The following is a 120132-nucleotide window of genomic DNA, read 5'->3' as shown; positions in this document are numbered from 1 at the left end:
GCTATACAATGTGTGATGTGTGTAATGGGGGTTATTTAGATATCATAGTACAATTCGCAACATAAAGAAAGAAATTTATAGATTATCCAATAGTAAAAAGAAATGGAGTTGACAATAATGTCTGATAAAAATCTGATGAATCGATGTATGATTTAAAAAAACTGGACCCCTTGCGAAAGCTTTCTTGAATCAATACAATTACTTGCAAAATAACTCACTTTACAATTAAAATGAATATATATGATACTAATACCAACGACTCAAAAAACGTCCTGCTATAAATCAAAATACATTTATAGAAGACAGGAGAGTTTAATTAATGACATATATGATTTCCAAAATGAAGTGATAAAATGACATTTCAAGGCTTTCGTACCTGTCGTAATAAACCGAAAGTATAAAAATTGATGGGATTTCCCAATCTCTACTGTACCGGTACAAATTTGGGGATTTCCACCTCAAAATGACAAACATCCTCACTTATTGTTCTTATTCGACCAGTCTCAAACGAACATAAAATATTTACAACCTGATTCAAAATTATAACAACACTTTTTATGGGTACTTGCTCCAAGACTTGCACATTTATTCATGATAAGTACATATATCACGCGATCTGCCTCACTGCCTTCAGGAATAATATTTACAATGACATATACATCTCTCTCTCTCTCTCTCTCTCTATCTCTCTCTCTCTCTCTCTCTCTCTATATATATATATATATATATATATATATATATATATATATATACATATATATATATATATAATAAAAGTCAAGAAACACAAAACTCGAATAACATTTCACTGTTAGCGCTTTCGGCTTTAGTGCCTCTTCAGACAGTTATAAAAATGTTATTCGAGTTTTTGTGTTTCTTGACTTTTATTATTGGATATATATATATATATATATATATATATATATATATATATATATATATACAAAGCACTAAAATGACCAACGACACGAACAACGAGATTGTCAAATTTTAGGGTCCCTTCTTCAGGACAAACGAAAAGAATTACATAATGTGGTTAATATCAACAGAGCATAATAACAAAAACTACATATAAATACATCTAGCACTACAGCTACACTAATCTACAAACGTATTTACAACGCAGACTACATGTTTTTGGTCTTTAGGCTTGCCAATCAAAGTTAAAAGTGGAGCGAATTAGGACATGCCTTATTCGTCCAAAGAGCTGATCCAAAATGTCCGAAAAGAAAAACAATAAACTTAATTAATTTCAAGTGGAACAAGTTAACCCAATTACGTTGACAAATAGTAAAGCTAACTCGTACCCAGAGAGATTCTATTTTAACCATGCATAATTTATAAAAGATAATAATAAGTAAAAAATACAAAAAAATAAATTTAAAAAAAATAAAAATAAATGAAATAAGCTATGTAAAAGAAGTAAGAAATGAACAAAGTTTGAGAGAAAGATAATGTAAACAACAAGTTTGAATAAGTTAACAAAATGGACCAACTCCAAACAAAAACAAAGAATAATCAGCCCAGGAAATTTATCACTGATATAAATGTAAGCTTACAAGCATTAAAAGTGTCCAGCTTTTTAAAAATTTGTGATTGACAATATATTGGAAACTTACAGGAGTTGATGCTTATAATTGAATTCATTACAAATTTAAAAATATATATATATATTAGTTTGAACTGTGCATGTAGAAAATATTGACTTTCTATGTGAGAATAACGGGAAAAAGTAAATTGTCAAAAAAGTGGGGAAAGCAGCGCAGCCTTCCTGTCCACCTCACAACCCTCTGTATACGTGCTTGAAAGATCATATCAATTTGTGTTGAAAGAAAGGTGTATATCTGCATTTCAGTAAATTCCAAAGGAGCTCGAATTTATGAATCCCCTATTAATTATTTTACATGTAAGATTCGTTCCCGAATTTAGAATCATGCTTTCAATCAGAGCAGAAATGAATTCATTTTGAAGTACATCGAGTTTGAACGCAAATGTTGGGCCCCTTCTTTTAATTTTCATCAGACTCATTATAACCCCCTCCCCAAAATATGCAGCTTTGTTTTTATTGATATCTAAATCGGTATAGATTAATCCGGATATAAATTATATAATGTTTTTTCGTGATCATATAGATATTGATACTAATAATGAAAAAAGAGAATGTTTCTACTCTTAACTTTTGCATATCCTACCAATGCATTACAGTATATTGACACTATCATATTGACATTGTATTATATCAAATAAAACGTCAACTCGAATTTACCGATATCTTATCGAATACCTATGAATTTGAAGTTTCGACGCACAGCGGTATGGCCATTGATCTACGAAATGAAAATATTTATGAATAAATTACACTCAAGCCTGAAAGCAATCGTTATGGCATATTACAAAAAACGTTAAAATACACATATGCTATAGTCCTGCAATGCATGTATGCGATTTTTCTGAATACATGTATTTATGTATTTGTGAATGAAGTTCCTACGCGTAAAAATATCTTGGTCTTTATGCATTTTGTTTTGTGATTTTGGTTTACCATTTACACTGCGTGAATGAAGGAAAACTTGGTAAAGGGTGTAATTCTACACCATACAATCAGTATACATGCATGTGTTGCAAAGCAAAATGTACATGCAATAACCAGACATGTATCGTCATTTTTCATGGGGGCGGGAGTACAACAGGAAGGGAAAAAAAAGGAAAAATGGATTCTTCAAGATTTCTTGCCATTCAGAATAATAATTTAAAAGATGAACGAAAACAGCTATAAAATAAAACAAAATCCCCAAAGAAACCAAGATGTTTTGTCCGATGTTCAAAGTCCTAATGTGGGGGTGAAGGGTTAACGAGACTTCTACTTTGACTGCCTCAATAATTTTCCCCTACACTTCATTTTCTTCAATCGTAGGGGGTGGGATGGGGTGGTGAGAGTCTTCTACTATGAGTGCCTCATAATATCTTCATTTTCTCAATTGGTGGTGGTGTGTGTCTTCTACTATTATATCAGAACTTTTAAGCTGGGGTCAAGTGGGGGAGGGGGTTGTCACCCAATATATATTTTATTTGCATTACAAAATAACAAATAATGGATATTGTTATTAAAGGTGGGGGATAGCCACTCTTGTCCCCTCACCTTGATTTTATGTGCTTGATAACGACACATAATATGATAAACTCAGTTATTACATTTTGCAGTAGTACAATTAATTTGCGTCGAGTTTAACGCAGAATGTAATAACGCAAAATGGCATAGATATATAAAAGATATATTGAATGCCAAATTAGCATAAAATAAAGTAATTGAAAATAACATTATTTAAGGTCGATCGATCCTCATGTGATGTCATAGGTTTTTGCAAAACCTTTATTTAATTAAATTTTGCACATGATAGAAATATATCTTTCAGAGGAATTTTGTTCACTGAATAAAATAAAAAAAAAATGGTAAACTTTTGATACTGAAAAAGTTTTCATTTTCCATAGATAATCAATAATTTATAATTTTTAAAAATGTTGTCAAGGGTAATAACTCCTATGCTGGAATTTTCCTCTACAGCATGTCTATGACACAATGATTTCCCTAATATCCACAATTAATTTTGATATATTTTTGAATTAGCAGTTTTCTTCAACTGTTGACACTTAAAATTAGAAATTTCAACAAGTTCTAATAAATTTTCATTATTTTGTTGAATTTTTATGTTGATATATAGTTCTGTTTTTGTATGCCTAACATCTTTAAAAAGGTGGCAACATACGCATTTTCTTTGGTTATTGATTAAATTAAACTATATTGAGTGGAAATTTATACACTTTTTCCACTTTCAACCATTAATATTGATAAGTCACATGAGGATCGATCCACCTTAAAGATGTTTAATTTTTAATTATTGCGTGCTTTAAATGAATCAAATAAAACTGTATTATCAATCAATGAGAGCAATATTGAGTTACAGTTATCTTTTATTGAATTAACGATATAATTTGTCTTAATAAGAGCGCGATTATTACAAGATCATCGGTTTAATTTCTCTCTCTCTCTCTCTCTCTCTCTCTCTCTCTCTCTCTCTCTCTCTCTCTCATCCCATGCACTCGTACAATGTTGTATATGCGAATTATATAAGCATAAACAATTTATGTACTTAAATGATTTCCTGATTTATAAATCTGCAATACTCTGACCTGTAAACCAGACGGTATAAGGATTCATGCACAATGCAGGGTAAATATTATACTTTGATACTTCCCCTGAGTCGCAGTCTGTACATTGGGGAATGGTATGTACTGTTGGAATACAAATTGAGTTTATGGTTTTGTTTCATGGATTATGCAAACAAAGGGATTTTTACTACTACTTAGAGTATTTTCGACAAGTGCACACGTACATCTGGGATTTGTTATTGTTAATATTGTCATTGTTATTAATTAAATTTGTTATTGTTAATAATATAATTTGATATTGTTAACGAGTGATTGTTAAGGGTGGTTTTTGAAGGGAGCATACGGATTTAAATATGAATTGAAATGATACTGCCTAAAATACCTTCACATTGATATTTTGTATCATTTTTAAATAACAGGGAAAAAAGGTATTTTTCCAAAAGGACCAACCTTTTCATATCGAGAAGATCGTTGTGATCATTGAACAACGCCGTTATATTTAATTCACGATTCATTTCAAATTTCATCCAAACTGCAAAATGGCTGTAAATTATCCCTATTTTAAATGAAATACAGAAAAATAGAATTACAAGAGAGATTGACAAAGTCACAAGCACACACACACACACACACACACACACACACACACACACACAGAGAGAGAGAGAGAGAGAGAGAGAGAGAGAGAGATCTGCATTACTTTTTATCACGATATTCCGCATACGTGTTTGTTTTCAAATGACTAGTGGGTATGTATACGTGTTGGATTTTTTTTTTAATAATACAATCTGAATTTGACATAGATAATGTGGGGTCAATATCGTCGTGATGTCACGATGGTCTGCTGGAAATACAGAACCGGAACACATGGTTTCTTTTCTTTTCTTTAGTTTAACGCCCACATTTTCAAAGATCATATCTGAATGTTTTAAAGTACGATATAACATGCCATTTTTAAGTGTCGAATTACCGATCGACAAGTTATCTCGTCAACTCGTCAGACCTGAGATATTTGCACTTCATTTAAACTGCATTTGGAATTGTTCAAGAAATCATGTAAAGTCGTAAAAGCAAAGAAAAATATCAATAAACTTCATTGTCGTTAATTCGCATCCAATGTAAACAAGACATTCAGGACCGGTGTTGTAGCATAGACTCCTCTCCCCCGCGTATAAAGTTCGCCCTGGGAAAACGGGCCCGGGTTACACCCCATCTCCGGAGAGGGGGAGGGGGTCCCAATACATGCATAGTAGTTCCAACAAAAAACAAAGTAAAAAATAGGATAGAGCTTCTCCCTCTTGTTTCTGGATTATACGTATTTTAGAACATCAATCATTCGATATGAACACAAATTACGCGTCATATATACATGTATGTATATTCATTTATGTAAGGAAGAAGTTTCATATTTGCATATATTATGTGTAGACTTTATTCTGAAACATCCATGGCATAATTGGTTTTGAATTCTGTATACACATTTTGCTTATACATTGTACATTAGCGTTTGCCATCAACAAATATAGCATTTTTAAGGGGAACTTTTTTTTTAAAATGTTGTATTACACATATCAGAATCAGGGGAATAACCCCAATTGAATGTTACGAATTTCACCGATTTACTGTTAAATCTTTAAACGATTACTAAAGAAAATGTCATTTCTGCTGATCCCGGTGGAGATGAATGGGTTGTATGTGTGATAGAAGATTTCACATGAAATGTACAATTACTTTTCCATGGAGAAAACATGAGGTCTCCATATGAGCGAAAAATCTTCAAGAGGGACATAAAACAAGATATAATCAATTAATCGATCCAGAAAACATCCTGGAATCAAACTTTAACATCTTTGTTACACAAGTGAATGTTAACGATGGTTTTGGAAGGGAGCATATGGATTTAAATATGAATTGATATGATAGTGCTAAAATACCTTCAATTTAATATGTTGTATCACTTTTACGTAACAGGGAAGGGGATATTTGTCCAGAAGGACCGATCTTTTCATTTCGTGAAGATTGCTGTGATCATTGAAAGAAGTCGTTATATTACATTCACGATTCATTTCAAATTTGACCCAAACTGCCGAATGGCTGTACATTTTCCCTATTTCAAATGAAATACAGAAAAATAGAATTACAAGAGAGAATGGCAGAGTCATGAGCACACACACGCACACACAGAGTGAGAAAGTGAGAGGGGAGGGGGAGACGGAAAGAGAGAAATCTGCATTACATTGCGAAATATGTCTATACCTATGGGTTCAGGGGAATTATATCAGTTGCATGTAAATACTATACTTTTTATCACGATTTTCCGCATACGTGTTTCTTTTCAAATGACTAGTGGGTATATATACGTATTAGCAGTCAGAACATGTTCCTTGCTACCAACGGAGAATCCTAGTTTGTTGGAACCCAATCCTTTTTAATACATCTTACATCTTCTACTTTTCAAACAAAACAAAAAATCTCCGTTTTCATCGTCACTCGAGTGACATTCAAGCAGGAGAACATCCGACCCCGCAGACCTATATGTCATTGTGATAAAGAAATAATGGCACGCATAACATTTTTTGTACATCAAAAGCAGAATGTATAAATTTAACGGTTTGTCTAGAGAAATTTTATTAGTCTTTTTTTTTAAATGATACAATCTGAATTTGACATAAATAATGTGGGGTTAATATCGCCGTGATTGCACGATGGTCTGCTGAAAAATAATGGAACACATGGTTTATTTTATTTTATTTAACGCCCACGTTTTCAATGATCATATCTGAATGTTTTAAAGTACGATGTAACATGCCATTTTTGAGTATCGAATTACCGGTCGACAAGTTATCTCGTCAGCTGATATTTGCACTTTATTTAAACCGTATTTGTAGTTGTTTAAAAATCATGTGAAGTAGTAAAAGCAAAGAAAAATATCAATAAACTTCATTGTCGTTAATTCGCATCCAATTTAAACAAAACATTCAGGTACCGGGGTTGTAGCATAGACTCCTCTCCCCCGCGTATAAAGTTCCCCCTGGGAAAATGGGCCCGGGTTAAACCCCAGCTCCGGAAAGTCTGAGGGGGTCCCAATACATGCATAGTAGTTCCAACAAAAAACAAAGTATAGATAGGATAGAGCTTCTCCCTCTTGTTTCTGGATTATACGTATTTTAGAGCATCAATCATTCGATATGAAAACAAATTACGCGTCATATATACTTGTATGTATATTCATTTATGTAAGGAATAAGTTTCATACTTGCATATATTATGTGTAGACTTTATTCTGAAACATCCATGGCATAATTGGTTTTGAATTCTGTATACACATTTTGCTTTTGATGTTAACTTGCACTCTCTTTATATTCAAACAATTACTAAAGAAAATGTCATTTCTGCTGATCCCGGTGGGGTTGAATGGGTTGTATGTGTGATACAAGATTTCACATAAAATGTACAATTACTCTTCCATGGAGAAAACATGAGGTCTCCATATGAGCGAAAAATTCTGAAGAGGGACATTAAACAAGATATAATCAATCAATCCAGAAAACATCCTGGAATGAAGCTTTAACATCTTTGTTACATTAATGATTGTTAACGATGGTTTTTGAAGGGAGCTAAATGATGAAATGATGACGCTAAAATACCTTCAATTCAATTTTTTGTGTCACTTTTACATAACAGAAAGAGGTATTTGTCCATGTATTTTCATTTCGTGAAGATTGTTGTAGCCGTCATATTTAATTCACGATTCATTTCAAATTTCACCCGAACTGCCGAATGGCTGTACATTTTCCCTATTTCAAATGAAATATAGAAAATAGAATCACAAGAAAATTTGGCAGAGTCACAAGCACAGAGAGAGAGAGAGAGAGAGAGAGAGAGAGAGAGAGAGAGAGAAAATCTGCATTACATTGCAAAATATTTACATACTAATGCGTTCAAGGGAAGTATATTAATCGGATGTACATCTAATACTTTTTATCATGATTTTACGCATACGCTTTTGCTTTCAAATGACTAGTGGGTATGTATACGAGTTAGTAGTCAAAAGATGCCCCTTGCTACCAACGGAGAATCTTAGTTTGCTGGAGTGCGTTCCATTACATGTTTTAGTTTATAAACTCTGAATTAAAACAATATCTTTTTTTCATCGTCACTCGAGTGACATTCAAGCAGGAGAACATCCGACCCCACTGACCTGTGTGTCATTGTGATAAAGACATAATGGCACGCATAGCATTTTCTGTACATCAAAATCAGAATGTCTATCAAGGCTAGAGATGTATGAGTGTAAGGAACGATAACTCTGGGTAGAGATTGTCCTTGATCTTAGAGAAAATAAATGTTTAAAATATGATGTTGATATTTACCTTAATTCTAATCGCCGATGTTTTATGAGGAATATACCATTTGCCGAAATATACATGTAGCTCCGTACAGATATAATTGCAAGCAAATACCTTGAGGGTAAATCAAAATCGATATGTCCTAGAAATTAACCTGTCTACGGGATGAGATTAAAATTCCGATATAAAGACTCTAAATTCAAGTAGTTAGGAGAGGGAACGTTAAATATTTATAATTTCTGTAGTCTGACATCGGTTACGTGATTTTTTTTTCTCAGCGAATTAATCTTTTGATGTACATTCAATCAAAGTGATATTTTTAAAAAGACAAACCTTTTGTTCTCATGTCAACATGAATATAGTCTAAAATGTTAAAAGATTCACCATTCATCATATTTAGTTTAATTGAGTGTTGTGGAAGTGTATTGATTAAATGTATTCTTTTCATTATTATTTGGGTTTTTTTTCTTTAATATAGAACGTTCGATTTTCGCTGCAACTTACAAAAACGAAAGAAAAACTAGATATTATATATTTTTGTTTAACGATTCTACCATGTAATTTTTTTAACATACCTGTAAGAACATCCACCTTCAAGCAGAACATTGAAAGTAATACACGTTATACATCATAGAAAGACACATAAACCCCTAGTGTACGTACGGAAGCCCTGAAGTGAACTCATTGGGAGAAGAGCCATGAATTTTCCAAAACGTCACCGCCTATAGACGTAAATGGTGAAGGTCAGAAATGAAGTAGAAAATCTTCGCTAACATTTTTTTCTTCTTTCCTTTATGTACCGTATGGCGGGTTCTTTCAACGGGTGATATATTTGGCTCAAGTTATCTTAGCGGTTAGATAGCTTTCCGCCAAAATTTCTCTCGCCAAATATGCATATATTGCGACTTCAGTGTTTGCAAAAGAGATAACTTTTCCTTGTCCGCCAAAATTTATTACGGTAAATTTATTAGCATAATTATACTATTCACCAGGAAATCGCCCGATTTTAAACCCGCAGAAAACTCCCGCTATACAATGTGTGATGTGTGTAATGGGGTTATTTAGATATCATAGTACAATTCGCAACATAAAGAAAGAAATTTATAGATTATCCAATAGTAAAAAGAAATGGAGTTGACAATAATGTCTGATAAAAATCTGATGAATCGATGTATGATTTAAAAAAACTGGACCCCTTGCGAAAGCTTTCTTGAATCAATACAATTACTTGCAAAATAACTCACTTTACAATTAAAATGAATATATATGATACTAATACCAACGACTCAAAAAACGTCCTGCTATAAATCAAAATACATTTATAGAAGACAGGAGAGTTTAATTAATGACATATATGATTTCCAAAATGAAGTGATAAAATGACATTTCAAGGCTTTCGTACCTGTCGTAATAAACCGAAAGTATAAAAATTGATGGGATTTCCCAATCTCTACTGTACCGGTACAAATTTGGGGATTTCCACCTCAAAATGACAAACATCCTCACTTATTGTTCTTATTCGACCAGTCTCAAACGAACATAAAATATTTACAACCTGATTCAAAATTATAACAACACTTTTTATGGGTACTTGCTCCAAGACTTGCACATTTATTCATGATAAGTACATATATCACGCGATCTGCCTCACTGCCTTCAGGAATAATATTTACAATGACATATACATCTCTCTCTCTCTCTCTCTCTCTCTCTCTCTCTCTATATATATATATATATATATATATATATATATATATATATATATATACACACACACATATATATATATATATATATAATAATAAAAGTCAAGAAACACAAAACTCGAATAACATTTCACTGTTAGCGCTTTCGGCTTTAGTGCCTCTTCAGACAGTTATAAAAATGTTATTCGAGTTTTTGTGTTTCTTGACTTTTATTATTGGATATATATATATATATATATATATATATATATATATATATATATATACAAAGCACTAAAATGACCAACGACACGAACAACGAGATTGTCAAATTTTAGGGTCCCTTCTTCAGGACAAACGAAAAGAATTACATAATGTGGTTAATATCAACAGAGCATAATAACAAAAACTACATATAAATACATCTAGCACTACAGCTACACTAATCTACAAACGTATTTACAACGCAGACTACATGTTTTTGGTCTTTAGGCTTGCCAATCAAAGTTAAAAGTGGAGCGAATTAGGACATGCATTATTCGTCCAAAGAGCTGATCCAAAATGTCCGAAAAGAAAAACAATAAACTTAATTAATCTCAAGTGGAACAAGTTAACCCAATTACGTTGACAAATAGTAAAGCTAACTCGTTCCCAGAGAGATTCTATTTTAACCATGCATAATTTATAAAAGATAATAATAAGTAAAAAATACAAAAAAATAAATAAAAATAAATGAAAATAAGCTATGTAAAAGAAGTAAGAAATGAACAAAGTTTGAGAGAAAGATAATGTAAACAACAAGTTTGAATAAGTTAACAAAATGGACCAACTCCAAACAAAAACAAAGAATAAGCAGCCCAGGAAATTTATCACTGATATAAATGTAAGCTTACAAGCATTAAAAGTGTCCATCTTTTTAAAAATTTGTGATTGACAATATATTGGAAACTTACAGGAGTTGATGCTTATAATTGAATTCATTACAAATTTAAAAATATATATATATATTAGTTTGAACTGTGCATGTAGAAAATATTGACTTTCTATGTCAGAATAACGGGAAAAAGTAAATTGTCAAAAAAGTGGGGAAAGCAGCGCAGCCTTCCTGTCCACCTCACAACCCTCTGTATACGTGCTTGAAACATCACCTCAATTTGTGTTGAAAGAAAGGTGTATATCTGCATTTCAGTAAATTCCAAAGGAGCTCGAATTTATGAATCCCCTATTAATTATTTTATATGTAAGATTCGTTCCCGAATTTAGAATCATGCTTTCATTTAGTGCAGAAATGAATTCATTTTGAAGTACATCGAGTTTGAACGCAAATGTTGGGCCCCTTCTTTTAATTTTCATCAGACTCATTATAACCCCCTCCCCAAAATATGCAGCTTTGTTTTTATTGATATCTAAACCGGTATAGATTAATCCGGATATAAATTATATAATGTTTTTTCGTGATCATATAGATATTGATACTAATAATGAAAAAAGAGAATGTTTCTACTCTTAACTTTTGCATATCCTACTAATGCATTACAGTATATTGACACTATCATATTGACATTGTATTATATCAAATAAAACCTCAACACGAATTTACCGATATCTTATCGAATACCTATGAATTTGAAGTTTCGACGCACAACGGTATGGCCATTGATCTACGAAATGAAAATATTTATGAATAAATTACACTCGTTATGGCATATTACAAAAACGTTAAAATACACATATGCTATAGTCCTGCAATGCATGTATGCGATTTTTCTGAATACATGTATATATGTATTTGTGAATGAAGTTCCTACGCGTAAAAATATCTTGGTCTTTATGCATTTTGTTTTGTGATTTTGGTTTACCATTTACACTGCGTAAATGAAGGAAAACTTGGTAAAGGGTGTAATTCTACACCATACAATCAGTATACATGCATGTGTTGCAAAGCAAAATGTACATGCAATAACCAGACATGTATCGTCATTTTTCATGGGGGCGGGAGTACAACAGGAAGGGAAAAAAAAGGAAAAATGGATTCTTCAAGATTTCTTGCCATTCAAAATAATAATTTAAAAGATGAACGAAAACAGCAATAAAATAAAACAAAATCCCCAAAGAAACCAAGATGTTTTGTCCGATGTTCAAAGTCCTAATGTGGGGGTGAAGGGTTAACGAGACTTCTACTTTGACTGCCTCAATAATTTTCCCCTACACTTCATTTTCTTCAATCGTAGGGGGTGGGATGGGGTGGTGAGAGTCTTCTACTATGAGTGCCTCATAATATCTTCATTTTCTCAATTGGTGGTGGTGTGTGTCTTCTACTATTATATCAGAACTTTTAAGCTGGGGTCAAGTGGGGGAGGAGGTTGTCACCCAATATATCTTTTATTTGCATTACAAAATAACAAATAATGGATATTGTTATTAAAGGTGGGGGATAGCCACTCTTGTCCCCTCACCTTGATTTTATGTGCTTGATAACGACGCATAATATGATAAACTCAATTATTACATTTTGCAGTAGTACAATTAATTTGCGTCGAGTTTAACGCAGAATGTAATAACACAAAATGGCATGGATATATAAAAGATATATTGAATGCCAAATTAGCATAAAATAAAGTAATTGAAAATAACATTATTTAAGGTCGATCGATCCTCATGTGATGTCATAGGTTTTTGCAAAACCTTTATTTAATTAAATTTTGCACATGATAGAAATATATCTCTCAGAGGAATTTTGTTCACTGAATAAAATAAAAAAAATTGGTAAACTTTTGATACTGAAAAAGTTTTCATTTTCCATAGATAATCAATAATTTATAATTTTTAAAAATGTTGTCAAGGGTAATAACTCCTATGCTGGAATTTTCCTCTACAGCATGTCTATGACACAATGATTTCCCTAATATCCACAATTAATTTTGATATATTTTTGAATTAGCAGTTTTCTTCAACTGTTGACACTTAAAATTAGAAATTTCAACAAGTTCTAATACATTTTCATTATTTTGTTGAATTTTTATGTTGATATATAGTTCTGTTTTTGTATGCCTAACATCTTTAAAAAGGTGGCAACATACGCATTTTCTTTGGTTATTGATTAAATTAAACTATATTGAGTGGAAATTTATACACTTTTTCCACTTTCAACCATTAATATTGATAAGTCACATGAGGATCGATCCACCTTAAAGATGTTTAATTTTTAATTATTGCGTGCTTTAAATGAATCAAATAAAACTGTATTATCAATCAATGAGAGCAATATTGAGTTACGGTTATCTTTTATTGAATTAACGATATAATTTGTCTTAATAAGAGCACGATTATTACAAGATCATCGGTTGAATCTCTCTCTCTCTCTCTCTCTCTCTCTCTCTCTCTCTCTCTCTCTCTCTCTCTCTCTCTCTCTCTCTCTCTCTCATCCTATGCACTCGTACAATGTTGTATATGCGAATTATATAAGCATAAACAATTTATGTACTTAAATGATTTCCTGATTTATAAATCTGCAATACTCTGACCTGTAAACCAGACGGTATAAGGATTCATGCACAATACAGGGTAAATATTATACTTTGATACTTCCCCTGTGTCGCAGTCTGTACATTGGGGAATGGTATGTACTGTTGGAATACAAATTGAGTTTATCGTTTTGTTTCATGGATTATGCAAACAAAGGGATTTTTACTACTACTTAGAGTATTTTCGACAAGTGCACACGTACATCTGGGATCATTTACAGATATTACGAGTAGACCTAGGTAAACAGCCGGTCCGCATTCGATGCGTTTTCATGGCGAGCATGCATGTCATGTGCATAAGTATAGTAGTATTTATGTATTTGTCTTTTGCTTGAAGTAAGTGTGAATGGTATAGATTTTATTCCATTTGCTTATTCCATTTTATCAATAGATAATAGATGAAATATTTCTCTGCGTTTTTGTATAGTTTTGACATATTTACTGCAAATGTACGTACGTTCACGTAAATAAAAGGCATTCTATATTTATTTCTCCAAAGATTTTAGAACGATTTACTACTGTACGATATGTTTATTGTAAATGTTAGCACTGCGTGGTGTTCCAAAACGTGTTTTCATTTCTTTTTGATGTCCTATAAATTAATATCGGAGATGTACGTGTTTGCCTGTCGAAGCTACCCGCACAGGTAAATCGAAGACACTGATAGGAAGTGAAGCGTAGATAAACTCGTCCCCTTAGATATCATGCGAACCCTGATACATATAACAATAGAATAGCCAACTAATATGGCGGATTAGTAGAGAAATATGGTGGACTTATAGAATTATACTATATTTATTAATTCATGTCAGCTTTAAGCAAGATACAATCAATCAATCTTTACCTTTCCTAATGCTAAAACCTTTATTTATCCTTGCTTCTTTAAGCCCCCTCTCTCTTCGATCAGCTTGGAAGAATGACATAGAATCACATCACCCCGGTTTATATACACAAGGGCTGTTCTAATTATAAGGGTTGTCATGTCATTCCATGTTATCATGACAAATATAGTCAATAAAACGTTTGATTAAATAGAACAAAAGCATTACAATATAATTTATTTTCAAAATATTGAATCACAAGAGAGAAAAAAAAACCCCAAACCAACTCAGATTTCAACAGATAGATTCGATATACATCTACGTGAAATTAAGATTGTCAACTATGTGAAACGGAAACAAATGGATATGATATAGGTGCGGATCTAGAAAATTGTCAAAGGGGGTGAGGATGAACAAAGAGGTTTAGATTGTTGATATGATGATATTATTTTGAACTTTTTGATCATCTGCATGGAATTTTATAGGTTAGCTACCAAATAAAAACACTCTTTTAAAAAAAAATTAAAATAACACACGAATTCACAACGTTTATTGCTAACGCTAATGGATGAGATTGAAAGTTCAATGTCTGACAAAAAATTAAATTCACATAGCTTTAATCAACAACCCTCTCCCTCTTAGAACAATCAATGCAATAGTAATGCCATACCCTGATCTCTCTCTCTCTCTCTCTCTCTCTCTCTCTCTCTCTCTCTCTCTCTCTCTCTCTCTCTCTCTCATATTATTGCGTCGGATGCCCAAGCGCGTAATGTCTTCCGCAATCAGAAACGAAAATAGTATCTCATTAGATATTACATCAATAAACCGCGTGATGCAATCGCTACCTTAAACAAGACTGTTGAAACCCCTGTAACATCAGCCGATGTACATTTATAGTAAATGAAGCGATGCATTTTACTTACCAGGTATACTTCACTGTATCGAAACTTGTGGATACAGCAAGGGCCTTTTTACGAAATGTGAGAGAAAATACCTGAGAGGTTGCGAATGTGACTGGTTTAAACGGAAAAGCGAGAGAGTGTTACAATTTCAACATGAATTCTTGATAATGGTGTATAACGGTGGCAAGGACCCAAAAGAGCGTTTTAAAGAAGTTATAGGTAATATCTAAATTAATTTGATTTAAGGATATTCAGACCCAGAGAGAAACAAAATTGCGCAGTTACAATACCTTACCCTTTCAGTACCAGTCTTAATATTTCTCTCATTGTCTCTTTTTTAGAGGGCAAAAGTGTTATGTTCATCATATTGGTAGAAAAGGGTAACAATATAAGCTGGGATATGGAGGATGGATCAATGGTTGAAATAGTTTACGAAGATGAGATTTGTACAAATGACAACACTGACGCTCTTAAGATTTCAATATGATAGGGGAGATAAAAAGATTTTCAAAAAAGAAACATGGGACATGAAGTCTAGCCACGTCACTGATATTTACTGAAAAATGCATATAAGCGTTTCTCAATAGTATATAAATTTTCCCGACATTTTTCAGATACAATTTACATGAATCTTGTCGTATTTCTTGAATATTACCGAAAATTATAGTTTATGTAACTGTAACTGCGGAAAGGGATGTATATTCGTTAATAGGTTATAAAGAGAAAATGTAGGTATTCTTAATGGTGTTTGCATCACAATAAATGAGAAATACGAAAAAGATTATTATTTGAACAGTACAACGTTATTGTAGCAAAGCAGGGGAGATAAATCTTTGGATCAATGAGAAGTCGAACCCGGTAACTGCATTACTAGATAAGAAATCTAAATTGATCTTCCCGGGTCGAAAAACAAAGTGACGTATTATTACTACAATAGCAAATTTAAATCAGTTTCGTAAAGAATACTTTTAGAAAAAAAAAAATCAACAATGACTTTCCGTGAAAACTACAGCTCATGATACGCAAAAACGAGTGAATATCATTTTACTCGTCTGTTAAGTGGATGTTGTAAATGTTAAAGACGAAACGTAAAGTACTGTTACGTTATCTTCATCATAGTCGTTTAATTCATTACAACAGAAGCATGTTAAATTTCATCTCTAGTTATTAATGTAATCTTGTCAACCGATAGATCAGCAATTAATCTTAAAGTTATAAAAAGACCCCGCGAATATGCGATAAGCGTCCGCCAATACTTTCGATTTCCTTCTCTAAAGAGTTATCGCTCTTTGATTGTTCTTCGATATAAGGAGAGAGAAATTGCGTAAGTCTCACAAGATTTCTGGGACAAACATAGTTGTCAGTCTGCACGACATTGCATCGCTGTCGGTTGTACTGTCGAAAGTAAAACGCCAAGTTATAATGTCAGTATTTGGTAATATTTAAAGTTAGTTTTAAGATTTAATCGAAATAAAGATCCTGGTGTTATTGCATAACGGTATGTAACTTTAATATTAAACAACATTTTGTATGTGAAGACAATAAAGTAATTTTACTTCATTTCGAACTTCTGAATATTTTTGTAATGCAAGATTTTTTTTTAAAGAAATAATAACAAAGCATAAACCATAATTTTTCAACAAAAGTTTTCAACACCATATTATCAAAACCTAATATTGCTTTAAAGATGAATTTTCCCGCAGTAGTGGCATAAAAATGTACTATAAAATCTAGGAATTGTATTTTATGAATGTGGTAAATCCTTATCTTGAAACATTGATTGTTTGTTCAAATATGTTCATTGAAATAAGTGCATGTACAATGTTCATTAATAAATCCTTTAATTAATTTGTGTAAAAACTTGAATATATATTTACATTTCCTTTGTATGGACCTGTGCCACATTTTTCAAAATCTTGAATAAAAAGCAGCATTCTTAGGGATAACAAGCAGCAATATGCATAGTGCAGTAGAAAATTGAATAAGAATTGAGAAATACATATTGCAACATATGCATAGCATACACTGTACTCAAACTAGTTATAATACCATCATATAATGATGATATCAAAACATATATGATAATTTTGAAACGAATATGCAATTAAGTATACGCATTTTGAAACATAATAGTAAATCAAAATCTAATTGAGACTTGGTTTACTTAATAACTTTCACTAGGCCTGTTTGTAATTTCAATGGTCTTTGTGAAAACATTGTATTCAGCCAGGATTTACAATTGTATGTTAAAGTGTATCATAGTTACAAGATGAAATATGATTACTTCCATTAAATTGACTTTCTTGTTGCTCTTTTTTATCAATATCCATTCCCATGAAAATGTTGCACACCATATCGTGACATCAACCTAGCCCCCCTTTTTCAAAATTCCAAAAATTCAAAATATATTTCGGAAATTGAGACTGTATACAATTGAATTGGGTATTTAGAATTGAACATTGAAGGCAATTAAGATCTAACGGAATTGAAACGACAAGAACTTTAGTCAGACTGACAAAAAGACAACATTTTTACCTGATATCCAAGTAATTACTAGATATTGGCCTACAGACGTTTTCAGGTTTGTCTCAATATGCTGCAGTATCAGTCACTCCTATGGTACTTCTGTTCTCCATGGATATAAAATGATCGATATTGCTAAACAGAGGGGCAAAGACATGTTTGCAAAATCCATGTCCCCTATTTAAGATTATAAATAATTTATTTGTAGCTTAAACTTGTTGATTTCAAATTTCAGTTAAAGTCTTATTAGACAGAAAAATGCTCAGCCCAGTAACAATTAATAGTGTTCTTTTCTGATGAAACACACACACACACACACACACACACACACACACACACACACACACGCATTCATTTTATAATCCTCAGGCGTTACATTTTAAAATAATTTTGAAATGATCTGACGTCATAAAGGCGTCCTAAACGAATGAAGGGAAAAGGTTTTTACGTTAAGCATATTATGACGTCATAGATAATAACAGTAAACATATTTTATGACGTCAGACCATATATATATATATATATATATATATATATATATATATATATATTCATGTCCGCCCCTTTTCCCTCTTGTACCACATGTACCTCTTCCATACCATGAATATTGACCCCCATAATTGTTTTAAAAACCACTTTGTTGTACATTGTATATGATCACGGAACCTATCATTTTATTCTTATCCTTGATTGCACCTATCATTATGAGTATATTGTTTGTATTTCAGAAGGTTCAAGGGAAGAATAGTACCATGTACTAATCGGGCTACCTTCTCTAAATAAAGCATTATTATTACCAATGGAATATTGCTAAATAAATATGGGAATATGGCTATAGAGAAGCTGAAGACATTCCGTTTGTCATAAAGAACATGACCCGCGAACCATGAAAAATGGCCTAGCCTGGGATATTGATAATTTCTGCATATAATAATCTTCGGGATATAGGCTTTCTAGAAATGTTTTTCTTTTTTTCATATATTCTATACTTTTTTGTTAATATGACGTTGAATATTGTGGTGTTTAATGTTAAAAAATTAACATTTCGGGATATACGTCACAACAATAAACCTCCAATGACCATGTACAATGTACACGAACCTATAAATCTCTGAATATATCAAGTTATATGCACTCAAATAGCTAGAATGGCTTATTCAATGATCATAATATGCATTTTTGACCAAATTTGGGAAATAGAAATAAGAAATATTTTGGAAATGATGTTCAAAGCCGTGATTGTTCAACTTTACTTTTGAATTATTTTTACTTAAATTTTAAAATACTGAAGTAAGAAGAATAAATATAGTATGTAGTCTATCTACATGGTGAAAGGAGTGAATCATTGGAACAATTCTGATTCATATCATATTTCATAGTTTTTTAATATATTTTTTTTTGTATTAAAACGACCGAGTATCGAGATCAATGGTAATGAAATAAGTTGACACCGCGTCTCGTCAAAACATGTTCAATTCGAATTTACTCGGAATTACACGTTCAACGAACATTTCCTGTGAAACCTGATTAAAGAAAAATTACTGTAGACACCTAATAGTAAGTATCAAATGATCTTTTTTGTTACATGTACATGTAGATTTCATAACGTGAATAATAACAACACAGCACCGATATAGGGGATCAGAGTCAGTATATTATTGACTCTGAAAATACGATTTGAGAAATGATACTGTATAAATTTTACTGTATTTATCTTGATCAATAATTGTATATTCCTATACGTATTAATCATGTAAAGCTACTGAGGTCTTTTAACCAACAATTTTAAATGTTTGTGCAATACATTATTGACTGACAGAACGTAATTCATGAGCTGTGATATAAAAATCTTTCAGGCATTAATATAGATTTGAATAGAATTAGATCTAGATACATATTTGAAATAGAATATATCCTAAGGCACTGTAGTTTTAAATTGTTTGGATTATATTGCATTTACATATAATGCTTGTAAATGCCACAGAATGAGAAATGATCTAAATTGGCCTATTTTCATAATGTTCCAAAAATAGAAGTATCATATAGATCTATACAGGAAATAATATTTACAAATCATGTTTGTTGTTTGTTATTTGCCAGTTAAGTATCATAATGATAATACTAGTAGTTTATAATAAGTAATTATTCTGCTAAAATCAAATACCCCTTTTATTGTCAACAAATACATCACTGGTAAAAAGGTTATAAAGCTTTTATCTAGCACAAGTTTCCATATATTCTACAGGTTTACATATGTCAGCAAGTCCTCAAAAGCAGCTTTAGGGGTTCCCAGGAGATTCTGAAGCTCACTGTTAGACTTTCACTGTTGTCAAAATCCAACCTTATTTTCTCTTTTCTCAAAACTTCAGCTCTCAAAAACTTGATTGATTAATTATGTCACTCCTGTTTTGTTGAACATGGTGTTGTCAGCAATATGTTCAAGTTCTTCTATGTCTTGTTGTAGGTGATTTGTACAGAAGCGAGCCCCGGCAGGAATGATGGCCTCTTTTGAAATGAAGATTTCATGCCTTACTCCTACTGGGACTACAACTAACTTTGGACCTGGTCACTCGCAGATACAGCATGAAGTGTGCCCTCTTGATGTACATGGGAATGGGAGTGATACAGAAGGGGGACTAATTTGAAGAACTGCTGCTGCTGGTGGTGGTGCTGGACTGTCTTGAATATGTGGCCTAACCGAGTTGATATTCTTCTGTTTAATATGGGAGCAACACACACACTCTGGCATCTATTGCACAGAAAATCATGATCAGATGGTGCCCTCCCTATCAGAGTGGTGATCACTGTCCTATATTTCTTTGAAATCCTGGATCTGTGTTTTGGTTTTACTCTCCATGGACAATTGAAACAGAGAAAGAATTTGGGACCATTCCTTGGCATATTTGAAATATTTATGTAATATACATGTAATTGAAATTATACAATTTGGGTTGGATGAAAATCTTATCTTCATGTTAAAACCCATTAGCCTAGGTTATTTTTCCTAAAATCTAATTATAAATCAATTAACTTGTTAATTAATGCTTGGTGAATCAATTTATAAATTGTATTTAAAAACTTGGAATCATTTTTTCCCACTAATAAACTGAAAATGTGTATCTTCAAATGTTTTGTTGATTAATGTCACTGTGAAATATAGAGGGGGTATGGGATTTACAACAATGTATATTGCATGGTTAATTTATTTCTATTATGTAGTCCATGTAAATTTATGTGGAAATGAGGAAGTTATTTATATTCGGTCTTTCCTATCCCGGGGTAAGAAAGACCGAATATAAATAACCCCCTCGTTTCCACGGAAATTAAGTCCATGAGAGCCTGAAATCTCCCAACCTGGGTCTGTTTAATGGACCCTTCCAAAGTCCTTTTTTAAGGAAAAGGTAAACCATTTTCCTAATCCAAAAAGAAAACTGGTGCAAAAACTATGCACATCTCCATACATGAAATAATATAAATAATAGAAAAATTATCAGTAATATTGTAATACATTTTCGGAGGGGTTGTGTTTGCTGTTTCACCTTTATAGATTGTTTTTTTCCTAACATTTAAAACATATCTTTTCAATATCAATTTTGTCTATTTCACAAAATAAAAATTCTAAAATCAATTAAAGCATTTGATATACGTGTGTATATATAAAACAAAACGAAAGAAAAAAAAACAAAAACAAACTAGGATCCACCACTAGTAAACTATGTTTTCCATTTAGAGTTATTGCCCTTCAATCGAAAAAAAGTAAATATAACTAGTGATCCTAATTGTTCGCGAACAATTAGAGGGCTTTCCACCTACAATGATTTAAAACGAGATATTTAAGAATTTTAAAAGACTTTGAAAATAAAAAATAATAATTTTTACGGTGACCTTCACATTTGACCTTGACCTCATTTTGAAGGTCAAAGGTCATCAGTCTTAATGCAAGTGATCCCATGTTTTTATCTATATTAATAATGTAAAAGCTATAAGCTTAAAACATGTTAATCAAGATATTCAGGGGCGATAATTTGTTCAGGGGTTTTTGATTACTTTCAGTTAGCTTCTCAATGCTAAAAATACGTTGAAAGACCTTGAAAATGGAAAAAAATAATGTTGATGATGACCTTGACCTTTGACCTTGACCTCATTTTGAAGGTCAAAGGTCATCGGTCTTAATGCAAGTGATCCCATGTCTCTAACTAAATTAATATAAAAGTTATAGGCTTAGATAATGATATTGGAGACTTTCAGGGGCAATAACTATGCTTAAGGGTTTTCGTATCCCTTCCATTAATTTCTCATTGCAAGGGGCTTTTACTCTGAAGTCATTAGCGAAGGTTTCATGTCTCTATGACTTTCGCTTTAGTAGGAATAGCGATAACAAGCTTTTCAATGCGAGTCTCCGAAATTCACGAAAGGGTCAAAGTTCAAAGTTATCATGCATAATATCTGAACCAATCATGAAGTCAATACTTACCGATATAATATTTCAATGATATCTTAAGCAGGAAAAAGGGTATAAAAAGTGTTATTTTCTGGCCTTTAGGGGTGACCTTGACCTTTGACCTTGACCTAATTTTCAAGGTCAAAGGTCAACGATCCCATTCCAGTTGGTCCAAGTGTCTCTACGATAAACCGTTCTCATGTTGGACGTTATTTACGAATAAATCGTAAAACCTAAGGGGCAATAACTCCCCTGAGGGGTCTTCGAATCCTTTTGATTAATGCCCATATGAATCCATCTAAGTATCTTCTATGTTTCAGCAAAGGTTTGATGCTCCTATCTTTTACGATTAAAGAGGAGTAGCGATAACAAGGATTTTTACGTAAAGTCCAATAACTCCGTAAAAGGTCAAAGGACATGTTTCGAGAAGTTGAATATGATGGGATATAAAACTTTTCGATAAGTCTAAAGATGTCAAATTATTTTTTGGCGGAAAGAAAAGAAGGAAGAAAATAATAACTAGTAATCCTAATTGTTCGCGAACAATTAGAGGTCTTTCCACCTTTTCAGACATTCAAACAATGTCTCTGAATACAAAAAAATGTGTACTTTATATGCTTTAGATGGTATAAAAATTGCTTATTTTCAAAGTTTCTAGATGACCTTGACCGTGGACCTTGACCTAATTTTCAAGGTCAAAGGTCAGGGATGTCACTTCAGTTGGTCCTGTCTTCCTACAACAAATACTTTAGGAGTTGTAGATTTCTACGCTAAATTTAAAATTTTTAAGGGCATTAATTCCCATTAGGGATCAACGAATCATCAAAAACAGGAAGTCATATTTTACAATTGATCAGGCAATAAGTTTAGTGAACATTTCGTGTTCGTCCCATTTACGGTTTCCATACTGTAGTGATAACAATGGTTTTTACGCAAGTCGCTGTAAATCGAAGAAAGGTCAAAGTTCAGAGTCGTAATGCAATGCATTGACTTAAGTTGCTTCTTGACTTGTTGTGCATATTATACCTAATCTGTACTTTATATGCTTTAGACGGTGTGAAAATTGCTTATTTTCAAAGTTTCTAGATGACCTTGACCTTTGACATTGACCTAATTTTCAAGGTCAAAGGTCAGGGATGTCACTTCAGTTGGTCCTGTCTTCCTACGACAAATACTTTAGGAGTTGTAAATTTCTACGCGAAATCGAAAACTTTCAAGGGCATTAATTCCCGTTACGGATCGAGAAACCATCAAAAACGGAAGTCATCTTTTACAATTGGTCAGGCAATAAGTTTAGTGAACATTTCGTGTTCGTACCATTTACGGTTTCCATACTGTAGTGATAACAATGGTTTTTACGCAAGTCGCTGTAAATCGAACAAAGGTCAAAGTTCAGAATGGTAATGATATGCGTTGACTTAAGTTGGTTCTTGACTACTTGTGCATAGTATACCTTATCTGTACTTTATATGCTTTAGACGGTATGAAAATTGCTTATTTTCAAAGTTTCTAGATGACCTTGACCTTTGACCTTGACCTGATTTTCAAGGTCGAAGGTAAAGTATTCCATTCCAGTTGGTTCCGTCTTTCTACGACTTATATTTTAGGAGTTTTGAATTTTTCCATAAAAATCGTAAACTTTCAGGGCCATTAACTCCCTTTAGGGATCACCGAAAACTTAAAAGTAAACACTACAACGCTTCAGCTTGATCGACTAAAGAATTTAGTGAAAGTTTCATCCTCTTATCATTTACGGTTTTCGAGGTGAACCGATAACAAGGTTTTTTTTGGGTAAAGTCCCATAAGTTCGTTAGGGGTCAAAGATCAAAGACGCAGGGTGAGATCTGAGCATGTTTCGAGATGTCAAATATGATGGTCTAAATTGTTTTTCGATAAGTCTTAAAACGTCAAGAGCTTCTCGAGGCGGAAAGAAAAGGAGACAAATAATAATAATAATAATAATAATAATAATAAACAGAACAATAACAAAAGGTCTTTCCACAGAAAGGTGGAAAGACCTAACTAGTAATCCTAATTGTTCGCGAACAATTAGAGAACTTTCCACCTTTTCAGTGGTTTTTCTGAAGATTAATTTTCAAATCCTTTTCAACTTCAATATTTCTTCCCTTCTTTTATCGCCTAACCGGACAACGCCTAAATCCTAAAAAAAAAAAAAAAAAAAAAAAAAAAAAAACTTCCCGCGGTCAGCCATCCAACTTCTCGTCACGGCGACAGACTCTCTACCACTACACCAGACTGACTTGCTTAATAACGAACAAGTCCAAGTGAATTATAAACTGTTTAGTGCCACGAAAGCCATTCTTTAAAGGCCGTAACATCCAAAGACCATAAATAAAGGAATTTTAAGGGTTTTCTTGTTGTTTTTATGTGTGTTTGAACGTAGGACAGGCGTCAATGTGCATGGATCTAGTGTGCTTTTAGGAGGACGTGCTGAGAGACCGCAAGTCCTGCTGTGTTGTATTGTGGACCACCACGGACTCGCAACGGGAGGTGTGTGACCTTGACCTTTGACTTTGACCTCCTTTTGAAGGTCAAGGTCATCGGTCTTCTCGCAAGTGCTCCCGTGTCTCTAGGTATATTCCTGTCCAAGTTAGAAGCTGAAATAACGATATCGGAGATTTGCAGGGGCAATAACTCTGCTCAAGGGGATCCGGTTCCCTTCGGTTTACTTGTCACTGCAAGGGAGTTTCACTGGGAACTCCTCGGCGAAAGTTTCGTGTCTCTACGACTTTCGGTTCTGGAGGAGTAGCGATAACAAGGTTTTCAACGCGCGTCGCCACAGTTCGCAGAGGGGTCCAAATTGAGAGTTGTCATTCACGATACGGAGACCCGTCCAGAATTCCATGCTGACCCATGTGGTATTTCACTGCTATCTGAAGCGGGAAAGAGGTTCTAAAAGGTGCCATTTTCTGGTCTTTTGGGATGACCTTGACCTTTGACCTTGACCTATTTTTCATGGTCAAGGTCACCCGACCCGTTCCAGAAGGTTCGGTGTCTCTACGACGAATGCTTTAGGAGTCGACAATTTCTTAAACATGAGGGGTACTAACTTCTTGAAAGGGTCCTCGAATCCTAGGTTGAATTCCCATGTCAATTGGACCAAGTCACCTCTATGTTCTGGAAAAGGTCGGATGCTCCTATCATTCACGGTTTTCGAGAAGAACCGATGACAAGGGTTTTTCGCGTAGAGTCCTCCAAGTTCGTTAAAGGTCAAAGTTCAGTTACGCAGGGTCAAATCTGAGCATGTTTCGAGATGTCGAAAAGGATGGTCTACATTGATTTTCGATAAGTCTTAAGACATCAAAAGCTTCTCACAGCGGAAAGAAAAGAAGACAAATAATAATAATAAAAAACAGAACAATATCAATAGGACTTTCCACAGGAAGGTGGAAAGCCCTAATGATAAAAAACAGAACAATATCAATAGGACTTTCCACAGAAAGGTGGAAAGCCCTAATTAAGTGAATACTCTACATTTCAACACAAGTTATGTCAAATATTATTTAACAAGATATACTTTGATATGTATTTAAATTGACCTACTTCATTAAAAACAAACTCTCTGGGTGTTTTTGTAGGTTTCTTTCCACGTATATACAAGGGACTTATGAATTTACGAACTTAAATAGTTGAAAGTGAAAACAAAACGATAATTGTTTCTTCTCCGATCGATGTATAAATATTGTGCGTTCAAATTCTGAAGTACAAATGTAAAATAGATAAAGCCAACAGCCGTGTTTGACATTGCCGTAATGTGCGGACATTTGTTAGTGTAACACGTTGCTACAACTTTACAGTTGCGATTGACAGACTTCATATTTTATAAGAAACTTTGAACTGCAGCCTATAATAATTAAACGTACAAAATTTGTAAAAATTGTGAGAACCAACGGACAAATTCATACGATAGAACATACTGTCTGAATATATATCGCACATCTCCATGCGTAATACATGTGTACATGCTGGGCCTGTATAATTGAAATGTTTACTGGGGTATTCCTAGATAGAATATTCTATCGTTAAAATGATAATGTCCTACGGACCGATTGTGGTGAGGGCCTGTCCCGAGACACAGTTAGATTATTCTAACTAGGGTATTCCGTATGGCCGTATAAGTTTGTACTGTACGTTTGATTCGAACATTCATTCTATTTCGAACAATATCATTTTTAAAGTAACAAAAGGTAGGGAAATCGGTACTTTTAAAGCCATCGGAACGGACTCAAACATACACGATAGGTGTAACCCCCCCACCCCCCCCCCCCCCCACCCCTGTACCTTTTTACCATAAGCCATGACTCTCATATTTACTCGTTTAGATATTGATTGTTTATCTTAAAAAATATATAACAACATAAAAACTCACCTCTTTGCTGTTTCTTTTTGAGCCGTATCAACTGCGTTAGATGTATGTATTGACTGCCTTGGAATCTGACGTTTCCAGACGACACTTTTGTTATTATTATTTTTCTTTTTTCGACATGGGCGCATTGATTACGAGTTAATTTTTTTTAATGGAAAGTGTTAATCTAACTTTGCATTTTAATTTTAATTTATAAAATTGAGTCGTGAGTAATGCGGCCCATGTGAATTTATAGACTAAAGTTGGCAAATTTATGCGATTTTCCCGGAAAACGTGAAACTGCGGTAGGTTTGGGCATTTACTTGAGTGCTTTAAACATCCGGTGTGAGGAAACGATTGCGCAATACAACTTGGCTCATGTTATAGATGAAAAATATAATCTTAGATTTATTCTAACGTGTTCTTTAATTTTTCCAAATTTGGTAGGCCAAAAATGGCATATTGTGGGTCATGTTCTTTGAGTTCCTAGTTTGCCGTCTGCACTCTATGTTCAATACAAGAGGCCCGTGGGCCTAGAATCGCTCAAGATGCATCAACTGACAAGTCAAATAGTATTCAAATATAGCCGTCAAATTCCAAAAGAAGGCCATAGTGACCAACTTTTTGGTCGACACATTCCAAAGACTCAAGATACATGAACTGAAAAAGTTTGATAATTGAAGTCAGATAGTATCTGAAATATTCAGATATCAACGTCAAATTCCAAAAGTAGGTCACAGTGACCTACTTTTGGTCGACACACTCTGAAGACCCAAGATCCATCAACTGAAAAAGTTTGATGATTGTAAGTCAAATAGTATCTGAAATATTCAAATATAGCCATCAAAATCCAAAAAATAGGTCACGGTGACTTACTTTTTAGTCAACACACTCTGAAGACTCAACATGTATCAACTGACAAAGGTTAATAATTGTAAGTCAAATAGTATTTGAAATATTAAAACATAGCCATCAAATTTCAAAAGTAGGTCATGGTGACCTACTTTTTAGTCAACAAATTATGAAGAATCAAGATGCATCAACTGACAAAGATTGATGATCGTAGCTTTCATAGTGTCCAAAATATGCATCTAAAATTGAAAATATGAAATTTGAATGTCTGCAAAATTCAAAAAGTAGGTCACTATGACCTACTTTTTTATAAATATGTTTCTGGGCCCCTAGACGCATCAACTTACAAAGTTTGATGATCCTAAACCTCTTGGTATCTGAAATAACAACCTAAAATGTATTAATAAATTATTAGCCATAAAATTTAGAAAGTAGGTCATGGTGACATACTTTCCAATGACGCAGTTCCAGGTCCCACGGTCCATCAACTGTCAAATTTTGGTGATCATAGGCTCTAAAGTGTCCAAGATATGCATCAAAATCCATTTAATAATAATTACCTGCTAAATTCAAAAAGTTTGTTACCATGACCTACTTTTGAGACAACATGATATTAGGTCCTAAGATTAATTAACTGACAACATTTGATGATCCTAGTCTTTATACTAAGCAAAATATCAAAGTTTTAACAAAACAAAATTAAAGTAAACTTTGAAGTGACCTTGAGACCACACCCTTAGCCCCAGGATGATGCCTTGAACATTTTTTTTTCTACAACCTATCCTCACCCTTATGCATAAGTTTGCCCAGTGGTTCTTGAGAAGAAGATTTTATAGCAACCACTACTTTTGTTTGGATTTCCTAATTATATCCCCTTGTTAGAGGGTCAAAACCCTAGTTTTAGTATACCCTGTGACAAATTTGACAAAAATTGGCCAAGGGGTTCTTGAGATATAGCCCTTTTTCGAAAAAGTTGACGCACAGGGCCATATGACCATATGATTAGCTCTTTGAGCCTTCGGCTCAGAAGGCATAAAAATACAAATTTGAAGTAAACATGGAAGACTCATGTGGTAACTTTTATTTCGAGATCACAGGGATATATCGAATCGACACATAAATCAAAATTAACAGATAAAACACCGTCAATGTTTTTGAATTTTGAGTTGAAAACAACAGAAAGATATTCTTCTTCTCATATTCATATGAATATTTTGTTTCGTAGGATTTTTAATCAAATAGATAAAATGACAAACACTTTCTAGACATACTTGAAAACTAGTTTGTTGAATAATTATATAATCTAATTTGAAGTACAACTACACATATGTTTAACATATTGTGTATCGCTGGCAAATTTACTGTAATTAATTTTTCTCACATTCACAGTCACCAAACGTTAGGGTAAGGCTATTATACACTTCCAAACGTAATCGTGCGTATCAGTCCAGAAGTAATCAAGTGTTTTCTTTCACCATGATATTTTCCGTTTATGGACGATCATAGTTTTTCGGTGATCTGAAACAGATGTAACCCTGTTAAGACAGTGAGGAGACAGGAAAGTAGAATTGGCAAATTGACGGTTACCGTATATCAAGGGACTAAGCACAGGGAGATAACGGGACGATAGCGCGACTGCGCGATGACGAAATTGCAATGACATAAGAACGACTTCACGATGGCGCAATGACGAAGTTGCAATGGCACAATGCACCAAAGACGTGATAAAGTATCATGTTAGTGCATCATCGAACCACCTTGCCATCAAAATCGTATCATCGTACATTAAATAGAATCGCCTTATGGTCATCGAATCATTGTTCTTTCACATCAACATCGCACAACCCGAAAGGAATGTTTTGACTTTGTATAAGTTATTTTATACTAAAATAAAATTAACAGCATCAAATCTAATTGTGAACAACAAAGCAGCAGGAGTGTGTTTGTGTGATTTGTCATTGGATAAGACGCTTTAACTATATAGCATCATTCTTAAATTGGTCGACTACGAGTTCACGTACAGTACATGGTGAACGATACGAGTTTCTCTCTACTTAGGACCAAGAAAGTTATGTATAAACAAGCATTCATGGTTAAAGAAGAAAATAAAACGTACATGTAGTTTACCTGGATATTTCAAGGATGTAGTCCGATAGCATGCACTTTTCATATTCTCCTTATCAGCAGTGTTTGGCTTTTGGGATCCCAAAATCTTGGATGGGGCTTAAAGATATAATGACAGATGCTAATACAAATACTTTACTAGTTTCTTTGAAATCAAATAGAAATAGAATTACATGCAAAAGCTGGGTTAGCATATCGTGTGGGTGTTGTTGGCTCGTAACCAGCATTCGGAACTCTTGAGGCCTTCCAGGATTTACATCTTGGCAATCAGTGTCCGAGTCATCTGAAAACGACATCATACGAATTTCAGTAAAACACGGTTATAGCAAATCACCAGGACCAATAGAAAACAGTTCTTTAATACCATGTATATTCTTGAAAATTGCTTTATTTAAATATCATAGGGGAATGAATATTACTAAGTTAGAAGCGAGTATTCGTTATAAGCGTGTGCTTTTAATACATGTGCTTTACTGTACATTGTAAACGTGCACACCCACGAGATATTTTAAAAAATGTATAATACGTTATATTATATGCAAACATGCGTAAACAAACAAGGAGGAAGAGGTGTTATAAACTCTAATTTCTATTAAAACTACATACTCCATCTTACACGTTGTTTAGACGTTGTCTTTAATCTTCTAACATGCATTATCAGAGCAATGCATAAGAAATACATGTCTACATGTCCCATGAATTGACGGGTGTAATTCGACAGCATGTACATTATATCTTGATCAGGTGAACGGAGTAGTTCGTCGTCAAAATCAGTGTGCTAATAACGGCCTAACAATTGGTATGAAAAACGCCTAACACAATTTGATCCAATGATAGGTCATATGGTCAAACTAGATCATTATAGCGATCATAGAATTTGCGAAATGCTTACTTAAAATTAAATTGTTGAAACTCCAGTACGGCTCATGGCGGGTGTGACCAGTCGATAGAGGATGATTACTCTTCCTAAGCACCCGATCCCACCTCTGGTATGTCCAGGGTCCGTGTTTGTCTAACTAGTGCTTAGGATGAGTAGGCATTCCCTCTCGACCGGTCACATCCTCCGTGAGCCATATATCTTCATGAAGTAAACGGAGTTATCTGTAGTCAAAAGCAGTGTGTCAAGACCGGCCTAACATATAAGACATTATTTGACCAAATGAAAGGTTGTATTGGCAAATTGGATTGTTTGATATTGCAGAACCATAGATTTTGCGAAATGCTGACTATAAACGAGACACTTGAAACCCCATTGCAATCAAAATGTTTGTCAGTAGCTTGCTTCAATCTAACAAGAGGCCCATGGGCCACATCGCTCACCTGAGTCACCTTGGCCCATATCTGAAGACTTTCTATATATATTTGCATGTAAAACCTTGGTCCCTATCATGGCCCAAACTACCCTTTGCAAACTTGAATCTACACTATGTCAGAAAGCTTTCATGTAAATGTCAACTTCTTTGGCCCAATGGTTCTTTTAAAAGCTTTTTTCTATATTTGTATGTAAAACTTTGACCCCCCCCCCACTTGTGGCCCCATCCTACCCCCCCGGGGACCATGATTTGAACAAACTTAAATCTGCACTATGTCAGAAAGTTTTCTTGTAAATCTCAGCTTTTCTGACTCAGTGGTTATTGAGAAAAAGATTTTAACTATATATTTGTATATAAAACTTTGATGCCCCTTGTGGCCCCATCCTACCCCCGGAGCCCATGATTTGAAGAAACTTGAATCTGCACTACGTCAGAAAGTTTTCATGTAAAAATCAGCTTTTCTGGCTCAGTGGTTCTTGAGAAGAAGATTTTTCCTACATATTTGTATGTAAAACTTTGATCCCCTATTGTGGCCCCATCCAACCCCCGGAGCCCATGATTTGAACAAACTTGAATCTGCATTATGTCAGGAAGATTTCATGTAAATCTCAGCTTTTCTGGCTTAGTGGTTCTTGAGAAGAAGATTTTTAAAGTTTTTCCCTATATATTTGTGTGTAAAACTTTGATCACCCCCCCCCCTTTGGGGCCCATCTTATCCCCGGGGGCCATGATTTGAACAAACTTGAATCTGCACTATGTCAGAAAGTTTTCATGTAAAAATCAGCTTTTCTGGCTTAGTGGTTCTTGAGAAGAAGATTTTTAAAGTTTTTCCCTATATATTTGTATGTAAAACTTTGATTCCCCCCCCCCTTGGGGCCCCATCTTATCCCCGGGGGCCATGATTTGAACAAACTTGAATCTGCACTATGTCAGAAAGTTTTCATGTAAAAATCAGCTTTTCTGGCTTAGTGGTTCTTGAGAAGATTTTTAAAGATTTTTTCCTATATATTTGTGTGTAAAACTTTGATCCCCTATTGTGGCCCCATCCAACCCCCGGGGCCCATGATTTGAACAAACATGAATCTGCATTATGTCAGGAAGCTTTCATGTAAATCTCAGCTTTTCTGGCTTAGTGGTTCTTGAGAAGTAGATTTTTAAAGTTTTTCCCTATATATTTGTGTGTAAAACTTTGACCCCCCTCCCCCTTGGGGCCCCATCTTATCCCCGGGGGCCATGATTTGAACAAACTTGAATCTGCACTATGTCAGAAAGTTTTCATGTAAAAATCAGCTTTTCTGGCTTAGTGGTTCTTGAGAAGAAGATTTTTAAAGATTTTTCCTATATATTTGTATGTAAAACTTTGATCCCCTATTGTGGCCCCATCCAACCCCAAGAGCCCATGATTTGAACAAACTTGAATCTGCAATATGTCAGGCAGCTTTCAGGTAAATTTCAGCTCTTCTGGCCCAGTGGTTCTTGAGAAGAATATTTTTAAATGACCCCACCCTATTTTTGCATTTTTGTGATTATCTCCCCTTTGAAAGGGACATGACCCTTCATTTGAACAAACTTGAAAGCCCTTCACCCAAGGATGCTTTTGGCCAAGTTAGGTTGAAATTGGCCCCGTGGTTCTGGAGAAGAAGTCGAAAATGTGAAAAGTTTACAGACAGACGAACAGACAGACGGACAGACGGACAGACAGACAGACGGACAGACAGACAGACGGACGTGTAACATTTGACTTGTGATTGTACATACTTAGAGTTATCGCTCTTACATGTTTTGTTTATATCCGGGACCCCGTGTGGACCCACACATGTTCGTAAAAAAAAAAAAAAGTTACAGTTAGGAGCACGTTGTTTTTGTTCCTCTATAAGGCTCATGGCACGAGCCCTGCGCACACTATTACATGGTGTCAGAAGTAAACCAGATTTACAGAGAGAATCCTGTCAACACTTCAAAATGGATTTGACCGGCATTCCGACGCCAAAAATGGACTGGGGTTGCACCAATCTCCCAGAAGCGTGGAAGAAATTTCAACAACATGTGCAACTTATTTTCGACGGGCCTTTAAAGGACAAGGACGAGGAAATAAAATGCAAGTATCTCTTATTATGGGTTGGTGACAAGGGCAGAGATGTATTTAACACTTGGCCGGAACTTTCAGCCGAGCAGGCAAAAACTTTGAATGTGTACTTTAACAAATTCAAGTCGTATGTCCAGCCCAAATTGAACCCTGTTTTTGCGAGGTACAAATTCAATAACATTCTTCAAAACAGTGACACTACTGAACAATTTGTTACACGTCTGAAACTACATGTACAAGACTGTAATTACGGAGACCCTGATGAGATGGTGCGTGACCGCATTGTGTTTGGTACGTCATCTACGAAGGTGAGAGAGAGACTCATAAATGAGGGAGAAAAACTGACACTTGTTAAAGCTATTGAAATTAGCCAGAGTTACGAATACTCCCAAGAGCAATTACGTTTGATGTCGCCGCATAATGCCGAAGTGCATGCAGTGTCCAAACCGTCTCGCACAGGAAGCAGATCGAATTCGGAACCAAGTGATGCGAAATACAAGAACCGTAACTCCAATCATCGACGTTCATCCAAACAGCAGAACCAACAGAAGAATCCAGGATCTTCTACATGTGGCAAATGTGGATACACTCACAAAAAAGCTTACGTCTGTCCAGCAAAGGGGAAACGCTGTGATAACTGTAACAAGTGGAATCACTTCTCCAAAGTGTGTCGCTCTGTGCACAAATCAAAGTCTGTTCATGAAGTTACAGCATGCCCCGAGTCTGACACTGAATCTGATTTCTACATTGATAGTATAGAGTCAAATTATGATCATGTAAAAAATCAACAGGCTTTTGCCAAGGTAAATATCGGTCCAAAATCCTTCCCTGTAGATTTCAAACTTGATACTGGTTCTCAAGCAAATATATTGCCTGAAAAGGTCTACAATAAGCTAGGATCACTTGACATCCTTCGTAGTCCCCAGCGTAAACTGTCAGCTTATGATGGTGGTCAACTACGCACATTAGGTGTTTGTCGTCTGTCGTGCACAGTAGGTCAAAGGTCACAGAACCTCGAGTTCTATGTTGTCGATACAGAAGGACCCCCTATTTTAGGTCTTCAGTCATGTCTTAGTTTTGAATTGATCAAATTAGTCTACTCTGTTGAAACAGTAGTCCCAGACAGTGATGTCAAGGTCCACTGTCCAGATAAAAGCGTTCACAAACATGAACCTGATGGTCACTCTCAATTTAGCTCATTAGACAATGAAGTAATTTTGAAACGTTACTCAGATGTTTTTTCAGGAATTGGACTGTTTCCAGGGGAAATCAAGATCCACATTGATCAGAACGCCGTACCGGTAGTCCACCCCCCACGACGTGTACCATTCGCAATCCGCGACAAATTGAAATCCGAGCTCGAACGCATGGAGCAGGCAGATATAATTGCAAAGGTCACCGAACCAACGAAATGGGTAAACTCGATTGTGGTAGTCGAGAAGCGCTCCGGTAAGTTACGCATCTGTCTTGATCCGCAAGACTTGAACAAGGCTATTTTGTGTCCGCATTACCCAATGCATACCCTAGACGATATCCTGCCGCAGCTCTCTGGAGCCAAATTTTTCACTAAGCTAGATGCACGGTCTGGCTACTAGGCTCTCAAGTTGGACGAGGAGTCATTCTTCCTCACAACGTTCAACACCCCTTTCGGTCGTTACCGGTTTCACCGTCTCCCATTTGGACTTAAATCATCGCAGGATGAGTTCCAAAGGAAAATCGATGAGTGCTTTGAAGGTCAGAGCGGTGTCGTAGCCATAGTCGATGACATCTTGGTATTTGGTAGTTCTAGGGCAGAACACGATCAGAACCTTAGATCTGTTCTCGCAAGAGCACGCGACAAGGGCATCCGATTTAACGAGGATAAACTAGAGGTCGGGGTCACATAACTGTCCTATTTTGGACACGTCATATCGTCGCAAGGTCTTAAGCCTGATCCGTTAAAGGTCAATGCCGTCAGTAACATGAAACCCCCGCAAAACAAGGCCGAACTTGAAACAATACTCGGGATGGTCAATTATCTCGCAAAGTTTGCGCCGAACCTCTCGGAAATCACCAGTCCGATGCGAAAAATGTTGAACAAAGATGTGCAGTTCTCTTGGGACCACCCCCAGGAAAGAGCATTCAATGAGGTCAAAAAGGTCATCACTCAATGCCCAGGACGAGTACTCGCATACTATAACCCTGGCAAGGAAGTCACTTTGCAAGTTGACGCTTCTAAATTTGGTTTATGGGCTACATTAATGCAAGATAAGAGACCGATAGCATTTGCGTCGAAGTCACTCACTTCCGCAGAAGTGAACTACGCTCAAATTGAGAAGGAAATGTTGGCCATCTTATTTGGTTGTAAACATTTTCACCAATACGTTTACGGACACTCCGTACGAGTCGAAACCGATCACAAACCACTTGTAAGCATAGTAAAGAAGCCGATCAGCGCGGCTCCTCCTAGGCTTCAGCGCATGCTATTGCAACTTCAAAGATATGATATAGACTTGTACCATTTGCCCGGAAAGAGCATACCCGTGGCTGACACTTTGTCCCGTAAGTTTCTTCCGGACTCTTATCCACATATTTCGGAAGGATTAGACCTTCAGGTACATTCAGTCTTATCTTCACTACCGATTAGTGAACGAAAATTAGAGGCGATAAGATCCGCTACTTGTCGTGACGAGGAACTTTCTACATTAGCTGAGATAATTCTGAATGAACTGAAATGCTCGAAAAAATCCATGCAGGCCACATGGGCATCGATAAATGTCTAAGCCGCGAAAGGGATATTATGTTCTGGCCGAAAATGTCAAGTGACATACAGAACCTTGTTTCTAGCTTCAAGATATGCTTAGAGTCTCGAAGGTCAAACCAAAAAGAACCTTTAATCAGTCATGAAATACCTGATTATCCCTGGCAAATAGTGGCAACCGATTTGTTCGCGTTTGAAGGTCAGCACTACCTCGTGGTAGTTGATTATTGGAGTAGATATTTTGAGTACACGAAACTTCGAAGCACGAGCAGCAGCATGATTATCAATGAGCTAAAATCCATATTTGCGCGATTCGGTATCCCGGAAAAGGTCGTATCGGACAATGGTCCACAATACTCATCGTACGAATTTGAAGACTTCAGTAAGAAGTGGAACTTTGATCACATAACATCAAGTTCTAGGTACCCACAGTCTAACGGTCTCGCCGAGCGAACTGTGCAAACGGTCAAGCGACTCCTTAAGAAAACGTGAAAGAGTGGTACCGACCCTCTATTAGCAGTTTTAGAATATCGCACAACCCCGTTGTCAGATACTGGTTGTTCCCCTTTCCAAGTCTTAATGAGTAAAAAACTCAGATCTGTGATTCCTTGTTTACCTGTTCAACTGGTCCCAGAAACCCCAAATTTGCCAAAGATCAAGAGTCTAATGAGGTCATCTCGTCTAGAACAGAAAAATCACTATGATGTAAAAGCAAAACCTTTGAAACCACTGGTTCTTAATGAAACGGTGAGAATCCAAGGCGAGAATAAATCTTGGAAACCAGCAGTTGTTGTTGACAAACACAACACTAGGTCATACACTGTCCGCACTGCTGATGGCGCGCAATACACGAGAAATCGTCGTCATTTGCTTAAGACAAATGAACCAGACTTGAGCCAGGTATCTATGTTTGAGTCTTTTCCCATTGTTTTGGACAATCAAAATTCTAGTCCCATGGTCACAAACAATCACGATCATGAAAATTTAGAGGTTGAAAAGTCTGACATTAACAGCCCCCTTAAATCAAAAAATGACTCTAGTCAAGGTTGCTACATACACGCTCTGGACGTGCTGTCAAACCAAAGACAATTGTTTCTATGTAATTTCAAAAAGAGGGAGATGTAACATTTGACTTGTGATTGTACATACTTAGAGTTATCGCTCTTACATGTTTTGTTTATATCCGGGACCCCGTGTGGACCCACACATGTTCGTCAAAAAAAAAAGTTACAGTTAGGAGCACGTTGTTTTTGTTCCTCTATAAGGCTCATGGCATGAGCCCCTGCGCACACTATTACAGGACGCCGGCCAAAATGTGATCAGAATAGCTCACTTGAACCTTCGGTTCAGGTGAGCTAAAAACAGATCATACGCAGAACAACATGTTGCGTATCGAATCAGTTGAGAGTCATAATTACCATATGCAGTTGACAATGAAAAAATTGCTACATAAATATGGGAAATGCTCGATGGAGATGCCGAGGTCATCCCGTCGAATTGTTAGTTTGCCGTTAACATATATGTTCAATATATATTAAAGCACGAAGCAAATGTGGAGGATTGTATGTTTTTTATTTCGAGTTTACTGGGATATATCGAATCGACATATGAATCAAAATCACAATCGATTGTTGATAAATAAATGTCAGGTTGAAGGCCACAAAAAGTGGTAAAATGTCGTGTGAAAAAACTCATACACATGTATATTGAATATAAAAATCTTGTTTATTATAATTTTCTAAGAGCAGTTCCAAGTGGTGTGCATGTACACTCAAGTACTTTGCGCATTAGTTATGTTGTTATTTTGGATAGGCAATGTGAATTATGATCTAAGATAGGAAAGACAAAAGAACTAGTTTATTTATGCTGGAAAAACATTTGTTAGTCTATACCATATTCTACGTATACATCACATCATCCATATGCAGAGAGGACCTCCCACACCTGAATAAAACTTATTTAGTAAACATTTAACAGAGAAATTAAGATAATGATTTCAGCCAATGAAATGAACGTTTGAATTTCTTTCATATTAATCCCATGCATGTGTACAATTGTAAATGCAGATTATATATACATGTACATGTACATGTTCAGCTTAGGTACGTAAATGTTTCCATCTGAATGAAGACAGCTGATCGACACGGACCAATTATGTAGTATTCGGTACAAGAAAGTGAAAATATATTTACTGTAGGAATACAAATGGTGTTTATTGTGATGTTTCATGGATTGTAAAAAAGGAATTTGTATACTACTTAGTGTGTACATGTACACATGTGTTCCTTTACAAATATTATGAGTAGACCTAGTTAAAAAGTACTCCCATTTAATGCGCTAAATAGCGCTTTCATAGCGACAATGCATATCATGTGAATAACTTACAGTTGTATTCATGTATTTTATTTGAAGTCAGTGTAGAAAGTTGATACCTTTTGCTTATTTCATTCTATTGAAAAATAATTGGTCAACTAATCCTTTGAATTTATAATATAATTTTCACATGTGTATTGCAACTATACAGATTTACATGTGAAATGCAGCTTTTCCATCTAAACTATCCAAATCTTTCGAAATAGTTTGCAATATATGTATTGTAATTTTAAGCACTGCATGCGTTCTTAAACGTGATTCCATCTGCTAATACTGCAGATAAACAGATAAATATGTCGGACACAGAATTCATGCCAGCTTTAAAGCTGACATGAATTAATAAATATAGTATAATTATATATGCTCGTCATATTTCTCTGCTAATCCGCCATATTAGTTGGATATTTTATTGTTATATGTATCAGGGCTCGCATGGTATATAAGGGGACGAGTTTTCCTACGCTTCACTTCACATCAGTGTATCCAATGTATCTTTGCGGGTAGCTTCTATAGGTAACACGTACATGTACGATACTAATTCATAGGATATCAAGAAGAAATGAAATCACGTTTTGGAACACCACGCAGTGATCAAAATTATAATTAACATATCGTACAGTAGTAAACCATTCTAAAAACTTTTGGATAAATATATATAGAATGCATTTCCTTTACGTGAATGTGCGTACATTTCCAGTAAATATGTCAAAACTATACAAAAAATGCGGAGAAATATTTCATCTATCATCTATACCATTCACAGTTACTTCAAGTAAAAGATAAATGCATAAATACGACTGTAATTATAAACATGACATGTATGCTCGCCATGAAAACGCATCGAATGCTGACGACAATTTACCGGGGTCTACTCGTAATATCTGTAAAGGACCGTAGATCGAAAATACTCTAAGTAGTAGTAAAACTGCCTTTATCTGCATAATCAATGAAATAAAACTCCAGTTGCATTCCAACAGCAAATACCATTATCCATTGTATAGACTGTGACACACTTAGCCCGTGCCGATCAGCTATCTTCATTCAGGGGAAATAAGAGTATAGTATTTACTCTGCATTGTGCATGGATCCCTATGCCATATGATTTACTGGTCAGAGTATTCCAGATTTATAAATCAGGAAATCATTTAGGTACATAAATCGTTTATGCATATGTAATTTCCATATTATACAACACTGTACGAGTCTATGGGATGAGAGAGAGAGAGAGAGAGAGAGAGAGAGAGAGAGAGAGAGAGAGAGAGAGATAACCGATGATCTTGTAATAATCGCGCTCTTATTATGACAAATGATATCATTAATTCAATAAAACAGAACAGTACTAGTAACTCAATATTGCTCTCATTAATTGATAATACAGATTTATTCGATTCATTTAAAGCACGTAATAATTAGAAATTTAACATATCTTTAAATAATGTTATTTTCAATTACTTCATTTTATGCTGATTTGACGCTAAATATATCTTATACATTCTGCGTTGAACTCGACGCAAATTGTACTAATGCAAAATGTAATAATCGAGTTTATCATATTATGCATCGTAATCAAGCACATAGATTCAAGGGGGAGGGGACAAAAGTGTCTGTCCCCCACCTTTAATAACAATATCCATTTTTTTTTTTTTTGCTATTTTGTAACATAAATAAAAGATATATTGTGTGACAACCCCTCTCCCCACTTGAGCCCAGCTTGAAAGTTCTGAAATAATAGTAGAAGACACACACCACCACCAATTAAGAAAATGAAGATATTATGAGGCGCTCATAGTAGAGGACTCTAACCATTCCATCCCACCCCCAACGATTGCAGAAAATGAAATGTAGGGGGAAATTACCGAGGCAGTCAAAGTAAAAGACTCTTTAACCCTTCACCCCCATTAGGAGTTTGAAGATCGGACAAAACAACTTGGTTTGTTTGGGTGTTTTGTTTTATTTTATTGCTGTTTTTGTTCATCTTTTTTATCATTACTTTGAATGGCAAGAAATGTTGAAGAATCCAATTTTCCATTTTGTCCCGTGATGTAACCCCCCCCCCCCTCCCCATGAAAACTGACGATACATGTCTGGTTATTACACGTACATTTTGCTTTGCAACACATGCAAGTATACTTATTGCATGTTGTAGAATTTTACCAAGCTTTCCTTCATTTACACAGTGTAAGAAAAGGTAAACCAAAAACACAAAACAAAATGCATAAAGATCAAGATATTTTCAAGCGTAGAAACTTCATTCACGTATATATAAATACATGTATTTAGAAAAATCACATGCATGCATTGCAGGACAAAAGCATCTGTGTGTTTTAACGTTTCTGTAACATGCCATAATGATTACTTTCAGGCTTGAGTGTAATTTATTCATCAATATTTTCATGTTGTAGATCTGGCGCAATGATCATACCACTGTGCGTCGAAATTTCAAATTCAAGTGTATTCGATAAGATGTTAGTATTAATAAATCAGTAAATTCGTGTTGAGGTTTTATTTGATATGATACAATGTCAATATACTGTAACGCATTAGTAGAATATGCAAAAGACAAGAGTATAAACATTTTCTTTTTTCATTATTAGTATCAATATCTATATGATCACGTAAAAGCATTATATAATTTATATCTGGATTCATTTATACCGATTTAGATATCAATAAAAACAAAGCTGCATAGTTTGGGTGAGGGGTTCTAATGAGTCTGATAAAATTAAAAGAAGGAACCCAACATTTACATTCAAACTAGATGTACTTCAAAGTTAATTCATTTCTGCTCTGACTGAAAACATGATTCTAAATTTGGAAACGAATCTTCATATAAAATAATTAATAGGGGAAAACATAAATTCGAGCTCCTTTGGAATTTAATGAAATACTGATATGCACCTTTCTTTCAACACGAATTGATATGTTGTTTCAGGCATGTATACAGGGGGTTGGGGTGGGCAGGAAGGCTGATCTGCTTTCCCCACTTTTTTGACAATTTACTTTTTCCCGTTATTCTAACATAGAAAGTCAGTATTTTCTACATGCACAGTTCAAACTAATATTTTTTTTTAAATTTGTAATGAATTCAATTATAAGCACCAACTCCTGAAAGTTTCCAATATATTGTCAATCACAAATTCTTAAAATAGCTGGAAATATTTAATGCTTGTAAGTTTACATTTATATCAGTGATCAATTTTCTTTCCTACTGGAAATGATATATTGTATTCTCTTCTCTCTCTCTCTCTCTCTCTCTCTCTCTCTCTCTCTCTCTCTCTCTCCCTCACCTGTTCAATCAATACATACGGACATACAAGGCCGTAAATAATCATGTGGTTCCAGAAGAGACAACAAAACTATATTTTCCTTTATACATTTTTATAAGTGTCTTTGTGTAATCAACTGTTTATTACGGATTGCAAATGTAATACATGCATGTTCACATAGATATATATTTTCGATCATTATTCCCTTATCTGTATATCCAAGTTTGTATATGATCATTGATAAATTTTGAATTGTGCACGCAATATATCCAACCAGATATTAGATTCCCGATTTCTATAAACTACAAAACCTCGACCAGACAACCATTCAATAAAGGAAAATTTTTCGACTCTGATATCTCCCCTTATTGAAGACACCCTGTTTGCTCGGGTGAAGTGTGTTGCAGTTGTGTAATGGAATGACAACGTGTTGTAAAGTTATAACGAGATATAAATGGAGTTTATCATTTTGTTTCGTGGATTTATCAGAATAAAGAAAATCTGATATTTTCGATAAGTGCACTGGCGGAGTCCACCTAGAAAAATCATTCAGGTGTGACAATCACATTTGGGGTATATACGGATAGAGTAAATTAGGCTATCTGAGATATCAATTCATGTCAGCTTAAGCACTGTTGTAGCTTGGGAAAAACTACATGTGATGATGCGTGTATACGCCACATTGACGTTAGTGCTGCAAATATATACTACTCAAAATTTGATAAGGATCATAGATATTTTTCTGTTTAAAAAATTAATAACTGCATAACTAGCAATATTGTGTCCAAGTGAAATCAAAAACGTCTTCAACAAACTTGCACGTGCATTTCATGCCATGGGAAATGCGTTTCTCATCACAATTTATGCTTTTGCTACCTTTGCACGATTTTCATTCAGGCATCGGTGTCTGATTCTTTCTAAAATTTCAAACTCACTTGAGTGTTTACACTACGTTTATCAACACAATGTCCCCTCAACGTCTAAGGCGTCGCCTGACGACAGAACAACTGGGCAGATGTATTGGAATGCTTGACGCTGGCTATTCACAATGTGACGTTGCAAATACATTAAATGTCAGTCAGAGAGTTGTAAACAGGGCCTGGAACCGACTGCAAACTTTTAGTACAACAGCACACCGGCATGGGGGTGGTCGTCAGAGGTCGACAACCCAACGCCAAGACCATTTTATGCCTCTTCAGGCACGACTCCATCCCTTCTGGACAGCAACCAACCTACGTAACGACCTCCTGAATGCCTCGGGGGTGAATGTGTTCACTCAGACGATATGGAATCGGCTTCACAATGCAGGTCTCAACTCTATAAAGGCATGTGTTTGAGTCCCTCGGACTGTTCGACACCGGCGGGAGCGATTGGACTGGGCTGAAGATCATGTCGCTTGGACACAGAACGACTGGGTTCAAGTTCTGTTCACCGATGAGTCCAGGTATTGTTTGGACTTTACAGACAGGAGGCACCGAGTGTGGCGACGACAACGTGAACGTTTCCATGATGCCAACATCAGTGAACATGAACGTTATGGTGGTGGTTCCATCATGGTCCGGGGTGGAATCAGCAGGGATGGAAGAACAGATATTCATGTCCTGGAGAGAGGAACAATGACGGGGGTGCGGTACCGGGATGAGATCCTCGATGTTTAAGTCAGACCCTACGCTGGTGCTGTTGCCCCTGAGTTCATCCTAATGGATGATAACTCCCGTCCTCATCGCGCCAGGGTGGTGGAGCAGTACCTTCAGCAGGAGGCAATTGTCCGTATGGACTGGCGAGCGCGCTCACCGGACTTGAACCCGATTGAGCATGTATGGAACATGCTGCAGGTTGCCCTTTCACACCGTAGAGCACAACCCACGACTTTGACAGAGCTCGGAAACGCCCTCGTGGAAGAGTGGAACAACCTTCCCATTGGAAACATCCGGGTGCTTATTGACAGCATGGTTCGACGTTGTCAAGCCGTCATTGATGCAAGGGGAGGCCATACCCGGTATTGACACTTCATCGACTAAGTGTACTGATGGACTATCCCCAAAAACTGTGTAATTCTTTCTCTGGTTCGCTGTTAATTTTTGTAATGAAATGCCTTTTGGTGTTGTTATCAGATTTCAAGCATTTCGTATTGATAACAGTTCATGCCGTTCATGAATTTTCATTCATAACCTGAGTAAACACGTTTCTGAGTCAAATTTATGTCTTTTGTTATGTTAGTGGTAAATTACACACCTATAACCTAATGATCCTTATTAAATTTTGAATAGTATATATATCATAATTCATATATTAATCTATATACCATGACTTGTGACCTCTTCGTCAACAAATGGGATTCGAGGTTCTACAAGTGGTTCGGTTTCCTTAAACGATGAGTCATCCAGATCGTCTGCATCTTCAGCTCCGGTGTCTGAAACAAGATTTTAGGGAATTATTCATAACACTAATACATATGAAGTTTCTTAGTTTTTCGTTTATTGCTATGATATTTACTGTAATTTTCACATGGAAACACATATCACATAATCATTCATATTGAAATTCATTTTATTGTCAATTGATAAAGTTTTCATGATCATTCGAATACGAAATCTCTCTCTCTCTCTCTCTCTCTCTCGTGTGTGTGTGTGTGTGTGTGTGTGTGTGTGTGTGTGTGTGTGTGTGTGTGTGTGTGTGTGTGTGTGTGTGTGTGTGTGTGTGTGTGTGAGACATATCCAACTCTTTATTAAAATGGCATTATAGGGGTAGTTATTATTTCATTTTGGGGCTTAGACTACAATGCGACACATCTCAAAAAGGTAACTTGTTTGAAACAAATTTAAAGGGACTGGTTCACATTTTTTAAAGAAAAAATATTTCTTAGTTTTTATGTTAACAATTGAAAATATAATTCATCTAAGTTGAAAACCAAACTTTAGACCTTCTAAATACAAGGATTGGAATAATATCTTAGTCTTAAGTGGTATATATCCAAAACAAGTTTCGAATCTTTTCGTCTTTTTATGTTTACAAACATACCAGTGCAATTTTGGTTTTGTAATTTAAGTCATCTTATTTTTTTCTATATTCAAAATTTAACTTTTAAATGATACATTTTACCTAAAGTATTCTTGATATATGATAAATTTGGTTCGATATCCATTTATTTCTAAAGCTTCGTAAACAATAACACACCTCAACCTTTGAAGATATTAAACTGTACATTTTGATCATTTAAAGTGAAAAACAAATTCGGGGGAAATCGTAAATCTGCCCGACAGCTTTATATCGCTCTATCAGATTGTGTGTTCTCCCGCTTCTGTTTCCAAGATCATTTTCAAAAATAATATCTAGAAAACGCATAGAAGTATTTTCTGTCAGACCCAAAAACAAAATCAATCCTCAATAATGTCCAAGAATTAGTAGTAGTTATTTCCTTGCTTTGAAATTCCATTTGGAAAGACATAACAGACGCTTTTGAAACATGAATGAAAATATCTTAGATGGTAAGAAAATTATTATTCTTGAAAACTACTCACTGAGCATCATCATCTGGCTTTTGAATACATGTAAACCACCATTGAAGGTAATAAGTCCATGTAACAACCCAGTTAACCAAAGATTTCTCGAATCAAGAAAATACGGGAAAGTTTTTGGATGATATGAATATACATTTGGAGTTTCTAAATGTTTTTTTTAGGAAATATCACTGTTTTCTAATTAACTACTTGTATCTATTTGCATGTACATCGATGAACACTTTTCATTTCTCAACACTACATAAACGTTATCATGGGTGACCAATCAGAGGTACGTAAGATGAAAAATACAATACTCGGACATTAAGTCTTCCAATAGTGACAGAATAGCAGACTGTGATTTAATGGATCGTCTCACAATAGTAGCATGAAAACCTTCACACTGTCTACAGTTGGACTGCAAATTACGGCGAGTATACCTTAGCGATTATACAAGTCGTGAAAACTTCTTGACAGAAGGAATGAACATCCAGAACATGCTCTCTTTTTGACACAAATCCATATTCTTCACAAAATCACAGCATCATTGAGAGGTCTTTAAAAAGCAGACTTTGTGGTATCCCCTTGTCTGTCCTAGAACTGTTTGAAGAACTTCAAAGCAAAGTTACCTATGAGGAAATTAGCTATCCCATACGAAGATGACAAAAGTTTTGAAAGGAAATTGGTTTATGTAAGTAGAACCTCTATGTACAGGAAAATATCTACCAAGAGTAAACTACAGCGTCGGCTTCAGGTGTCAAATATTTCACTACGGCCAATCCATATCTCAGCGCAAAATCATTTGCACGCATTGTTAAGCTACCGCCCATATCACATATCGCTGTAAAAAGTGTAAACAGGAGGGTCACAATCCTAGCCATCAACATTGTCCATAATACGAATGGAGAGGACGATATGTTATCCATTTTTCCATGTGAACTGAACATATATGGAGTGACCCATAATTCAATTCCCTGTCAGACTTCGATGCGTCCTCGGTGTTTAATCCAGATGAGGCGGGTAATGGTGAACACTAACTCTGAAATGGCTAGTAACAATTTCGATTTCCAAGACCTAAATGTCGAAGGATTCTGATTTTTGAACAATGGAATGGACTCCACTGAAATGCTTTTTTATTTATAATCTAGTAATTACTATTTATAATTAGTGCTGAACTCACGACCAGAGGAACCAAATATCCTAACACCATGCGACCAGTGCGCTAAACCGTTCAACCATCTAAGCAAGAGAAAACCTTCCTTTCGATTACGATGGAATTCTCGCCACGCTGTCACACGTTACACGGTCATTGCAAATGGAAATGGGATAGTCATGTATCGTAAATTCAAGAGAATCACACAAGATACGCATTGCATTTGAAATATTTTATTTATCATATTCTTGGCAATGATTATGCAGACTTTGCACTGCGTGATACGGGTGACATCACAATAGACGATATGAAAGACCGGTCCGAAAATCCATATCACATATCAAACCGGCATGCAACTTACTCATGTTTTTATCATGGTAAATCAATATTTTTAATTGCAGTAAATCAATGTATGATAGTTTTTATCATAGTTACTAATAATTGATGCACATATATCAAACTTATTACATGTAAGGTGAAGATAACGAAAAGTGATCAATCTCATAACTCCTATGAGCAATACAAAATAGATAGTTGGGCAAACACGGATGGGATCAGGTGCCTAGGAGGAGTAAGCATCCCCCGCCGACCGGTTACACCCACCGTGTACCATAATGATAGTTAATCAATGTATCAGAGATTTACCATTATAGTAATTCAATGTACCAACGGTTTTACTAAAGTAAATCGTTGTATCAAGGTTTTTGCCAAGAAAAGTAATGTATCAAATATTGATTTCTCTTTAAAATGTAAAAACGTAACCCGCATGTGACAACAAGAAGATTATTTTATAAAAACAGCTTTCGGATTCGGTATAAAAAAAATTAATAAAAACCTCAAAGATACTATCTCGTTCGTATGAAATATTTAAGTATGAAAAATTGAAGCATATGATAAATATAATTTCACATGCCAACATCCATATCATATGTCATATCAGCACTCAGGTCTAATATCAATTCACTTGGGCTGATATGGGGACCACTGAGGCTCACATGAGATATGATATGGATTATAGCATGTGTGATGTTCTCTAGAGCAACAAACTCTTAATAAACCATAACTGTCCTTGGTGAAGAACTGTTTAAGATAAAGCTTATCATGAAAACCAGACGTCTTTTAGGAAACAAAGTTTTGTCAATCCTTGCCATTTCTACACGCACTCACAGGATGCGTCACAGCGTCAAGAATGTTCAGCATCGAAATGGGTCCCCTACTTACGAAAGCAATGGAATATCGAGAATTTAGACAAACGTGAAAATATTCTGCGTATGATCAGTTTTAAATCGAGGCAGGTTACTGACAAACAAGTTTATGGTGCTGGGGTTTCAACGGGCTCGTCTAAAGGCGGTATTTTGCAACTTCTTTGGTCGCTCTAATAATCTAGTTTGCCAATACAACCTATCATAGTGTCAAATGCTGTCCGATTTGAATCATACCGATTGTTTGGCCGTTCTTGGCACACTGATTGTGACTACGGATAACTCCATTTACATAATCAAGATATTTGGCCCACAGCAGATGTGATCGGTCGACATCGGATGCTTACTCCTACAAGGAACCAGATCCAGGGTATGTGTTTGCCCAACTCTCAATTTTGTATTGCTTATAGGAGCCATGAGATTGATCACCGTTCGTTATTTTCACCTTTCATTTATAAGAGATAGTTTTCAAGCAAACCTTCGAAGAATCGAAGTTCATGATGGTATTCGGTTTTCACGAGATGTGTCACTTTGAATAAGTAAAATGTATTCGTCTCTTGTCGTAATTGTCTTAAACTTTAAGTAGACAAAGATCAATTGATCTTGCAGTAACTCGTCATTTAGCAACCGTGCCTACCCAAGCGACTTAAGTGATATATACAGTTTGTTAACGTTGTATTGCAGAATAAATGAGATGTCGACATTTCTTTGGTAATGTATATGTGGCAGTACAAATCTATATTTCTGTCTTTCTTATCTATTTATTCATTTTTCGTTTGATTATATTGTTGAAGAGTTTAATAAATTTCGGATTGGGTAAGATTTCCACCGCACATCGGATTGAGTTTTTTTCTTATGCGCATTGGATTGAGTTGATATTTTTGTCACGTTAAATTTCGTTTGTCATTAAGTATTACCCAATAGTCATGATTCACCTTTAACCACAAGTTACCTTTCAAACTGTGTAAACCAGAGCAGTGTACATTTTTACTTCGAAGATCTGTCCAGCTTCTATAGGTGCATCTTGTGGTACGAAAGAATCATTTTTACTTAGGTCTCACTTTACTACAATATGTTTGTGTATGACTCTTATTCTTAATTGCAATGTCTATAAGTTATTGTATTTTTGCAGTTAAAGTTGTCAAAGTATATTTTCCAAATTTGTAAGTTCAAAGGTCAATTTCTTACAGAACATATTTTTCTATTATAAATGTATTTTGTATTATTGATAATTTATTGTCAACAGTTGATCTGAATTATGAACTTGTACTTTTTGTCTAATGCTATCGTTATTTGTTTTTACTTATAGGTCAATGCCTTATACATTTCTTCACAAATAAATCAACATAAAGTCGAATCAATGCATTTTCCTTGCTGCTCGGTTACATATATAAGATATATAGAACGCAGCTTAATTACATTCCTAAATTATTTAGCAACACACAAATTAGAGCATTCGTGAGCAGGAAAACAGGCGATATGCTGGAACAGAAGAGTATGAATACAGGTCGAATTCAAGTTACTATAAATTACTACACAATATTGTAGATATTTTCACTATGGTCAACAGTAGTATCAAATGTTCTCCTTTAGTTAATCAAAGATTGTCTTAAAGTCTCAAAGTTAACAGTATGAAATGTTTTACGAGAAGAAGCCAACAGGGAACCTTCATAGTACAAAATTATAGACACAGTAGAATTTTCCCATTTTTAGAATGTGTTCTTTAATATAAAAGTATCATGACTGGTCACGAATGAATGTAAACTATCATTATCGGGAGCTTCCTTCAACCTTCAATGTTTTGGTTGGTTTTTAAATTGTACAGTGGGTATATCAATAGCATTAAAACAAAACGTGTATAATATCAAAAGCATGAATATGAATATCACTATGTAAATTGCTATACTCTACTCTATGAATTCGAAATTATGCATGCATATATACATATACTATACGGTATCCTTTGTATGAATTACCCACTTGAGCAGGCTACATGGAATTTTCAAAGACATCTGGAAACTTAATAGGTAAACATTTGAACAGGATATAGAATACATGTATAAGATCATAATGCTTACGTGTTACAATTGTAAATCTGAAAGCATTCAATTTTATTCTACCTGGATGGTGAATTTCTATTTCTTTTCCATGTAATCGAAGGGAATCCACACCAATTTCACTCAGTTGACGTGAATATAACACATCTTTGTCTTGAAGTATTCTTGCATTTTCTTCGGGTATCATAAATTTCAAAAGAAAACTTTGAGTTATCTCACCACTTCGGTATAGGACATTTTCAAGTTGCACTTTTAAGATTAGAGCTATCAATTTTCTTAAATCCTCAATCTTCTCTGACGACACTGCACTTCCTTTGATATGAAAGGATATTTCTGTGAAACCATCAACTGTCAAAATAAGTTAGAATTAATTTCATATTACATGAGAAACGCTGGGGCTTATTTTACATCGCTTTATACTGCTTTCAACCAACAATTGCGAATAGCCGATAAAATATTATACAGGTAAAATTGCATCATATGTTTAACATAAGATTGGATATTCATATGTTAAACACATGTTTAAAATATGTTAAACATATGATGAACATATTAATTAACCATATGTTTAACGTATGTTTGAAACATATGTTGAACATACTGCAAACTTCAAACAAATGATTAACACAACGTGAAAACTTGATATGTTTAACATATGTTCAACATATGATAAACATATACAATTTTGAACATATGATTAACGTATGATCAAAAGGGGGTGGGGATGTATAATTTATACATATTTTTGTTTTTTGGAATACACCCACCCCTCAAAATCGCTGCAATGGGTCTAGGTCATAATTTACAAAAGAACTTGCAACTAAGACTAAAAATGTTACAGAGTTTTAAAAACTCGTCACATTTATAAAAAAAAAAATCACAAGGTTTTGACACAATCTGAGCAAACCGGTTTTATAGTATAATATAGACTCAAAATCGCTGTAATGGATCTTGGTCATGTTTTACAAAAGAACTTACAACTAAGACTAAAAATGTTACAGAGTTTTGAAAACTAGTCACATTTATTAAAACAAATCACAAGGTTTTGACTCAATCAGAGCAAACCGGTTTATAGTATAATAGAGACTCTCTGGACTTAGTTGTAGGTTATATTGTATGACGTGGTTCTAAGCTATAAAACATCATACTAAATATGACGTGAAATTATTTTGAATTGCGTTTCTCGATCGCGGAAGAATCTTGCAAAAGAGCTTTGTCATTATATCTGTCGATGTAATTTACACACTTAACACTCGTTGTTTAAAAAGTTCATGCAATTATAGCATCGATGTGACTAGGAAGATTCATAGTACGTGTGCGGACTGGCAGACAATCGATTATGTCAGGGAGAGCGGAGAAAGACTTTCTAACAGTGAGTAGAAAGACGGAATTAATGCCAAATTTAGGCTTACATTCAAAAGTATGCTTTTTGTATATAATGTCAGGTTATAAGCAGTGTATATCAGAACTAAACAAGGAGAGAAGGGTAACCACAAACGACGATGTAATTTGTAAACGATTTGCTAATATCAGGAAATTCTGTATATTCAGCACAAACATTCGCATATTAGACATAGCTGATTTAGCATTTATAAGTATTTTCTTTATATTGATATTTAGAGCTATCAATAATCGCAACAACTAACGGGAAATCTAATTGAAGATTCTTAACAAGCTGCTCGTGGCCGTGAAGATGCAGTTGTTTGCCCGAAACATCACTAGAACTCTACAGGACAAAGTCGTGGAAGATTCTCAACAATGTGCAAGTTCAGTTTATATAAAACTCTCATTTATTGTTGAAATAAGTCTACAGGAACAATTACTACATCAAGATATTAGGCATATTTTAGACCCCTCCCTTCCCTGAACAACACATTGGGCTAACTTTACGCTTACTACATTATATAAACAATATAAATAGATAGATAGATAGATAGATAGACAGATAGATAGATAAATATATATATATATATATATATATATATATATATATATATATATATATACATACACATATATATATATATATATATATATATATATATATATATATATATATATACTGTATTTGAAATGTTGCAATGTTGATAGCATTAAGCAATGCAACCACACAAAGAGCATATTTGTTTCCAGCGTCCACCCCCCCCCCCCTCCTTCCGGCACCTTAAGAATGAGTTTGCAATTATCATAAATTTTTCAGGATTCCTTCACCTTTGATACGATGACAGGCTCATTTTTTCGTAAGCTTTGTATGTTCAAATTAACTGTAGAGTACATACACGTACGTTAATGATAATAATCTTTCGGAAATGTTTGCGATATGGCTTTTATTACCCCCCCCCCCACCCTCTTCCTACCAGTATTACTGGTATGGAGATTTTATAGAGAGGTACTGATACTGACAAACAATACCAAATTACAAGCAACTTACAGCAGGGATTGACAAAAACTTTTAATGTTTACAATCGCTACAAACATATCCCCTCCATTTTTTGTTTCTGTTGGTATGTTTTTTGAAGATCTAGTCTGTAGGCTTTTCTCCGTCTTTAAAAAAATGTCATATTTCTTATTTAATTTAAATACTTTATGGGCCCAGGATTGGTTTAAGAAATATTGTAGTGATATGAAAATCATTATTAAATATCAAGGTCAAACATTGTGAGAATCAAAATTGAATGATGTGGTGTAAATGTATCTAGCTTATTTCACATTTAATTGGGGAAGCCCCAAGATTGGATGCAGTGGGGTATTCATTTATGTTAACAAGTATCATAATTTTTTTCTTTCTGAAATAAGTACACAACAAGAAAGTTGATACAGAGGGCATTACCATCAAGCAGCCACAACCACCGGACGTGGATCAAAGTTACTCACAAAATATTCCTCCCTACAACAGCTACTGCCAGAAAAAGAGCATCTGACAATAATGCTGGTAATTGAATTTTTATGTTCACTAAGTACTACTTTTTCTTTCTATATAGTGGGAAAATATTTTAGTAGGTATGCCAATGAATTGAATTTAAATGAATTGATCTTGTATGTAAATCGTCTGGTATTTTGTACAGATATACACGCATGATTGCACATTTATGACATATTTGCATGCCTAATACTAATATAATATTATTACAAATAAATGTACACCTGTATGCGTCTAAATTTAAAACTTATACGGTACCAAATTTGATGCACCACATGCGCATTTCGACAAACAATGTCTCTTCAGTGATGCTCAAGCTGGAATTTTTGAAATTCGAAATAACAGTAAACTTGTAGGGCCTAAGAGCTATTTTAGGGGGAAACAGAGTGCCAAAAAGGTAGAGTCAAATTCTTCTAAGGGTAAGAACTATGCATGAGGGAGATAATCCTTAATTTTGAAATGAATTTCTAAATTTTATCACAGCAATTAAATATACATCCGTATTTTCAAGCTAGTAACGAAGTACTTAGCTATTGCGTTGTAGAGACCCTCGGGGACTAATATTCCACCAGCAGAGGCCTCGACCAAGGAGTCATAATGTAAAACTTATACGGTACCAATTTTGATGCACCAGATGCGCATTTCGACAAACAATGTCTCTTCAGTGATGCTCAAGCCGAAATTTTTGAAATCAGAAATAACAGTAAACTTGTAGGCCCTAAGAGCTATTTTAGGGGAAAACAGAGTGCCAAAAAAAAAAAATAGAATCAAATTCGTCTAAGGATAAGAGCTATGCATGAGGGAGATAAACCTTAATTTTGAAATGAATTTCTAAATTTTATCACCGTAATTAAATATACATCCGTATTTTCAAGCTAGTAACGAAGTACTTAGCTACTGGGCTGTAGAGACCCTCGGGGAATAAGTATTGATTATTCCTCCTTTTATTTCACGTACAGCGCAAACTGAATAGTAAATATGTATCCAGAGACATGAATAAACGCTTGTTCATTCCGACATAAATTGCTTTTTTTTCTGGAGAGGTACTTCGAAATCGCATACATCACCAAAAGCTGATAAACGTTGATTACACGTATATCAACACCATGAAAACAATGTAAACAAAATACATATTTATTTATCACGGACTAATACTAACATTTTATCTACTGTATATTATCAACAAATATGCTAAACAAATATCTTAATCATATGTTTGTAAACATACGTTTACCTTGAGTGATCCTTTTATATGACTACCATATGTTTCAAAACATATGTTATTCATATGTTTAACATATGTTTCTATTTTACGATTAATTTGCAAGATGTTCCTTTAGTTCCTAAGTGTCTTTAATAGTTAGTGTTATATCCGTTTGGAAAGATTACATCTGAAATTATAGTGATTCAAGCTATATAGGTCATATCATTCCCAAAATTTAAAGCGAAATTCACATATAATAATGTAATTATGGTAGATAATGACTTTTATGTAACGTGTTCATTGTGTATGTTCTATTACGTATTATTTTGGATATGTAAAATTTGTATAGCATGTTACATTTGTTTCTTTCACGTTTGTCGGATATTGGGTACGGGAAATTGTCTGTTTGAGGTCCCCTTTTTGGGACGCCTCATATTGGTATGTTTCTTATCGTCGCTGTCTTGGGTGGAAATCTCCGATCAGGCAAACTTAGATGATCTAATGTTTTGTTTTAGGGTCCCGTCCATAGCCTATTCCATGGTTAACCAATCACAGCGTGCCGTTACTACGCTTTGGTCACTTGGGGTCCAAAGAATGCTCAATTTATTTTGTGCACACAAAAAATATTTTTTATTTGTAAAAACCATCTTATTTCATTGCAGGCAGCTCTATTTCGCTATTTAATTATGCGTTGTAGGGGGTCTGATTGCATATCATACCTATGCGATACATATGTTCTTATATTTTTGTTTTCGATTCACTTTGGCCCCCACTAGTTTATTCTGTTATGTAACTTTCGCTTTCAAAATAAATGACATTTTTTCAATTCATATTAATGACATTTTTTTCAATTCACATCACTGTCCTGTTTTCACTGCTTTTATCAAGTAACAAGCAAAGGCTACCTGGCAGGTCATATTAACCAAGGAACATAAAAGATTCTTGATCGTTATCAAAATATTTGAAGCAGGGGCAAATCTTTCAGGTTTCCTTGAATATAGTTCTCTTTTCTATATCAACAAATGCATTCTGATATGGTGAAGAGATAACTTAGAACATAATTTCCACATATTTATTTAGAAATTTAGGTTTATTTTGAACTCAAAATGTTGAACGTTGTGTAAAAAGTTTTGTTACGTTTATAACATACCTTTGCTACAGACACTAATAAAACATGAACAACGGGTTCGAGACAATGAATATCATTGACTCAAAGTTGCCAACGGATCGTTCGAAGAATTCTTACACGCGAATTGAAATTGGTTTACATTTATTTCAGACCTTCACAATGCTCAAGTACCGTACCTGGAGGTCTTTTGTCTTGTTCAAGATACAACACACTCGATTTTGCTTCTGCATAGTTACGACACATCTCAAAAACTGTCTGACTTTCTGACAAGGGGCTCAAAATTCTCATCAATATTGCTTGCAGGTAGTGTATATTGTGTTCCAAGTTGAAACGATCCGCAAACTTTCCGAACATCTCTCTGTCATCCTTCACGCAAAGGTCATCTTCACCGATATCTGTAAAATGTTAATGTTTATTTTGATAGAATGCACAATTACAGTCATCAATGATGTTCTATTCAAGAGAATTACTAAGTAAATTAAAAAGAAATATGTTGACATCGGAATAATTTTCTTTTAGATATGCAGCGGGGAAAATTTGTTACTGACTTATTCTAAATCAACATTTTAGATGTTTTCATCAAACATCAATGATGGCAGAACATCATTTTATTAAGCACACATGCAATTAAATAATTTAAAGATTTTTATATACGACGGATAATATGTGGTTTGGAAAAATGTAGCAATAAGACTTTGTCAAAGTACTTGTAATTTATAGTATTTCTTTATAAATGTTATCGCATACTACAATTTTGGTTGATATCTATGTTAACAAACTACTACTGCACTATAATAGATTGGGAGAAACAAAAGACTTATATTAATCCCACTCTCATTATGTTAGAGGTTAGAGGTGAATGTTTGGTTTGTTGAATATTGTTTAACGTCCCTCTTAAGAATAATTGATTCAACTGGAGACATCATCATCGCTGGTGAAGGGCCGTAAAATTTAGGCATATGATGGCTTACGTCTTTTAAGCAGGGGGATCTTTATCGTGTCCCGTCTCCTGTGACAGGGAACCTCGGTTTTTGCGATCTCAACTAAAGGACCATCCCAATTAGTCGCCTCTTACGACAAGCAAAGGTACTGAAGACCTATTCTAACCCGAGAGGTGAATGAAAAGTCTAAGAATAGTAAGTCATATACTAATTATTCAATAATACATGAGAAAAAGGAAAAGGGAAAAGAGAGAAGAGATGGAATTGAGTATTGAAAAAAATACAACACACATGTGTATGTAATAAGTGTCGATGCAGATGAAATTCAAGCAAACTATAGACAATGCTGAAGTAACATTTTGTAGAATAATACCATATGAAATTTCGATAAACAAACATACATTTTGAACTTAATACAAGCCTGATGCACATATTAATATTCTATGTACAATATAACAGTAACAAATATAGTAGAACAACACTCACAGTCGGCTCAGCTCTTTTTTGCTTTCAGTACGAAATTTCTGGACTGGATAACAATGTTGTTTTTTTACTTTCAGATAAATTAACCTTACCACATAACAATAATTCTACATTAAGTGAATATGGCTGTGTCAGACTTGTATTGATCCTAACTCTGGAGTATATATTACAGTGTAAAAGAAAATAATCCGTACTTTCAACTTCTTTACAAATACAAAGACGTGAATTGCATAATTAGTCCCTACAGACGAAGTGGAAAGGGACTTTAGGTTCCGTCTGCCTGTCTGTGCGTCAGTCCTGCAAATCAGTTTCGGCACTTTTTCTCTGTTCTTGCGGATATTTATTTCATATTTAGTACGTTGCCTTGCCATAACAAGTTACAGATTAAGTTTGAATTCGGTTTCGGTTCATTGATTTTTCACTGAGTAATGGCCCTTGGACTTGGAAAAATAGCTTGAATTATCAGATTGCAGACTGGGGTTTTTTTTTGTGCTTGTAGAAATTCATTTATTGATTTATAACCCTTGGACTTAAAAAATAGTGTGAATTATCAGATTTTTTGGTATTTTTTGTTGTGCTTGCAGATGTTCATTTCATAATTGCTACATATTAAGATTGCTTCTACATTTGATAAAAACTAGTGGAGTCACATCCACACCAGCTTAAAGTTTACATCAATTTCTGAAGATAAGAGTACTACACTAATTTAAACTTCAATCCTAGTAATGCAACAATGTAGCTAAATTATTCATCATCATCTATATTTCACAGTTCATTGACTTGGTTAGATACCTAAACTTAATTATGAATTTGTCTTTTTTCCTGGTTTAGTCTTTGAACCTGAATAGTAATTGATTTCCAACCATTTCTATCTGGTTCTTGAATTTCCCCTTGTATCATAACCTACATTTACGTACATGTACATTTAGTGAACTTCGAATATTGTTGCGAGAAATTAAAGGAAGGACATATCATTTCCTTACTATAGCTAGTAAAACATGAATTAATGTATAGATTGGTTCTAGATTTGATTTCCTGCAATGCATTATTTGCTCTTGTGTTGTAATTATTACCTGGATTTTTTTTTTAGACTGGATGGTGTTGTTTAGATACTTGGAAGTCATATTATGGTACATCTTCTAAAGTTTGATAAGACTATGATATTCACTGCGCTTTGACAATGGTTTCCATCCCGTTCCCTTATATAAAAGATTCCTGGATGCCAGCCTATTACCTCCCGAAACTATTGTCTAACTGTATATTTCCTTTTTTGAATAGTTATTCTGGTATATTGTCCAATATAATGTCAGCTGCTTGTATAACCGGCAACTGAAATACGGAATCTCACTTTGATTCATATAGCACAAGATCTTCCTCCCAAAAAATTGTCAAACAGAGAATTTATGAAGTGGTTTGACATCCTGTAATTCATATCCACGTGCGTACTGATATAATTTTGTTCAGCAGCAAAAAATCAGGGCTGCACCGATACACTATAGCACAATACAGGAAACAATTTTTTGCACAGTTTTAGCAGTTTGAGCATTTGGGGAATATGTTTCTGTTGAAAGCCATTGAAGGCCATTGAAAGTACAGTGTATGGTTTTGTGTCTGTTTTAACTCTGAATCGCATCTGTATTTTCAACAAGAATGAATCTAACAAAAAGCCTAACAGTTTTATTTATATCCACTAATAGTATCACTTTGTCAAACGAATCCGGTTTTTTCTCGCCATTTGACCAATCGACTGCATAACTGGTGTATTTGGAAGGGGGTGTCCACCACTCAGACCCAACGTGAATCCATTGATTCACATAATTTACATGTACTCATAGATGCATGTTGGCACCGCAGTTACCAAAATATTTTATGCCCCATTTTAAGACTTAACTACAGTGAGAGTCCAAAACATGACAGCATACACGTTTTCTCTATCACCCACTAATCTATAAATGTATGCCTATTTCGGGCAGAGTTATATCACTTTTCAGCTTGTATACACAAAAAAAAAACCGCAGATCTGGTCCTTTTAAATTTAAAACTGGTCAAGTCAAAGCAACAAATTTCAGAATAATCTGATTTGTTTTACGAAAAAATAGTTTTATGCGGTGAGGTAAAATTAAATGCGGTGGGACTTGAGAACCAATCTTTTTTTTTATTTGCCTAATGATACATGTTTTTTGGATACGGAATATCGTACACAATATTTCGTCTCCTAATCCGCCGCGCGTTGATATAAAGTACATTTGTATGCCTATCGGGATCTCGTTTTATGCGTTAACTTAGGCAACGTTTCATTCAACATGTACACGTGATTGTTAGATATAGTGAGAATACCACGAAAACCAGTTCTCACCAAACTCTAAAACTGTAAAGACATATAGTGGGCATTTATCCTTCAGAACACGAGTTCAATTCAATAGATTAACCTTGCATTTCCTCTACCATCCACAACTACTATAAAAGCTCGTTTAGAGGATGAAACTGGAGCTCTGACATTCAGTCATCTTTCCAGACATATCAGTGCACTGACTGGCACACTTTCATCCTGTCGTTACTAATCATTTTAAAGAAGTAGGTACAGTTTCTAAAGTCATCTTGCCCAAAATATCGATGATTTCTCTTTGAGCTCAAACCCTGTCATTCAAATAAGAAATAGATTAGCAAACCCAAAATTCGCTCAGTTTCATCAGCAAAATGATTTGTGACATATAACGAGAGCTTGAAGTTGGCATAAAATTGAATAATATGCCATTTTTTATGAAAATATCCACAAATTCAGGTAGTTTTCCTTTCAGACAACATACAGCGCATGCGTCGAGCAAATTCATATTCAAGCATGTTGTTCATCTTAAAATAATACACATTATATATCATTTTCATTTTGCTTGACAAATGCGCACATCTTTTCCTAAGCAATAATCAGTATGACATTTGACAGTTTTCAGGCTTATTTTGAGAAAAAGGCGGGAAATGTCTTATTCATGATGTCATAATGCTATCCATTTAGGAATATCATTCTGCTTTTGTTGATATAATATACCTGGCATATATTTTACTTCCTTAAAACGCTGATTAAGGTTAATTCCAGACAAAAATTTTCGCCTTTTTATGTATACTATCCTACCTTGTTCTTTGAAACTAATAATTTCGTTAATCTTATCGAAAACATAATACACGCGTCTTACACTCCCTCAAACGTTTACCTTTCAAATAATTCCTAATATACGCCATCTTCTCCACTGGTAATATTTTACTTATATCTGTTAATAGCACGCTAAAGGAGATCTTCGATATCTGTGAACCTTCAGGTAATATCTGCACATCTATTCAAAATAAATGAAAAAGTTATTTATACCATTTAGAGATGTAGGGTAATGCATCCTGACTGAACAAAAGGATAGACATTTGAACAATATTAGATAAAGAAAATTAACTAAAATAGCAGAATAACAACTATTTAAAATGTCAATGAACACTGGACTTGAATCATCCGTTGAGTGATTTGACTTAATATTTATCCAAGTTTCGAAGAAAGACTACACCTTTTTTTTCATAAACGGGTCATGTCCAACACAATTTCAACAAATGTGTCTCCCGCACCTGTATCCTTTTTGTAGTATATAACATTGAATGAAAGGCGAAGATAACGAACAGTGATCAACTCCTATAAGCAATACAAAATAGAGAGTTGGGCAAACACAGATTACTAGATACACCAGAGGTTGGATCAGGTGACCAGGATGAATAACCATCCCCTGTCGACCGGTCACACCCGCCGAGAGCCCTATATCTTGATCAGGTAAACGGAGTTCTCCGTAGTCAAAATGTGATGAATTTTCTATAGCTTACTCGCTGTTAGATAAAACCATGTATTTTCAATAAGTATCTACAGTACAGTATGTATCATTGAAACGAGCTAATGAATATTCAATACCTCTTGGTTCAACGGGAATTTCATTTCCATCCAGTAACGCAGCCTTCTCTATAAAAAGAAACGGATATGTTTTATTTCAGTCATTTTCTCAGAAATATCTAAATCTATAAGATGTTTTGTATTCATCAAATTCACAACCGAGATATGGCTAAAATATGGCCAAATCCTGCATTAATCATAAAAGTGATTTGCATTCCATCTATTCATTAATCAATATTCCGTACATACAATGCATATGTAGTTTTACTACCTTGTGGTTCATTATGTTCATTCTGTTCCGAAAAGGGACGGTTGTTTTCTGTTAAAGATCAAAAAGGAAAAGAAATCAATGAACACCTTATTTGATTTTGAATTCTTTGCATTGTTGAAACAAATAAGATGTTTCATATTCGGTGTAATAGCAAGAAATAAAATGCATGGACCTGAATAGTCTTACGAAGGGTTATAATCGAATATTTAAAGAATATTTTTATTTTCATCTATTTTTTCACCTGCTCTTGAGAGAAATTAGCTTCTCAAAAATATATCTTTTTTCACAAGATTTTGAGAAATTTATTTTACCAGTCTACAGCTGACAGTCAGTCGATAGTCAATAACATTGTTTTAACGTCAATGAAGTGTGTTCAATTCAATTATTCCATGATAACAATGGTTTATATTATATTCTTTTTTTTTTACCACTAAGTTTACTCAATGGTATTTTATATTCAAAACAGTGAGCAATTTAATTTTCAACTCTATCAATTAGTATAAATGAGTACAATGAGAAATAAGAAACACAATCCTTGCAGTTTACTGAAAGGTCATCACAGAGATACACAAGACAAAATCATGCACATTGTATTACTTTATATTGCTTAACAAGTGATGTATATTGAAAACTATGCACTACATGTAGAATTTCACACATACAATAATTTACGTCTGTGAGCGAGATAGGATAGATGATTTCAATTCCATTCATTATGTGACATCATATTATTCGTAATCAATCTACACATTTTATGAATAATTTTTATGAATGATTATTTATGATATCAACTGTAATTTCTGACTGGTATCTTTATTGTGAAAATCGAACATTTGCTGACTTTGTTGTATAACTTAAACATGTAATGTATGTTTGACGTCATTTGTGAATGTCATATGATAATATGTAGTGATTGGTATATATCATTATCAAGGTTCTATTTACTACTGATACCCCTTTTACAGGTAAAACATTTTCCCCTTCAATTGTAGAAAGCTCCTTGATTGGAGAAACTTCATACATAATATTGTTAATTTGTGAACTCTGCCCCCACCCCCAGCTTGGAGATCACGCATGCATTATTATCTCATTTTTTCTCCATTTAGGTTTCACTTTGTGCGGTTTTTATATCTAGAATTATTTAAAAATAGTATTGTGTTATATTATCTTTCTCCGCTCTTTTGCAGATTATGTGGCACGGAATTTCTCTCAGGAAAGTACTACATGTACCACCCAATCTACCCTTTCAACTGAGTTAACTCAAGGATCATATTCTGCAATATCTCACCAGAGGGCGTATTACACTACGCTACAACACTCTATCAACGTCTAAATGTCAAGATTCTTGGCAAAACTTACTTTTACCTACTTCAAGATTCTTGGCAAAACTTACTTTTACCTACTGCATCATGAATAATAATTTTACAGGTTTTCGTTTTAAGCTTTAAATCTAAAAAGTAGGTTAAAAAAAACAATGAATTCCATGATAATGCTAGTATTATTGAATGAATGAATATTTATACAAAACCGATGTCTCATATTTACCATCTTCCGCTCTAAAAAATTCAGACAAATGTTTGATTTGCTTAGATATTATCATTACAGTTCAATATGCTAAGTTAGTTTTAGTACAGTTTGATATACTTTTTTTCGACGTTGACAGAGGTATTAGTGGAGCGTAGCGGGAACGATAACTCTGGGTAGAGATTGCATATTCTGATTTGGAAATGGGAGTTACTGTGTTTTTGATTATTTGACCTGTTTTAAAACTGGTCGTCGCATGATGTCTACCATTTATGTTTTGCATATCTAATTTTGACTTGTCAATATTTAAGGTCATTGTCAGTTATAACTTTGAAATATGTTGAAAAATTACAAATATAATTGTAGTCAATGAATTTATGTGAATTCAACAATTTTGAAGAATTAAATTATCTAATGTATCACTTGATTTTTAAACTTTAAGCCAAACTTACTAATTATATCAGTAATATTAAATGTATTATCTTAAAAGTACTATTTGAAAAATATATTACCCAGCTTGTAATTTAAAAAAAAAACTGTTAATATGAAGTACCGTCCTTGTACAAAAATGACAATTTTGAAGACTTGTCTGCCCTTTGTATAATATTGACTTGTATGTTTAATATTGACTAATGTTACTTTTTGAAGACCTTTGTCATTTGTAACTAGGAAATTCATTGAATGAAGTATGAATTTAATTTTAGTCCAATAACATAAATGTATGGTACATTAATTTAATCTTTTATGTAGATGTTATTGAAGAAAAAGGCATTATTTAAACCCTTAATACCTAATTGATTTTTAGATGCCAAGCTCAATAACATGCTTTAATGATGTTTAGTAGTCTATTTTGACATAAGTGTAAAAAAAAATTATCTCCTAGCCTGCTCTTAAAAGATTTGACCCTTCAAATATCTACTTTTTCTTCATTTCTCAGAAATTGGCAATGTGCCAGTTTTAAGAGTTGTCTGCCGTTCGATATGTTGCATGTTTGATTATGACTTATATCAAGGTTATTGTCTGCTGTTGTTATGTAATTCATTTCTTGATGTTTAAATTTAATTTTGGTTGAAAAATATAGATATACACATAACTTTTTCTACATTTTTTTTTAAAAACAGACATTATCTAAACCCTAATATCTCATATGATTTTTAAATGCCAAGCTCAATAATATGATTTAATGATGTTAGTAGTCAATTGTGACAGTAGTATGGAAATGAATTATTTCCTAGCCTGCTCTTGGAAGATCTTACCCTTCCAATTTGTACTTTTCCTTCATTTCTGAAAAGTTGGCAATATGCCGATTTTGAGGAGTTGTCTGCCCTTTGATGTGTTTCATGTTTGATTATGACTTGTGTCGTTTTTGGAAGATGAGTGTGCAAGGTGAAGATAACAAACAGTGATCAATCTCATAACTCCTACAAGCAATACAAAATAGATAGTTGGGCAAACACGGACCCCTGGACACACCAGAGGTGGGATTAGGTGCCTAGGAGGAGTAAGCATCCCCTGTTGACCGGTCACACCCGTCGTGAGCCCCATATCCTAATCAGGTAAACGGAGTTATCCGCAGTCAAAATCAGTGTGCCAAGAACGGCTTAACAATCGGTATGAAACACGTCAGACAGCATTTGACCCAATGCGAGGTCCTATTGACGAACTAGAAATACTTTTGAAAAAAATAAATTTAATTTTCTGGATTTTTATATACGATATTGATGAAAATATGCAAAATACAAATGGCGCTGCGTATGGCAGCCATGTTGAAAATAGCATATTTTTGGGGAGTAATTTTCAATTACTACTTCGGATGTCTACCTACACAACAAATTTCATCAAGATGTGGTAACCTACGATTTGGACAGTATTGCATGATTTTTTGCTAGACAGACTCTTAATTTCAACTTTAGAATACTTGTGTGTGAAATAATAGCGGTGTTTAGCAAATTATTCTTTTGAGGAGTGGCTGATCATAATGTATGACTATTTTCTTTGTCCATTTTTATTGCAGACGCAACTGTATATAATGTCAGAAAGTAAAGTATTTCATTCATCGTGAGGAATGGTCGTGTAAAAGTGTTGAAAAGTCATGTTTTGACGTTGTTGATTTGAGACTAGTTCTGAGATTTCACATTTGAATATTTGTTACCATTTTAGAGGTCTGGAAAAAAAACAACCTAGAGCTTACAAAAGAAATTAAGCTATTATAATTTAAGCGGAATTTTTGCTAGATAATATTGAAATATACCTTGTGTACTGCAAACTTTCTTCTTTTTCAATAAAATGACACTGCTAAGAATTATAACAATGGATACAGACAGAACAACGATAGGGATGATGAATCTGTAATGTAGGAAATAAATCCCTGTCAAACTTATTATCTCCAGGTAAAACGTGAAACTCATTAAAAATCTAAAGTCATTTTACATTCGGTTATCTCAACTTACATTGACAATTGAAAAACCAAATCTTTTTCTTCGCCAAAGGTTTTTGATATATATATATATATATATATATATATATATATATATATATACACACACACACACACACACACACACACACACACACACACACACATACATACATACATACATATATATATATATATATATATATATATATATATATATATACTTAAATGCTCGTCACAAATTCAAGTGCAATGAACGGATTCTTTTTTTAGAACACAAAACTCTGTTTCTTTATCGTTTTACATTGCATAGATTATCTGGACTAAATGTTTAGGATGTGTGCATTAGAATGAATGAAAGGTGAAGAATAACTGCAGTGGGCATTCTCATAACTGCTATAAGCAATACAAAATTGAGAGTTGGGTAAACACGAACCTCTGGATATGCCAGAGATGAGATCAGGTGTCTAGGACTATGCATCCCCTGTCGTGTTTTCACATACGCCGTGAGCTTTATATCTTTATCAGGTAAATGGAGTTATCTCTAGTCAAAATCAGTCTGCGTGCCACCAATGATATAACAATCGGTATAAAACAAGTCATACAGCATTTGACTCAGTGATGGGTTATATTGCCAAAGTGATTGTTTTAACGACCATAGAATTTGCGAAATGCCGACTTTAAGCGAGACCACTAATTTCTTTGCCAGTACCCGGCTTGGTTTAAAGACTGATGATACGCAGAGCAAGCTCCTGTGTATCGAATCAGTTCATAGATATGCGGGTGATAATGGAATACAGCTACACAAATGTGGGAAGTTGACGATGGGGAAGCTGAAATCATCCAGTTTGTCATGAAGTTGAGTTGTTGGTTTGACGTTAATAACTATTTTCAATAAAAAGATTTAAGTATGCAGCACACGTTGACGACTCTCTTGTGTCACTTATTTCGAGTTCAAAGGGATACATCAAATTGACATGAATGAAAATTATTATTGTTAATAGATGAAACGTCATCGATATATCTAAATTTCACAGAGAAAGCCACAGTAAGATATTTTGTCACGTCGAAGTTTTTGAATAAATTTTGTCTCATAAAAATATAAGAACAGACCAGTTAACAAAGGAGAACAATTCGTGTCCATATGACTTACAACTGACTTTTGAAATAGCTGATCACGAAAGACTTTGAAGATATTGTCAATGAGGAACTCTAGCATAATTTTAATTTCAAATTCAAAGTACTTGTGTGTGCTATTAGAGTGGTGTTTAACAATGTGATCTTTTGGATGACTGATCACTAGATATTAGCATTTTCATTTTCTATTTTTGTTGAAGAAGACACTGACTATGATGTCATAAAGTCTACTCTTCAATGTATCGTGAGGAATGGTTGTGTCAAAGTGTTGAAAAGCAAGACGTTTTGAGGTTGCTGATTTGAGAAAAGCTTTGTGATTTCAAGTTTACTAAAAGTTGTTTAAAAATTCTTGGAATCCACATTTGAATTTCACCATCTACTGGCATGTGAAAGTTGCACGGTACGTCTGAAATTTCTCTTTCACAGCAGGTAACATTTTCGTGGGGAGTAATGGTAGAGGCTTTGTAGAACAGTTACTGGATTCAGCAAATGTATTTTTGTTTGTAAGAGTTTTTATAATGTTTAGGAATCCAGTACATATTCATCCGACTCATTGACTAGGATATTAAGGATGTACTCTCGTGGTAATTTTACCGCGAGTGAATCTCCATACTTTTTAAAGTCGTAATTATGATGATGCGTGTGTTTTATTTCGTATGCACAAAATAGAACATTAATATATGTTTTTGTTTGTAAGTAATGTTAATAAACTAACAAAAATTAATTAAAACATGACAATTTTTTTACTTTTTTTCTCATGTTACGACATTCATGATGACGTTACGATTGTAAACAAACTCGAGATCGAAGACGCACACTGTACGATGTTGCATTTAGTCTATTATAAAGCAGTCCAGAAACATACATGGACGATTCGTTAGAAGTAAAACGGCAGTTATAGATCAGGCTGCATCCGATATTCTGACGAGTGAGTGACAGACAAAGAAATTTACAGACAAGCAGTAACAACCACACACATGGTGACAGCTCAGTACGTGTACTGTACATAGTTTCAGACGAGAGGGGAGAATGGAAGATGTTAGCGATGTAGTACCGGAACCACAGTTGCTGATATAGTGTTGAATGAATTTGTAAGTTTTTAAATATACAAGAAAGTTTTTTTATGAAAATAAAATCTACAAACTAATAGATACTAATAGATGTGTACCTAATTTGATCTGCGATCTTCCCGATCCCGATCCCGCCTAGTCGGTCATGAGCGAATCTCGTTTCTAACGTTCAAAGTATCATTATTGAAGCATCATTTTGATTAAAAAGTGTATCTATATCATTGTTTTTAAAAATTGCCCACGTATACAGCGAATCTAATTCATTAAAATGAATTCAAAGGGAAAGGGGGGGGGGGGTTCTCCCATCTAGAGAACTATGGTGCGGTGTTCTTGTACAAATTAGTTAAAACAAAAAATAATTTTGCTGACTATATATACATGTATAGATATGTTTCTATTTGGCTACTACATCGATAATTTGTTTCTGTTCAGTTCTGTGAAATTAAATTATTTTATCAAATTTTATTTTAATTATTCCTTCAAAGTGTAATTGTCAAAAAGTTTTAATAATGTTAAAATTTTTTATAGAGTATTGAAAATGCAAATCCTGAGTAGAATTTATAAACAATCATTTATGCAAAAACAAATTCATATATAACATTTTGCATAAGAAATTTTTATAGAGCAACAATTTATTGAACAAGGCATTAAAACATAATCCCTGGCTAGACAAAAATTGGAGTTAGTTGAAGTTGGTGTATTAGCAGTCTGGTGGTAAACCTATTAGTATATTATGTTCTATTGTTAAGAATTTACAGTATTGATAGAAATTGAGTTCCAATGTTTGCTTTTTATTTGTTATCCACAGTGAGAGGCATGAGTCGTGCTATCATCATCTGAAGAACCATACCAGGAAGTGCAGATTTCTTCCTTATGGCCGCATGGAAGTTGATTGTTAAAACTGGTTTCTGGATAATAACTCAAGTACTTTGCATTTTATTCAAACCAAATTTGGACATATGGATACATACAAATAAGGAAAGATGCCTATCAATTTGGGGGTCAGAAGGTCAAAGATCATGGTCACAGTGCATGGATATTAGAAAATGCTGATGCAGAGGCATATGTTTTACACATTCTGTAGTTATAAATGAATTAGTATTGTATATATGCATACATTATTTATTTTCTGATTATTTATCATATAATGAAATAAATATGTAGAATTTGTAAATATGAATTGAAAAATACACATTTTATAACAAATCGTATATTGTTATTGTTTAGAATGTATGTTATTGTAAGAAGGGGATGGGGATACAAAATGATTCAAATCTTTGTTCCAATGTATACTACCCCAAACATTTTTTTTTTCATTTAAATTGAGCAAAAATATGATTCAAATATACATTAGTAATTTTAGAAAAAGTTTGATACAGACATTTTCCCTAGGTTGAATTTTTTGATGAAATAGGTCTTGAAATTTATGTGATACTTTATCCAATTATGTTAATTAATGCCTCTTATTTTGTAGAATTGGTGATCTATTTTATGTAAAAGTTATTGAAATAATCAATTATGCTTAATTTTCATATAATAAAAGAAAGCCAAGATTATTCTGTCCTTAATATCTGTTTTATAGTGTATTTCTTGTAAAAATTGGTGATTTTCATGAAAAATTAAGTTTCAGCAAAGGGGCAACTTTGAGGGGCTGTAATTCTTTAAAGTCCACACTAACATACTTTTTCTTATGTTTTAAATTTCTTTCGGATAAAAATGTATCAGTTAAAATGGCTTATCAAAAAAGTTTAATACTTCTGAAAAAATTCAAACCAGGAGAGAACATCCTTAAATTTGTCTAAAACTGAACCAGGGCAGTAGTAATATAAGTAGGATGACCAAAAGTGAAATTAATGACAAGTTCGTTTAAAATACAGTTGTGATAATGAGCCTTACAAACAAAGACAATGTTGGTACAAGCTTTGTCAGATCAACCAAAACGTATTCCCTGTGTAACTTATCTAATTTTTTATCACTTCTGGTTTACTAAGCACAGAAGGGTAGATAATACCTACTTTTATGTGTCTAATGCAGAATTTTGATATTCCGCTTACATTTTGTAATCCATTCTAGCAATGTAGTAAGTTCTTTTTCATATTTAGCTCATAGCCTGGTATATTCGTCGACAGAATTCATAATGGAGATTATTTGAATGCAATGTCAAATAATTCAGCTTAATGTACCGAAGTTCCTACTGCAGTTTACTGTATTAACTTGGCATTATCAGTACGATGCGTAATCAAAGCACCCATGATACGAGTTCTCGTCAGTACAACCCATCATTGGGTCAAATGCTGTCTGACGTGTTTTATATCGATTGTTAGGTCATTTTTGGCAAATTGATTTTGACTATGGATTACTTCGTTTACCTGATCAGAATATAGGATTCACGGCGGGTGTGACCGGTCGACAGGAAATGCTTCATTTCTATCAAAGCATCCGTGGTACGACCTATAATCCGCTAAGGATTTCATCTTCCGTTTTCACTTGCATGACAAAGCTGACTTAACTTTAACAGTTTTAAACAGGTGTATGCAATCTGGTTTCAATGTCATTTTTTCTACAAGAAAAACATGTCACAAATTCACAATATAGTGAGCAGGCAATCAAGGGCGAAGATGGACAGAAATTCCGTGTCCCCAGCCTGGGGACAAGGGAGAGAAAAACAAGCAGCTTGGCGAGGTTTAGAACAACAATATCAGCTGTTGTAAATGCAGAGGGCATCAACACCCGTCGTCACGGTACCTCACAACCAGGATCTACCTACGGAGAACATTTCCAAATTTTTCAGGTGAGTTTGACCTGAACCAACAGTACCTTCTTACTTCAATCGATATTTTATCGCAAACTGCCAATTTCTCGGGCCCCAATATTTCGGTCGTTGGATTTGCAACAGCCAACGATCTCTAACACTTTCGATCCAGTTAGCATTAATGTCCCGTTGAAATTTAAAACAAATTTTGGGGAAGGAAACTCATCAACCTCTCTATGTTGCTTAATTCAGTGGTAAATACAATTTTGGAACAGCGTAATTTGCCTTCTAAAGCAAAAATATAACCCCTATTTGTCGATCTGGCAATATTCCTCAGACTTTAGTATTTTTTCAAGCAATATGCTAGAAAAATAAAGAACTTTGGCATACGAATTCCTTAATTACATGCGTGACGTCAAAACGGCCGCGTAAAGGTCGTCGGGGTAGTTCCGGTACGACGAGCAGTATCGGCTCAGAAAACTGGCCAACGCACAGTGCTCGTGTGGACTCATTAACTCTGAACTGCTTCATATGCAATACACAGCTCCTATCCTTCTCAAACACCGAAACAACCGTTCCCTCAAACACACCGCATGATCCTGCCGTCACCAATTACCCCAAAGCTGAAGCACTTCCCTATCCTTCATTTGCAATTGTTATGTTAGTGGTAAATTACATACATATAACCTAGTGATCCTTATCAAATTTTGAGTAGTATATTTCAATTCGGTCAAAACCTGTACATTCATACGAAATTGCCGATTCAGTCACAGATGCAAAGTGTGTGGTGGTGATCATCCATCTACGAAATTCAGGATAGCACAATAACTATTTTTAAACCCCATATATGTCTCCATGCTAGCCAGCTCCATTTATAATTACCAAAAAATACTAGATTTTGAGGGTTCAGTCATAAATCACTACAACATTTCAGGCCACAATGTAAATCTATTTCGATATGGTGGAGCACCTTTCATATACAGGTAATGATACTTTTTTATCAGTATCCAAGCAATGTTCCTTATCTTGGTCAATTCTCACCCTTGTCCTACTAAATCGGGTTCGTTGTATTTAGTTTGGGGTGCTCGTTGTTTTAGGTAGTAGGAAGAACACCATATCGATGTCTATTGCAGGTATTGGGGATATACTTCAGTAAAGTGTTCGTCCAATATAGCTTGTTGACAGACAGCTAGAAGGCTGTACGTTACACGTGTATAGTAATTCATATGAACGAGTATTAATAAAATTTAATTGGGCACATAGGACACCATTCCGGTGTCCTCTCCACCTCTTCCACTTAGAGGGGAGTCCCCGCTCCAGAGTACAAGTGTGTTTCTAGTTCGTCTCGCTGGGTGGCAATCGTGCTGAAGCAGCGTAAATAGATCGGATGACCTTTATCAGTGTGGTGTATCAGTTTGGGATGTCGGTATTTGTGCTCATACGAAGCCACCGGTATGTCCTAAGACTTAAGGTCGGTACTGCGGACATTCCACTGGACCAGCAACTTGTTATTTTTTGTACATATGCAAGGCGAAGATAACGAGCAGTGATCAATCTCATAACTCCTACAAGCAATACAAAATAGATAGTTAGGCAAATACGGATCCCTGGACACACCAGGGGTGGGATCAGGTGCCTAGGAGGAGTAAGCATCCCCTGTTGACCGGTCACACCCGCCGTGAGCCCTATATCCTGATCAGGTAAACAGTTATCCGCAGTCAAAATCAGTGTGTCAAGAACGGTTTAACAATCAGTAAGAAGCATGCCAGACAGCATTTGCCCCAATGTGAGGTTGTATTGACGAACTAGATCGTTATAACGACCATAGAATGTACGAATTGCTGACCCTAAACGAGAGAGTTGCATGTTTGGGGCTAGGTATATACAGTAAAATATTTCTATCTCGAAGTCCAAGGGACCTCGGAAAAACTTCGAGATATCCGGGGGTTCCAGATATCCAAAATCGAGGTAGATCGTTATAACGACCATAGAATTTGCAAAATGCTGACTTCAATCGAGACTGTTGAAACCCTTGTACCATCAACTTGTCTGTCAGTAGTTTACCTCGATTTAAAAACTGACTATACGCAGAACAAGCTCTTGCATATCGAATCAGTTGAGATATATAAACACCATATGCTGGTGATAATGGAATATTGCTACATAAATTTGGGAAGTTGACGATGGAGAAACTGAAATCATCCCGTTTGTCATACATTTGAGTTGTTAGTTTACCGTTAATGTCTACTTTCAATAAAATATCTAAGTATGAAGCAGAAGTGGACGATTCTGTGGTGTCCTTTATTTCGAGCTCACAGAGATATATCAAATCGACATGTGAATGAAAGCTATTATTGTTAATAGACAAAACGTGATCGATATATCTAAATGTCGAATTGAAGGCCACAGCGAGAGATTTTTTCTTCTCGCTTAGAAGTTTTTTCAATAAATTCTGCTTCATATGAATATAGAAACAGGTCAGCTAACAAAGGAACACAATCCATGTTCATGGGAATTCCAACAGACTGTTGAAAGACCTGATCACCAAAGACAACGAAGATATTGTCAATGAGGAACTCTAGCATGTTGTTTTATTTCAACTTCAGAGTACTTGTGGAATCAGAGTGGTGTTTAACAAAGTAAGTTTTTGATATGAATATTTCCGTTTTCCGATTGTGTTGCTTCAACTGTCTATGATGTTAAAAAGTCTTTAATTTATCGTGAGGAATGGTCGTGTTTAGTGTTGAAAAGTCATAGGTTTTAATGTTATTGATTTGGGAACAATTCTGCGATTTCAAGTTTACTAAAAGTTCTTTTGATTTAATTTTAGAATCCACATTTCATTAAAACCACTTCTGGCATATGTAGTCGCAGAGTAAGTTTGAAGTTTCTCCTTCACAGCTGTTAATATTTTCGTGGGGAGCAAAGATGGGGGCTTGGTAGAGTACTTACTGAATCCAGCAATGTATCTTTGTTTGTAAGGGTTTTTATGTAGTTTAGGAATCCAGTATAGGTACGGTAACTCATATTCATTCAACCCATTAACTGGAATATTAAATGTGTCTACAACTGAAACATGTTTTTGAAGAATTTCATCTTTTGAAAGGGCAGCTGGAGTATAAGTATGATTACCAAAGTGGAATTAATGCCAAGTTCGTTTAAAATACAGTTGTAATAAGGAGCCTTACAAATAAAGACAATGCTTTACTAGCTTTGTCAGCTGGAACCAAAACATATTCATTGTGTAACCTATTTAATTCTTCTTTCACTTCTGATTTATAACATGCTGGCAGAATTGCCAATTCACAATAAGTGTGTAATTGTGTCCATTTCGCCACTGCTAAACAGCATGTTTATGGAACATGTTGATTCAAATAAATATACTAAACTCACTATTGCCCATTATTCAAACAGCAAAGGCGATATGCGCTAGGCAATAACACCACAAATTGTTCAGTGTGGGTTATTATCTGAGTCTTCAATTAAAATAAACATACATCCTCCTAGGCAACTGATCCCACCTCTGGTAAATCCAGGGGTCCGTGTTTGTCCAACACTTTATTTTGTAATCATTATGGAATTGATCATTGTTCGTAACCCTAACGTTTGCATGCCTAAATTCACATTTTAACAAATTATGACTGAAATATTGCTAAATAGGCGTTTATAACAGGAAATCAATCCTATGTTACTCCTGCTGATCTTGGCTAACATAAAAGAAAGACAGGTGTCAAAAACTGCACATAACTTTCGAACTCAACCCTACGCAGATAGCTTTTTTCATTATCAAAAAGAACATGTATCATACGTAACTACTATTTCTAAAATTTCACCATTTTTTATCATTGCACTCAGTAAATGTAAGTCAATGTTCATATGAAATTCTCTGTGTAAAATATAAGTGTGGTAATCCGTGGCGTAAAGATTATTTTCAAAAAATAAAAAGGATCCATTTTCAGCATGATTACTATATATACACCTCCAACGAGGTAAAGCTCATTTATGCCCCTCAAACAGAGGTAACAAAATTTGCTAATTGTTGGCAATTTCTTCTTGCGTACATATCCATCAGTATGTACCAGTTCTTTCTCATATATTGTTGAGAATAAATGAGGAAAACTCATCAAGTGTGTTCCGATCTACATCAAAATACGATATTCTTTAGAAACGCAATAATTGAGGTATGAAATTCGCCATAATTAAATTCCCAAAGAAATCTTTATATATTTCGTGTGAAACTTTCTTTCATGAAAATATCCCCTTGGAACTAATTATTTCTCAATTTTGATGAAATAAACACAATTGTGTTAAGAAATATGATAAGCAGCTATCATAAATTTCAAAACAAAATTACAATGAAATACTGAAGAGATTGATTGATTGATTGTTCGATTAATTGATTGATTGATTGTGTATTGTATAACATCCCTCTCGATAATTTTTTACTCATATGGAGATGTGACTGTTGCCGGTGACGGACTGCAAAATTTAGGCCTATGATAGGCACTTACGACCTTTGAGGAGGGATGGATCTTAATCGTGCCAAACCTGATGTGATACAGGGCCTTGGTTTTCACAGTCTCATTCGAAGTACTGCCCCTTTTAGTATCCTTATACGACAAGCAAGGGGTACCAAGGACCTATTCTAACCCAGAGATACCATTTTGTTCAAGTTGTAAATCTCTTAAATTAAAAAATTCCATACAATTTTATAAAGAATAATTTTCTCAAATTACACTTTTACAAAATATTATGATAGAATTCTTCTGAAGTTACGAAATGATACAATAAATATTTCCAAGATTAGTGCTTCTTATTTCATCAAAATTGAACAGGAAATGTGTTCAGAATGAAGTTTTGAAAAGATGTATAGTTTTGCACGAAATATATTGATAAATGTTTACCGATATTTGGGAACATATTTACTGAAAGCAAATTAAAATTACGTATTTGATTATGAAAAGGTAAAGATATAACAGTGATCAATTTCAAAACTATAAGGAATACAAAATTAGAAGTTAGGTAAACACGGACCCTTGGCTATACCAGAGATGTGACCAGGTTTCTAGGAGGAGTAAGCATCCCCTGTCAACCGGTCACACCCAACATGAGCTTTATAATTTTATTCGATTATGAAAGCTGAAGATAACGAACAGTGATCAATCCAATAAGCAATACAAAATAGAGAGTTGTGCAAAAACGGACATTTATTTCGAAATATTGGATATATTGCGAAATAATGGTATAGCAATATTCATTATAAAAGATTTATTATGATATCATTGCCTTACGCTATTCTTCAAATATATCAAAAGCTCTTTTTTTGTAAAATGTGGATACTTGTAAGAAAATGTACTTCTTGACATCATGAAAATATCTAACACGTGTATTTTAATGTGCACATTTAATTCCGTTGATGTTTCTATTTCATATAAAACATGTACCTGCAACTTAGCAGTGCTGCGATGTAAATTCAACCAAAAAAGTAATACCGTATTGGATTGTCAAATGCATTTGTCCTCATACCCAGTTATGTTATACAATATAAACTACTTTTTTTTTCAATGTGCTTAGCTAACCAAATTGCGTGTTACAAGTAAAATTAGATTATTCAAAATTGAAAATGACATTTTCCAATGATATAAATACTTTTATGATTTGAAATCCGTCAAAAATTAATCGGAAAGATTCTACCAGAGTACGTACATGTAGTATACATTAAGCTAGATAGAGTTAAGTATAGATTACTATGGCATATTTTGTACGGGGAATTACAATTATGGATCCTTCCCATGCATATTCATAGCAACGTTGACAGAAGAATCAAACATATCATTGATACAATTTTGTTTTCACGACAAGGATTATCAATATGTCTTCAAGAAAATGATAAATATTTTCGATACACTGTGTCACCTTTATTCAGTAATAATTGTAGCTTACGTCCAGTGAACACATTTTGGTCAATATTGAGGTGACTACGATACGGCGCATGTCCACATATCAAACTTACCGCCAACTTGTTGCAAAACAATACACAAACAAAATATATTATTCTCAAATTGTCTAAAATATTCAACATTTTGTCTGTTTAGTGTTTTATTATCTTTCCTATAACACTATTATCATAATTTCATTTTGATTATGTTTTTAACATATACCTAATTCACATTTATGGGGGTTCAATGATCGAAGGTATAGTAATTAAAGGCGCCATATTATATATATTTATACATATAATATACTGTTCCTACTTACTTTAAATTATCGTTCTCGCCATTGTTTTTATCGATTTCTGTCGATGATGAATCAGTGTGATTGTTGGCACTAAAACAAAACAAATATAGAATCCATCAAAACGAAGTTTTATGAAAGGCAATTGCTCTGATAGTTTGTAGTAAATAAAAAAAAAACTAATATTGCTATTTACTATTTTTATAGTTGGTTCTTTTTTTAACAACAAAACACCAATTGCCATGTCCATATGCATATTTCTATGCATTTAGTGGTTCTTTCGTTGACACAATGCCTATATATTAAAAGGGTTTCCTACTGCACCCATACTTTCTTTTTACAAATATTTGTCTATAAACACTATGTCTTAGACAATGAGTAACACAATAAAAACAACATTGTGGTGCAATCGGAAACTTTACCAGTTCGAATATGTTATAGTCATTTTTTTATTTTTTATTTTTCATTCATCTGCAAACTGTTCGAGTCGTCAATAAGTCTTTATGCATTAGCTGTGAGATACATACGAGGCGACTCGGTTTTTATCCATTTCTACTTTCAGTTTGTTTAAGTTTACGTTACTTGTTAGTGGTTATATTGAGGTCAATCCGGGACCAATTGCGGCAAATGTTTTTCACATTGCTCATTTAAGCGTTCGCAGCATCATTATGACCAAAATAGGCTATTTAAATATTGTTGTGGATGACTTCGATATCCTATGTTTTACCCAAACTCATCTAGACAATGCAATTCCTAATGATGTTTTATTGTTTGGATGGATTTAATTGTATTTTACGCAAAGACAGAATTCTTTTGATTGTGGCATTATGATTTATTTGTCCAATGTTAAGGGCGAATCGGCGATTTGAATTTGAACCCACCCCCACCCCCAATACCGAGTGTATTGCGTTGCAAATATATAATCCTGTCTGTAATTACTATTTATGTTGCATATCTATCATCCTCCAAATTCAATAGGTAGTTTTTGTTCGTTATTTTAGGGGGAGGGGGTATGTCATGTTCCATTGAACAATCGAAAATTCGAAATTCGAGGAGATTTCAATATAGACTTTCTAAATACATGTATATATTCATACCGTAAGAAATATACTACCCTGCAATAGCCTTGTAAACAAAATATGCGAGCCCGAGAGAATCTTGAACAGTACACGTATTGATCTCATTGGACGCATTCTAACAACAAACGGTCATCGAATCGGGAACCCTCGGCGTGGGTTTTTCAGTCAGTGATCATAAAGCCACGTATATATCGGTCTCGTTAAAATATAATTTAAAGTGTGATTACGATCGCAATGTGTGCGTATATAAGAATGCCGATATTGATAAACCAAACATATCAATAAAAGGATTTGATCGGAAAATGATTATCAATGACACAAACTCAATAGAACTTGCGACCAAAACATTTTCAGATTATTTTTTATTTTTTGTGCGAGAAAGTATTCCTGGAAAAAAAATCAGTTACAATTCGTCCTAATGATAAACTAAAGTTCGATTCCATGTTAAGGAAAACAATCCCGGCCAGAACACGATTACATCAAAAAGCATGAAAATAAGAAAGGAAGAGCACTAGATAAGTTATAGGATAATTCAAAATAAGGTCAATAATATAAAAAAAACATGCTATTCTAAACTACTACAATAACATTGAAACGCATTTAAACGGCTACTCATAAATGATAGTAGATTATATTGGAAATTAATTCCAGAGGTTTTCCAAGTTAAAGCAAGTAAGGATATTCCGCCTATCAAATTTATTTCCGATAATGTTATCAATATGGTAGCGTTTTCAGGTAAAGAAAAAATAGAAGTATTTATTACATATTTTTCTTCAATATCAAATATCGATGACACAGGTCAAAATCCACGCGGGTATGTTAGGGCAGGTCATACTCCATGTATGCACGTAAACTGCATAATTTTTAAAATCTGTCGTACACAGAACTAACTTTTAAAAACTGTTTCGGTTGTTTACATGAGAACATTTTGTATCATAACAACATGGCAAACACGCGCTTCCATATGACGTCGTCATATGGCTATTATAAATAGACCACAAATGTACCTTAATAGAAAATGGAAAAGTACCCCAGGGCTTAAGAATTGCTCTATTTGGCGATAATAACGGTAAATCAACCATAGTTTATCAAGAGTGCTGCTAGAGTCCTACCGCTTTCAGTAAGAACTGATTATTATACATTTAAACACGAAACCATCTAGCCTACATTTTACTCTGATGCTATGCAGTTTTCTTGAAATTGTTCATAGCAGACAATTCTATCAAGAATTGCCGTGTACATTAGTTTATGATCTTTCACACAGTGTATAAAACGTCTCTAAAATTATGCGGCATAGTGTTTTTCAGTTCTATGTCAGTGTGCCAGAAAGCTTGGGACGAGAACAAAGTACCAGAAGACTGGCAAATTACTATAGTGGTGTCATTATGGGAAAAGAAGGTCATCAAGAAAAACTGCAGCACCTACAGAGGTATATCTCTTCTCAGCCATGTAGGGGAACTGTATGCAAAGATCCTGGAGCAACAAACTCGAGTAAAAACGAAACATCTCCCAGTTTGATTTCAGGAAAGGAATAGGGTGTATCGATGCAATCTTTGTACTCCGCCAACTGTGTGAGAGGTCAATGGAATACGACCAAGATCTCCATCTCGTATTCGTGGACCTGGAAAAAGCCTTCGACAGAGTAAACAGAGACAAGCTATGAAAGGTCCTTGAGCAGTATGACGTCGAAGGGCAACTAGTAGACAACATCCAGGCCATCTACACTAACAGCAGAAGCGCAGTCGGCACTTCCAGTGGACCATCTCACTGGTTTCCAATAACATCCGAAAACAGACAGGACTGCAATCTCTCCCCACTACTCTTCATGACCTACAAGGACCAGATTACAAAGAAGGCCAACCCAGACCCCGAGCCACTCAACGAACTCATGTTTGCAGACGACTAGGCAATGATGAACAACGACAAGGCACAGCTAAAGGAGAATACAGACCAGCTCAATACAAGCTGTGCGAAACATGATATGAAGATCGGTGTTAGGAAGACAGATGTCATGAGAGTCAGCAGAGACCGAACAAACTGGACATCAACATCAATGGATCTCAGCTGAAACAAGCCATTGAATTCAAATACCTGGGCAGCATTTTCACAGAAAACGGCAAACTGGATCAAGAAATATAGACAAGATACCAGAAAGTCAATGCAGTCAGCTATGAACTTGCCCCTCTCCTGAGACACGAATGCATGTTTGTTGCAAACTAGTTCAATCCGGTTTTTAAATACCACCTGTCTGTGTAATCATTACCAAATATGGAGCGTCATCAAGGTCAAAGGGTGCAATAGATGTTCCATTAGCGTAACGAATGGGTCAACCATATTATATTTTAGCCATTAAATCTAGTTTATATTTCAAAACAATGCATAAAAATATAAATATAAACAATAAAATGTATTTCTTTGTTGTTTCATCGGGTAATGAAAGTAGTAATCATTGTAGAATTTTTTTTACATAACCCGCTTATGCAATGCTAGATACCTTATTCACCCTATGAAACAACAAAGAAAGCATTTTATTGTTTAAATGAAATTTACATCAAAATAAAATCAGAATTCAATATATACTTAGTGATATTCTCGAGCGAGACGTTAAGCAAGATACAATCAATCAATCAATATTTCAATTGTGACCTCACATTGTTTCGTGGATGTTATCCCAGTAAAGATTTTAATAACCTGTCTTAACGTACCTGCGTACCAAACTTATACTCCTTATGCAATGACAATCTTAATGATATTCTTATCGATGAGCAAAAGTCATAGATATACGTCCCACCCTCCCTGGCTATACCCGATAGTATAAGTCATAGGATGCTGAATTGAAAATAACACTATTTCTATACCACTCTGTATGGTTTTCAATAAATGTCGTGAAAAATTCTTTCCTAGATACTAGAAAATGGCTCATGTTTTACCTCTTTTCAAAAAGGAAAATCCGTCGTTATCATGCAATTATAGACTCGTGTCCCTTTTAAGCTGTGTTAGCAAAGTTATGGAAAGAATAATTTTTAAACATATATACAATTCTTTTCACAAGAATATCTATTTTACAAGCAGGATTTTGCCTGGTCATTCTACAATTTTCCAATTATTAAAGACTTATCATAGCATTGAAAAAAGTATTGATGATGGGAAATCTTGTTGTATGGTATTCTGTGATCTATTTAAATCATTTGATAGAGTTTGGCACAGAGGCCTTTTATTTAAACTACATATTTATTATGGAATCAGAGGCAATATTTTTCAGTGGTTTACTGGTTATCTTGATCGTTGCATCCAAAGAGCTATGTACAAAGACCAATCTTTTTTTCAAAGTGCAAGTTTAAATGCCGGGTACCCCAAAGCTCTGTTCTTGGACTGCTGTTATTTTTAATATATGCTGATGATGTTGCTGAATATATTATGTCTTTCTGTAGATTATTTGCTGATGATAACTCCATTCAACATGCATTTAAGAATTCCAATGAAGTTGAATTTACTTTGAATCTTAGATGAATGGTAAAAAATGGTTTGATACCCCTAAGACTAAAATTGTTCTTTTTTTTTCATTGAATAAGAGCATTGATCTTCCTAAATTATTTTTTCAAGACTGTCAGCTAGAATATGTGCCAGTGCACAGACAGTTAGAATTGTTTGTTTCATGCGATTTGGACTGGTCCCAGTATATAAATAAAATAACAAGTACGGCTTACAAAAAAATAGGTCTTCTTAAAAAATTAAATTTCGCTTTAGGAGAAAACACTCTTTTCAAAATGTACACTAAATTCATAAGACTAGCTTTAGAATATGCCTCTGTTGTTTGGAATGGATGTAGCTCATCTGACAGTGATCTCTTAGAAAAAGTCCAATTATGTGCAGCATGAATTATTACTGGCCTTCCTATACTAGCCTATAGAGATTCTCTGTATTTAGAAACTGGTTTAGAACCTCTATCGTCTAAACGAGCAAGTGCTGGATTAATTACCATGTACAAGATTAATAATAACGAGGTTCCACAGTTTCTAAAATAAACAATGCCTCGTAAAGTAAATAATATGTCCACATATTATCTCCGTTTTGGAGATAACTATTCAAAATGCAGACTTGTAGTGGACAGAAAATCATTTGTATTTAAGTGGAATTCTCTTAGTATCAAATCAAGACCGACTTCTTCAATTAAGCAATTTCGTGAAAGTGTTACATTGTAGCTCTAATATCAGCAACCTCAAAGTCCTGTATGATTTACCTATGGTACCCATTTGTTGAATATAATTCATACCAAACTTAAACGCAATGATGATCTTTATAGACGCAATATTGTTGATTCTCCATTATGTTCCTGTGGTATGAGTGAAGATACATAACATGACATAACTTTTTCTTTATTTGTAAGAAATATTCATGCAATTGCTGGATACAAATTAATACCGAGCGAAGCAAGGCTCTAAAGGTAACACGTATGTAAAAGAAAAAAGTCAAATTCAGCAAAAGAAAAAGAGATAATCTCTATATACGTTCACTGAAATTTTCGTGATCCATATGGGCGCCGCCATTTATTTTTCCATTACCTGCTTCAACAGTTATTCGTGTTTTATTTTGAATGCCAATAATAGAAGACTCTGACATACAATTCGTAATTTAAACACTCAGCTTGTTCAAAATGAATAGTATGATTATCATTATAACAGGTTTTTAGCAAATAATTATATATAAAACCGTAATACGACTAAATAGATGAACGAGTTCATGATTTTCTTTGAATAAACATGATTTTCTTTGAATAAGAATATCAATCTCCACCCAGAGTTATCGTTCCTTACACTCACATACAACTCTGGATAGAGATTGTAAGAATATACGAATTACTTTTTTACCATTTTGAATTTATTGGTTAATTTTATTTAGTTTTATAACGGCCTTTTTCATTGAATACGGAATGTATTATTGTGCTTTTTAATTGTTTGCTTTGAAAAAGAGAAAAAAGTCGAGGCTAAATGTGACGTCACAATGCACAGTTTACGTCGCCTTGCGTTTTATTTACCGCGTTCAATGAATAGGCGGATCCTGTAAAACTGTTCTCCCCATATAAACCCCTTTAATATTAAGATCTTGCTGGGTTTTTAGCGCAAGGAAAATTTCATTAAAATATACATTTTTAAACGAATCATAATTTACCGTACTTAACTTGAGACACTCCAATGACCATTACATGCTTCGCTCGGTCCAACGGTCACACCGTATACATATTAGAGATGACGATAACGTTAAATGATTTGGTTATTATTGATACACATCTTCTACTTTGAGGTGATGTCTTGTATACCGAACTAAATAATTGTATTTTTTACTATGTTCAGACGTATATTCAATTAAATTAAAAGATTTTGCTGATGATCATATTATATTGAATTGTTTATCTATAGAACACTTACCATTATTGTATTATCTGTATCTTATTTTTTCAATAACATTTGTGTGTTTCATGTATTAGGTTATACGGAGAAGAACTCCTAAGTTGTAGGCACTTGTTTCTGATCCTTTTGTATTGTAAAACCTATACGGTACCAATTATGATGCACCAGATCCGCATTTCGACAAATAATGTCTCTTCAGTAATGCTCAAGCCGAAATTTTGGAAATTCGAACTAACAATAAACTTGTAAGAGCTAAAAGGAAAACTAGAGTGCCAAAAACTGGAACCAAATTCGCCCAAGGATAAGAGCTATGCATGAAGGAGATAATCCTTAATTTTAAAATGAATTTCTAAATTTGGGCCAAACAGTTAAAAATGCATATATTATATACAATAAAATGCGTTCAATTCTAATCGACTTCACTCACCTTAGTATATCATAATTTTTTTCACATATAGGCTCTGCAATATAGCACTTGGCTATAGGGTTTACGTTAAGACATGCTGGATCTAGAAGTAACATAGAAATATAAATATGCTTGAATAATTATATACATATTAGCATCAAAATCATAACAAGGGCCAATCATGCCATACCAGTCACCTTAGCAATAGCTTAAAGCTTCAATAGCTCCAAGGGTGTACGAAATCTACAATAGTTTCATGTTCTGCATATCTAAAATAAATTCTAATAGTCAGCAGTAGCATAAAACTCAAAATCTATTTGTTCCAGAAAATGTCCATACTTGTGAAAGACTTTACATGTTATTGTATGTTATATCAGCATAAGAACCTTGGCGTTTAAAAATTCACAATTTTTCTACATTTCTTTCTGGGTGATTTAAATATGCATTTAGTCTTCATAAAGTATCAACAAAATTAATGAAAAAATGTTTTCAGTTGATCAGAAAATAATTGTAATGACCATTTTCAGCCTATCCTGATATTAAAACCCAAACCTTTGGTGTCATGAAAGAACAAGGTACGGTTGTATACATAAAAGGGCCCAAAAAATTTCTCTGTATAAAATGTGTCTGGAATTAACCTTAATCAGCGTTTTAAGAAAGTAAAATAAATGCCAGGTATACCATGTCAACAAAATCAGAATGATAGTCCTAAATGGATAGCATTATGACATCATGAATAAGACATTTCCCGCCTTTTTCTCAAAATAAGCCTGAAAACTTTCAAATGTCATACAAATTATTGCTCAGGAAAAGATGTGCGCATTTGTCGAGCAAAATGAAAATGATATATATTGTGTATTATTTTGAGATGAAAAACATGCTTCAATATGAATTTGCTCGACGCATGCGCTGTATGTTTTCTAAAAGGAAAACCACCTGAATTTGTGGATATTTTCATTGAAAATGGCATTTTTGCAATTTTATGCCAACTTCAAGCTCTCGTCATATGACACAAATCATTTTGCTGATCAAACTGAGTGAATTTTGGGTTTGCTAAACTATTCCTTAATTGAATGCCAGGATTTGAGCTCCATGTGAAATCATCAATATTTTGGGCCAGATGACTGTAGAAACTGTACCTACTTCTTTACAATTTTGGTAAAGGGCTTCTCGAAATCCATTTGCTTTCAGATTAATATTAATAGCATTAAATGTGTTATTCAAATATTTTACATATAAACACTATAGGCTAAGTTTGATCCTGTCCTGAATTCAGAATCTCTACCCTGAGGATCATGAACTTGACAATTATGGTAGAAGCCTCCGGGGTGTTCTTGACTCTACATCTGGTCATTCTTTTCTTGTTTTTTATAACTGCTCGATTCCTTTTCCTAATGACCCTTCGGTGCAGGGACTTAACATTTGCAATGTATATACCCTAGCCCCAAGCATCCAACTCTCTCGTTTAGGGTCAGCATTTCGCAAATTCTATGGTCGTTATAACGATCTAGTTTGTCAATACAACCTAGCATGGGACAAATGCTGTCTGATGTGTTCCTTACCGATTGTTAGGCCGTTCTTCGCACTCTGATTTTGATTACGGAAAACTCCGTTTACCTGATCAAGATATAGGGTTCACGCCGTATGACCACTCGACAGGGGATGCTTACTCCTCCTCGACACCTAATCCCACCTCTGGTGTGTCCAGGGGTCCGTGTTTACCCAACAATCCATTTTATATTGCTTATAGAAGTTATGAGATTGATCACTGTTCGTTATCCTCACCTTTCACTATGCCATATTGAATCAAATTATTTTCTTAATTCATCTATTACTGAAGATGAAATATTACAATGTATAAAATCATTGAAGTGTAACAAATCATCAGGCTATGACCATATTGTTAATGCATGCACCAAATTGCTGTGTGATTTTATGCTGCCTTTATATGTGAAATTGTTCAATGATATTTTCGAATCAGGTGTTACAGGTCCATGTAGAAAAGACTAAATTATGGTTTTTGGTACAAAAAAATGTAGCATGTTACAATTCCATAATTTCATATGACTGTAAAACTAATGAAATTTTCTTATGAATCCCAGCATCTTGATATTTTCTTTAATAAAACTGGCTCATTTGTCTATAATATAAAATATCAATATGACAAAGCAAAGCAACTAGATCAATGTAAGCAAAATAACTTGTCATTCAAATGTCAACTTGGCCTTTTTGATAGAATCATACAACCGATTTTATTGTATGGTTTTCACAACCTGTTTTTTATTCAACACTTCCCTAATTGAAAAATTACATGCTCGATACTGTAAATATATATTTGAAATCTATCAAAACACTCCGAATTATTTTATATATGGAGAACATTGAAGATACTCTTTGTCTATTAATATTAAAACAAGAATAATCAAATTTTGGTCAACAATTATTTTATCCGACAATAAAAAAAATTACAAAAAGTATGTATTCATTTAAATGTAAAGATAATAAAAACCCTTGGATAAAATACATGAGAAACATTTGAAATGAGTTTGGATTGTCATATGTACATGTATGATAAAATGAAGCATTTTTAAACAAAAAGATATTAAATGCAAAGGTATTATAAACACTGAAAGATCAAAGTACACAGAAATGGAATGAATGTTTACGTAATTCGTCAAAACCAAATAATTGGTCCATCTTTAAAAATGAACCAAATTTTGAATTTTATTTAGATGAACTTCCTAAAATAAAACAAAAATGCTATATAGATTTTGAGCGTCAAATTTTAGATTACCTGTTGAGAGGGACGATGGTTAAACATTCCAAGAAATGAAAGAGTATGCACTTTAAGTAATAATGATTTTTTGGTTGATAAGCGCAATTATTTATTTAAATGTACTGATGAAACTATTAAAAATCAAGATTGGAAAGCTTAAATGTTAAACAAATAGACCATATCAATATGAATTTAAACAGCTTCTGAATTGTAAGAATGTTAATGCACTTAAAAGATTATGCACATTTTCAATGGTTATAAGAGAGAGGTAATGTCCTCGGTGTTAACTGCATGCTATGTACAACATTGTATTATATATTACGAATTACTTCTCTACATTACATATGTTTAATTTATTTGACAATAAATCATTTTGTTTTTGTTGTTGCCGCATTGAATCATCTACACTCGATTAAAAAATTTAGGAGAGAGACTATTAAACTTTTCAAATAAAAAATATAGTGCACATTTGTTAAATAAAACTTGAGTTATATGGCAAAATAAGATGAATTATTCTAAAAATGAGTTAATGACATATCCTTCTTGGTCACGATGTCGCATAAAGTAACGTCAAAATGGCACAAAGTTATAATAAATATACTGCATTGTGCATATGTAAAGCTTCTTACTAATATATGATTATCATTTTATGGAAACATACACCATCTGAAAGGCTTTTGAGGAATAAAATTTTATTTGGGCAGCGGGATTGAATTTGGCTTCAAGCATACCGTGCCCTTGTATCATTTAATGACCATGTCATTTGCGAAATGCTGACTTTATATGAGAGTTATGAGATTGATCACTGTTCTTAATCTTCACTTTTCACTGTCAAAACCCCTGTATCTGTTGCATACCATGTGCGAAATTAAACTTTGTTGATCGATGTTCGAAGATATATTGTATATATTGTACTATGTAAGACCTCTAAATATTCAATCGCTACCCAAAACATACACGTAAAGCTCATCCAGATCAAGACAATATTTTCCCTCACCTATAAACCAGTGCTATACTTTCATGTCTTCATATATACTACCGGTACATGCAATCTAGATGCAAAGTGTTATTTTTGTTGAAAAATTAAAGACATGTTAGCTAAAATAATTACTCACGTTTAAACACTTCTTTTGAGTAATAAAACTTTGCTGGACATCCGCTTGTGAAGTTGGTGCATGATCTATAGCTGGCAGCTTTGTTAAGTCCCATCGTATCGCCATACACATAAACAGGACAATTACCTAATAATACATGGAAAAAAAACTTTAAACAACAACCTGATTTTGACCCAGCATAATGTACATGTACTGAGTATATAATAAGTGTTGTTTTATTGCATGTCTTGAACTGTGTCTTGATTCTAATATATTGGAACCCCTGAAACACATAATACATGTATAGAGCGTGTCAACGCCTTTGATATGAATAGTTCAATGATGAGAACATACAATATGAAAAGCAACATGATTGATAGACAGTAACAGTTAATTTTCATTTTATCTTCAATTCAAATGTGATTATTATATGATACCTTTATCAACCGGTCCCGAAATTCCACAGTACTCCAAACTCTCATTCAGGAAACTACTAGGAAGACAGTGATAGATATTATATTGCTGTTGACTGGAACCACCCTCTATGGGATGAAGGCATGCAAGTCCCGCAGATGCTTGTTCCCATTCTGTAATGTTATTTGGTTCTGGACATTTTAATACTCTTCTGACAAACTTTGGAAGTAATGCATGTGATCCTGGCAACTGTAAAACAATTTTGAATTTACATATAAATTACATCCAACTACTACCACCAACTTCACAGTACTTTTATAATGACAATGGTGCTTTTCTTACCAAATAACCAGTGACGGTCATTAATAAGATCATCTGTCCACTCATAGCACTTCGGATAAATCTGTACTCCAGTTTGTGTCTGTGGATATGAAAATAACACTGTTACAAAAACTTTAGACCAAAACTAATACCTGCTAGTTAATTCTGGGGAGTTGAAGTCGCGCAGGAGTGGAATAGAAAATCCTTTCTCACTTGGTTGTATGATGACAAAAACATAATCCTCTCTTTCAAATTGATAGGTTATCATATCGAATCTACTCCTTCTGGTCTTAAAAACATTGTAAATAGTAATATAATCAATTTCCATTACTTCTAATATGTTGACATTACCTTTGTGAATATGTATGACAAAACAAATACATCTAGCTGAAGTTTGTCATTTTGAAGCATGATACCTACTTTGTGTAACCAAATCTTCGCACATTTACAACATTTTTCAGACCTTATAATTGCACACTATAGTCGTTATAAAAACATTGAAGATATAGGCCTACATGGGATATTTTGAAAGGGCTATTTGTGGAAAAAATCTGTATTTGATATGACATTTTTCCAGTATGCTTTCTTGAAAGTTTACCTACATAATCTGACTTTATCATAAATTCATACAAAAATCTGAGGCATCTCTAGGTTAGATTTCTTAAAATCATTGAATAATTGATTCTCTACCACATTTACTTCAGTTCATTTTTATTTCATCTGGATCCATGTACAGCTATCTCTATGATGAATAACTTATTTTAAAGCAACCCCGCCATTTCTGTTTTTGAATTGAGTTTCTTATATTTATGTTACAGTTAAAGTTACCTGCTTCGAATTCACCTTTTTAACAACACTCCATAAGCTTGTTGATTATAGCAAAGAACATGTAAATGAATCAACGATATCGTCAATATGATGATAAAGAAATACTTCTTCCACACCGATCATTCACTGGCATTTTCTTGTTTTGACCTGATGGAATGTACTAAACTACGTTTAATGACACAAATGAATTATTTCGTTTATATACCATGATAATATCACATGAGGACATCGCATCGTATATTACATAGGTTAGTACAAACTCTTTTCCATATCACATCGACCCAGGACCTTGTGGGACGATATTGATAATACATGCATAATCAGATACAATAAACAATGAACAAAAATGAAATTCATCCTAAAGTAAACAAGCGATTCACAGGCCTTATCGGTCACCGGAGTACTAGTTCAAAGTATCACTAGTCCCAAGGCCTATAAAATCTAGAAAAAAATTCCTGTTCTGAATATCTAATCTAAATTCTAATATTGAGCAACAGTATAAAACAGTAAGTGTTCTTAGAACTTCAGTGCCTTCAAAAGTGTATACATTGAAGAAAACCTTTACATAATACATTTATATGGATTAACATTAAACGATGTGACTAATTAGGACTCGGATGGGATGGTGTGGTTAGAGTCTTCTACTATGAGTGCCTCATATTATCTTCAATTTCTAAATTGGTGGTGATGTTTCTTTTACTATTATATCAGAACTTTCAAGCTGGGGTCAAGTTGGGGTCACCCAATATATATTTTATTTGTACTACAAAATAACAAATGATGGATATTTTAATAAAGTTGGGGGACAGACCCTCTTTTCCTCTCTTGATTCTATATGCCTGATAACGAGGTATATGATCAACTCAATTATTACATCTTTTATTATTACAATTTGTGTCTAATTCAACGCAGAATGTAATAACGCAAAATGGCATAGATATTTAAGATCTATTGAGCGCCAAATTAGCATAAAATGAAGTAATTGAAAATAAAATTATTTAATGACATGTATAATTTTTAATTATTGCGTGCTTTAAATGAATTAAATGAATCTGCACTATGAATTAATGAGAGCAATATTGAGTTACTGTTCTCTTTTATTGAATTAACGATATCATTTGTCTTAATAAGAGCGCGATTATTACACGATTATCGTTTGAACCCCCTTCTCTCTCTCTCTCTCTCTCTCTCTCTCTCTCTCTCTCTCTCTCTCTCTCTCTCTCATGCCATACACTCGTACAGAACTGTATATGCAAATTATATATAGATGAACAATTCATGTACCTAAATGATTTCCTGATTTACGAATCTGCAATACTCTGACCAGTAAATCATTTGGTATAAGGATTCATGAACAATACAGGGTAAATATTCTACTCTGATACTACCTATGATTGAAGATAGCTTATCGGCACGGCTAAGTGTGCTGCAGTCTAAACAATCGACAATAGTGTTTACTGTTGGAATACAAATTGAGTTTATCGTTTTGTTTCATTGATTATGCTAATAAAGGGAGTTTTACTACCACTTAGAGTATTTTCGACAAGTGTACACGTACATCTGCGATCCTACAGATATTACGAGTAGACCAAGGTAAATAGCCATCCGCATTCGATGCGTTTTCGTGGCGAGCATACATGTCATGCTTATACGTACAGTAGTATTTGTGTATTTGCATTCTCCTTGAAGTGTGAATTGTATAGATTTTATACCCTTTACTTTTCAATTTTATCAGTAAATAATAGGTGAAATACTTATCCGGTTTTTCTTTTTTTTTTTTTTTTTTTTTTTTTGCAGTTTTGACATATTTACTGCAAATGTACAATGTACGTACATTCTCGTAAACAAAATCATTCTACAATTATTTATCAAAAGCTTTTAGAACGATTCACTACTGCACGATACGTTTATTGTAATTTTGAGCACTGCATGGTGTTCCAAAACGTGATTTCATTTCTTCTTGATGTCATATAAATTAGTATCGGAGATGTACGTGTTACCTGTTGAAGCTACCCGCAAAGATAAATCGAAGACACTGATGTGAAGTGAAACGTTGCAAAAATCGTCCCCTTATATACCATGCGAACCCTGATACATATAATAATAGAACATCCAACTAATATGGCGATAAGCAGAGAAATATGGCGGGCACATAGAATTCTACTATATTTATTAATTCGTGTCAGCTTTAATATGCATTTAGATTTTATACGGTATCATTAAACTTAAAGGAGTCCTTCAAATTATTATAATAATTTTGGCACCACTCTGAAACTAAACCCTTGCCCCCAAGGATCATGAAATTTACAATTTAAATGACTACCTACTCCTAAATATCCATTTAGCTTCAATATCAACAGCATTAAAGTAGATATCATTCATATGTTTTGCACATATACATTATACATATCAAGTTTGGCTCCAACATGAAGTCTGAATCGCTATCCCGGTGTTCCTGAAAGTTACAGTGTTGGTAAAGGCCTTCCTGTTCTAAAAACTATGCATTTAGTTTTTCTTAAATATATGCAGATGTAGAAAAGAAAAGTTTTGAAAATGTGTCAATTTTTGGCAGTTTTTGCCTCGCCCATAAGGCCCCCGGGGTGCAGGAGTCTTGAAATGTATGATCTATGTCCCCTTTGTCCCAAAGATGTTTCATCCCAAATTTGAAAAGAATTGCAATAGTAGATACATCAAAAAGAACTTTAAAATGTTCTATTGTTGACGCACGGCGACGGATGAGAACCAATTACAATAGGTCACCTGGGTTTAGTGACCTAAAATATATCTATATATGATATTATTAACTGTTATTGTGATTGTTGTGAGGGTGAAATAACATATTGCTAGAAATTTGGTACTGTTTTTTGATTGGGTAAACATTCTAGTAATATTCCAATCCCTTGTGCCCTTTTGCAAGTACATGTACTACTAGAAAGATAACTTGTATGCCTTTCTTAATTTCAAAGTATTTCGAATCACTTTGACAAAAATCGACAGATGCTTGACTTGATATTGTATAACTTTGGTATGTCTCACAATTTTTGTGAGTTTTGTCTAAACCTCAAGTTATTTTGGTTGATGTTATACTATCAATATCATGTCATTTTAACATGTGATATTGATGTACTGATTGTAAGCACAGCAACCTCAATTGTGGATAGCTTGTATAGATCTTATGTACACCCCCTCCCCAGAATGAAATTATTTTATACAGAACCAAAAATGTACCCAAAATATGTTATCTCCACACCGATCATCCTCATAAGTCGTTCTGAATAGTCAATTTTCAACCTTCTGTAAGCTTTAGCTATGACCACTTGTGAGATATTTTTCTTTTCGATCTTAAAGTTGAAAAGCTTTTTTCTTCTTGATAGGGTTGAATTGGCTACAAACGGACCTTTTCGTTGACCTTAGTCAATGTTTTATGTTCTCAGTAGCGTACAAAACAGAGTTCTGGTGCAAATACCTAACATGGATTCGATGACTGAGCGATAACGATGGGGTTTCGTTTCCTTTTATGTTTTCATTCCATAAGAAAAGATAGTGATCATACCGAGAGAGATATCTAAAGTGAATTATCTTTAACCTAAACAGGTAATAGCAAACTTTTTAAATCTCCTTTACTATGGGGTGATTGACAGTGTACTCTTTTCGACAAAGACGATTCATTCAAAACACATACATGCACGGATATGTCTCAATCGACAGTGACATTTAAGAAGATAACCTGTATAAAATGGGTCAATTGGTTTTATTCCCTCGTTGGATATTCATTGAAATCTTATTCAGTGCGATTTCATATTATTGACAGATTTGTCATTGTTCTGACTAACAGTGTATAATCGTCGAGTCCAACTTGTTTCCCTGCGTTAATGATTAAGAAATACAGAGGCCTTTAAGATTGTTAGCTTCTGTGCTTCTGAGCACAACTGCGCAGGATGCTACAGCTAAGTACTTACTGGTTCAATGTTGATCCCAGTGGTGCACTGATTGTTTTCATTGTTTTAGATGTTTTTCGCCACATTCAAAAAATTTTCAGTTATATAGTGGCGCCCATTTTTTTGTTGGTGGAAGAGAGAACCCAGATACAATGTAGCTGGGAAGAGACCACCGACCGTCCGAAAGTAAACTGGGAAACTTTCTCATTGGTGCAAATATATTACAAATCTATTACTGAACCCTATCCAGTTGAATGTTTTGTCAATTGAATTAATGAAAGGGTTTGACAGGGATTATATTTTGTGGCGGAATGATTGATTAATCAAAAGTTCTAAATCTGCATGATATCACAGTTTCTGTTTCATCCAATATATCCTCTATATTTATTGGGGGGGGGGGGGGGGGGCTCCTATACGTATATTTATGATACAAATAGTTCAGACTTGGAACTAGTTTAAATGTTGTAATTTATTAATATGGCTGATATATTTTCCAAACAGAACATGGATTATTTTAAAACTTTATACTAATTCACTCGAAATTGTGTATAAAATATTCTCGTCAATAATTAAAAAAAAATGATCTCTTACCCCCACCTTTTCAGCTCCATTTTGAATTTTAAAACCATATCTTGAAAATTATATGAAATTTTAGAAATTAACATTACTCCTAATATGTCTTTTAAAGCTCCCAAATTCGATATCATGATTTTTTGTCGCATATGATATACAAATGGGTAATTATATATATTTCCATGCAAATCATACCTTTGGCTAGACAGATGTATCATGATAGCTCCCAGATTCTATTGAGACATTGCAAAGCAATCTCCTCCAAACCCAGTTTGGGGATACCTACTGATGGATCTGAAGTCCACCACACCCAAACAGCTGACTCTTGTGAAATCATATGATGCAGATCATATAATTATTATTCTAGCGAGGACAAGCCAGGTATCCAGGAGTATCTTAAACATCTTTTCTCCGATCATTCTTGGTTACCTTCAGAACAGAGAGAAACTACTTTTCCCTCTGAAGACATGTTTCCTGTATAACATGTATTTTTGTCAACTTTAATCTATGTTTCATAGCTGTACAAATGTACATTTAAAGGCCGGGAGTAACCTAGAAAAATTTACACCCCTACAGCAATTAAGCATATATGGCAAGAGGGCAGGGCGTAGCAGTGTTATCAGAATAAGCAGCAGTCTGATGCTTGACTCTACACGTGCTCTGTAGCAGACAATATTTTGAACAGGGAGACTGGCATGATTTATTAAAAGTTTTCCCGCATTTTTCTACCACTCTGCTCAATCTGTGAGACACTGAAAGGATATGTTTTTACTTTAACAAAACTTCACCCTAGGAACTACAAAATGAATTCATCATTGTTTTATTCATGTCTTTTAAAACATGTAGTTTTTTTTTTATATAATATACACAAATATTGGTATATATGATATACTAATACTTATGATTTTCCTCTTGGTGCCTTTCAATTATGAGAAGAATTGGTGGGGGGGGGGGCATTGTAGCTGTACAACGGAGGACATGTACATTAAAGAATTATTAAGAAACATTTTGTCCATTATGATATTTGGAAACCTACTATCTGTGATTGTCTCTTTTGACATTGTAATGTTCACACGTAAGAGTCCAGATTAAGAGTAATTTTAGAGTGATGGTTGATCAATTGGACATTTGTCATCATTGGTGAGAGACAATGGGAGTTACACAACTGGCCTAGGAGATTGTTGCTTAATCAGACAAACATCATGCTTGACATTATTCGAGAAAAGGTACCAGCAATCCTGCAAAACTTTGAAACAGCGATCAGACTGAACAGTCCTAATGAGTTATTTTTATAAAGTTAACAAGTTTTTTAAAGGAATGTGATTATATATAATTATTGTTTAGTAAGTACTGTTTTTCCACGTTATACAGTGATTTGATTACATGTTTCCTTTGGTGCAATCCCCCTTATCTAGAACTAGACAAGAATGTTCATGCAATATGTGAGTCAACATCCGGTGTAAACAATAATAAAAGATAATCACATCCACAAAATGCCAATCTCTAGTTTGAAATACAAATTTAGCCCTGCTTCAGATTTTTGAGGCCAAAATTAAAACTTCATGAGAATTTATATCTAAAATAGATATGGCCAATACATGCACAGTTATGAGGGGAACAAGCATACCTATTTTAAAATTTCAGTACAACAGCTTAATCTTTATTTTTGCAAAATAAGTGCTGCAATCTGAATGTGACCAGAAAATCCATACATTCCACCATTTTCACCGATTGGTTGTTTTATACCAAATTGCTGGCCTTTAATACAGTGTATATGTAGTAGTTACCCCATATGATATTGTTGGTTATGTGCAGATACCCGATGGGTGTGGTCATAATGACACGAGGGAGAGTAGCTCCCGAGTGTGATTATGACCACGCCCATCGGGTATCTGAACATAATCAACAATATTATATGGGGTAAGTAACTTGTACCATAGTTTACTATTATTCATTATATTTTATTATAACTTTCGGAAACGCTGTCGTCTGTTTACAATATGACGCCAATTGTTATGTCTTTACATTACACTTTGTACACCATATATTTCTATCATAATGACTTTCTATCACCGAAAAATGTATGTTCATTAATTGTTTTTAAAAAGCCGGTTTTAAAGTGCATATAAATGTTTGGACTATTGGTTTTGATATTTTTATTTTAATACATATTTTTACTGAATTGGCTGGAAAAACATTTACATGTATATACAATAGATTTTTAAAAAATGGTGAAACATAACAGGGAAAAAAAAAGAATTGTAAGACGCGAAACCATAAAATAAACACAGGTCTGATTCGCTCTGTCCGCTAAACAAGTTTATATCTCTCAAACGCGTTCTTATCACGTGACTGGGTCTTTTATAAAACTCTTTGTAAATGATACCCGTATTTCTACTTACACATGTTTCTCAACTTGAAGAGAATATGGAAATAGAAAGTCGTTTGGACGATAATATCTTGTATCAAGGTTTAAGTGAGATTCAGAGCGAATATCTATAATGCATTGGGAGAACTTAGTCCGAGTCAGTTATCCGTGTTTGATATGTGCAATTTTGATCTGGGGGAACTTCATACAGTAGACAGTGATGTTGTTTTTGTTTTGTTTTTATTTATTTTTGTTTTTTTTTTATTGCTGTTTTTTTTTTCGAGAATGTGGGCGGGTTTGAAGAAAAGTGTGGGTTATGTACAGATAACCCACACTTTTAACAAAAGAAACCACGCCAAGCTATGGTACAAAGCGTGTTAAACATCATAACAACACAACATAACATAACAACATAACAACATAATACACATTATCCAGAATGAACATATCCAGAATGAATAGATCAATACATGTACATGTAATATGATAACAGTAAGAACTTTTAATTCGAAAGTCGTCAAATGTAATTACTTTCAATAAAACGATTGATTTATTTTTCGTTCAAATCCGATAGAGGAATGTCCGCATTGTTTAAATTGCCATGGTGACGTGTCGTGTTGATTGATGGTACACTTAATGGTACTCATTCGGTACACCTGTATTAAAAACGTTTTGAAGGTACTCGCCAAAATCTAAAGAGGAATATCAAGGTATCTAATGTCACCTGAGACGGGGACCTATAGCGTGGACTCGCGTCCACTATCACGTACACCGGTACACTGTACATATACACCGTTATTTTGTAACTCTTAATGCATCGATCACTTTATACATTTACCGACGTTTGAAGATGACACCACACCGGTTGAAATACTAACAAGTAGACTTAATTCATTTTAATTTCCCAACACTTTCGCCAAAAACGTGTCAAATTCATATTAGTCTAAAATGTATATGTACTGAAAGTAGATCTTATAATTTGACAGTTTGTTTGTTTCGAAGTCCCCTATCGACAAATTGATAAAAGAACTGGCTTCATGACCTGACCTAGGGTATGTTGAATTTAACTAGAGGAGGTATTTGGTAAAATTAAACATTAATATGCAACACAACCAGCCGCAATATATTTTACCTACTGCCTGAATTAAATAGTTCACCTTGACCTAATATCTGAATAGACCAGTAGGTGTGTCGAACCTTAGATGGCTGTCCTGTAATCCCTCATAGGCTGCTTAGCAGCTGAATTAACAAGAGTGATACAAGTTTAATATTTTTTGACTTCATCCTGTCGCTGCACTGGCAAAGGATTGTTGGCTGCGTATACGATTGAAAGATATTAAGAAATTAACTTGATGGCAATGGATTGTCTTTGTGATGATTTCTCACAATGTGTTCAATCTAGGGTTTTCAGCTGAATGAAAGTTAACTCGTTCCTGGTTAGGTAGAATTTTAATACGGCGAGATAGTTCGAACCAGGTTTATTTCGAAAACGGTATGAACTGTATTAGCCAATCGTAGTGTGGACTATTTGAGATGCATCAAATAATCTTGAATATGGATAATCCATTTTCAAATTCTTCTGCAAATTGAAATCCGTTCACAATTTTTGTGAAAATAGATTTGCCATTTACACAAAATAAAAATATGCTCTCTCGCGTCGTGATGAATTGGTGTAAACTTTATCGGATTTGAATTGTGGAAATGTCCACCCTTGTACAACTGTAGGCTATTGTGCCAAATTAAGAACGATAGCCTTCTCCTACCTCGACCGAGCACCATGTTGACCAACGTGAGTTTCCAATGGCCATGCGGGAACAAACGGTTTTAGGGAACAAACACTTTGAGGGAACGAACGCGTTATAAAGTGAAAGCTTTTCGCGTTAAACTGCGTTATGTAACGCAACAATTTTGCGTTATATCACGCGAATAGGTTGCGTTGTGATGCAATAGTTTCGCGTTACAATGCAAAGCTTTCACGTTTATTCAATTACATGTAGTTCAAAATGATAATTGCATAACTTTGAGGTAAACCTAGTCTTTTGATATTTGATAAATAAATTATCGTTGTTGAATAACTTGAGAAAAAGAAATACTAATTCAAACAATGCAAATTCTCAATTAATCTTTTCGTGTTTATTTAGGTACGATTCGTTTTGCGGTGGAATATGCATATTTCAGTGGCAATTGCATTGTGCTCAAAAGCTCAGGAGCTAACTTCCTTAATTCGATGTTTGAATTGTTGTATGTACGTTACATTGATCACTGTACGTTATCGTGACCTTTTCATTGTATCTATGATTGTGTAATACTCCACACCTACCCGTGCGCCACAGTCTTGACTATTACACGAACTTTACGATCTATCGATATGCCCTCTGCAAACACTACATGTATATTGATCAAGAAAATGTGGCCAGGATGGCAATTGTAGGGACTATTATTAATTGGTTGATGTATTTCTCTTGTACAAGTATAATAATTGTATATTTCTTTTTATTGAATTTTGAAATTTTTGAAATGATATAATACTTGCATAGATCTATACGGAATTGTGGGAAAGGGGACCAGACTACTCTGCAAACGTTACCTGTAACTTCGCTTGTTTTAGGTGGCGGGGTTAAAACGATTAAATTGAATGCTGTGAAGAAAAAAAATGCACATCAAAAAGCGATGCATTTAATTTAAGAACGATCAATAGATTTAAAATGACCGGTTTTTTTTGCTGGTATGTGCATTATTGTTGCTCTATAATTAGCATTCAAACTAACCTCTTCATACAAAGAGTTCAAGTCACTTTCATTTACCTCCATGATATATTACTGAGGTGCAACCTTCACACGTGGGGAAAAAATATAAACTTCATTTTATATGATATTCTTAATTAGAGCCTTGGTAAGATTTACGCTACCTTGTATTATTTGTATTCTATTGATAAGTGATGAATTAACTGGCAGATCATCGGGTTCATCCTCCGTAGAAAAACGCTATAATTCACTTGCCGTGCATTATTCCCGACTGATTTAAACTGATATGATTGAACCACAAAATCGGACAGTTCGTCCGAAAACAGATTTTTGTTCATATCCATTAAATTAGTAAGAGATTTCGTGAAACAAAATGGCGTACAATATACATGTACTAATTTCTTTGCGTTGTTTACATTGATGGGTCGGTGTGACGTCACAACCACACAGAAACAGGAACAATCAGTCGGTAACAAATTCATTCTATGTACAAGTATACACCTTTATTTCTTAACAATGCAAAGACAATATTTATTTAATAAACGCAATTAACTTTCATTCATACCTATCTTTATGTTTATAAAGCAAAATATCGTTTCATATGGCCTTTAAATGTGCGTTGTCTAAACGTCTGTTTAAATATTGTGGGGGGGGGGGTACTTATAGTTTTGTTTCTTACAAGATAAAAATTGAAATAAGAACCCAGACCAACATTTGTTTTATCTTGGTACAGTCCCTTAAACGTTCTTCTTTCCCACTTGAACGGTGAGCGAACGATGAACGCACGGTGAGCGAACGATGAACGCACGGTGAGCGAACGGTGAACGAACGCAGAGTGAACAGTGAACGAACGCAGAGTGAACGGTGAACGCAATTTGGTGAACGGTGAACAAACACTGAGCGCAAAGTGAACGGTGAACGAACGCTGAGCGCACGCTAAACGCAAAATTATCTAATTACTCGGAATGTTTCGGATTTTCCCCTGAAATTTTACTTATTTCATAATCAAGTAATAAAATATTTGTACATGTATATTTCATCAATTAATAAAAAAAAAAATGAATAAACCGGAATCGTGATACAGCATATTTTACAGTTCTGTATATATTCAATGTAATGTATTTGTGTACAAGTACCGAGTATACATGTATATATTTCATGAAATTATCGCAAATTGTACATTAATACACCCAACAGTCATACACAAACAAAAGCAAATTTCGTATGTACATTGTGTATACCATTACATGTACAGATACATTTAATGCATGGGTATAATATATAAACAATGCATGTGAAAAGGAAAACACTATAGTCTACATGTGTAGTGACATCCAGAATTTACAGGTGTTCATGTATGGCTTCAAACTTTACGAGCTCGATCGTTTGGGATACTTGTAATTAACAGACACCCCCGAAAGGAGTCAAGATAGATGCAGTAAACAAATAATACGGACGGTATACCCTGTGTCAACACCTTAACACTCCTAGCAGTATTAAATATTCCTACTTACAATTTGTGTCATTCATTTGTCACAGCTACATCGACCAGAGGAAATAATCTGTACAAAACTTTCTATTTTTATTATTGATGTAACCATAGATTGCAGTTAGATCGTGCAATATTTGTATATGTTTGATGTAGATAAAACTGTTTATTATACTGAACTACCCGTAGAATGTTTAAAGGCTAATGCAGAAACGTACCACATAAACAATTGCATCTTTGCATTAAGGACAAATGTTGCAAAAGTTTCAAATTGGGCAAGAATAGTAAATATCAGTTTATTGACAATATCTTTCATAAATATAGGTGTAAAATAGCTATATCAGTTTAACATTCTGACACGTACATACGGTGCAATGCACATTATGTAGTATCGTTTGTTTGTTTTTATTTTTCAAAGTAGCGGGTGACTTGTTTAAAACTCGTGTCAAGCAATGCAAAATAATTATAATAATTTGTGCCCGAACTTGTAAATGCTAAATCGTGAACACAGGGGAAGAGGTTTTGATTACCTGAAATTAACTGCCTTATTTTTGTACTTGGGTTAAATTCATAGCGACAAGCTCTTATATTTGTCTCTCATTTAGAATTGTTTTAAAAAAAAAAAGCTCAAATGAACCTTTTAGCATTCACAGTGGATAATCCTGACATTTTGTACTTCAAAATTAAATTTCTGATATAGTAAGAAAGTACCCTTTCACTCTTAAATTACGCACACGTTCAATTTTCATTATCATCTTGCTATCAAGATTGGTCCTTTCACTTTGGTGTTCCGAATGACAATGAAAAGACTGAACGATGAACGAACGGTGAGCGCACGCGGAACGCTTTGTGAACGGTGAACGAACAGTGAGCGTATGCTAAACGCAAAACTGTGAACGGAGAGCGCACGGTGAACGCACGGTGAGCGAACGGTGAACGAACGCAGAGTAAACAGTGAACGAACGCAGAGTGAACGGTGAACGCAATTTGGTGAACGGTGAGCGAACGCAGAACTCAAAGTGAACGGTGAACGAACGCTGAGCGCACGCTGAACGAAAAATTATCTAATTACTCGGAATGTTTCGGATTTTTCCCTGGAATTTTACTTATTTCATAATCAAGTAATAAAATATATGTACATGTATATTTCATCAATTGATAAAAAATTGAATAAACCGGAATCGTGATACAGCATATTTTACAGTTCTGTATATATTCAATGTAATGTATTTGTGTACAAGTACCGAGTATACGTGTATATATTTCATGAAATTATCGCAAATTGTACATTAATACACCCAACAGTCATACACAAACAAAAGCAAATTTCGTATGTACATTGTGTATACCATTACATGTACAGATACATTTAATGCATGGGTATAATATATAAACAATGCATGTGAAAAGGAAAACACTATAGTCTACATGTGTAGTGACATCCAGAATTAACAGGTGTTCATGTATGGCTTCAAACTTTACGAGCTCGATCGTTTGGGATACTTGTAATTAACAGACACCCCCGAAAGGAGTCAAGATAGATGCAGTAAACAAACAATACGGACAGTCTACCCTGTGTCAACACCTCAACACTCCTAACAGTATTAAATATTCCTACTTACAATTTGTGTCATTCATTTGTCACAGCTACATCGACCAGAGGAAATAATCTGTACAAAACTTTCTATTTTTATTATTGATGTAACCATAGATTGCAGTTAGATCGTGCAATATTTGTATATATTTGATGTAGATAAAACTGTTTATTATACTGAACTACCCGTAGAATGTTTAAAGGCTAAATTCATTGTTTTACGAACGTATGTACCGACCACAACTGGCATACGTACGTGCTTATTGTTAGTCCCATATTATGAAGGATCAGACTGATTTCTTTTATATCAAAATCTTTCTGATTTGATAGATAGGAGTTAGAAAACAAAGTCATCTTTTTTAATTTAAAAAAAAAATGGTGCACTTCTGACTGAGTTTTAGTGAAATTTTAGGAAACCAGTTGATTTTTTTTTTAAGCAGGTATCTCTTAGATTTTTGGAACACTCATACAAAATACCTTGACACAAGATATGGTATATTGTAAAAATCACCCAGACTGTGTTTGTAAATCATGTAAAATTGGTCAAGTATGCTTTGCCTCATTTTTTCAATCGCCCATAACCAAACATTTTACATGTCAGTACCTGGGACAGATATATGTGGGTACAGAGGACCAGAGGTTATATTACAAAGTATTGATGCAAGAGCATCTTTATTTTTTAAAAAAAACGAGAAAAACATTTTTTTTAAGAATTTGCCAGCACTCTTCTCTGTGTATTTGTTTTCTGTCAGTATCAGTTGAAATGATATCAGCCATTACCATACCATTACTTTTTAGATAAACAAAATTACTGGTTCCTGTGACAATATATATGCAATACCTATTCCAAAAAGATAGAGCTTCGGTTAACTTTCCATATATATATATTTATACCTCAGCGCCAAGTCAAAAGTATCTTGCCATGAATCTCAAGCATGCTGGAGTAAATATACATCATCCCGCTTCAGTAGTTTTAAAATGTTTTTTCTACTTGATCTATTTGCTTTCAATGCCTTCACAGTGATAACCAATGCAATTTTTTTTTTTTACATCTCAGGTGTGTGTGTGTATATACAGTATTTGTTTAATACAAATATTTATTGACACAAACACAATTACAATACTTGGCAAAGGCCCATTGAACATCATTAGATAATGTTTACATGTTTGCATAATTTTTAATCGACTTATATTCAAAACAGTCCCTAATAAATTTCACAGTAATTTTTAAGACTTTATGTACATGTATATCACTGTTTAAATATATTTGTAGCATATGTATCTTTCATTGTCCAGAGTAATATTTTTCTGTTAAATATTATAAATATATATGTCTAAGGTAGGTGGGTTTTTTTTTTAGCTTATAAGACCTACATTGAAAAACAAAAATGAATTTCATCCTCAATCACACCAGTGCTGCAAGCATTACCACGACTTTCATTTATTGATGTGGAATTATATCTAATATTTTTTATTGCAAGTTTTGTGCACTCAAACTGAATTTGTTCATCCAATAAATCTGTTGAGGATTCATCTTTCGGTCTCAATGACTTTATGGGAACAGGGTCACGCATGTTACTAGCTCTAGGAGAGTTTTGGAATGACAACAAGCGTCGGACCTTAGGTTTACCATCATCGGATACCCACAGCTGATCTCGTCTTCTACTCATCATGATGGGTAAAAGACGAGATCAGCCGTGGGTATCCGACGTTGTAGGTTTACGGGTGTTGGAGTGGGGTGTTTTTTTTTTGGTTTTTTTTTTTTTTTTTTGTTTTTTTTGGTCGTTCTAATTTTTGATGACAGGTGTAAGTACTTTGCTACCGACAGCATTTTTTATTTCTGCAAACAACTAATTTCCTTTCTCGATCTACTTTCGTTTTAATGTCATCAACTTCTTCCATTTTGGTACATTACCGCTCTCGGCGTAAACTCATACCGGCGCATGAAATGCAAAGACGACTGTACGGGTGCAGGTTAAAAACAACAGATTTACAGTGCAGTTAAAAACGACCGGTAGGTTTAACGTCTGATGGTGGTGTTCTGTATCTGGAACTTGAAGCTGTCCACAGATGTTGCACAAACTGCTTCGGATGGTAAAGCATTCCAGATACGTATTCCACCAGGGAAGAAAGATTTCTGGTATCTTAGAGTCCTTGCAACCATAACCATCTTCTTCCAAGTTCAGTTCTAAAATTATCTTACAAAAATCTGCATTTGATTTCACCTGTCTGTAGGATTTATTGTACTTAATAATTTCGCTACATATAATGATATTTCACAGCTTTTCCCTTGGTTACCGTTTTGGACACAGACTACCAGTTATTTTGCTATACATTCCTTTATAACATAGAAATTAATATAAAAAATTCCACCCCCTCAACTTACCTGAAACTTGGTACAGACTTAGAGCAATTCAAGTCCAAAAATATCTGTGAATCTCAGGAACATCCACCGCACACAAGTCCTGTTATGACATCGCAAGTAACCCCTACCCTGCATATTTCCCTTTCCCTTTGAGAAGCAGGTAAACAATGGCCTATTTACACCCTTCCTACTACACACTTAAGAGCAGAATTTCCCATTATTATAAGTTTTTAATTTTTTTCAGACCCTCTTCTTTCCATCTTTGCCCTATAATAACACAAATCCACCCCACATACATCCCCAAGAATTTTTAAGAAAACACCTCTATTTATAAACAGGCACTACTTGCGTGGTCAATGAAATAGGGGTAAAATTAGTAGTCTGTAACCTAATAAAGACACAAACCTTGTTTGATTTTCATGAAACTCGGCACAGAAACTCCTGCAGTCATACTGAACATCCCTATGAAGTTTCATTGGATTGGTACTCTCAACAGCAGAGTTATGGCCCTTTGAAGTGATGAGCTGGATCTCCTAAAACAGAGGATGGAATAAGCATGAGACACACAATACACCATTTTGAAATGCTCACATATGACATATTCTGCAATATATTTCTTACCAATTATTTTTATATATTGTATACATATCCCCTTTATTTAATTAGGATAACATCTTTGATCAATAATGTAGATATATATTCTTAAGATATTTTTGAAAAGTTAACCCCAAATATGGTAAAGTTTCTTAAAAAATGTCTAAAATGAAATATTTAACGGTGAAAATTTACATAAGAAAAAATATTTAGAAATTCTGCATTATATTGGCTGTAAAAAACAACAGTAAAGGTCAATGAAAATATATTAATCCCTTAGCTGTAAGCAGATAAGCAAACAGGACTACATCAGCCATTATCAGGATGTGGCACTTACTAGCCATGCTGGGTTGTCCCTGGTCACATTAAAACTGCCATAGATATGTGCAAGAAGCCATTCTAAGGTTACCAAACATTAAGCACTATAAATATAGGTGAGCTAAGAGAATTCAAGGTATCAATGTCTGAATCTGCCAAAAGAAGTACTTCTACTCCACTCACCAACATGTTTAAGAAAAACATGGCTCCTTGGAACAAAGGGAAGCAACTCTGCAAGAGGAAGCTCCCAAGGCAAGGCGGATTTCATCAAGGTAATTCTCATGGCCACAAGACTAAGACTGGGGTACAGAGAAATTCAAGTCGACGATCATTTGTCAGGCCGAATTCAACAGATCATGCCCTGGTCACCAAGCCAAATCTGGACAGCCAGTCCTACCAAACTCCTAACTGTGATGGTGACAGTGGATCGCCCTGCATTCTGCGCCCACAAGGACATTGGCACACAGCTGACCTTACAAGATGTATTAGTCCGGTATGTTACCACAGACGGTGACGCCCAAGGTGCCAAACGAGTGGACGAAGCCATGCGAGCTCTACATCCCCTATGGACAACAGAGCGTCTAGCTGACCCCGTCCACCTTGGGCAGTCACAGTTCCGTGCCAGCAACCGAGCAGTCTATAGTGAAGAAATGTTCCATACCAAGACCAAAGAACAGAAGAAAGAGCTACAGAGAGTATTCAGCAATGTTCTTAAGTCAAGATGTGCTTTCATAGTCAAGAAACTGTTTACCAAGTTTGACAGAGACCTGCAGAAGATGAGTGATTTCTTACCTAAAGTCCTTGAGGCCACTGTTCTGTGCTATACTGGAGACTGTTCAATGTGTGCAACGTATTCCCTTGTTTGTGATGGAGAACTTGTTTCCAAATGGTGGAACTTCAGTTGTAATCTTGCTGTATATAAGAACAAAGAGGAACTTCAGACTACTGCAAAGACCAATTTGACTTTAACTCAGTTGCCGCCCGTGATCACCCATACCATAAGAGGGGAGGATTGTGGTATCATCTCAGGCCACATCATTGAAGAGAGTGACTGATTGAGTTGCTACGAACTCTAATTAGCAATTAATAGGATAATAACTTAATATAACTTTGTGAGGAGTGACACATGCCTCTCCCATCTTCAGCGGTGTAACATAGTAATAAATGTGATAAACTTACCAAGATTGTTGTTATCCATATGTAGCTCCAGGCGACAGATATGATAGGGAGGTGGGTGCCCTAGACAGGTGCCCCCGAATTTGCAGGTCTATCACTGGTTATTGATACCGTGCGGCTCCATAGCAATATGCTCTGGCACAAAATAGGGGTAAAATTAGTAGTATGTAACCGATTGCATTGTAAGGCCACTATATTTATCTCCGAAGCAGGAGATCAATAGGTATATGTAACCGATAATTTCATTGGATAAGAAAAGGTCAAAAAGTTCATGCATATTTAATGAGAAACGAGCTATTTGTATAGGACTAACCCACGGGTGATGATAGAGAGAATCGAATAGAAGCACCCGTGGGTAACCGACGATGGCTTGGACCCTGCGACAAAAATATGACTATTTTTGTAGATTGAATAATTAAATTGTAGACATTTTACTGCCAGTTATTGATGTTTACGAAGTTATTCACGTGGGAATTTTCCTAGATGATTTGCATAGACATCTACGAAATGAATTTCATATTTTGAATAAGATCATAGGCGTATCCAAGGATTTGTGAAAGGAGGGGTCTAGCACTTGATCTTTTAGCTACTTTTCACACAGAAGCTCTGCGGTAAATGGTGCAAAATCCTGCATTCTGAGCATTTCTTGGCACTTCTTTTTCACTTTTAAATTGTCTGTTTCTTAAACAAAACCTTTATGTTACTTGTACTTTTTAAGAATTCTTGTATCTGACGAAAATATCGTAAATATATATCAGTGTTTCGTCTTATTTATCGTAGAATTAGATGATACACAGGTGTTAATAAATCTGAATGATGCAATTACATTTAAATATCCACCTTGTATATCATTTGACTCAAAGTCTCGTTAAAATTGAATAACTTAAATTGTTTGGTCCGGACCCCCTGTCCCCCCCCCCCCTCTGGATCCGCCCTTGAAGATCATAGACAATTTTAAAGATAAAGGATAAGCAAATATCTGAGGCGCGTTAAGTACAAGTTCTTGTACTTTAAGCAATGTGGAATTGTAATTTTCTCATCTGTAGCTTTCACATTTGTTATTTTTTCATCGATTGCAGCCAATTTAAATACAATAATGCCCCAGGGTTGGATCAACCCTTTAACTTGTATGAAACTTGATAATTTGCTAAAATCCACAGTAATATAAGCCTTACATTTGGTAAGATAAAGAAGGAAAACTTGGTTTTTCAACGATTGATATTTGGCTGACTTCACAAAGGGAGGTAACTCGTGGCGAAGTCTTGATATATTTAGCCTTCGCTCCATTTTTCAAAAGAGGATTTGTAAGGTGGAAAAATTCGAAAAATTAGCATAAACCCAAGAATTTTTAAGTCATGTGTGGATTTTTTCAAAATTATTCTTGTGCTAGAATAGTAGTGTCATATTTTGATAAAAAGGGACAATTTTAAGAGTACATGTATAATACATGTATGTTGGAATAATAAGATATAATCTCGACAATTAAGGTGTTAAACTTATCGGTGCCTTTCCCTATATTACATGTAGGCCGATGTAGGTATAAGTAATTGCGTTTTGATAAGTATAGACACATCATATACGTTTGTGCATAAGTTTATGACTTTTGAGGATACGTCTCTATTTTTTTTAATTTTTTTTTTAATTTTGGAATAATTCTCAATCCCAGACAAATCTGATGCAAATCTAAATAACTCCCATCAGTACTTTGATTATAGTCCTATTTGATTTAATTTATATCACAAGAAGTGGAAGAATCTTTCAAACACCCCCAACCCCCAGCTTTGTATGATAATTTTTCATTCCCACAATTAATCTAAACTTCCATAATAATTATGTTCCCCAAACAAAGTTTGGGAACATATTGTTTTTACTCTGTTTCTTATTATTATTATTATTATTAAGGTCTTCCGTTTCCAACGGAAGACCTTCTAGTGATTCTACTGTTTATTAAGGTCTTCCGTTACCAACGGAAGACCTAATAGTGATTCTACTGTTTATTATTAAGGTCTTCCGTCTCCTGCGGAAGACCTTACTATTATTGTTCGCGTTCTTCTTCTTCATTATTATTATTATTTTTTATTATTATTATTATTATTATTATTTTCCTTGGTAGTACACGCGTTTTTCTCAGCCATTTCTCCATCGATTTTCACGAAATTTTCAGGAAAGATGTCTTTTGGTGACGAGACTTTGCTTGCAAAATTTCGTGCTTGACGTCACTTCCGGTCAGGAGTTATCTCTCTTTTAGTGACTTTTTGAAGGGCCTTGTTGTCCACGCATCCCCTCCGTTAGTTTTGAAGCTAGAGTCTTGAAATTTCTACACAAGATAGAGTAAACATTTTAGAAGATTTGTGGGGGATTCGATTTTACCGGAGGCGATTTGCCTAAACGCTCGCCTGGACCTGAAAAAATGGATGCCAAAATTTTTCGCCGATTTCGGCGATTTTTGACCTTTGATCTCCAATATCTTTTTTCTTGCAAATATTTTGTTAAGACATGTAGAACAAAAGTTGTGCACATTTACAAGATCTTTTCGAAATCATCAAGATTTAGGGGCTAGCCCCTTCAATTAGGGATCTAGAAGGGCTCAAAGTCTAGATCAAATATCTCAAAAATCGTTAATATTTTGGTATAAGTCAAAGAACAAAAAATGTTCATCTTAACAATCCAAATCTATTCATATAAAAAATTAGGTCATATGTTACGTAATAAGGGATTTTAAGGGCCAAAACCATAAAAATTTTACCCCTTGTATCTCGAAAACGACAAATATTTCGAAAAGCAATAACGAACAAAAGTTGTTCAGAATGATGATCTGAACAATATGCATATTTCGTTTTTACCCTATGTGGCCCCGTTAGGGAGCTACAGTTTGGCCCCTAAAAATTACTTCTAGAAATAACTCGAGAACGGTAAAGAATTTCTAAATACTTGTTGAACAAAAAATGTTTAAAATGACAAGGCCTTTCTTACGATATCAAGCAAAACGGGCTGGCCCTTTAAATTAGGGGTTCAGAAGGGTCCAAATGTTTTTGAGAATATCTCAGAAACTATTAATATTTTATAATAAGTTGTAGAAGCGGAAATGTTCATCTCAACGAGCTTGATCTTATCAAATCAAAAAGTAGGTCATATGTTACGTAATTAGAGATTTTAAGGGCCAAAATCGTAAATATTTGACGCCTCATATCTTCAAAACGACATATTTTTTGAAAAGCATTATTGAACAAAAGTTGTTCAATGTGTCATAACCTATCGCTTGATATCAAGAAATAGGCCTATGGTCCTAATGGTTCGCCTGTAGAGTCGATTTTTTGTCGATATCGGTCGATCTCAATAACTTTTTACAGGTAAATATTTTGTAAAGACATATAGAACTAAAGTTGTTGAGTCTATAGAGGGCTAACAAATGACATCAAGAAATAGGCCCGCGGGCCTTATGGCTCGCCAGGAGAGTCGAATTTCAAACGAATTTCACCGCAACTTTGCTTCAGAAGCTTATGATATGAAAAATTGATTATATCTTAAGTGTCTTAAAGTCTTAAAATCGTCATTTGTCTTTTTTTTTTTAACTCCGAGTGCATCAACAAATCGGACGGAAGACCTACTCGTTGCTCGCAACGAGATCGTGTCTAGTTATTATTATTATTTTTTCCCCTTTTTTGTCGGCACGATTTCTCAGAGATGGTTGGATGGATTTTCTTGAAATTTTCAGGGATGATAGAGAATGAAAATACCCCCAGGCATTGTTTTCATTTTTTCAAAATTTACTTCTGGTCGTTAGATATGTCCAATTTCCGTTTTTTTTAGAAATGTTGTCCATCGATTTTCTCAGAAACGGTAAAAGATAGTCACCAAATTTTCAGAGTTGATAGATCTCACTTTGTAGGCGTGCAGTTGGGGGTTCAGAATGTCGGCCGTCACTTCCGGTCGTCACTGGAAGTGATAAGAAGAATCGAAAAATTAAAGGTGTAGTTGTTGAATCGAAACCTATACCACTTTATCAGGTATCTTTTGGAGTATTGAAAACCATTGACCTCACCGGAAGTGGAAACGTCCACTTCCGGTAATTAAGGAAACACTTTTCAAATTCTCCTTTTTCAATGCCTTAAATTTCGTTTACTACACAAGTGTTTGACTGGTATTTAACATATATTGTAGACACTATGAATGTCTAGAGTAACGTCCAATATTTTTCGAAAATTCACTTCCTGTCGTGAGGTAGGGGTGGACAAATTCAAACTTTGTTTTTTCAGTTTCCCAATAACGAAAATATATAGACGCTTGAAACTCGTAGGGTTGATTAACTAGCATTAGGCCATTGTACACATACTTTCATTTTTTTTCGTCCGTCACTTCCGCTCTATACTGGAAGTATTGGAAAAAATGACGATTTTCCGATTTCTTCAAGTGATTTCTCAGAGATGGCTGGATAGATTTTCTTGAAATTTTCAGGAGTAATGTCTTATGAAATTACTTTGCTGTGGTTATTTTTGTTTTTCCAAAATTCACTTCCGGTAGAAAAATATGGCCGATTTTCTGTTTCTCAAACGAGATTTTGTCCAGCATTTTTCTTGGAAAGGGTAAAAGATAGGTTCATCAAATATTCAAGGATGATCAATCTCTGTTTGTAGGCATGTAATATGGTGTTGAGCATGTCGACCGTCACTTCCTGTCGTCACCAGAAGTAATTGAAATAATCGTAAACTTCAAACCTTTTCTTTTAAATTGAAACCTATACTAGTTTATTAAGTCTCTTTCAAAATGTCAAAAGAATATTGACCCCGTCGGTAGTCAAAACGACTACTTCCGGTTTCTTAATAAAATACTTTTCTTTTTACTTTTCGTCTCTTTGTCCCCACAAATATCGCTTATATTTGAAGTGTTTGATATGATTTTCACATGTCTTAAGAATAGTATCAACTTCTAGAGTTTTGACAATTTCGTTTTTCAAAATGGACTTCTGGATGGTAGTTACCTACTACTTTTTCTTTCTTTAGTCTACTTCTTTTTGTTGAGAACTCTTCAGATAGAGACGTGAAATTTTCAGGGAATATAGACAGTAAAGAGTCACTGTCCTTCATAGGAAAACACATCTGAATAGTACTTCCGGTCGTCACCGGAAGTTACAAGAAATGAGTAAAAAATTCGATAATACACTTCTCATATATTGTTAAAGTACATTCTCTGATATATTTGAATGGTTTTTGTAGGATCAGAAAACTCTTTACCGGAAGTAAACAAACGGAAGACCTACTCATTACTAGTAATGATTTCTAGTTTGTTTGTTTTTTTCCCTTTCGTCTCCGAGACCGTTGGATGGATTTTCCTGAAACTTTCACAGGTTATAGAGAACGATGGTACCTCGAGGCCTTTTTTCATTTTTTAAAAATTCACTTCCGGTCGCAAGATATGTCCAATTTTCGTCTTTTTACAGATATTTTGTCCAGCGTTTTTCTCAGAAACGGTAAAAGATAGAGTCACCAAATTTTCAGAGTTAATAGATCTCACTTTGTAGGCGTGCAGTAGGGGATTAAGAATGTCGGCCGTCACTTCCGGTCGTCACCGGAAGTGATTAAAGGAAACATGAATTTCAAACTTTTTTCTTTCAAATTGAAACCTAATTCGGTTTACTATATCTCGTTCTAATTCTCAAAAAATGTTGACCCCACCGGAAGTTGAATCTTCAACTTCCGGTTTTATCAAAGAAAGCCTATTCATTCTCTCATTTTTCAGTGCCATAAATCTCGGTCATGAAACTAGTTAATGACTTGAGTTTTAAATATATAATAGTCACTATAAATGTCTAGAGTAACGTCAAATATTTTTGTAAAATTTATTTCCGGTCGGCAAATACGGCTGATGAGCTGTTTTCGTTCTCCAGCGTTTTTCTCAGAAACGGTAAAAGATAGAGTCACCAAATTTTCAGAGTTAATAGATCTCACTTTGTAGGCGTGCAGTAGGGGGTTAAATATGTCGGCCGTCACATCCGGTCGTCACCGGAAGTGATTAAATGAATCATATATTTCAAACTTTTTTCTTTCAAACTGAAACCTATATCGGTTTACTAGGTCTGGTTCTAATTCTCAAAAAAATGTTGACCCCACCGGAAGTTGAAACTCCAACTTCCGGTTATATCAAAGAAAGCTTATTCATTCTCTCATTTTTAAGTGCCATAAATCTCGGTCATAAAACAAGTTAATGATTTGAATTTTACATATGTTATAGACACTATAAATGTCTAGAGTAAATTTAAATATTTTTGAAAAAATTCACTTCCGGTCGTGAGATATAGGGTGGACATATTCAAACCTTGTTTTTTCAGTTTCTCAATAATGAATATAGATAGACGCTTGAAACTTGTAGAGTTGATCAACTAACATTAGTCCATTGTACACATACATTCAATTTTTTTGTCCGTCACTTCCGGTCTATACCGGAAGTATTTGAATAATTGTCGATTTTCCGATTTCTTCGAGTGATTTCTCAGAGATGGCTGAAATTTTCAGGAATAATGTCTTATGAAATGACCTTGCTATAATTATTTTTGTTTTTACAAAATTCACTTCCGGTCGGAAAATATGGCCGATTTTTTGTTTCTCAAAAGGAATTTTGTCCAGCATTTTTCTTGGAAAAAGTAAAATATAGGTTCATCAAACATTCAGGGATGATCAATCTCCGTTTGTAGGCGTGCAGTAGTGGGTTGAACATGTCGACCGTCACTTCCTGTCGTCACCGGAAGTGATGGAAAGAATCGCAAATTTCATACTTTTTCCTTTAAATTGAAACTTATACTAGTTTATTAAGTCTCTTTCAAAGTGTCAAAAGAATATTGACTCTGTCGGTAGTCAAAACGACTACTTCCGGTTTCTTGATAAAATACCTTTTTAATTTTCGTATCTTTGTCCCCATAAATCTCGCTTATATTTGAAGTCTTTCATATGATTTTCACATGTCTTAATAAAAGTATAAACTTCCAAAGTTTTTGATAATTTTGTTTTTCAAAATTGACTTCCGGTCGGAAGTAACCTACTACTTTTTCTTTCTTAGGTTTACTTCTTTTTTTGAGAACTCTTTCAGATAGAGACGTGAAATTTTCAGGGAATATAGACAGTAAAGAGTCGCTGTCATTTATAGGAAAACGCATCTGAATAGTACTTCCGGTCGTCACCGGAAGTTACGAGAAAGGAGTAAAAAATTCGATAATACATTTCTCATTCATTGTTAAGACACATTTTCTGATATATTTAAATGGTTTTTGTAGGAACAGAAAGCTCTTTACCGGAAGTGGTCTAACGGAAGACCTACTCATTACTAATAATGAGTGTCTAGTTATTAAGGTCTTCCGTCTCCTGCGGAAGACCTTACTATTATTGTTCGCGTTCTTCTTCTTCATTATTATTATTATTATTATTATTTTCCTTGGTAGTACACGCGTTTTTCTCAGCCATTTCTCCATCGATTTTCACGAAATTTTCAGGAAAGATGTCTTTTGGTGACGAGACTTTGCTTGCAAAATTTCGTGCTTGACGTCACTTCCAGTCAGGAGTTATCTCTCTTTTAGTGACTTTTTGAAGGGCCTTGTTGTCCACGCATCTCCTCCGTCAGTTTTGAAGCTAGAGTCTTGAAATTTCTACACAAGATAGAGTAAACATTTTAGAAGATTTGTGGGGGATTCGATTTTACCGGAGGCGATTTGCCTAAACGCTCGCCTGGACCTGAAAAAATGGATGCCAAAATTTTTCGCCGATTTCGGCGATTTTTGACCTTTGATCTCCAATATCTTTTTTCTTGCAAATATTTTGTTAAGACATGTAGAACAAAAGTTGTGCACATTTACGAGATCTTTTCGAAATCATCAAGATTTAGGGGCTAGCCCCTTCAATTAGGGATCTAGAAGGGCTCAAAGTCTAGATCAAATATCTCAAAAATCGTTAATATTTTGGTATAAGTCAAAGAACAAAAAATGTTCATCTCAACAATCCAAATCTATTCATATAAAAATTTAGGTCATATGTTACGTAATAAGGGATTTTAAGGGCCAAAACCATAAATTTTTTACCCCTTGTATCTCGAAAACGACAAATATTTTGAAAAGCAATAAAGAACAAAAGTTGTTCAGAATGATGATCTGAACAATATGCATATTTCGTTTTTACCCTATGTGGCCCCGTTAGGGAGCTACAGTTTGGCCCCTAAAAATTACTTCTAGAAATAACTCGAGAACGGTAAAGAATTTCTAAATACTTGTTGAACAAAAAATGTTTGAAATGTCATGACCTTTCTTACGATATCAAGCAAAAGGGGCTGACCCTTTAAATTAGGGGCCCAGAAGGGTCCAAAGGTTTATGAGAATATCTCAGAAACTATTAATATTTTGTAATAAGTCATTGAAGCGGAAATGTTCATCTCAACGAGCTTGATCTTATCAAATCAAAAAGTAGGTCATATGTTACGTAATTAGAGATTTTAAGGGCCAAAATCGTAAATATTGACGCCTCATATCTTTAAAACGACATATTTTTTGAAAAGCATTATTGAACAAAAGTTGTTCAATGTGTCATAACCTATCGATCAATATCAAAAAATGGGTCTGTGGGCCTCATGGCTCGCCTGTAGAGTCGATTTTTGTCGATATCAGTCGATTTCAAAAACTTGTAACTGGTAAATATTTTGTAAGGACATATTGAACAAAAGTTGTTCAGTTTATCGAGATCTATCGATTGATATCAAGAAATAGGCCTATGGTCCTAATGGCTCGCCTGTAGAGTCGATTTTTTTGTCGATATCGGTCGATCTCAATAACTTTTTACAGGTAAATATTTTGTAAAGACATATAGAACTAAAGTTGTTGAGTCTATAGAGGGCTAACAAATGACATCAAGAAATAGGCCCGCGGGCCTTATGGCTCGCCTGGAGAGTCGAATTTCAAACGAATTTCACCGCAACTTTGCTTCAGAAGCTTATGATATGAAAATTTGATTATATCTAAAGTGTCTTAAAGTCGGAAACTAAATTGGGACCTACTCGCAACGAGATCGTGTCTAGTTATTATTATATTTTTTTTTTCCCTTTCGTCTCCGAGACCGCTGGATGGATTTTCCTGAAACTTTCACAGGTTATAGGGAACGATGGTACCTCGAGGCAGTTTTTTCATTTTTTCAAAATTCACTTCCGTTCGTCAGATACGTCCGATTTTCCGGTTTTTGAAAGAAACTTTGTCCGGGGGTAAACTTGAAAACCACTAAAGATAATCGAATGAAACTTTCAGGGATGATAGATCTATTTTCTCTATGGTGCATGCACGTAATATTTTTTGTCTCCGTCACTTCCGGTCGTCACCGGAAGTGATCAAATAAATCATCAATTTGAAACTTTTTTCTTTCAAATTGAAACCTACTTTGGTTTACTATATCTCGTTCTAATTCTCAAAAAATGTTGACCCCACCGGAAGTTGAATCTCCAACTTCCGGTTATATCAAAGAAAGACTATTCATTCTCTCATATTTCAGTGCCATAAATCTCGGTCATGAAACTAGTTAATGAGTTGAGTTTTACATATATTATAGTCACTATAAATGTCTAAAGTAACGTCAAATATTTTTGTAAAATTCACTTCCGGTCGGCAAATACGGCTTATGAGCTGTTTTCGTTGTCAATCGTTTTCCTCAGAAACGGTAAAAGATAGAGTCACCAAAATTTCAGATTTAAAACATCTCACTTTGTAGGGGTGCAGTAGGGGGATAAGAATGTCGGCCGTCACTTCCGGTCGTCACCGGAAGTGATTAATAAATCATAAATTTCAAACTTTTTTTTTTCAAATTGAAACCTACTTTGGTTTACAAAATCTCGTTCTAATTCTCAAAAAATGTTGACCCCACCGGAAGTTGAATCTCCAACTTCCGGTTATATCAAAGAAAGACTATTCATTCTCTCATTTTTCAGTGCCATAAATCTCGGTCATGAAACTAGTTAATGAGTTGAGTTTTACAGATGTTATAGTCAATATAAATGTCTAGAGTAACGTCAAATATTTTTGTAAAATTCACTTCCGGTCGGTAAATACGGCTTATGAGCTGTTTTCATTGTTAATCATTTTTCTCAGAAACGGTAAAAGATAGTGTCACCAAATTTTCAGAGTTAATAGATCTCACTTTGTAGGCGTGCAGTATGGGGTTAAGAATGTTTGCCGTCACTTCCGGTCGTCACCGGAAGTGATTGATGTATCATGAATTTCAAACTTTTTTTTTCAAATTGAAACCTATATCGGTTTACTAGGTCTTGTTGTAATTTTCAAAAAATGTTGACCCCACCGGAAGTTGAAACTCCAACTTCCGGTTATATCAAAGAAAGATTATTCATTCTCTCATTTTTCAGTGCAATAAATCTCGGTCATAAAACAAGTTCATGATTTGAATTTTAGGTATGTTATAGACACTATAATTGTCTAGATTATACATTTAAATATTTTTGTAAAATTCACTTCCGGTCGTCAGATATGGGGTGGACATATTCAAACCTTGTTTTTTCAGTTTCTCAATAATGAATATAGATAGACGCTTGGAACTTGTAGAGTTGATCAACTAACATTAGTCCATTGTACACATACATTCAATTTTTTCGTCCGTCACTTCCGGTCTATACCGGAAGTATTTGAAAAAATGTCGATTTTCCAATTTCTTCGAGTGATTTCTCAGAGATGGTGGATAGATTTTCTTGAAATTTTCAGGAATAATGTCTTATGAAATGACCTTGCTATAATTATTTTTGTTTTTACAACATTCACTTCCGGTCGGAAAATATGGCCGATTTTCTGTTTCTCAAAAGGAATTTTCCCCAGTATTTTTCTTGGAAAAGGTAAAATATAGGTTCATCAAATATTCAGGGATGATCATTCTCCGTTTGTAAGCGTGCAGCAGGGGGTTGAACATGTCGACCGTCACTTCCTGTCGTCACCGGAAGTGATGGAAAGAATGGCAAATTTCAAACTTTTTCCTTTAAATTGAAACTTATACTAGTTTATCAACTCTCTTTCAAAGTGTCAAAAGAATATTGACTCTGTCGGTAGTCAAAACGACTACTTCCGGTTTCTTGATAAAATATCTTTTTACTTTTCGTCTCTTTGTTCCCATAAATCTTGCTTATATTTGAAGTCTTTCATATGATTTTCACATGTCTTAATAAAAGTATCAACTTCTAAAGTTTTGATAATTTTGTTTTTCAAAATTGACTTCCGGTCGGTAGTAACCTACTACTTTTTCTTTCTTTAGTCTACTTCTTTTTGTTGAGAACTCTTTCAGATAGAGACGTGAAATTTTCAGGGAATATAGACAGTAAAGAGTCGCTGTCATTTATAGGAAAACGCATCTGAATAGTACTTCCGGTCGTCACCGGAAGTTACGAGAAAGGAATAAAAAATTCGACAATACATTTCTCATTGATTGTTAAGGCACATTTTCTGATACATTTAAATGATTTTCGTAGGAAGAGAAAGCTCTTTACCGGAAGTGGTCTAACGGAAGACCTACTCATTACTAGTAATGAGTTTCTAGTTAAGGTCTTCCGTCTCCAACGGAAGACCTTCTAGTGATTCTACTGTTTAGTAAGGTCTTCCGTTACCAACGGAAGACCTTATAGTGATTCTACTGTTTATTATTATTTTTTTTTTCCCTTTCGTTTCCGAGACCGTTGGATGGATTTTCCTGAAACTTTCACAGGTTATGATGGTACCTCGAGGCATTTTTTTCATTTTTTAAAAATTCACTTCCGGTCGCAAGATATGTCCAATTTTCGTCTTTTTACAGATATTTTGTCCAGCGTTTTTCTCAGAAACGGTAAAAGATAGAGTCACCAAATTTTCAGAGTTAATAGATCTCACTTTGTAGGCGTGCAGTAGGGGGTTAAGAATGTCGGCCGTCACTTCCGGTCGTCACCGGAAGTGATTAAAGGAAACATGAATTTCAAACTTTTTTCTTTCAAATTGAAACCTAATTCGGTTTACTATATCTCGTTCTAATTCTCAAAAAATGTTAACCCCACCGGAAGTTGAATCTTCAACTTCCGGTTTTATCAAAGAAAGCCTATTCATTCTCTCATTTTTCAGTGCCATAAATCTCGGTCATGAAACTAGTTAATGACTTGAGTTTTAAATATATAATAGTCACTATAAATGTCTAGAGTAACGTCAAATATTTTTGTAAAATTTACTTCCGGTCGGCAAATACGGCTTATGAGCTGTTTTCGTTGTCCAGCGTTTTTCTCAGAAACGGTAAAAGATAGAGTCACCAAATTTTCAGAGTTAATAGATCTCACTTTGTAGGCGTGCAGTAGGGGGTTAAATATGTCGGCCGTCACTTCCGGTCGTCACCGGAAGTGATTAAATGAATCATATATTTCAAACTTTTTTCTTTCAAACTGAAACCTATATCGGTTTACTAGTTCTGGTTCTAATTCTCAAAAAAATGTTGACCCCACCGGAAGTTGAAACTCCAACTTCCGGTTATATCAAAGAAAGCCTATTCATTCTCTCATTTTTAAGTGCCATAAATCTCGGTCATAAAACAAGTTAATGATTTGAATTTTACATATGTTATAGACAATATAAATGTCTAGAGTAAATTTAAATATTTTTGAAAAAATTCACTTCCGGTCGTGAGATATAGGGTGGACATATTCAAACCTTGTTTTTTCAGTTTCTCAATAATGAATATAGATAGACGCTTGAAACTTGTAGAGTTGATCAACTAACATTAGTCCATTGTACACATACATTCAATTTTTTTGTCCGTCACTTCCGGTCTATACCGGAAGTATTTGAATAATTGTCGATTTTCCGATTTCTTCGAGTGATTTCTCAGAGATGGCTGAAATTTTCAGGAATAATGTCTTATGAAATGACCTTGCTATAATTTTTTTGTTTTTACAAAATTCACTTCCGGTCGGAAAATATGGCCGATTTTTTGTTTCTCAAAAGGAATTTTGTCCAGCATTTTTCTTGGAAAAAGTAAAATATAGGTTCATCAAACATTCAGGGATGATCAATCTCCGTTTGTAGGCGTGCAGTAGTGGGTTGAACATGTCGACCGTCACTTCCTGTCGTCACCGGAAGTGATGGAAAGAATCGCAAATTTCATACTTTTTCCTTTAAATTGAAACCTATACTAGTTTATTAAGTCTCTTTCAAAGTCTCAAAAGAATATTGACTCTGTCGGTAGTCAAAACGACTACTTCCGGTTTCTTGATAAAATAAACCTCGTGTATATTTGAAGTCTTTCATATGATTTTCACATGTCATAATAAAAGTATCAACTTCTAGAGTTTGGATCATTTTGTTTTTCAAAATTGACTTCCGGTCGGTAGTAACCTACTACTTTTTCTTTCTTTAGTCTACTTCTTTTTGTTGAGAACTCTTTCAGATAGAGACTTGAAATTTTCAGGGAATATAGACAGTAAAGAGTCTCTGTCATTTATAGGAAAATGCATCTGAATAGTACTTCCAGTCATCACCGGAAGTTACGAGAAATGAGTAAAAAGTTCGATAATACATTTCTTATTTATTGTTAAGGATTATTTTCTGATATATTTAAATGGTTTTCGTAGGAACAGAAAGCTCTTTACCGGAAGTGGTATAACGGAAGACCTACTCATTACTAGTAATGAGTTTCTAGTTATTATTCTTTTTCTCCGGTACTTTTTTTCCGGTAGTGTTCTCAGAAACTACAAAAGGGATCGATATGAAACTTTCCAGGATGATAGTATAGCGTTTGTAGATGTGCATAGTGGTAGTCATTTTGTCTGCACGTGCATGCACGCGCGTGCACGTGCATTGCAATTTTGGTACAAAAAATGGAAAATCAGAATATTGAAGGAAACGATATAAAACCTAAATAGGATGATAGTATATCATTTGTACATATGAAAAATAATATTTATTTTGTCAGCACGTGCACACATGCGCGTGCACGCGCATTACAAAATTTGTACGCTAACTTTGGAATCAGTCTAACTTTTTTGTTGTTCATTGAAATGGCTTGAAATTCATATCATAGGTAGATATTGAGACTCTTAACTGATTTGCATGGTCAAAATTACCAATTTGCACGCTCATGCACGTGCGCTTCATTTTGATTGGATAATACTAAAACGTTTGTAACTATCTTGTTTATGAAGTGAATGAGATGATATTCACAGCATATGTAGACAATATGTGTATCTATATATTGGTGTAAGAAAAAAATGCCAACGCACGCGCGCATGCGCGTGCAACGTTTTTAAATTTTCAATTTTTAAAGGACGATAACGTTTTTGTTTTTCATCAAATTCTATTGATATTAATGGTTTAGATGTGTCTTGTTACTCCTTACAAATTGTTGTGGTTAGAATTACTGCTCAGCACGTGCATGCACGTGTGCTGAATTCTGATTGGACGATTTTAAAATCGCTATAACTTCCTTGTATTTGGTGGAAACGTTATGAAATTCACACTGTGGGTTTATGATACACATGCCTGTTGAACGACATCAACAAAAATTCGGAATCATACACGGGTGCGCGTGTATGCGCGTGCAACGCTTTCTTTCATTTTTTTTTTTTTGGTACTGAAATGACCATATTGAACGTACTACATGTAATTAAAGGCTAAAATAAAATGATTTTTTCCTATAGATTCACAAGGACATCACTTTTTAATTGGGGGAGGTTTGGGGAACATCTGTAACGGTCCCCGTTACAATCAGAACTAGTTCTAAATAATTTTACTGAAAATCGATCATTCAACACTATCACGTTTTAGTTCCTTAACCGGAAACGGGTGGATGTAAATGTACTTCGGACGTATGTCCCGCGATGCCCAATATTAATGTTAGCTGATTTATCGTTATACGTTAGTTTCTCTTCAAATATCTTACTAAATGTATTTTGATACGATCACCAAGAATCTTCATTGTGAATTTGGTGTATGGAAATCGTCTTATTATTTAATAAAAGCCTTTTATTTATTCTTTACGTTGTAAATGTTGTCCAGAATTTTTTATGAAGAAAACGCATTTCCAAGTTTTGTTTTTGCCTTGGTAATGATTAAAATAAAGCATTTAATGTGTTTTATTTGGTTGTTGATTTTGCTTGGATATTGTTTGATATTTTAACAAAAGGATTGACTAAATATTCAATATGTTATATGAATTCTCGTCCTTCTTTTTATGGGATAT

General features: G+C 34.4%; 1 protein-coding gene and 1 long non-coding RNA gene across 12 annotated transcripts; one reads left to right on the top strand and one right to left on the bottom strand.

The window, feature by feature from the left end:
- Positions 1 to 19430: 19430 nt before the first annotated feature.
- On the top strand, positions 19431 to 20810 carry LOC130049472 (uncharacterized). Its single transcript, XR_008797983.1, has 2 exons — positions 19431 to 19528; positions 20436 to 20810. It is a non-coding gene; the product is annotated as an uncharacterized LOC130049472 (long non-coding RNA).
- A 7885-nt stretch (positions 20811 to 28695) lies between these two features.
- Positions 28696 to 87893, bottom strand: LOC125660721 (uncharacterized). 11 transcript variants are annotated; one of them, XM_056147188.1, is made up of 16 exons: positions 87768 to 87893; positions 86961 to 87039; positions 86642 to 86867; positions 86226 to 86351; positions 82356 to 82437; positions 75466 to 75534; positions 64084 to 64178; positions 60309 to 60356; positions 60059 to 60106; positions 59328 to 59447; positions 54874 to 55092; positions 49508 to 49792; positions 43838 to 43945; positions 29928 to 30037; positions 29758 to 29853; positions 28696 to 29148 (listed from the first exon to the last, which is right to left on the bottom strand). In XM_056147188.1, exons 2-15 carry the CDS (start codon positions 87003 to 87005, stop codon positions 29797 to 29799), a joined length of 1638 nt encoding a protein of 545 aa, XP_056003163.1. In that variant the 5' UTR covers positions 87006 to 87039; positions 87768 to 87893; the 3' UTR covers positions 28696 to 29148; positions 29758 to 29796. The 11 variants fall into 11 exon arrangements, 7 of the variants coding, with proteins under 7 accessions (XP_056003163.1, XP_056003164.1, XP_056003165.1 ...); XM_056147189.1 differs by having other exon boundaries at positions 87783 to 87893; XR_008797979.1 differs by lacking the exon at positions 87768 to 87893 and having other exon boundaries at positions 29747 to 29853; positions 86961 to 87038.
- Positions 87894 to 120132: the final 32239 nt, after the last annotated feature.

The sequence above is a fragment of the Ostrea edulis genome, chromosome 8 (assembly GCF_947568905.1).
Source record: "Ostrea edulis chromosome 8, xbOstEdul1.1, whole genome shotgun sequence".
NCBI lineage: Eukaryota > Metazoa > Mollusca > Bivalvia > Ostreida > Ostreidae > Ostrea > Ostrea edulis.
The sequence above is the reverse complement of the archived record's forward strand: the minus strand, read 5'-3'. Positions and strand labels throughout refer to the sequence as shown.

What these genes read in the sequence shown, in the direction of transcription:
- LOC125660721 (XM_056147188.1), bottom strand. Translation starts at nt 87,005, where the DNA reads ATGAGTGGACAGATGATCTTATTAATGACCGTCACTGGTTATTTG. An exon ending in GGCGAGAACGATAATTTAAA is followed by an intron (nt 64,179 to 75,465) that starts GTAAGTAGGAAC and finishes CCTACATTACAG; the next exon opens with ATTCATCATCCCTATCGTTG. An exon ending in CGAAGAGGTCACAAGTCATG is followed by an intron (nt 30,038 to 43,837) that starts GTATATAGATTA and finishes TGTCGTTTTCAG; the next exon opens with ATGACTCGGACACTGATTGC.